The sequence below is a fragment of the Nelumbo nucifera genome, chromosome 1, assembly GCF_055504915.1.
Source record: "Nelumbo nucifera cultivar China Antique chromosome 1, China Antique-T2T, whole genome shotgun sequence".
Taxonomy (NCBI): domain Eukaryota; kingdom Viridiplantae; phylum Streptophyta; class Magnoliopsida; order Proteales; family Nelumbonaceae; genus Nelumbo; species Nelumbo nucifera.
The window spans coordinates 215,896,141-216,040,319 of NC_142649.1; the positions used below are offsets into that span (position 1 = coordinate 215,896,141).

At 40.7% G+C, this 144,179-nt stretch overlaps 6 protein-coding genes, 1 long non-coding RNA gene, 1 other non-coding gene and 1 pseudogene across 20 annotated transcripts; 3 read left to right on the forward strand and 6 right to left on the reverse strand.

Moving 5' to 3' along the window:
• Window positions 1–17,884: 17,884 nt before the first annotated feature.
• Window positions 17,885–17,991, reverse strand: LOC148804506 (small nucleolar RNA R71). The gene has a single exon (XR_016081723.1). It is a non-coding gene; the product is annotated as a small nucleolar RNA R71 (small nucleolar RNA).
• A 5,898-nt stretch (window positions 17,992–23,889) lies between these two features.
• LOC104604645 (uncharacterized) lies at window positions 23,890–27,781 on the reverse strand. The gene is made up of 6 exons (XM_010269080.3): window positions 26,695–27,781; window positions 26,356–26,518; window positions 26,017–26,193; window positions 25,845–25,928; window positions 24,838–24,919; window positions 23,890–24,563 (listed from the first exon to the last, which is right to left on the reverse strand). The coding sequence occupies exons 1-6, from the start codon at window positions 27,093–27,095 to the stop codon at window positions 24,121–24,123; spliced, it is 1,350 nt and encodes a 449-aa protein (XP_010267382.1). The 5' UTR covers window positions 27,096–27,781; the 3' UTR covers window positions 23,890–24,120.
• Window positions 27,782–30,227: 2,446 nt separating this feature from the next.
• LOC148804507 (uncharacterized) lies at window positions 30,228–50,186 on the reverse strand. 2 transcript variants are annotated; one of them, XR_016081094.1, is made up of 3 exons: window positions 38,927–50,186; window positions 32,945–33,044; window positions 30,228–30,755 (listed from the first exon to the last, which is right to left on the reverse strand). It is a non-coding gene; the product is annotated as an uncharacterized LOC148804507 (long non-coding RNA). The 2 variants fall into 2 exon arrangements; XR_016081095.1 differs by having other exon boundaries at window positions 38,901–50,186.
• On the forward strand, window positions 36,523–50,940 carry LOC104604644 (fantom protein). Of its 2 annotated transcripts, none has more exons than XM_010269077.2 (3): window positions 36,523–37,802; window positions 50,195–50,286; window positions 50,387–50,940. In XM_010269077.2, exons 1-3 carry the CDS (start codon window positions 36,924–36,926, stop codon window positions 50,508–50,510), a joined length of 1,095 nt encoding a protein of 364 aa, XP_010267379.1. In that variant the 5' UTR covers window positions 36,523–36,923; the 3' UTR covers window positions 50,511–50,940. The 2 variants fall into 2 exon arrangements, with proteins under 2 accessions (XP_010267379.1, XP_010267380.1); XM_010269078.2 differs by having other exon boundaries at window positions 36,542–37,802; window positions 50,213–50,286.
• A 129-nt stretch (window positions 50,941–51,069) lies between these two features.
• On the reverse strand, window positions 51,070–68,691 carry LOC104604809 (beta-1,6-galactosyltransferase GALT31A-like; annotated as a pseudogene).
• A 904-nt stretch (window positions 68,692–69,595) lies between these two features.
• Window positions 69,596–90,852, forward strand: PTAC15 (plastid transcriptionally active 15). Its single transcript, XM_088901650.1, has 6 exons — window positions 69,596–69,627; window positions 69,733–69,735; window positions 83,576–84,006; window positions 84,117–85,298; window positions 90,570–90,637; window positions 90,712–90,852. The coding sequence occupies exons 1-6, from the start codon at window positions 69,596–69,598 to the stop codon at window positions 90,721–90,723; spliced, it is 1,728 nt and encodes a 575-aa protein (XP_088757776.1). The 3' UTR covers window positions 90,724–90,852.
• Window positions 90,853–94,907: 4,055 nt separating this feature from the next.
• Window positions 94,908–106,241, forward strand: LOC148804508 (uncharacterized). Of its 11 annotated transcripts, none has more exons than XR_016081103.1 (7): window positions 94,911–95,491; window positions 95,586–95,716; window positions 95,813–95,955; window positions 96,259–99,991; window positions 100,677–100,779; window positions 101,000–101,154; window positions 101,273–106,241. XR_016081103.1 is itself a non-coding variant. In XM_088896184.1 (6 exons), the coding sequence occupies exons 4-6, from the start codon at window positions 99,356–99,358 to the stop codon at window positions 101,417–101,419; spliced, it is 426 nt and encodes a 141-aa protein (XP_088752310.1). In that variant the 5' UTR covers window positions 94,944–95,491; window positions 95,586–95,716; window positions 95,813–95,955; window positions 96,259–99,355; the 3' UTR covers window positions 101,420–106,241. The 11 variants fall into 11 exon arrangements, 2 of the variants coding, with proteins under 2 accessions (XP_088752309.1, XP_088752310.1); XR_016081104.1 differs by having other exon boundaries at window positions 94,914–95,491; window positions 96,259–99,479; XR_016081101.1 differs by having other exon boundaries at window positions 94,908–95,491; window positions 96,259–100,779.
• On the reverse strand, window positions 106,025–107,244 carry LOC104604643 (uncharacterized). Its single transcript, XM_010269076.2, has 4 exons — window positions 107,089–107,244; window positions 106,890–106,969; window positions 106,457–106,669; window positions 106,025–106,352 (listed from the first exon to the last, which is right to left on the reverse strand). Exons 2-4 carry the CDS (start codon window positions 106,956–106,958, stop codon window positions 106,299–106,301), a joined length of 336 nt encoding a protein of 111 aa, XP_010267378.1. The 5' UTR covers window positions 106,959–106,969; window positions 107,089–107,244; the 3' UTR covers window positions 106,025–106,298.
• A 15,765-nt stretch (window positions 107,245–123,009) lies between these two features.
• On the reverse strand, window positions 123,010–124,044 carry LOC104604641 (NDR1/HIN1-like protein 12). The gene has a single exon (XM_010269075.3). It carries the CDS (start codon window positions 123,690–123,692, stop codon window positions 123,102–123,104), a length of 591 nt encoding a protein of 196 aa, XP_010267377.1. The 5' UTR covers window positions 123,693–124,044; the 3' UTR covers window positions 123,010–123,101.
• Window positions 124,045–144,179: the final 20,135 nt, after the last annotated feature.

Consider the following 144,179-nt stretch of genomic DNA (forward strand, 5'->3'; position numbering starts at 1 on the left):
TTATTTTATTCACTAAAACTCTAAAAGCCATTAAGGCAAAGCAATAACTCATTCAATTCGGCCACTTCAGCTTCATAATCTGTTTAGTTTAATACATGATACTGGGAAATGGGGGTGGTGTTTGGATTGGTCAAAGCAAAAAGAAACTCCTCCGCTCTGTGAATGCAATCCTTAGATGGCAGTGGGAGGCAGAGTCGTTCTTTACACAATGGAGTTTGGGTCATTTAAAGTGATTTTTTTTTTCCCTTTTTATTTTCCCAAGGCTGAACATTCTCCTTCGTTGTATGAAAGAGAATACCAAAAACAAACCAACTCCAACAACGACAATGACTTTCAATCAGTAATTTTGTTTTTCATTAAGGCTGCGTTTTATTGCAATAATGCAAATAAATTTGCACTGATGCAAATCTATGGCAACACAAATGATTTGAGTGTAAATTCTGACTTATTTTTGTTTCAATTTTTAGTTTATTTTGTTTGATTGCAGTACAAATGAAGTAAATTAAAACATGAAAAACGAATAAAATAAAACACAAAACAAAATTAGACGAGAATTTTCTATTTTTCATTTGCATTTCTATGAATTTATACTAGTGAAAATAAAATGGCACTGCAACCAAATACAGCTTAAAGCTCAGTTTGAAAGGAGTGCAAATACAAATATATTGAGTGCAAATTTGTATATGTACTTATACTATACATATTTACGTTTGTACAAAACCTTTTCAAATTGAGCCTTTCTTAAAGGGTTAATTACCTGAATATATCTTATGGTTTCATTAAACCACTTAAATAAATCATATGATTTTAAAAGCTACTAAAGTATACCATATGGCCTATGGGGTGACCCCACTGAGATAGGATTAAGTGAATGCAATGGCTATTCAGTTGGATCTAGAACCAATCACAGCCATTCAACCTCTCACTACAGATCATGGGTCAGGCCTGGCCCAAACCTTGGTCCTAAAATATAAACACAGGCTTGGGTCTGTACAGGCCTAGGCCGGGGCATTCCTCATTCTGAACGTTTGGCATATAATTATAAAAGTTTTATCTAATTATTTAGAAAACTTTAACCAAAATAATGTATAATACATGAAAATAAATAGGGATTTTTATGATTCAGTCCACCGCTAGGTGGAGCTAGGATTTCCTAGGGGTGGACTGAATCCTGCATGTGGATTGATGCTAAATTCACGGGCAGGATATGGTTTATGGGGGGAGGGGGGCTACTAGTAGACTATGAAGGGGCTGCAAAAAAAATTCTGAGGGGGATTGCAGTCCAAAAATCCCAAATAAATAATACAGAAGGCCAAATTAGGTTAGTCTTTAGGCTCATGGCACCAAAATAAGGCATATGCCTCATTTAATTCCTATACTTTGCATGGGTTGACTTGCTTATCCTTTTATAGGCCCAATTGTTTTTGCCTAGAGGTCCAATCACTTTTGCCTCTGGGTTGTAGGTTATTGGCTTGATCATTCCAATCAAATGAGTCAGACCATGCCACATCAGCAATATATAAATTTATACATACATACATATCAACAAATAATGTATAATTATGGTATATATGTAATATTATACATTTATTTAATTTATGTTTTTTAATTTTTTTATATGTAAAAAATATTAAAAATTGTGATTTAAAGCCGAAAAAGGAGGTTTTGGTGAGAATAGCAGGGCAAGGTACCTATGGCCCCTTGGTACGCATAGATCTCAAAAAGTCACCCAAAACAAAACAAAACAAAAGGAAATAAGATCACCTCGATCGAACATCGAAGTGCAAAGTTATGGATTCCTGAAGTTTGCATACACATTTAGTGTGCAACCCGTGACCCAATCACCAGCCACCAATCCAACCATCTGAGTTAGAATATTTTTCACCAAATCAACGATTTTTTACTATTCATTGGGTTTTACTAAAATTAGACCCAGAATCTTGGCTAGGTGATGATTTGAATGGTTGAACCAGTTGGGTCAACGGTGGATCAAAAACATGTAGGTAAGACCTTCATTTGTGACATAAAAGCCAAGTCCCAATTCAAGAAATTTGTGCATCTAGAAAAGTATGGGCATATACCATGAAACATAAAAAAGAGGTCTTGGAGATATTTAAACATTTTCATGCTAGAGATGAAAGAGAAATAGGAAAGCTCATAAAATGCATCCATACAGACAATGGAGATGAATACATTGGTTCATTTGAGGAATATTGCAAAAACTATGGTATTTGGCATAAACAATCCATTTCCAAGACACCACAACACAATGGTGTGGTTGAACAAATGAACCGCACCATTGAGTAAAAGTTAGGTGTATGCTTTTACATACTAAAATCCTTTTGGGAAGAGGCAATGCATATTACTAGTTACTTGATTAGCTTATCTCCTACAATTGTTTTGGATGGAGATATGCCAGAAAAGGTGTGGACAGGGAGAGATGCCTCATATAACCACCTACGAGTGTTTGGTTGCAAGGTGATGAGGGCAAATTTGGCCCTCTACTAACATCATAACACGTGGCATCTCAGAATAGTTGGATGACACCATGGCACCATGTAGGTGATGTCTTGCCATAGCCAAAATGATGGAGTCCCAGCTGGCGACCTACCTCCGAAGACCTACTAGAGACCTATTGGAGACCTACCTTCGGAAATCTACTAGAGATTTGTCGACCTACCTCCGCCGACCTGGTGACCTACCTCTGGAGACCTGTTGGAGACCTGGTGACCTACCTCCGCTGACCTAATTGAAACCTAACTGGCAACCTCGTACACAACTCGAGCAACTCAGTAGAGCGGTTAGCAGCACCTCATCTAGGGCTGGCCTGTAGTACCTCATCGTTACCGGTCCGAGGAATCTCAATGTGAGAAACGACCTACTCGAGGACTTGTCGACCTGATTGAGGTCCAGGTGGCGACCTACGAGACGTGCTCGCCGACCTCTTCCTTAAGAAAGTTACTATTTTCGACTTCTCCAGGACCATACCGTTACACCTGTATCGTTCGCATCGGAGTTGATTGAACAAACTCTACCCCTCTCCTCTGAACATGGTGGATGGGGTTTCCCAGGAATCTTGGACACATTACAAGAAGCTCACGGTTCCTTACGCCTATATAAAGGTCTCATTTCCAACCTCAGAAAGTATCTGCAATTTAGCTCTCGTAGCTCTCTAGCTCTCTTAAAAATCTCCAATTTGTTGACTTAAGCATCGGAGTGTCCACACCGGGTAAAGCAACCTAGACACTCCAATACTGTTTCCCTACAAGTCTCTCTAGAGAACTACACAACTCACTGATCTACTTAGCTCGGCATTCGAGCCACCTCCTAGCTCGGCCTCCGAGACACCTTCCATCTTGCATTATTTAGCTAGGCATCCAAGTCACCTTGCATCTAGGAATTGTCCAACTCGGCATCCATGCAAGTCACCTACCAGCAAAGAGCTGCCAGATCGCGCATCATCACAAAGCATTTGTGCATATTCTCAAAGATGAAAGGTCCAAGCTCGATGGAAAATCCAAGCAATGTATTTTCTTGGATTATGCAAATGGAAAATTTGGGTACAGGTTCTAGGGTCCAGTTGACAAGAAACTAATAAGAATCAATGTGATCTTTTTTGAAGATCAAATAGTTGAGCTTGAGAACATTGCAAAGTCACAATCAAAGGCTGAAAGCTTTGCTGATTTGGATCTAATTCATTTATCTATTGTGCATAGTGAAAACAGAGAAGATTTACAAGATAATGTGGATGATGATGGTAATGCTTCAAGTGATAACTTAGGTGATGTTGATCATGAAAAAGAGAGAAAGCAACCTTTACAAGCTCCTCAAGTACCACAAGATCAACCTCAAGTTCAAGAAGAAGAACCATAACTAAGAATGTCTACTAGGGACTGTTTTCCATCAAAGAAATACTCTCCTCATGAGTATGTAATGCTCAGTGATGCAAGTAAACCACAATGTCATGAGGAAGCTGTAGAAAGTAAACAAAAAGAAAAATGATTGAAGGCTATGTAAGAAGAAATAAATTCATTGCATAAGAATTGTACTTATGACTTAGTGGATTTACTTAAAGGCAAAAAAGACACTCAAAAACAAATGGGTATTTAGGCTGAAAATAGAAGAAAAATGCTCACTGCCAAAGTACAAAGCAAGGTTGGTTGTGAAAGATTTTGGTTAGAAAAGAACATTGATTTTGATGAAATTTTCTCTCCAGTTGTGAATATGTCATCAATCAAAGTAGTGTTGGGCCTAGCAGCAAGTATGAATTTAGAGGTTGAGCAACTTGATGTTAAAACTACATTTCTTCATGGTGAATTGGAAGAAGACATCTACATGGAGCAACCAAAAATGATTTGAAGTCAAGGGAAAAGAACACATTGTTTGTAAGCTAAGAAAGAGCTTATACATGATAAAACAAGAACATAGCCAATGGTACAAGAAATTTGAGTCCTTCATGATAGACAATGGGTACAAGAAAATAGCTACAGATCATTGTGTATTCATTAAGTCAACTACTTATAAATGAATCCCAAAAGAAAGGATAAAAAATAAATGTATCCATAGGAATATCAATAACCCTAATAGGAAAAAAATGAGAAAAAGTAGATCAAATGTGCAAAAAATACCATTTATACCACTAATGAAAAGAAATGATTTGGTGAAAATTGAAGAGTTTAAAGGAAAGGACATAAGTTGAAGAATCCCGAAAAAAATGTATTAATAATTTTGAGAGAATTTAAGATGTTTATAAATAAGTTATAATACATAAAAAAAGACATACTTTTTGTAGCTACCCAACCTAGAGGGGGACGGTATAAATATGGATGAAGTATGGAGTTGGATGGAGTTGCCACCTAAATTTTTTAGAATTGAAAATTTAGGGAAATCTAGTATTTTTCAAGAAAAGCAATTTGTTTTCTTGGTGACTCATTGCCCAATAGGATGGAGATTCTTTGAGTTCGGAAACTAAGGTACGGTGTGGGAAGGTGTTAGACACTCCACACATGCTCGGCTAAACCGGCCTCTACTTCACCAATACATACTGAAACGAATTAATGAAGAGCAATTTAAATTAACACACATACAGTAAGCATAGCAATTTATTCAAGGGAAAGAGCAAAGAGTTGCAACTTTTCCATTCAATCTATGAAACGAATTAATGAAGAAATGACTAACACCAAAGAGAGAATGAGTAAGAGATTGAATAAAGTCAAAGATGTGTGAATTTCTAAATGAAAAGAAAATTAAATAAATGAACTAACACGTGTATCTAGTCATGTAACAAAAAAGAGGGAGAATGACGGTACAGCCCAGGGTTAGAATTTTTAAGCCCAATGTACAATTGGGGTGGGTGCAGAATGGATGTCAATTCACATGTGGGCATTGGTGTATAGAATGGGGGTTGATGTGGTGTAATCCGGCTACTCCCTACTGGATATGACCTGGCTACCAGCAACGATGAGAACTGGGTTCCTGAAAGAAATGAGTCAGAGATCCCGGGGTGGCTCACCCGGCGAGGATACTCCGATGGCTAAGTTAGAGCACAGTGATAGTAGAGAGCTTGAAGATGATAACAGTGAGAGAGCTAGAGAGCGAAGATTACACACACAACAATAATAATAGAACGTACCTTCGCTCCTAGGGGGGGACGGAATCTTTACATACTGTGGCCCAGGTGGGTTGGTGGAATGGTCACTGGATCCGTGCTGCGATGGGACCTGTTGCGTGTTAGGTCGATGAAACGGTGTCAAACGGTAATACTGTCACTTCCTGTCAGAACGGAGAGTTGGTGAACTAATGTTACCGTTATAAAGTACGGTCCTACGGGATACAAAGTATGGAGGTGTGTTCCTCGAGGTTGCCATGCGGAGGTCCGAAAGTTAGGCTATCTGCCTGTAGGATACCGGGCTGCTTGATAGTGAGCTTCTCAAGATCGTGCTCAGGTCCGCCCCTGACATGAATGCCGAAGTGCCCTTGGACCGGGGTGATTCATCTGTCCGGGCTAGATTTGTAACGAACTTGGTTTCGTTAGTCTGGTCGTGATCTGGTATCGGGACAATCTTAGCCCGAAGTCACTTTAGTTCAGGGTACTCGGCGTACCCCAGCTCGCTTTGTAGCGAGCTGATGATTTATGCTGAGCTGTCACCCGTGTTGAGTCATGTCCATGTGCCAATCTGATTACATCGAGTTGTCACTCACACTGCATCACGTCCACGTGTCTCCCTGTCATGAGATCGAGCCAAATTCTCCTTCATCAATTGCCCCCCACTCCTCGAGCTAGGGGCCTTAACCTGGTTCGAGGAGTTCAAGATACGCCAAGTGGATTTGGCTCGAAGTCTAGGTGCCTTTCAGATGTTTCGCGTGCAGTTATCGCGCGGACATCAAGCGATCTATAAACTCCACAGACGCCAAAAAACACGCTAAACCAATTTCGATCTCGAGGGTCGTGCTGCCGGTTTTCTTAGGAGCCATCGGATTGCTTTAATCTCGACCATTGCTTCTTCGATACAGTGGCTATAAATAAGGAGATCCGAGACACATTTCCTTCGCCACAAGCTTACTAGTCTTCGATCTGAGGTCGCGCTTAGCTTCTTTAGCTCGGGTTTTCTAGTTCGCCATTTCCTTCTAATCCGGTCGTCTCTCTTTGGTGAGTTTCCCTTCGCTTTTCTTTTCAGTTCTGTTCAGTTCCATGTCTTCTAGTTTTGATAGTCTTCTTGATGAGGCCGAGGAGGGTACCTCGGCCCAGGTCGGTAGCCAAGACGAGGCTACTCCGGGCTCAGAGGCAGTTCGTGGCCTTCCCGAGGTACAGGCACCACGGGAGGCACGAGAGGCCTCGGGTATTCTGGCATCCACTTTTCTTCAAGGTCGGGTGTCGGACAACTTTGGCCCTTCAACAATGACTTTGGACCGGTTTTAGGCCTTAGTTCGCCGGTACGACCTTCCGAGAGAGTTCTCCTACAATCTCTCCTTAGGTAATTTCCCTTGGGAACACGATCACAACGAGATTGTGATTTTCGAAGAGCAGCTCGTGTTGGTCTTCGTCTTCCACTGCACCCCCTAATTGTAGAGGTTCTGAGGTCTTTTGATATCACCATAGACCAGTTACACCCGAACTCCATTCGCAATGTAGTAGGGATCATTTCTCTTTTTTCATGAGTAATGTCTCCCCCTTAACCTCGAGATCTTTCTTCCCTTTTGTTAATAAAGAAAAATTATTCTTGTGCTCTTCCCAAGCATAGGAGAACCTATTACCTGTTTCCTCGCCCAGGCTATAAGCTTCTGCACGAACTCCCCAACAGGATCTTGGCCTGGAAACGGGATTACTTCATAGTTCGTAACCCTAAGGGGTGGCCCTTCCCAACCCACCGGAGGTCGGCGATTTAGGATTCTTGTGTTAGACTGGACCTGAAGACAAGGGAGATGCTCAAGTCTTGGGCGGAGGTCAGCTTCCTCTACGCGAAGTACCTTGCCGAAGACAAGCTCGCGCAGGCCAGTTTGAGTCCTAGTAGTTCGCCTTGGGTCTTTGCTTTCTTAAGATTCTGATTAGTTCGTGGCTAATCTTACTTTTCATTTTTGCAGCTGCCATGCCAGTCAACGCAAAAAGTCTTTTAAGGAGCTCCCAGAAGGGAAAGAAGAGGACTGCAAAGAGATCGCGCCAGAAGGCCGATCTCTCACCTGAAGTTGTAATCGTGGAGCCAGTCTCCACTGTGCCTCCCTAGGAAGAGGCTCGATCTGCTGCCCTCGAGGCGGTCATGGACGAGGTTCATCACGAGGGAGCTTGCCCCCAAGAACCGGAGAGTTCGTCCGCACCCATGGGGGCGGATACTGCAGAGGGTTATCTTCCGATCGTGAAAGAAAGTATCATGGACCATGTGCAGGCCATGCGTAAAAGTCAGGGTGCCATCTTTCCTGACGAGATCGCGAAGTGGGCAGAGATGTCTCCGGGCCGTCTTGTGGGACTAGTTGGCAGCCACTGTATGGTGGTAAGTACTTTGCCCTTTTTTTTTTACTGACCATAGTTTTCTTTTGGTAGGCTAATGTTGTTGGTCACGCGTTGGCTTGTCAAACGGCGATCCGCATGAGGGAAGCCCGTGAGGCTAAGGCGGAGGTGTAGAAGCTCCACCGCGAGCTGGACTTGACTCGGGGCGAGATACTTAGAGCCGAGAAGGGGGCTGAGGCCCAGAAGTAGCTGATCTTGTCCCAGGAAGGGCAAATCTCTGCACTAACAGAGGAGAAGGAGCGGCTTCAGCGGGAGGTCGCGAACCTAGAGGCTACGGCCAGGGAGCGCACCGAAGCCTTTGAGGCTGCCATCGCAGAGGAGAGAAAGAAGGTCATTGAGAGCTTTAAGGAGTCCCCGTATTTCGAGGCCCTGTAGGTTGAATACGGCTCGAGCTCCTATCGATCTGGGTTTAAACTGTGCCGGTACCTGGTTCGGCAGAAGTTCCCCGACCTCGACCTCGGCAGCATTACGATGACAGGCTTAGACTCTGAGGTGGCCAAGGCAACGGATGAGGAGCCCAACTCCTCAGGGGAGGAGAGTGACACCGAGGTCGAAGTGGTGGACCCCTCTGCATGATGGCTTCCTGTTCTTTCTCTTTCTTTTTTGAATTGTGGATGTACTCTCCCGGGCCGTTGATCTCGGGTTTTAGTAAAATTCTTGTACTTAAACTTTTTTGTTTAATGAAATATACAGTTTTCTGAGTAATCCTGAGTGCAAGATAATTCTAAGTGTGAGTGAGCTCCGAGCTGGGCAATTTAATGTATAGGTTACCTGAACTGTCGAGCTACTGAGCTGGCAACGAGTAAGGATAACCGAAAGTATAAATTGTGTTATTCTGGACTGCGCAGGTTACCCCGAACTATTGAGTTACCGAGCTTGGTAACGAGTAAGGGTAGCCGGGGTGGAGTAGACATCGTAGGGTCTATATCCGAGCTGTCAGAAGTAGCTTGCTTATGCCAGCGAGGTAACCGGGTCTTATGCAGTGCCTGGGTCCTTGTCAGTTCGGCATTTTTGGCCCTTAGGCTTTGGGAGGGACCTGTAGTCCGCTCCTAAACTTCGCCCACGCCGAAGTGGCAACTGGGTCTTCTTGTGACCCTTAGGCTTTGGGAGGGACCCGTAGTCCGCTCCTGAACTTTTCCCACGCCGAAGTGGCAACTGGGTCTTCTTGTGGCCCTTAGGCTTTGGGAGGGACCTGTAATCCGCTCCTGAACTTTGCCCACGCCGAAGTGGCAACTAGGTCTTCTTGTGGCACTTAGGCTTTCAAAGGGACCCGTAGTCCGCTCTTGAACTTTGCCCACGCCGAAGTGGAAACTGGGTCTTCTTGCGGCCCTTAGGCTTTGGGAGGGACCCGTAGTCCGCTCCTGAACTTTGTTGCTCGTTGGAGACCTGTAAGGAACTAAATGTCAGAGGACCCGGAGACCGTGAGCTAGAAATCACAATCTGAGAGTTAGAGTTTGCTTACTTGTTTCTGAGGTCGGTGCCTTTTTAGTTTGTAATCAGAGGTAGTATCGCCCTAGGTTGTTGATGTTCCATGCCCGAGGTACTCGCTTTTCTTCTAGAGTTTCGAGCTCATATGTACCTTCCCCGAGTATCCGCTTTACTCGGTAGGGACCTTCCCAGTTTGGTCCGAGCTTACCTACGTTGGGCTCAGGTACCATAGCTTTCTGGAGGACCAGGTCCCCTACACGGAAGTGTCACTTCCTTACTCGGGCATTATAATACCGGGCTACTCTTTGCTGGTAGCCTGCGGTCCGGATGTACGCGAGATCCCGTACTTCTTCTACTTGGTTGAGGTTGGTGCGGAGCTTGTCATCATTTCCTTCATCGTCGTAGGCTTCCAGGTGTAATGTAGGTACATCGATCTCAATTGTGATTACTGCTTCCGTGCCATAGGTGAGGTTGAAGGGGGTTTCTCCTGTGGAGGTCTTGACGGTAGTTCAGAAAGCCCATAATACACTGGGCAGCTCTTCTATCCATAGCCCCTTAGCTCGGGATAAACGAGATTTCGGTCCGCAGAGTATGGCTCTGTTCGTGACATTTGTCTGCCCATTCGCCTAGGGGTATGCTACCGAAGTGAAGTTCTGTTGTATCCCCATCTCAGCACACCAGTTCTGGAACTTGATATCTTCGAACTGCTTACCATTGTCAGAAATGAGCACTTGAGGCAGTCTGAAGCGGCATACTATATTCTTCCAAAAGAAGTTCTACATGGTTCGAGCTGTTATTATTGCTAGGGGTTCCGCTTCTACCCACTTTGTAAAGTAATCCAATGCTACTACTAAGAATTTCCTTTGTCTTGTCGCTGGCGGGAATGGTCCAAGGATGTCGATCCCCCACTGTGCAAAGGGCCATGGGCTGGTGAAGTACTTCAGATCGGCAGCAGGTTGGTGATGGATGTTGGCGTACCTCTGACATTTGTCGCATTTCTTAACGAGCTCGAGTGCGTCCACCTTCATCGTAGGCCAGTATTATCCTTGCCGTAGCGCTTTCTGGGTGAGAGCTCTACCCCCCAGGTGTCTGCTGCATAGGCCTTCATGGGTGTTGTGGAGGACGAGCTCAGCCTTTGAAGGTCGCAAACAGCGCAAGTAGGGGAGCGTGTAGGATCTTCGGTACAATCGTCTGTTTATCATGACGTACTTGGTTGCCTGTTGTTCTACCCTTCTGGCTGCGTTGCGATCTATAGGTCGAGTTCCGTGAAGTAGGTAGCTCGCGAGTGGGTCAATCCAGCTCGGCTCTGTTTGTGCAACAGGAGCGATCTCTTCTGCCCCCATGAGAATGTTGGGCCGAGGCAGGTTCTCTATGTGCACGGTCCTCATGTTGTTGCTGCTCGTGTTGGCTAACCGGGACAGGGCATCGGCCTCAGCGTTCTCAGACCTTGGTATCTGCCTGATGAAGTATGACTGGAAGCTTTGTAAAACTTCCTTGACCTTGGCTAAATAAGTAGCCATGGTGGGGTTGCGAGCTTCGTAATCGCCAGTGACCTAGTTGACCACGAGTTGGGAATCACTACAGATGATGATGTGCTTTGCTTGTACCTCTTTCGCCAATGTGAGCCCGGCTAGTAGTGCCTCATACTCTGCCTCGTTGTTGGATGTCACGAACTTGAACCGAAGTGTGTACTCCAGTTTCACCTTGCTTGGCCCATGTAGAACAGCGCCGGCTCCACTTCCTTGTTGATTGGACGAGCCGTCTACATGGAGGATCTAGGGCTCCTCGTCCCAAGTTGGCCTTGCTTTAACCGGGACCGGTGCCTGATAAGAATAAAAATTATCATATTTTTATCCCTAATTATTCGGTCTTTTATACTTAATTAGTACTTAATTGGACTCATTATGCTTGTATTTCGATTCAGGGCATGAAAGAAGGCGTCAGGAGAAAAATAAGGCTAATCGGGTAATTTTGCACAGTTTCTATTGGGAAGAAACTAAGTTTATCCACAAACTATTTCTCTCCCAAAATAAAAAAACTTGTAGATATTCAACTAGCACAATTCCAAGCAAGATATCAACAAAAACAATCACAAGCCAAACAAAGAGAGACACACGATATTTAACGTGGAAAACCCCTCCAATGTGAAGGGTAAAAACCACGGGGCCAAGGAGACCCAACAAAAAATCTCCACTAATAACTTGAGGTAACAATTACAACAACTCAAACACCACAAAATGCTCACAAACTTAGAGCAAATACAGATTCTCAAACATACAAACGAGAATACCAAAAGTTGTGAAAAAACAGTCAGAAAAACTCACAAACGCGGCTACTGTTCAGGCCACAACATGGAGACATCCACTGCTCCAAATCAGATCTCCACCGTTCAGATCGTAGGTCTGTGAGTTTTTAACAAACCCACCAGATTTCAATCAAATCGGACCAAAAATGACCCTTGATCAGAGTAATTGATGAAGACTGCCGCGAGATGTTTTCTTTTCCCGATCAACTACAAGTTGCTTCTGTTCGACCTCCAATAACCGGAGATTCAGAGGACCGATCAAAGATCCGACCGTTCAGAATGAAGGAAAATGAGTCATTCACTTACTATCCAAATTTCAGCTCGATCGGATGGTGGAGCGGAAAGTTCCGGCCGTTTGATGAACTCTGCACACTGAAAAATCTGCACAGTATTTCGATTTCTCTCTTTTTCTCTCTCTTCAACACGCCGCGCGCAAAAAGGTCTAACCCTAGTTTTTTGTTTTTCTTTTTGAAAAACAAAAAAATAGTTGGCTGAAGGAGAGTGGACTATAATATGGGTCAATATCCCATAATGTGCTAGGCCCAACAATTCTCCCCCTCCAGCCCATGAGAGAAGGGAGACACTGCAAAAAAGGCAACTATGCAAATTTAAGGTCGGCTGCTCCGGCACACAGTTCAAACTTCTCTCGAGGCACCACTTTTGTCATCATGTCAGCAGCATTTTTGTCAGTGTGAATCTTTTCAAGTTCAATCAACTTGGAGTTCAAAACATCTCGAATCCAATGATATCTAACATCAATATGCTTCGATCTATTATAAAATGTTGGATTCTTACCAAGATGAATAGCACTCTGACTATCACAATATAAGACATACCTCTGTTGAGTGAAACCAAGTTCATGCACAAACTTTTTCATCCACAGCAACTCCATACATGCTTCAGTAATAGCGATGAACTCAGCCTCAGTCGTAGACAATGCAACACACTTCTGCAACCTAGACTACCAGGCCATTGCTCCCCCTGCAAAGGTAATCAACTAGCCAGAAGTAGACTTTCTAGAATCAACATCCCCAGCCATGTCTGGATCTGTATAACTGCAAAGAATAGGTTTCCCAATTCCAAAACAAAGTTTTAAATTAGAAGTACCCCGGAGATATTTCAATATCCACTTCACAGCAGTCTAATGTTCTCTACCTGGATTGTATAGAAAACGACTAACAACACCAACTACATGAGCTATATCAGGCATTGTGCAAACTATTGCATACATTAAACTTCCTACTACAGATGCATAAGGAATACGTTGCATTTCTCCTTTTTCTTTATCACTAGAAGGAGCTTGTCTAGAACTAAGCTTAAAGTGTAAAGCAAGAGGTGTACTTACCACTTTAGCTTTATCCATATGAAACCGTTGAAGTATTTTCTGAATATAATTCTCTTGAGATAACCACAAATTCTTGGCCTCCCTGTCACGAGTAATCTGCATGCCAAGTATATGTCTTGCTGGTCCCAAGTCTTTCATTGCAAAAGACTTACTAAGTTCATTTTTCAACCTGTCAATTTTATAACAGTTATGACCAACAATCAACATGTCATCAACATAGAGCAATAAAATGATGAAGTCATTATCAGAAAACTTCTGCACAAAAACACAATGGTCTGAGGTTGTCTTCTTGAATCCCTACTGGATCATAATAGACTCAAACTTCTTGTACCATTGCCTCGGGGCTTGTTTCAACCCATATAAACTTTTCTTCAATCTACAGACATAGTCTTCTTTACCCTTCACCATGAAACCTTCTGGTTGCTCCATGTAAACTTCCTCCTTCAAATCACCGTGAAGGAAAGTAGTTTTTACATCCATCTGCTTAACCTCTAAATCAAGACTGGCTTCTAAACCAAGAACAACTCAGATAGAAGACATTTTGACATCAGGCGAGAAAATCTTATCAAAGTCAGTTCCCTTTTTCTGACGATAGCCTTTGACAACTAATCTAGCTTTGTATTGGATAGAAGACATTTATCAACCAAAGATTTCATCTCATCATTCATAGCGACAACCCATTCTTTCTTGTGCTCAGACTCCATAGCCTCTTTGTAGCAATCAGGTTCTCTCCCATCAGTGAGAAGCACATATTCATTAGACGAATAGCGAGTAGAGGAAATATACTGTCTAGAAGACCTTCTAAGTGGGGCAACGGGTTCACCAATAGCATCACTGGCAGAAACATCAATATCATCAGCAACATCATCATCATTATCTTCAACCAAATCATCATGAATATGATTCTAGCCATCATCTTGATTACCAAACTCAGCTACACTGGGCATATGTGTCTCAGGAACTGGATTAAGATCAACCAACTCATCAGTACTCGAAAACTCTGATTTCTCTGCCTTATCAATATCCTCAATGGTCTGATCCTCCATAAAAATAACATCACGACTTCTTACAAGCTTCTTTTCAACTGGATTGTATAATCTATAGCCAAATTCATCATGACCATAGCCAATGAAGATACATTGTCTTGTCTTGACATCTAACTTGGACCTTTCATCTTTTGGCACATGCACAAATGTTTTACAGCCAAAGACACGTAAGTGGTCATAGGATACATCTTTTCCATACCACACCCTGTCAGGAACATCACCTTGCAAAGCAACAACAGGAGATAAATTAATAACATGTGCAGCAATATATAAAACCTCACCCCAAAAAGATCTACGCAACTTTGCTTCTGAAAGCAAACATCTAACTCTCTCCATCAACGTCCTGTTCATCCTCTCTGCTAGGCCATTAAGCTGAGGAGTCTTAGGGGGCGTCTTCTGGTGTCTAATGCCCTGCTGCCTGCAGTACTCATCAAATGGTCCACAATATTCACCACCATTATCAGTGCGAATACATTTCAGTTTCTTCCTTGTTTCCCTCTCAACAGAAGCCTGAAACTACTTAAAGACACCAAGTACCTGGTCTTTACTCTTCAAGACATAAACCCAAAGTTTCCTTGAATGATCATCAATAAAAGTAACAAAATAAAATGCATCACCAAATGTTTTTGTCTTCATCGGACCACAGAGATCTGAATGCACCAACTCAAGCAACTCTGATTTCCTAGAGGGAGGATGGCTCTTGAAAGAGACTCTATTTTGTTTCCCAACCAAGCAATGAGCACATTTTTCTAACCTTGCACTTTTTAAACCTGAAAGTAGATTCTTCCTGGCCAAACAATCAAGTTCCTTCTCACTGATGTGGCTAAGTCTCTTGTGCCATAACACTAATGGGTTATCACACTCAACTGCATTCACACCATCAATGGAAATTGAAGTCTTGGTCCAATACAGACCAGAACACTTCTTTCCACATGCCACAATCAAAGAACCTTTAGAGAGTTTCCACTGTCAATTACCAAAGGTACTAATATAACCATCATCATCAAGAACACTGGTAGAAATCAGATGCAAACGAATGTCTGGTGCATGTCTGACATTTTTCAAAATCAATTCAGTCTCATTAGTTGTTTCTAGACAAATAGTGCCATAATCACCTGGAGTATAAGATGTGAAAAAATCTTTTCTCGATGTAACATGAAAACAGGCACCACTGTCAATAACCCAACTTGTCTCATCACAAGCAACATTAATCAAATTCTCATCACAGACAATCACAAGATCACCTGTAGTAGTGGTGGCAACACGATCATCATTGTCATTATCTTTATTTTGCTGCTTACCTTTGTTACCTTTATGGTCCTTCTTCAGCTGAAAACAAAATCTTTTGATATGTCCATTTTTACCACAATAGTTGCATTCAAGGTTTTTGTACTTAGACCTTGATTTGCTTCTAGCCTTACTTTTACCTCTGTTACCTTGTCATCGGTCTCTATCATTGCTTGTCCCCTTATTTTCAGTAATCAAAACCTCTGATTGAGAAGATGATGCTTGCTGAGTTCATTGTCTGACTTCTTCATTCAAAACAACAGTTTTTACATATTCCAATGTCACTACACCACCAGGAGCAGAGCTGGACAAAGTCACGCGCAAATTTTCCCAAGAGTCAGGTAGAGTATTAAGCAACCAAAGTCCCAAAATCTCACCTTCAAATTTAATACCCATGTCGGACAATTGATCAAAAAAATAGTTGGCTGAAGGAGAGTGGGCTATAATATGGGTCAATATCCCATAATGGGTTGGGCCCAACAGTTTCGGCACCGCGTAGTAATATGAGCATAACTCTCCCATCCGGATTTCGATTGAGATTATTCAAGATGCATTGGAAAGATAAAGAAAAACTCTAAAACTTTTATGTTTTGAGTTTTGATAGATTCAGACTGCATCAAAGTCAAAATCTGGCCCGAAGTCTGAGCAAATTCGTAGAGAAGCCCAGTTCGCAGCAAAAGCCTTGCAACAGCCCAATTCGTGAAGAAGCCTAATACGAATACAAGAATAAGCAAACTGAAAATAGTCCTATCAAATTTAATTTTCTGATGTAATTCTAGAAAGATAAAGGAGATTGAAATTACCAGATGAGAGATATGATAGGATTAGATCTAAAAGGAATTAGGACTTTTTATTTTTGAGAAAGAACTCCAAAAAGGAGTTGGAAACAACCCCTCCTCCTAAAGCTATATAAAGGGGGGGAGGGGCGGCAGACTAGCATCAAGGCATCAATCAATCTCTGGAGCAATCAAGGAGAAATCCTCCAAGAATGCAGTCAGCAACGTAAGAGGAGAAAAGGAGGAAAGCGGCGGCATGGAGAAGACAAGCTCATCGATCTCAACCTCAAGGGCGACATCATGAGTTCTTTCTTCTACCTTGTTTGTATAAATTCTTTTATCATGAATTACTTTATTTATAGTTGGGGCTATGGAAATCCTAACCACGACCATTGATTGATTTTTATTTAATTCAACCAAGTTGTTTTTATTTTCATATTGTCTGAGTTATTATGCATAATGCAATTAAGAGCCTGGCCAGCTCTTAGTTGATTTGGTTTATGTGAATGAACCAGAAAGGGAATTCATATAATAGACTAAATAACCCATAGTGTGAATTGAACGGTATATAGGAATATATATACATGATTCATCTGATGATACAGGTTTTTCATAGAACTTAACGCAATTTTCTATCTCGAGAACTCTAATCGAGGAATCGAAGGGTTACTTGATAGAAGTATGTTTGATATATCCTGGAAGGGAATATTAAATAAATTAGGAAAAACTTCAGCTTATGAAAATAACAAATTATCTTAGTTAACTTAATAAATTGATGTTCATTGGAATGGTTAAGTGGACCAATAGTCCTAGAGCTTTTAATTAGATCGTTGCAAGTTCAGTCACTGATTGCCCTTGTTTTTATTTCTTTTTTCTGTCTTTAATTTTCAATAGTTAAATTCGTTAGATCCAAAATTCGGTTGTCTAAATAATCAAAGGGAAACTATAGTTTTAGTACTTATTTTGTTAAATCCTCGTGGGAACGATATTTTTATACTACTTGATAATTAGTGCACTTGCTAGGGTTATATAATTATAGCTATCAAGTTTTTGGCGCCATTGTCAGGGATTTAATCCTAAAATAATATTAGAATTTGTTAACCTTGGTTAATTTGGATTTTACTCTGTATTTAATGTATTCAAATTCTTATTGTGTTCATATTAGTTAGTGTATGACACACACTAGAGGCGAAGAACTAGCAAAATTTGGCCCTGAAATAGAGAGAACCCTTTGCATACTGCAAATAGCCAACAAAAATAAAGAGAGAGAAGGTTGAAGGAGGCAAACCAATAGAAGAAGTTGAGGAAGAGACGGCAGACGAAGCAAATCGAACTCTTTTGGACTATGCTTGTCCAACAATTGATGGGGCTACTTCTAGCATTTGCAAGCCAACGATTCAAGCCAATAATTTCAAGATCAAACCTGCGATTATCCAAATGATCCAAACGAGTATTCAGTTTAGTGGGTTGCCGAGTGATGATCCTAATGCACATATCGTTAACTTCCTGGAAATATGCGACATATTCAAGCATAATGGAGTTAGCGATGATGCTATTAGGCTTAGACTTTTTCCATTCTCATTACGTGATAGAGCTAAGAATTGGCTTAACTCACTCCCTGCAGGAAGTATCACTATTTGGAACGACTTAACTCAAAAATTTTTGGCTAAGTATTTTCCTCCCTCTAAAACAACAAAATTGATCAATGATATCACTACTTTTGTTCAACTTGAGAGGGAATCTTTGTATGAGGCGTGGAAACAATTTAAAGAGATGCTTAGGAAGTGTCATCACCATGGAATACCAATTTGGCGTCAAATTCAAACTTTTTTATAATGGTATTACTTCATCTAATCACTCCCTTATTGATGCAGCTGTAGGAGGCACAATCATGAGAAAAACTCCAGAGGAAGCCTATGATCTAGTGGAAGAGATAGTATCAAATAGTTACTAATGAAATAATGACCGAGCTGATCGAAGGGGAGTGCATCATCTAGATTCTTTTTCAGCTTTATCTGCTCAGCTTGCTACTTTGAAAAAAAAATTAGACAATCTTAGTGTTGTAGCAATAAATATGTCATCTTGTAATCTATGTGATCTTTGTGGCCAATTGGGACATTTAAATTCTGATTGTCAGGTAGGTAATCATTTTGCTTCACATGAAAGTGCTAATTTTGTTTCTCATGGTGGCAGGCCAAATTTCAACCCTTATTCGAATACATACAATTTAAGGTGGAGGAGTCATCCGAATTTTTCATGGAATAACAACCAACAAAAAGCACCCATGGGATTTCAACAACAACCGCCCCTGCAAGAGAAGAAGGGAAATTTAAAGGACATGATTTCTAAGTTCATTAATACTGCGGAAGTAAAGTTCCAAGATCACGAAAAGAGATTCTTAAATCAAGAGGCATCTATTAAGAACTTAGAAGTTCAAGTGGGGCAGATTGTGAGCATTCTGTCAGAAAGAAGAGATGGACGATTGCCTAGCAATATAGAGAAGAACCCAAGGGAGCAAGTGAATGCCATTGCCTTAAGAAGTGGAAAAACTATTGGCGAGATCAATGATGATGATCAAAAAGTTGAAGTAGCCGATTCACAAATAGAAATCGAAGGGAGTACACCTAAACTAAATTTAGACGCCATTAAACTTCCTCTTCCCTACCCTAAAAGAGTTTTGAAAGCTAACTTGAATAAACAATTTGAAAAATTTTTAGAGGTATTTAGAAATATACATATTAACATTCCTCTTCTTGATGTATTGCCACAAATGCCAAAATATGCCAACTTCTTGAAAAAGGTGATGTCAAATAAAAGGAAATGGGAGGAATGCAAAATGGTGAAACTAAACAAAGAGTGCTCAACAATTCTTCAAAATAAATTGCCCCCAAAGCTCAAGGACCCAGGGAGTTTTTCTATTCCTTGCACCATATGAGATACTGAGTTTGAGAAAGCTTTATGCGATTTAGGTGTCAGTATAAATCTAATGCCATATCCTATCTTTGAAAAACTTGGATTCCATGAACTAGCACCTACTACTATTACCTTGCAATTAGCTTATAAAAGTATTAAATATCCTAGGGGAATAATAAAAGATGTTTTATGCAAAGTGGGCAATTTTATTATACCTGCTGACTTTATTGTGTTGGATATGGAGGAAGATAGGACAATGCCCTAGATTTTAGGGAGACATTTTCCTGCTACTGGTAATGCTTTAATTATCGTACAAAAATGTGTACTTACTCTTAGAATCAATGGTGAAGAAGTAGTATTTAATGTATTTAAAACCATGAAATATCCTTACACAATTGAGCATGAAATATATGCAATCGATTGCATTGATATTTAGGCAGTTGAAGTCGATACATCTAAATCAGATGATCCTTTAGAACGTTGCATTCTTAATTCTTGTAAAAATGTGCAGGTCTTGAATGAAGAAATTAAGAAGGTTTTGAACTATTTGGAAGCCGGTCAAGAAGAATTCAAGCCAAGACAAGGAAATTTTTTACCATTGGATGGACCGACCTCTACCAAGCAATTGCGACCTTCTATTGAAACACCTCCAGCTCACACAAAACTCCTCCCATCTGTTGTGCAGGCCCCTATTCCATATTTAAACCCACCCATGATGGATGAGAGGGGAAAACATCGGAAGTTGCAACTCTACAAGACCTGGAGGATCTGGTTTATGATTAAAAACAGGGAAGTTTGTTTTTCTTTTTTTTTTTTTCTCTTCTTGTTTTTATAGTTATGTTATTTTCACATTTTCTTTTTACCTTGCATTGAAGACAATACGTAGACTAAGTGTGGGGGGGGGGAGGGGAGAATAGGATTTTATTTTAGTTCAAAAAAAAAAAATCAAAACCTCAACTCTTTTGAAATCAATTGAAACAATGTTCTAAGAAAATTCTTGTGAACCTAGTAATGAGGTACGATCAAGGAGTACATGACTTATCTGAAACCATTTCCAGTTAAGCTAGTCCTAAATTCAGGTTTAAGTAAATGGGGTAGTTGCTTTACCATTACTACAATTGGTAGGATGGAGCATAAAATGCACCTATCAACCAAGTAATTCAATAGTAGGATGGAGCATAAAATGCACCTACTAGCCAGCAAATTCAACAGTAGGATGGAGCATAAAATGCACCTATTAGCCGAGTGATCCAAAAGTGAGACGGAGCATAAAATGCATTCACTCCCAATAAAAAGAAAAAAAAGAGAAAATAAAAAGAGAGGTTTTCCCTAAAAATTATGGGGGGATTTGATAAGAATAAAAATTATCATATTTTTATCCCTAAAAATTTAGTCTTTTATACTTAATTAGTACTTAATTGGACTCATTATGCTTGTATTTCGGTTTAGGGCATGAAAGAAGGCGTCAGGAGAAAAACAAGGCTAATTGGGTAATTTTGCACAGTTTTGGCACCGCGTAGTAATCTGGGCATAACTCTCCCATCCGAACTTCAATTGAGATGATTCAAGATGCATTGGAAAGATAAGGAAACACTTGAATTCTTAGTGAATTGATTGGCGAGCTTCAAGAATTCTGTGATGTCTTTGGGTTTGTTCGCCACCACATGCCATTTGAATTCTCAGTGAATGATCCCCTTTTTTGCTGTCGCGAGTCTCACGGTCGGGTCTAAATCCGGGATTAGTAGGCAAGTGTCGTTGAAACGTTTGATGTAGCTTCGGATCAACTCTCCTTCCCTCTGGACTATACTAAAAAGGCTTTCTTGTGACATTGGGCACTTTTTACTAGTGATGAAGTGCGAGCTGAACAACTGTACGAGCTGCGCCCAACTTTTAATTGTCCCGGGCGCAATGTTTCTATACCAAGTGCGGGCTACCCCTTTGAAGGTTGTGGAGAAGGCAACGCAGATGCAGGTTTCGTCAGCCCCAACGAGATGCATCTGGGACTAAAAAGAATCTATGTGGTCATTTGGGTCGAAAGACCCATTATACTTGTCCAGGGGGGGGGGACCCTGAAGTTCGCTAGCATCGGGGAGGCCAGGAGCACATGGGATAGTGGAGAGGGTACAGAGAGGAGGGGAGCGGTTTTTGTGACTCCCAAGCTTACCTCCATTTTACCTTTAGGCTGCTCAGGTCGGCTAGATCGCACGAACTGGCCGGGATTTACCGCCTGGGGTGCTCCAGCATGCCTCCTTTGCCGCTGCTCAACTAGTTCCGCAGCAGTGCTGCTGACCTCCACACTATCAAATGGTGCTTTGGTCGAGAGTGATTCGGACTACCGACTACTACGGACTGAGATGTCTTGCCTGGAGTCCTCAGCTAAGACCTCGAACCGGTTTCCTGCGAGAATGCCTTTAGGTCGTGAAGGTCGAGGTGGACTGATTCTGGTGGGCCGAGTATCTCTCGACCTGCTTAGTTGTTGAGAAATGGGAGGGACTTGTCTTTCTCTCCTGCCGCGAGACGAGACCTGGGAGGTCTCTCCCCGACCAAGGCGACTACTTTGGCGGCGAGGCTTGCTCGGGGTGATTGGACACTGAGGTGGGGTAGGTTGTTGGTTCAGCTACAGTAGTGGGAACTGCTACTGGTACATGTGGTGCAGAACTTGTTGTTTGTACCGTTGGAACTATTGGACCTGTTGCATTTGGGCTTGAATAGCCTGCACGCAATATACCAGGTCGCTTAGTTGGCTTTGTGTCCTACTCCAGGGGGAACTATGGACGGTTCAACAGAGGTTGCACCCACTACAAGGAGGAGTGGGGCGTTCACAGGCTCAATTGGTTGAGGTATAGCAGGTACTAGGATCCCACCCGCGGGGAGCAGTATGGTGAATTGGCCTATACAGACGGTTGGGAACTGAAGTTGCCCCCCGGAGATGTTTGCTTCTTTGTGCTGTCCGGCGTTGCTGGAAGAAGCCATGGGTTTGGTTTTGAGTTTTTTAGGTTTTTGGAATGGAGATAAGAAGGCTTTTAGTGACAAGTTTCCCACATACGGCACCAATTGATGTGGCGTAATCCGGCTACTCCCTGATGGATATGACCTGGCTACCAGCAACGATGAGAACTGGGTTCCTGAAAAAAAATGAGTCAGAGATCCCAGGGTGGCTCACCCGGTGAGGATACTTCGATGGCTAAGTTAGAGCACGGTGATAATAGAGAGCTTGAAGATGATAACAATGAGAGAGCTAGAGAGCGAAGATTACACACAACAATAATAATAGAACGTACCTTCGCCCCTAGGGGGGCAGAGTCTTTATATACTATGGCCTAGGTGTGTTGGTGGAACGGTCACTGGATACCTACTGCGATGGGACCTGTTGCGTGTTAGGTGGATGAAACGCCATCAAATGGTAATACTGTCACTTCCCGTCAGAACGGGGAGTTAGTGAACTAATGTTACCGTTATAAAGTACGATCCTGCGGGATACAGAGTACGGAGGTGTGTTCCTCGAGGTTGCCATGCGGAGGTCTAAAAGTTAGACGAGCTGCCTGTAGGATACCGGACTGCTTGATAGCGAGCTAATTGGTAGTGAGCTTCTCGAGCTCGTGCTCAGGTCCGCCCCTGACATGAATGCCGAAGTGCCCTTGGACCGGGGTGATTCATCTGTCCAGGCTAGATTTGTAACAAACTTGGTTCCATTAGTCTGGTTGTGATCTGGTATCGGGACAATCTTAGCCCAAAGTGACTTTAGTTCAGGGTATGCTGGTTCCATTAATCTGGTTGTGATCTGGTATCGGGACAATCTTAGCCCGAAGTGACTTTAGTTCAGGGTACTTGGCATACCCCAGCTCGCTTTATAGCGAACTGATTTATGCTGAGTTATCACCCGTGTTGAGTCATGTCCACATGCCGATCTGATTACATCAAGTTGTCGCTCACGCTGAGTCACGTCCACGTGTCTCCCTGTCATGAGGTCGGGCCAAATTCTCCTTCGTCAGGGGTTTTTTGACATTTTGAATGTTTATAGATCTGAAGTGGAATTCAGAAATCTGCATTGTGCCTGTCTGTACTTTTCCACAAAAACAAATGAAAATTGAGATTAACAAAATACTAAGTATCAAAACTATGTAATCAAAAGCTATTAAGTTTTAAAATATAAGTCTAAAAGAAATGATTTGATTTTTTTTGTTGAGAGAAAAAAAAAATGAAACAAGTTGATATGAACTGAAACTCCGGATACTATCTATGGAATTACAAATGCATGGATGCATAAGATTTTCCAATAGTGCAAATATCAGAAAGCCAATATAATTTGTCTTGATGTATATAAATTTATAAATTTCAATAATCAATTACATTTATTGATCCACTAAGAAGAGAAATTATCTACAAGTTAATATTAAAAATACTAGCATGTGCCACATGTATACTATTTATATGAATTGTTTTCCTATATCATTTTCAACGAAAACCATTTATTTTCCTTGATTTTAACAAGAACAAAAGAAAAGAAAAAAGAGAAATTATCTTACCACGAAGTCATGCCAAGTACAAGATGGCTGAACGGTTATCATCATAGTTTTTAAATTATTATTTTTTTTAAGGTATCGTAGTCTTTAAATTATGATTTTGTAGCATTTAGGATAACGATATTGACCAATCTACTCTTACCTTCCAAAAGTCGGTTTCCATAATCCTCTTTCTTTGTTTTTCCCCCCTTATTCTCTTGAGGGTGAGGTTGAACGGAGAGCTAAAACATACAGCAGAAGTGAAAAAACTGGATTTGTGTATGATTTCAATGGCAAAGGATCCTCAAATGAGATTTTCTATTCTGCTGGATACAAACGTACAACCAATTCCCTCCTCTCTTCCCATTTGTAAAATCACAGTTAAATTAAAACAGGAAACAAGGAGAAAAGAAAACAAACTCATCTTACGAAGCAAGTGAGCGTCCATCATATCAGTGTCAGCTCACTCAGCAAAATGAGTTGTAGCTTTTTTTTGTTTTTTTACATGGATTCGAGTCACAATCTCCTGCTGCCAATCTTTGCAAACCTTCTGGCTACTCCAAATATAACTGCTTTAGTCAATAGGCCCTGATCAAGAGTACATGCAAGTGCGACAGCTCCACCAATAAACAGGAGCTTAGGTATGCTCCTCCCTAATGGTTTATCAGATGAATTTATTATTTCAGCCTCAGGTGAGTCACTGGTGGTTTCTAAAGATCTCAGGTACTCTGGATTGATTTTGGTGTTCATCTGAGCCATGAAAGCACAATGGGAGAGTGGTGACCCTGATGCTCTATCTTTCTGATACGCTCGTAAGCCAGGCTCAATCTTCTTTACAGCTCCCCACATCCCCTGACGTACACCAAGTTTCGCAATTTCCCATGGAATACCCATATCTTCATGATGAAAGAGAAGCACCTCGCAAGCAGTCATCTGACCATCCCCTCTCTTTGATTCCACTGGTTTATGTACACCACAAGATATCTAATTATTGATTGGTTTTGAAATTTCAAATGGAAATCAAAGAATGGTATTCATATAATAAATTGTTTCCTAGGATCATCAGGAAAACAGAACCACTTCCCTAATTTGCATAGGAAACTACAAGGTTGAGGGAGGATAACTTGGACATTTACATAAGAAGAAAAGCAAGGAGAGCTGAAAGGATGCAGAAAACCAACTTGTCATGGACTATTTTGTTCACATAAAAGAAAATTGGAGGGCCCTATTTACCTGCACGAATAAACCAACTAGAATAGTACAGGTCAACACGTCTTGGCTTGTTGCGCCTTGGCACCGAGGAGCAGGGTACTCCCTGAAACATGAAAACGAAAATAATTCATTTTATTTAAGTTGGTTGAGAGTTCCTTGAAAAGAAATTAACACTACTGAGTGCTGATAAATTATGGCCGTCAGAACATGTGCTGGTGATATTCATGTTGGCTTCTCCACATGACCTACCTTATTTCCACCAATTGGAAAGATGATTAGGCTGGATTTCCCAATCTTTAGGATATCTGTCATATCTAATTCCCCATTCTTACATCAACTCTGTATCCTTTTTATTTGGTGTTCTCCCTGGGTGATATTAGCCATCGAAAAATCTTGTTTTAAACTAATGTTCCATAAATAAAAAAGGCTTTTATGGATGACTGGTAAGGATTTTTAACATGAAATTTGTTCCATGGGTAGATGAGTGAGAGGGGAATAAATGCGGCCCTTTTGGGCCCAAACTACATTGCCAGACAGAAGATTCCTCAATCATTTAGAGTTCTTCCTAAATGCCCTGGCTAAAAGATCAGTGCCCAATGCTGTACATTTCTCATCTCTTTTGATTCTTAGAAGATGCTTATGACTCATCTCTTTGAGAATCTTCATGAAACTGTCTGTTTCCTTGCCTCTGTTGCAAGCCACCAAGGTTCATAACTACATGTCTCTCCTATAGCAACAACTGGAGATATGGTTGTGAACCTAACAAAGGCTAATTACTACTCTGTGTGTATGTTTTGTCAGTGCGTGATGTTTGCATTATTATTGTTGTTGCAGGGTTGGTTTAGTCTCAGGGCCACCTTTTCCTTCCAATTAAGGCGAAATGTTAAGCAACAGAATGCCATTAATCTCAATGGACTAGATGGACAGCAAGAAAAGGGTGCTAAGACGAAATTCTCCAAGAATCCAATTTAAACAGAAATACAAAAAATAGATGGGAAGATTAAAAAAAAGGTTTTCCCTTTCCATACCTTTGTAACACAGTAGTATGATCTTCCAGATTGCCAAATTCGACGCCCAATTATGTATTCTCTGTCACTACAGAAGAAAGGAAACTGTGCCACAGATAATGTTGTAAACGTAAGTGGATGCAAACAAGGAAATTAAGCATATCCGTTAAAAGATTTTTTAAGATTCCCTCACCTTGCGAATCCAATGGACTATCATCGTTCCTGTGGTCGAGCATTCGTCCACTGTAGCAGAATATATCAACATGTCATCCCACTTGGATCGGAACTCATCGTCCCAGAAGAAGTCCCTCACCATCTCCGGTGTAGCATCCTCAAAGACTGTTCTGCTACGATATTCAGGAGGGCCAGTCTAACAAAACAAGATAATGTAAGAAGAAAATAAACAAGAAATTCATGGAAGTAGAACTTTTCTATACGTAGCATAAAAACTAAATCAAATTTGGCTTCACATGCCACCCGAATTTGTTCAATCAAATTATTTTTGGAGTTGGAGAGAAGAAACCCTACGTACCTCTGGATCTCTCCGCCAAGCTTGATAGCTCATAGTAGGAGTAGAACGGTCCATCATGTGTATCCACGCTGGACCTCCATCTTTAACCTCAACAAGCTGGGACAGATGCTCTAGATCCTCCCCAGTCACAACCACTGAAGTTTCCCTTTCAAGCTGCGATGAACTGCAGCAGCGATGAACAAACCGGGTGACGGAAAGAAGAGTTTCAGTGCCAAATTCATTTATATTTGGCAAACCAAGCTCATATCAATAAATTCAAACAGAAATTGCTATTGTGGAATGAAATAGTTGCAAGGATGACAACAAAAGGATTGAACCAAGTAGATAAATCAAACATACCCGCAGTCTGGATTTGTGGTCGATGGTAAGGAGAAGGTCTCCTTCTCCAGGGAGTCGTCGGAGATCCAAGAGATGCAACTGGGCAATTGTGACTTCAATGAACTCAAGCTAGACATGGAACCAAAACCTGACGATAGTGATAGTATCAAAGCAGGGAAAAAAGAGGAGGGGGAGGAAGAAGAAGAAGAAGAAGAAGAAGAAGAAGAAGAAGAAGTCGAAATTGAAGAAGCCAGTTTGTCTCTCCCCAAATTGGCCCATTTTGGCTTCCAAGACCATCCAACCACAAGCCCAACAAGAACAGCAATCCATAGAGGACCGAAAAACACCATCAGCTCCACGAAGACATCCCCAATTGTGGGTGACCTTTCTAGAATCTCCAACAAAGCCGAAACCACGGCCATAGAGGGCAGAGGAGAGGGGCGAAAAAACAAAAAGGAAATATTAAAAGAAAGGAAGAAAGGAGGGGAAACCCTCGATTCAATCGAAATTAAAAGGTAATAAGTATAGAGAAGAATCGATGGTTCACTGGAAAGATAAGAAGACCCTACGATCGAAACCCAGGGAAGAAATTGAGATGAAAAAAAAAAAGAAAAGAAAAGGGTAGGAGAAAGAGGAAGAAGGAGATTTGGATTTTAGATATGAGCAGCAGAGGAGCTGGAGAAGAAGACAAATGTATCAACGCAGCTGGGGATAAGGATTTAGAGATATGAGGTAACGAAGCGTGTTACAAGGATTACCGTAGGCCCCGTCTTAAATGAAATCATGAAAAACTTCACAAAAGAAGAGAGAGAGAGAGAGATGAAAACACGAATCCCTGAAAGGCTGAAATGCTTATGCCGCTGCTAAATTTAGAGGAACTGCCCTAACACAACTTATCTTAAGCCCTGACTACTGAGACAAAATAAGCGCATCAATGATCAACCTTTCCTTTCAAGGAAGCGATCTGCGATTTGCGATCAGCTGATTTCTTTTCTCTTCGTTCGTTCGTAAATCGTATCATCCTTGCACTTTGCACATATACATATATACATATGCTTGTCTCGGTCTCCATCATTTCATTTTATGTGGTTGCCGCGGTCTCATTTTTCACGTTGGCCGGACCACTGTCGACTTTCAACTTATGACAACTTACTCTTTTTTTATTTATTTTTTAATAAAGAGAATAAGGATCAAGGGCGTGTAACGCGGTTCAGCGGTGAAGTCTACCTACTTTTTCTATTATTTTATCACCGTTATAAAGAAGATTTCAGCCATATTTCCATGAAAAATACAGGACCTGTATCGTAAGCTGTACATAAATCTACAATTGGATATACTCTTCACACAGCGCTCCTAGTGCTCGCACTGCATTCAGCCACATCTCTGGGAACATTTTTCCCAATAATAAATATAAATATTGGGAATATTCGGGATGTGCAAACAGGATATGATGTGAGGAGGAGATCCGAATTCATAAATTAAGGGTTCTATGTTGGATTCTCCAACCTGTAGACGTCTAGGTGTAGTGGAGAGAGATTTTGACTCGGGACTAGGATGAATGGTACAGGCCTACAGGGTCTAAAAAGGATTCCAAATCCAAGGGATACTCTTTGCCTATCAAAAAACTTAAAAATTGTAATTAAATGCCCCTTCTAAAAGAAAAAATCGGTTGGTATTATGCGTATGGTATTAGACGTCGACAATGAAGAAGGAAATGCGTTGACATTGAAAGGTTACTTTTCCCAATAAAAATGAAACCGGTACAAAATAGAAATTAAAAAAAAAAAAAAGTTATTGAAATGTAAGTAAGAATAAAACACAAAAAAAAAAGTAGAACAAACAAGTAGTTACAGGTATTAGGAATGTATTTATTCATATACTTACAGGTTTGGAGGTAAAATGAAAGTGTTGAAGTGATTTTGATTTATTAGGCCAGATTGCCAGAAGACACTTTCTTTTCTTAATGTGCACGTATGGGTTCTGTCAATATATATTCTTCCTGAATACTTCTTCAGAATTGAGAATGACGCCTCAAGTTATATTATCATATATACAAACAAGGACAATGTATTAAAACTCAATGTTATATAATATAGTGTAAACATTAAGGCTTAGTTTGAAAGGAGTATAAATACAAATATATATAGTATAAATATATATACAAAATACAAGGTTTTATATTTTACATATTTGTATTGTATTTGTACTCCTTCCAACCAAATGGAGCCTAATATGCAAAGACGTTTGATTTTAGTGGTTCGGTTCAAAATAATATTACTCAACTGAAAGGTTCAAGTCTTCTCTTATGGCGGGGCAATTAAATAACAAAAGCATAATAAAAGATTCAGTCATTCAATGTGACTAGCTATAGTTGGATGTGAAAACACAAAAAAGGTATGATTGGAATAGTAGGTCATCAGTAATAGACAGTAGTGTTGACGAATTGAAGGAAGCAAGAAGCAGCAAGCCTTCCAGTTCCACATGGGATGCTTTCCGTCCAAAATCCAAATCCACTCCCGCCTTTCTTTCACCACTCTCGACTTCGAGTCTCTGTCTGTCTCGGCCAAACCCATAAACTCACAAGGCCATAAGTGGGAAGATGACTGAGACACGCACGCACAAGTAGTCAAGTACCATAGTCGGCGTCGATCGTCTGCGGTGCTTAAGGCCCCCTTTTGTTAATGGGAATTGGGGTCTAGAATCAGAATCAGAATGGGTTATTTGGATTCTAATTGTTTAGTTGGATGGAATTGAAATTCTATTCCTATTTCTGATGGAATGGTATCATTTTCTGCCCCTTTCTTGGAATAAAATTTCATTCCTAATGATTTTAATTTCCATTTCCATTTCTGTCTGAACCAAACAGGCATTGGAAATGTATATGATGCTTATGCATGGTATCCTCCTCCACATTGCTGCATTTGTATAAGTTTAAATTTAAAAAATAAATCAATTAGGCTATGTTTGTTTTAGGTGTAAATTCAGCTTTACATCGATGAAAAATGTAACCCTGGTTTAGTGATCGATGGAAAATAGAATCGGGGTATTTCGAAATTTTTCTCTCATATCATTTGGTTGTTACAGTGTAAAATTTCTGCTCATTCTGCTCTAAAACTTTCTCTTCGATGCTCATAATAAACGAAGCAAGCAATAATGGCAAAAAACGAAAAAAGAAGGCGTGTTTGTGAGTTTATACAAGGGCTTGAGAGGGTATTGGAAGAGAAGGAAGTACAAGCATTTGGACGGGGCTAGACAACGGCGAAAAACCCGAGTGGAGCTCACCAGGGCAGGTTCCAATAGAAGGAGGCGTTTTTGGCGCATCAGAATCACCCCCAAACTCCGCTTCTTCCACCACCTCTCCCCCAAGAAGCTTCTCATCCGACTTCGGGATGCATACTTTAAGATGATGCTTGGGTTCACCAATTCCAGGGTGTTCAATGCTGGGTTCAGTGGTGGTGGTGCATTTGGGGCAGGCTTTGGGTTCAGGAGGCGTCCCTTGAAGGAGTATGACGAGAAAGTGCTGATTGAAATTTATAAATCTCTAATGGCTTAGTGACAATTAGTGCCTCACGATGCAAGCTGACTAGCTGCCCAGATTTCATGTCGACGATGAAAACTGAAAAGGGGTTTTCCTTTTTCGACTTCCCTTTCTTTCTCCTTCTCACTTCTCTCTCTCTCTCTGCTTCTTCTTTTTCTGTGCTTCATTTTAGTTTTTGGGGATGGTGACTCTGGTCTTCGAACTATAAGCTAATAATGAGGCTACTTTTATTGAGCTCCTTGCTCCTCCAGCCATGTGCACAGGAACCAGAGCTTTGGTTCAGCATCGGCTACGACGTCCTCGGGGGTCAGTAATTGGATGCCTTTCCGTGAGATCCTGAAGAGCGCAAATAGAGTCCATCTCAGTAATGATTACACAGGCATCGGCTTGCTTAACAGTGGTAGCACAACCTTTGCCGACATCTCCATACCCGCAAATAACTGCTACTTGTAGGCATCTCCAACCGGCATGTCAGATCGGGTTGCAGTGAGCCTCTCTGTTCTCGTTCTAGTTCTCGTTCTCGTCTGGTGACTGGGTTGCAGTCCTTGCCAAGTGTTGCAACCGGCGTATCAGACCCAGAAACAGGTGATGGAGAAGCGGTCAGAGATCACCCCCTCTCTGTTCTCATCGGAGGAAGAGAGAAGGAGAAGAGAGAGAGCACACGAGCGATGTAATCGATACATCGAAAATTTTGATGTATTTATTACATTGATTATTGATGTAATTAAAACGGTAATTATATATTTACCAAATGCCTGCAAAATTGAACCGGGGTGCAAAGTTTACCTCGGTTCAATTTTACATCTCTACCAAACGCAGCCTTATAGAAAAGAAATGGGAAGAATTTGGAATAGGGATTGATATGAAATATTTTGGTAAAATTTTGAAAAATAAATATTTTGAATAATTTTGCTAAATCTTGTTAGAGAATTCTAATAAAAGGGGTTCAATTGCAACTGAATCAAAAAGTTCAAGAAAAGTAATTATAATTACCAAAATTTAGAAGATATTTTAGCAATTTCAGACGAGGTTTTAGCAATTTATCTAGAAATATTTTATATCCATAGAAAGATTAAAATTATAACCTAAAAGCAAAAGATTGTGGTCGATTGTTGTACATTTGTTAAATGAAATCTTTTTTTATATAACCTAAATATTTCCCTTTATGCTTTTAACCATTATTATTACAAATTTAATTAATTACAATGATGCCATTGAATAAAACGAAAAAAAAATGATGCCACTAAACTTCTACATTTTTCATATTTGTTAAAATTTGTCTTTATCTCTCATTTTATTTATAATCAGGTCATATTGGGCCGTGTTGTGCGGGTCGTGCTTCTATCCCCTATGATACTTTAGGGGGTCAGCTGAGCCCACGTAGGTCTCTGTCGTGCCGCGGGCTGGGCTGGTCCGTGGGCCAAGTCATAGGGCAGGCCAAAACACAAACCGAGTTAATCCTTGTTTTTTTTTATTTTGAAAAAAATAATGAAAAAGATAACATAAATTAAAAAAAAAAGATAACATAAATTAAAAAAAAAAGATAAAAATTTAAAAAGATCTTAAATTTTTATTTTATATGAATTTTGATGTACATAATTGTTTATATTTGCCATAATAAAATTGAAAATAAAATTATATATTATATAATTATTGTATATAATATACAACCCGAGCCCGTGTGGGCCCATACAATGCCATGGGCCAAGTCTTCAGCCAGGCTAGGCCACGTGCCTAGCTAAGCCATGTTTTTATAAATTAAAAAATAGATAAAAATTTTAAAAATATCTTAAAATTTTATTTTATATGAATTTTGATGTTTACAATTATTTATATATGCAATAATGAAATGAAATAATATAATAAAAATATATATATATATATATATATATTAATATAGTATATAATTATTGTATATAATGTATGGTCCAAGCCCGTAAGGGCCCATGTTGTGTCACGGGCCGGGCTGGTCCGTGGGCCAAGTCTTAGGCCAAGCCAGGCCACGAATCGGGCTAAGCCATGTTTTTTAAAAATTTTGAAAAAAAATAATGAAAACCTTAACATAAATTTAAAAAAAAAAAACAAAAAATTAAAGAAGATCTTAAAATCTTATTTTAGCTCGAGCACGCGCGGGCCTTGCCGTGCCATGGGTCAGGCTGGTCCATGGGCCAAGCCTTAGGCTAGGCCAAGCCACGAACCGGGCTAAGCCTATTCATGGGCTTGGTAGCCTAGTAGTTCAGCCCGACCCATTAACAATGCTAAATTAATTAATTAAATAATTTGAGATAGCCTTTACCAATCTTGAATTAATAATACATAAAGTTTTATTTATTTATTTTATTAAATTAGTTAATAATTTAATAATCTAACAAATTATTATTGCTAGCAAAGTACGACATAGAATCATGTGTGTGTGCATATATATACTCTCTCACTTGATTGTTTATTTATCTCATTTGTTTTATAAATTTATTTATTTATTAAATTAAATTAATTATTATTTAACTATTAACAATTATTCCACTATATTAAACAAAAATACAATGACAAAAGTCATCTCTCCCTCTTTCTCTCTATTGCCCGATGGCTGTGATTATTTATTTATTATTTTATTTTATTAAATTAATTATATTATTATCCATAAATTTTTATTTATTTTAAATAAATCCTTTTTCAATAAACTTTTAATTAAAAAATTACCTTTCACAATTTTTTTTCTATATAATAATTTACCTTTTACAAACCAGTTACCATCATGTTTTGCCCCTCCGCTAGTCTATCTTTGGTTTTGGAATGAAATTGACCCTCCTCTTGTATATTCGGAATTCAAAGTCTGCATGTGCAAGTACAGCTTAGAATAAGTTAAGTAAATCCACATGTATGGTCCATCCATCCTATCGTGGCCTAATTAATTGAAGCATACACCTGAAGCCACAAATTTTTGGGTCAAACAACAATGTGTTGGAACACCGGCCACACTATCTTACATCCATAACACGATGCTCATGCCTCACAGTGCTTGCTCTCGTATGTCAAACCCAACCATATTCACGTTGCAATATTGTCCATTCACGTTTTTTTAAGTTTTAACTAGGAGTGGTAATATTGACCTTAAGCCATTTCACCTATCCATTTAAGATAATGGTGATTATGGGTTGAGTCATTCATTTGGGTCAGGAGTAGAGATGTAAATTGAGCCTGTGGCCTAGAACGATTTTGAGCTGGCCCGGCATGATTGTATGGGCCAATTGGCGGTGTCAGGCGTAGGGTTTCAAGTCAACAGGTCAGGCCAGCATGGCTCGCATTGTTGTGTCATGCCACCCGTAGCCCACAGGCCCACAACGGGTCATGCTCAACCTGTACGAAGAACTAGCCATTGGAGACCCCCCCAACCAACTATATAGGGGGTATTTATGTATTCAAGCTTTGGAGGAGATAAAATAACAATAATGCCCTCCAACAACTATATAACAACTAGTTTAGAGGGTATTTAGGTAAAGTGATAAATGACTTTATAATGACCAGAATACCCCTCCCAACAACTAGAAACAACTAGTTTTTAGAGTATTTTGGGGAATTAAATTATTTTCAATTCCTATAAATAGTCTTATCCTTCACCATTCTCATAACACCAGCTGTCATACTCTCTTAGTTTCTTATACTCTCTCAAATATCAATCTCTTCTCATGCACCATACTCCTACATATACTCTCATACTCTTTCTACTCTCCTTCACCATTCTCATCACACCAACTCTCATACTCTCTTAGTCATACTCTCTCAATTCTCAAATTGATTCAAGTTTCAACAAGAAGGCTTGTTCGGGTATGTCAAGTTGGCAATTTGAGAGACTTGAAGGCTTAAACTGTTGAAATCAAGTTAAAATTCCAAATTGGCAATCCGAGTAAATGCAATTAAATTAATTTTTATTTTTTTATAATTAAAAAATGGTTGGCTCCACCTCTCGCTCTTGACACCAATTCCCCAACGTAGTCAATGTCAACGATGTCAATGTTCAGTCACAATATAATAGTGTTATCTTTAATATGGATGTTGTTGATACCACCCCTAGTATTGCTACTAGAGGTAGGGAAAGAAAAAAGGAGAACACTAAGACCATGTTTGGTTTAATTCCCATTCTTTTTCATTCTTACTCAAGATAAAATTCTAAGATGAAAAGGAATGAGCAAAAATGGGAAGAATGAGAAAATATTGCTATAAACCAAACTTTTTTTCTAAAAAATGATTTTTTTTTGCAGTAAGAATGAGAAAAAATTTTAACTTAAAATTTTCATTCTCATTCATTTTTTCATTAATCGAAATAATAACATATATAGGTATACATACAACACTAAATGGCAAATATATATCATAGAATCATGTGGGCCCCACGTCAAGAGAGGTAAAGGTAATACTTTTCCTAGTACCCTTTTTGCCCTGCGCTATGATTCAACAAATATCTTCTCCTCTTTTCTTGACCATTTGGCATTATCTTTTGTTTCGTTAGATGTACTATGTGACATATCTATAACAAAACAAATAAAAAAAAATTTGCATTTATATCTAAAACCATGTATTAGAAGGCAAGTTCATGAAGCAAAAATAATAATGAGCATAGCCTTATTGAATTAAGATCCATTTGATAACAATATATGCCATTTGTTGCAAAAAAAAGTTTTATGGACCCATATGCCCATGGCACATGGGGTCTTTGTATTTTACCCTTTATGCTTTTGTGATTTTACAAAGGGCAAGCCTCTTAAAGTGCCCCTAAGTTTAGGAAAAATTATATACTCTACCACTACTTTTTAAAAATTACCTTAAAATACCCAGGTTTTTTGACAATTGACGATCATTAATAGTTGACAATGGAAAGATGAAAAGATTATTTTATCCTTCATCCTTCTTTAAAATTTCAAAATAGAAATACTTATAACTCTGAAAAGAACTATGCTCCTTTGATGCTCTAATTGACATGGTATCAACCAGAATCCTCAATGTGCAGGCTAAAACCATAGGTCCATTCAGAACCACGAATTACTTGGTGGAGCCCCCAAATATTGACACCGTCAATAGGAATGTTGGGAGCCCATTAAGGAACAACCTCCAAAACATCAAGGACACTAGAAATTACAGTGCTTTGTTTTCCCATAGTTAATGAAAAAAAAGGTGTTTCATTTACTGACATATCAAATCAAATCTAGTTGGTCTCTGATTTATTTACTTGTGATGGCAATGAAATATATGCATTCAATCTCAGTTGATTTAAGTCCATAATTTTGTTGCTATTTGGGGAGATATGGGTTCATTCTAATACTGGATGATTAAAATGTAGTCAGCAAGATGATGTTGCAGCTCCTATACAGATGGACATGAGTTACACTGTTTGCACAACCTTTTGGGGAATATCTCTGTACTTATATATTTTCTTCATGGGAAGATATTCCTAGTGCAAGGCTGCAAGGATTGTGCAAACGGCGTGAGCACTGAAGCCAATTTCGTTGGAAACTAGAACCTTTTGTTCAACTTCTAACAAGAGTTGTAGCCTGTAGGAGTCATTCCTATGGATACTATTTGTGCAATTATTTGTGGAAATAGGGATATGGATTCAGAATTGAAGTGGGTTATTCCAATTCCAACTGTTTGCTTGGGCAGAACTAGAATTCCATTCCCATTCCTAGTAGAATGACATTCCCCCATTCCCCCTCCCTTGGGAATGAAATCCCATTCCTATTGATTCCAATTTTCATTTCCATTCTTATCTGAACCAAACAGACTATGGGAATAGACCATTTTGATTCCGAAAGATTTTGAATTTATAATTATTAATTATTATAATTCTTAATTTTTTAAATATCAAATAGAAAAAATATATATAATTTTTTATTTTTATAAAACATTTTTTTCTCAAAATCGAGCTTGAGCCGAATCAAGTTCGAGCTTATGAATTTTTGACTCAAGACGAGCTCGAGCTTAAAGTTTTGTTTCGATCCGAGCTTGAGCTCGAGCTCGAGCTCGAGCCTTGTAAAACAATCTCGAACTGAGCTCGAGCCTGTTAGTATTCGGCCCGGCTTGAGTTCACCCCTAGTGGTACTTCGAGAGATTTGCCTCTTTACAAAGAAGAAAGAATGAAGAGGAAAGTTAAGGCCTGTTTGATTCACAGGAATAGAAGTGTAAAATTGGAATCAAGATGGGCTTTATTCCCATTCCAACTATTTGGTTGGGTGAAATGGCATTCTCCCAATCTGAGGGCTCCTGGGGAATAAAATTCCATTGTAGATGATTTCACGTCCGATACTCCGATTCCGATTCCTATTGGCTATTTGAACTAAAGAGATAATGAGAATAGATCCTTCCGATTTCGATTCCAAATTTCCAACTGCAGACCAAACGGGTCCTTCAAAAAAACTTCGTCGGAAAATAGAGGAGAATCTCGTGCATTTCTCGAGAATCTCGTGAAACTGTTATCGAACGGACCCCTTTGTTTGAAACACCATGAAACTGAACCCCTCAAAACGATCTTGAATCCTCGAGAATCTCATGCATTTCTCAACGATGGTCATTCTCTCTTCTTTCTTCTCTCTCACTGCATTTAGAAATTAGTTTCCCTCCATTCCATCAGCCTATTTTCCAATTCACCATGGTAGCATTTCTATGACAGAAGAGATACCACGTTCCCTGAGGTTCTCAACGTTCAATCGTTCCTCTCAGGATGCTTTGTTCCATCTCTTCTGGTAAATCTGCTCCGAATTGGCTGGACCGCCTCCGGTCTTCTAAAGGTTTCCCGGTCGCCGATGGTCTCGATCTGGAGCACTTCCTAAACCCTAACCCTAATCAAACTACTCTTTCATCTGAAACTAATGCTTCCTATGCAACCCAGGAAATAGGTTATTCAAAACCCCACCCTGAGTCGACTTCATTGGACGAAAAACCAGTAGCGGATCGAAAGAAAAGCATGGCCGGTCCTGGCGATCGGAAGAATCAAGGAAAAGAAGACTGGTTTGGTATAATGGGCAATGTTCTTGCCGAGCTTTTCAACATGGGAGACTCCGGCGAATTTCAGAAGATCAGAGGTTTTGACGAAAAAAGGAGTTGTCGCAAACAGCCAAATCCTAAGATTTGTGTTTTCTCTGCATCTGCCAGCGTTAATGACAGCTTCTTGGCTGCCGCTCCGAGACTTGAATCGGTTCCATCTATGTCACCTCCGAGTGGTGATAACAGTGTAACAGAGATGAAGGAAACAGTTAATTCGCTGAAGCCCAAGAAGCAGGGAAAGGTCGTTTCTATAGCTCATGACGAGGACAAGCTACAGACGGATCTTTCGACCTACTCGCGTGTCGAAGTAACCATCATAGACACGAGCTGTCCAGTTTGGAAATCTGAGAAGTTGCTTTTCAGAAAGGGGAGTGTATGGAAAGTCCGTGACAAGAAATGGAAGTCGAGGAATGCTTCTTCATTTAGAAAGAAGAGGAAGGCCAACCATTCTGATAAGGAAGCTGGAGGAGGAAAGAAGAAGGGAAAATTTTTTCTGCCGCTTGTCAATATAACCAGGGAAGCAGGTCCGGAAGAAAACAAAGTTCCATTAGATGAAGTAAGAGTTCTTTTTAACATTTTTTCTGCTTGTGAGTTTTATTCGATTTTAAGCTCTCTAACACCCTTCATTTAGAAACTCATATCTGTTCCTCTTTAGAACATGAAAACTTTCGTATAGATATAATTCCTGTAATAAGTATTAATTTATTTTTCCAAATCTTTCAAGTGATTATTGTCGGACTTTCTCATTAATTTTTACTACTGAGTAGTGATATCTTTCGTTTTGTGAGTTACAATAAGCTTTATTTACATCATACAGCATGGGAAAACCAATATTAAAGGCTGCAATCTTATGGATTCTTGTCAAACAAGAGGTTGGATGTTATGTGAGCATAAGTAGGATATATCTCAGAGTTTGGTTGTCCGATGGTATTTGATGTGTCTTCTACTCCTCTTCAGTCTTAGGATCAAGGGCACATGATGAAGGCCAAGTTTTTGCATGCCATTATCTTCATTTTTATGACCGCATCAAATGAAGGTTGGCCTATTTGTTATGTTTGGCTATTTAGAGAATTGACTTTTTGACTATTGTCCTCAGTTTTAGGAAGACCTTTTGTTGGTTTTGCGTCACATTCTGAAGACTATTCCTAGAGGAAAGCCATATTTTGTACCTGGTCTCCTTTTCTCCTTTTCTCCTTCTGGAATATCTTGAAAATTTGATTTTAGGAGAGAGGCCTAAAACACTGTAGCTAGGTGATTTTTTTTTCTGTGTTTAAGGGAAGTTTTCATTAGGCCTATTGTGAGAGTCAGGTGATTTTTTTTTCCTTTTTCTTTCCTGGTAAGTCAGTCTCCTCTACTCAAACCAAAGGTTCAAAATAGCAGTATGGTGTATCATATTGGAAAGGTTGCATATGTATACGTATCACGATATGCTTTTGATACACATGGATATAGTAGGAAGATACAAGTATGTTTGGGCACATTAGAGAAACTTTTACAAATCCCTCAAATACATCAATAACAATAAATCTAAAGTTGAAACAACTAAGAATAAAGTATAAACACATAAGAAATGCACACTTTAATAGTTTATATCAAGAGATACTGTTGATGCCAAAATCTACAACAAGGATAAAATGGAAAGTTCAATGAAAACCTCAGCTAATAGGGTGTCAGTGTCACCTTGGCTGTTGGAGAGTCACCTCAGTTGAAGACCTTGGAAGTTGGAGTGTCAGTTGTGTCACAAAGTAATGCTAGAGGCCCTAGGATCTCATCTCGGGGCCATGATTTTGACGATCAAGCCAATAAAGTAGGAAGGAGAGAAATGAGCTGAAGAGCTCGATGAATGCTCTATGAGATGTAGTATAAGGTGAGGTGTTCCGAGGTGTTTGCAAGGGGTGTGTGGGATGTAGTTAGGAGGCTGGCTTCTTAAAATGAATGGGGACTCACTTGTTTATAGGAGGGGGAACTTTATTTTGTGAAGGGCACACCACTAACACATGGTTGGAGTCTTGGTCCACCTGTCATGGCTGTGGTTGACAAGTTATGTGCACGTGGTAGGTAGTGGGCCTATGTTGAATGCATTGGCACTAATGCTCTAATCAGCTCAGTCACATGTAGCATCCAACAGTCTTGATTTAGCACATGGGTCTAGTGTGCCTCCACATGGATGTCCATGTGTTGCTTCCTCAATTGGCAAGATGCACATGTTGTTTGTTTTGCCCCTATCTCATTGCCACGTGACAACGTTTGACTGCTGGTTGGTTTTGGCGCTATCGGATACATTACAATCAACAATACTAGGAGTTTGGAACATGTAGATATCATACAATAACTTTAGTAATAATCCATCAAACAACAATACAACATTTGAACTTTCCAATATACTAAAATTCACTACAAACACATTAAATTGTGTCTGGATCAATGGATTTGATATATCATTGGTAAATCCATCTTACAGTTCTTCCATACCATGAAATTCATTTAGAATATATAAGATAAAATATACATTTTTTAATTTTCATATTATTTCTATAGTATTAAGAACAAACTTCATTTTTGACATAAACTATTGTTAGATCAATGAGTTTACTAGATCCATCTTATAGTTGTTTCCTACAATAAAATGAAAAGCATTTAAAACATATTAGAATTACTTTTTATTTGAATTTTCCATTTTTTTGGGGAAAAGTCCATAGTTCTAACAAGTTTGGACCGCCAGTATAATTGGATATCTGTCGGCGGTTCTCATTTTCCATGTGTGTCATGTGCCCAACCCTTTGGATACCAATATGCTATGCCCTGTATTAGGTGTAGTGATTTAAAAGGCGCGCCAAAGGCACACCTAGGCGCACATGTGAGGCACATTTTGGGGTATGCGCCTTGCCTAGGTCCTAGGTGCACCCCTTTCAAACTTGCGCCTTAGCTCAGGCGTGCACCTTTTTAAAATTTTGCACTTTTTGCTTTTTTTTAGTGAGTCTAACAGTTGGGCCGGGGGCTCCGCCCTTGAACCCCCAACCACACCCCTCGAGGCAAGCCCGAACAAGTCTAAGTTAGGATCTGAAATTCTTATTTGGGCTTGCTTCGAGGGGCGTGGTACAAAGGCGACTCAGAGAATCAAGAATGCAATATGTTTTACATCGCATTAGCTACTTGAAGCAATGCAATTAAGGAGAAAGAGATTGTAGGTTTTACATTTTTGAAAATGCTTTATATATTTGCTTTTATTGTTAAATTTTCATTTGAATACGCTTTACATGTTATGTTTATGTATACTAATTTTAGATAATAGGTTTTTTTTAAAATTTAAGTTTATCTTTTTTATTGACATTATGTTTTATATTATTTGAATTTTTTTGGCATTTTTTTTGATTTTTTAGCTTTTCTTTTTGTAATTTTTAACCTTGCTTAAAAAGGCGCGCGTGCCTCGCCTTGCGCCTCAGCCCTTGCACTTTTTTTGCGCCTTGCACTTTTAAAACACTGGACAAAGCTATGCACTGTTAGGATGAGATGTTGGGTAATAACCAAAAAAGAAGTTCCATAATTAGAATGCTGTTAATATAGTGGCTGACTCCCTGTACAGAGGTCCACTGGGGCAGTTTTGCCTTATTGTACTTTGTAAGAGTTAAAACTTAGATTTTTATTTTTATGAGATGAATCTAGAGTCACAATAAATATAGAGCTAACTACCGTTAGGGTGGGAAATTAGATGCTTAACCTAAATTAGTGGCTGATTTCTCCCTCCATTAACCTGATGTAGGACAAGGTAAGGGTCCTACAAATTTCAGATCTAGTTGTGGGTTTTATGGGGTGAAGGAGTGGCATTGTGGTTATTGAGGATGAAAAATGGAGATGGAAAAGTAAATAGACACCTTTGTGTCCACCAAAAAAATGAGCAAGAAATTAGGAAGAGAAAGAAGAACCCTGCTATTAAGGTAAACAACAAAGAGATAGATCACTTAGAAGAAGAAGAAATAGAAATAGGTGATAGAGAAGAAAAAAAGAAAAAAAATCCTTCCAACAACCAGAATTTACTAAACCAAACTTTATTTCATCAAATTGATCATTTTTAGATGGCATTTATGATAACTCTAATAATTTGGACTATGAATTTGACCCAAATAAATTTCTAATTGCTTTGGAACTAAGACATATTCATGGCTAAGTAGCTAGCCATAGGGACGCTTAACTAAGGACTCGTAAGTCCTAAAAATTTCCCTTACTAATCCTAAAGAATTTCAATAAAACTTACCCGGGTTTTTTGATCATAAGTGTTTCCTAATCAAGTTAAAATTGACCATTTTATCCATAAAATTTCATTATTATAAGGGGCAATTTTGTCCCATTATGTTTTGGCAACTTTCCCTCTAGACGGGAAAGTTACTTACCCTCCTAGGGTATCGGTAGCACTTACCTGGGTAAGTGATACATATGGGAAAGCAATTTACCATGGGACCCACTGTTACCGATAAGTGAACATGGGATTATTGTCAATGGGAAGAACTTTCCTGTTGACCAACTCCCCCCTCCATTTACTGAAAAAACAAATGGGGCCTAAATAGTAAGTCCAAAAATTAGGGCCCATCTTGCAATGTAAACATCCTTTTCAGGTATTTGGGCCTTGTAGAAGGAGAATCACCTAAGGCAGAGGCTTTGTTCTATTTCATGGACTTATAGCTTGGATATGTATTGGTGACCATGGAAACACATGGATACACTGATGATGGAAGGTTTGGTTCTATAAGTTTGGGAACAATGCCTAGGCCACTCTCATGCATTTGAAATAAAAAATAAAAAAAAGAATTAAAAAAGAAGAGTATCAGCCATAATAATACGCACTGATACCCAATTCTGGGTATCAGGTGTATCGATATTTTAATCCTTCCACTACCAAATTATGTTTTACATTATTTAATGTAATTAATTGGCCAAGTCATAATCACTGTTTAAATTAAAACTAATTTAGTGTTTGTTTGGTACTTAATTTAGTGGGTTGAAAGGACCAAGTAGGTAATAAGCTAGTGTCAAGGAGGTAAAAATTGAAAAACCATATTGTAATTTAGGAAATTACTTTCTTATGAGAAATGTCTAATTCATAAATCTAAGCAGGCAAGGGAAGTTATCCTCCCGGTCCAAGTTTAAATTAGTTGATGTATTGTTGTTTTCTGGTATTGATTAATGAATGAAATAAAGGTAATTTTGCTCGACTTAAGTTTATTTTAGATACTTGCTAGTATGTTATCTTTCGTTTACTACTTCATCTTTCTTCTGATATTTAATTGTCTTGCTATTTCTCAACTTCTGTTCTTTTAATTTTGTTACTTTTCAAGATATTTTGTTCTATTAGCATCATAGGGGGCATTTAATATATAATTTTTGAGTCCCTGGAAGTGATTAGTTAGAGGGCTTCTTGGCAGTGGAAGAGTTTGACTGCCTTATTTCTTTCTAGAAATATTTTAAAAACTGACCCGGAGGCTGAACCGTTTTTGCCTCTGGATCGCAGGTCACTGGTTTGACCGGCCGGGTTGAACAGTTCAGTCCGTGCCATGTCAGCATGTATATATATATATTCATATATATGTGTGTGTGTATATATGTATATATGTGTATAAATATATATATTTTAGCAATAAATAATGTATAAATATGTCTTAGATATGTTATATGTATTGTTTTATATTTAATATATGTTTTTTAAATTTTTTTATTTATAAAAGTATTAAAAATTGCAATTTGAGGCCAAAAAAGGGTTTTTTTGGAAAAAATAATAGGGCAAGGCACATACAGCCCTTGGGACACATAGATCTCCAAAAGCTACCCAAAATAAAAAATCACCCCAATCGGACATTGGAGTGCAAAGTTGTGGCCTCTGAAAGTTAGCATGTATTCAGTATGCAACCCGTGACCTGGTCACCGGGTCAAATGGGTCAACGGTCGAACCGGCCGGGTCGAACGGTTCTTGACCAAGTCAACAGTTTTTTACCATCTGACGGGTCTTGACTGAACTGGACCCGGAATTCTGGCCGGGTGATGGTTCGACTGGCCGGGTCAACAGCAGGTTGAAAACATTGCTTTCTAGTATTTTCCTTCCATCCTTATCCTTTGAAATGTTTCTGTTGTGCCTAAACTGTTGGTTTATTTGATACATCTCTGGTTGAAAATGATATATGGTAGTCAATAACCTGATGTACCATCTTACCTAGTGATTTTTATTGGGTTTCAGCTCTTCATGTTCCTCGGTTCCTGATTAGATGGAATATTCAATTTCTATTAGGTGTATATTGAGGCTGTTTTGATAAATCCTGGGGGTTCTGTGATAGTTTTTCCCTCTTTCTTGCTTCGTTGCATGTTTTCTCACATTTCTTTTAAGTGATAAAATCTTTCTTGGTCTTGTTACCGATTAGAAAAAACCCTCTGAAGGGTTGGTCATTAACATTTCAGTTTTTGTATGTGAGATGACTAAATTTTCAATCTCTATTATGTATATACAAAGGCGGTTTTGGCAAAGCCTAGGGTTTTGTGATAGTTTTTATTTTTTATGTCATTGCACATTTTCTCATCTTTCAAGTAATAAATTCTTTCCTGGTCTTATTACTGATCAGAAAAAAACCTCTGATTAAGGGATATGCTCATGACCATTTCAGTGCTTTTTGTGCAAGATGACTGAAGATCATCAATTGGAGATTTTATGACATCATATGTTTGTTGGGATTCATTTAGTGATGATGTTGAATTTCTTTTTTTTTTTTTGTTTTTTAGTAAGTTACAAGAACTAAGAGTTTCAAAATGAAGTACCCAAAAAGAAATAAAAAAGAGAAAATGGAAAAATCTTCCAAGCTGGGACAGAAACAAACCTATATGAGCTCAGTGGAGTGGGTACTTTGTAAATAGCACATAAAAAAGGAAATAAAAGGAAAACATTTCTGAGTGCATTAATAGAAGTAAGCTGTAATCATGTGGGATAAGAATCATATTCAATTTGGTTGTGCATTAATTTGGGGGAAGATAGCTATTGGATATTAGCCCTTGCAAACATCATTTGTGTACTATATATATATATATATATATATATATATATATATATATTTCTATTCATTTGATTAACAAATGAAAACAAAGTTGCCTGATCATTTATTGATTAAAAAAATGGTACCACCTTGACTCCAAATATTACATATATTCTTCTAGAATATTATTTTTTTGTTGTTACTTTTAATGCTTAACAGTTTATGTATTTAAATTTCAATGATAAATACAAGCAGAACTCCATAATTGTTATGATCATTGAGTTTAAGGGTAATAAAAAGAAAATAAAACTGTGTAGGACATCATGTAATATCAACAATGCTGTATAGGGTATGGATTTGTATTAGTCCCTGCATTTTTTTTGCAAGAAAGTAGTATTGGTGTTGGTTTCCATATCTAGGTATATTAGTTGCTTGTGGATAAGTTGAATGAGATTCTTGGATTGAGTTCTGACTAGTTGTATGGGGCACAGGCTAGGGGTGTCGATGGCGGTTTTGGATTGGACCCTGTCCAAACCAAAATCAATTTGGATGGATTGAATGGACCAACAAAACATATTGAATTGGACCAGTCCAAACTTAATGGTCCAAAGTATTTATTGGATTGGATTGGACCTGGTCCATCTGTAATGAATTTATATTATTGGATTGGTTGGATTAAGCCAATATCTGGTCCATTGATAGAAGATAAGAATATAGGTGTCAATGGACCCGGGTTTTGGTTAGAATTAATCTAAATTAAAACAAATTTGAACATATTGGACGGTCCAAACATTGAATTGAACCGGTCCAAAATAGTCTAAAATATTCATTGGATTGGATTGGACCTCGTTCATTTGTAAAGGGCTCACCTTGGACTGGATCGGATTGGACCAAATCCAGTCCAATTGACACCCCTAGCACAGGCTACCTCTTGTGGTGTAGCCCCATGATCCCTCCCGCCCTCCCCCCCCCCCCCCCCTCCTAAAAAAATTCTCTAGATTAGTCTTCTTATTCTATTCTATAGTTGTCACAATGAACCTTCTCTAAACATACAGTTCAATATGAAAGAACTTTGTTTGAATTTTTGATAATTAAAGATTTGTTTTTATTGTTAACAATATTACTAATACCTTTCCTTACAAATTAAACCAAATATTTTTCTTCCCCCGTTATACATTGATATTACTACCAAATATCTGCCATGCACCACTCCTGTCATCAGGGGATCTGTTAGCAGCTCAGCTTTTGTTAAGTCCCTAAAACCTACGAGTCCCTTGCACCCCTCCTGGCCTAGAATGTGATCATTATTCCATCAGAAATCTCTTTGTGGAGTAGATTGATCAACTAGTTGACATGCAGTCATAAAGGGGATGGGCTACCCCCTGTTGTGTAGCCCCATGAAGCAAAAAAAAAAAAAAAAAAATCAGGCTAGGAAGGTGTACAAGAGATTGAAAGTGCTAGAAGCGAGTCTGGTTGGAAGGTTTGTTGGGGTCGAGTTGGAAGCTAAGAAGGTAGAAGATTGAATGATGTTTGAATGGGGAAGGAACATGGTTCTGGGGGTAAGGAAACTCAATGGGGTTTGTTTCTATCCATGTTTAACAGTAGAGCTGGATCTGATTGGGTCTTGGAGTCAGAAAACGAGAGGGTTTGGGAGTTCGACTTACGTTTGAGCAGATGGTACCCAGTGGCTAGGGCAATTTACACCAGCGGGAGGAGATCTTTGTGGATTGGGGTGATGAGAAGTCCTCTCCATGCTTGGTGTTTACTTACCTTCAGAGAAATTGGGGATCTTTGTGGCAAATTTCTCAAGCATAACAACAAGAACAGGACATGGGAGAAGCTGGATATTTCTAGAATCCTGGTGGAGGTAGAGGATGTCACCAGAATCCTGAATGTGGTGGAACTTCAATTTGCTGGGGAAAGTTATGAGCTAAGAGTGTTTTTAGAAGGGGAGGACTAGACTTTTTTCATTGTGGTGAGAGAAGAGGAAAGCAGAAAGATTGAGATGGAGGGGAGACGAAAGGGCTTTCGGAAGAGTAGGTGTGAAGGTGGAAGGAATACAAAGAGTCAGAGGAAGAAGGTAGAGTGCAGACAAAGATGGGGAGTGAAGTGGAACCATGGGTTTTGAGGAGGGAAGGCCAGTGGAGGGTACTGAAGGGTTGTGTAAGGTGTTTAGTGAAGTTGGTCTTGAGAGTGGGGTCCACCTATTAAAGTTGAAGGATTTGGTTAAATATAGAGATGCTTGATGGAACAAACTAAAGATAATTAAAGGGGTTTCAAGGTTTAGGAGGAGAAGACCCGATTCAAAGCTTGAAGAAGGAAGAACGAAGAGTGGTTTTGGAGGGTTGTTAGATATGACTGTACTGGAAAGAAAAAAGGTGTTTTTGGAACTGGAGATTGCTCAAGATGATGGTGAAGTGTGCCAAAGCTCTATTAATTGCAAGTTGCTGGCCGTGTCGAGTGCAGCAAGTGTGCAAAGTGAAAGGAGAGCTAGGGTGGCTAGGGAGGAGTGCAGTCAACAGGTAGGTACTGTTTTGAGGTAAAGTTTTGGTTCTTTCTGGGTCAAGCTTCACGATGGTGCGCTTCAGGAAGGGAGGAGGGATTTGGTTAATCAGGCCTGCATGGTTTAAAGAGTGGAAAGAGAAAGAGGAGGTGAATTTGGGAGGAGAAGTCGCAGAAGAAGCAAGGGGATGGGAGTGATAAAAAAGGAGAGGTAGGGAGGGAGTTGAGAGGATTGAAGGGGGCAGATTAGGAGTGATAAAAAGGATTGAAAAGAATGGTACAGTAGGAGGATGTGTGAGGAGTTTTCAAGAACTGAAGTAGTAATTGGGAGGTTGGGTGTCGATTTGGGTCGGAAAAGGAGAAACACAGACTCAGAAGGTTCTGTGGGTGGACCAAGGTGTTGAAGAAAGCTAGAGTTGTGAATAATTTCCGCTTGGTGCATGTTACTAAAATTTTTTCAAGACTGAAAGGGGGCCCGGTTGGGGCCGATCTAACAAATAAATTCAAGAGAGTATAAGAAAAGGGATCAAAATTCAAGGGATCTATTAAGGAGATGGTCCAGAGGAGAGATAGGCTTAAGTGCTAGAAGGGGTAGTGACTCATCCATTAGTTGTATCTGATAAAAAGTTAGAGCTAATAGATGGGTAGAGGTACTTTAAAAGGAGGAGGGAGGTGTGAAACAGAAGAAACTTGATGAGTTTAGTTCTGATAGCAAGGATGAAAAGGGAGGATTGGTGGAAATCGAGAATCTAGCCGGTAAAGAGTCAGTGTTGGCAAGAGTTTAGCTTTGTTTTATTGGGGTGGAGAAGAATTTGCTAGATGAGCGTTTGAAGTTTTTGAAAGAAGCAAGAGGGAGGAGAGACTAAAGAAGATCATAGTGGGGGATGGAGGAGAGGCATGGAATGAGGAAGGAGATGGGCAGGAAGAAGATGTGTCTGAAGATGTTTAAGGTGTTGGCAATTTAGCAAAGAACTTTAGGATCTGTCCACTAGTTTGTGGTTCTGGAGTTTTAGGAAGAAGATTAATTTTTCCAAGAAAAGCTTTGCTTTGTGTGTTTTCTTTTCCTTTTAGATCAATGTAATGTTGTTGTGTTTGGACTGTGTTGATCTGGCTGTTGCCTTAACACCTGTTGTTGATTGTATTCATCTTTTTATTTTAATGAATATTTTTCTTTAACCTTTCAAAAGAGTTAGAAAATCCCACCTACACCAGAATTTTTCTGGTTACCCAAATTGCATCCATCCAAATTTAACTTGATATTTGATAAGGTTTGAAGCTGCTGGATACCATCTGACTAAAATATGGTTCTACCTAATGATGAATGTGCCACCTAATAATGAAATCTGTTGAGAAAGGAGCAAAATCATCTAACGAGTTTACCCAATATGCCACTTCCGCAGAAGCATTATTAATGACAGCATCCTTTGGTTGTGCTTTGTCCTTGAAAATTTGCATATTTCTTTCTTTCCATGTTGTCTATAGGACTGCTATACTTGTATACCTCCTTTATCTTCTCTAAAGAAACCTTAAAAAGGCTTTCCACATCTCTTGGTGGAGTTCACCTTCAACTAGAGAGAGAGAGAGAGAGAGAGAGACTTTGATGAGACACACTAGTTTTCTCTTTTGAAGGATCAAAACTTATTGATTTGAAAATGTATCGTCTCCTAAATACAAGTACTTATTTTAGGTGGCACTGGCCCACTCCAAATAGCTTGATCGGAAAAGCTTGCTTGGTGTTGGAGGTAGAAGATAAGACCTTAAAAAGGAGTCATAAAGTGGTCCCCATGTACTTTGGTCTATTCCAATAAATTCAACTTAAATTTGTTTATTCTAAGCGGATCAGGTTGGCAAACTTGGTGAGAACACTTTGTAAACACTTATTTTTCTGACACCTGTCCCATAAATGCATAAATGCCCCAGTCTACATTGGAATGAATCAAAGCAAATTTCTAAGACAGCTATCAGAATATTTAGTGAGTGCTTACTCATTGTACTCACAAGGGTGTGACTGCCAATGTTGTCAAAATCTTATGATTTACGATACGACTCACAACTCAAATCATGAATCCCAAGGGTTTCGATTCGAATCTTATGTCCGAATCCTTTTCTGCAAAAATTTTACAATTTTGTTTGAATCCTACAATTTGATTCATAAATCTTACGATTTCTACGATACAAATAAACTCAATTAAGAAATAGTTCTCTACTTTGTTATCTTTTTATATATTTAGTTTTGCCAAGGGAGACTTTTTTTTAAAGCCCTTACTAGAAAACTATTTATTTACATTATTTAAGACAAGAGATTGAGTTTATTTTCCATCATATGTAGGTTAAAGAGGCATTGTAACTTGATTATATCATCTTAGGTTTCTATTGTTTTAAGTACATGTATGGTAGATATAGATTAAAAGTAAAGTCACTTTCCTATCTATATTTAGCCTTTTAATATATCTATATTTACTTTTTTGCAATGTTTTGTAAAAAATAGAAATAATCTTGTGATTTACGATACGATTACGATTTTCAAAACATTGGTGCCTACTAGATCCAGTCTTGTGAAGGATTTGATTCCATTTGAAGATTTGTTAAATGTTGGGAAGATATTCATGGTATGGATAAGTCTCTAAATGTTTTCTGTGTTAACAAATGTTTCCATATTTAGTTGCACTTTTTTGGAAAACAAGTATCCTGTAGATCTTAAAAGAGATATGGTTAGGGGTGGCAATTTCTGACCTGACCCATCCAACCCATCCACTTACAACTTACACCCACCCATTTAAGATGTGGGCAGAACATGGATTGAGCCACCTATTGAGTCAATTAACATTCCTCTTCTGGATATATGGTAGGATGGTCCAGCCATATTCATATTCATCTTTTATATGGTAACTACATGGTGCTCGGGATTTATTATTCTTTTGCTTGCTTTGCATCTGACATTAAATGAGATTATTTATGCTTATTTATGCCCTGTTGCATGTGAATGGTAATAACATCAAGCCTTATGTTTGGTTTGAAGGAAATGGTAGGGAAATCTATACAAAGTTTATATTAGGTTTTCCTGCCTTTCCCTTCTTTTCCCTACTTTTGCCTTCAAACCAAACACAGGGTTATTGGTTGGCTTTCTTTTATTATGCTGTGTTCTGTAGTGTCGATAAAATTTCTGCTTGCTATGTATCATGTAAATAGTAAAATAGTGTCAAGCGTATGCTTCCCCCATCTATTCAACTCGTTGTTTTCTTATCCCAACTATGGAGTTGGCTACACAAGTCCTGGTTCCCACTCCACTGTTATAAGGGTTTTATGGTCTGATGAATGATGAATCCTATCTTTGTGCCTTTTTTTTTTTTAAATTTCCATTATTGGTTGTTTATTATTATTATTATTTTGATGTGTTCTGTAACGTCGACAAAATTTCTGCCTGCTATGCATCATGTAGTTATCCTATCTTGAGCAGGGACCCCCTCAGGATGAAAAAAAGGCACCCTGTAAAGAGTCGGCGGATAATGCTATCGTAGTTGCTAAAAGAAGGCAAGTTGACCCACTATCTTTTTTTCTGATTTACCCTGTCATTCTGTTGCTAACTAGAGTGTAGTTGATTCCTGATGAATGGTATGGTATGGCATTACAGGTCCTTCTCCAGGTCACCCAGAAAACCAGCCCACAGAGACTCTCCTGTTTTCCATGTACAAGCTGTTCCCACAAGCAGGAAAAGTGGTGTTCACCTTCCGAGAAGCCGCCTCAAGGATACGTAACGAGGACGTGTGAGAGATTTTACGAGTTCTCTTAAAATGATCCAAGATCCATAACCATAAGGAATCTCCTTTTGATCATCATCCAAGTGGCAAGTGCAACTAGGCAAATGGGCTATTCCCCAGATCCGATGGTATAACCGACAAAGTCCCTAATGGTATCTGGCTATCACTGAAATCTCTAGGTGGTTAAGGAAAATGCGGAACAACAGGAGGCAGAAGCTAAAACTCGACTCGAGATCTTGTCATCTTGTGTCCCTTGATGGATGTAACTTGAACGAATGCATTATTTCAAGAAAAAAAAAAGCTGGCAGCTGGTGGCAGCTGAACCTCCTCCCAAAGGACTAACAAATACACATCCAGCAAGGTTTAAACTTTAAAGCATCAGTATTGTAAAGCCAATAAAAAAATCAGTATTGCAAGAAAAAAAAAAGCTAAGAGTGTATGACATGGATATACTAGGGAAACTCAAATAAATTCTACAAATAAATCAATAACGTCTAATTTTGGGCTAAATTAAGTAAATATACGCCAATATTACACACAGAGAGAGAGAGAGAGTCTAATTCCAGATGGCCTCATCACCTTCCTCACAACGTTCATGAACCTCCTCCATCCTCTCCATCGATTTGCAAATGCCACTGCAACTCCAATCGAATGATGCGCCAGAAGGGTTGCCTGCTTGGGCTTTCAATTCGCAATCTGTTAATAGTTACAGGAAAATGTAAGTGAAGTTCCAGTCGTTCATGTACACACTGGCCACACGCTTGATGTTGAAACAAAACGCCTTTTTAAGTTTATTCACCAGCTTTACTCCTGGGGTTTGAATTATTTCTTGAAAGGGAAAATCTATGATGTGTAAAAGACGAGTCCGGCTTCGGTCCAGGCAGCTTTAGTCTGGGCACCGTTTGCGCAGCATAATAACGCACCACGTGTTCTTAAAACGTGTGCGTGTTTGATATGTGTGAGGTGAATTTAACTCCTCATTCCTGGTTTCATTCCTGGTTTCTTTTGTTCAAGTGGATCCACCGACAAGTGTAGCAGCCTGAACACCCAGTCCACGGTAATCTTGATCGCCTAAGCCGGCCGACCGGTAAGACCCCTCACCGGCAGGCTCTAAATCACTAGAAATCGGGTAATGGTTTCTGATGTAGCGCAATTCGGTCACTTCTAATTGGTGGACGCTTGGCTCCTAGTTAGCGACGGACGGTACCTGAGAAGAGGAGGGTGAAGGATTCCTGGGGAGCTCGCCTGATAAGAATACTCCGATTCTTAAGTTAGAATACTCGAGAGGGCTGTAAAGGATGCAAAGAGAGCTAAGAGTGCAGATAGCGCTAGATCAGTAAAATTCAGGATTACCTTCGCCCCTTCGACCCTGGGGCCTTTAAATGCATATGTCCTTGTCAAATCGGGCGTAATTGCCACTGGCCCTCCATCGCAGCCGTTATCTGCCATGGTTGCGTAGGTAATTTTTGCAGAGTACTGTCCAATCGGATGGGAGACACGACCTGGAAAGGATAGATATGCCATCACATGTTGAGAGACGTGGGTGCAGTCTGTTGGGCTGGCAGGGACTGCATCGTCAGTCAGGAGACGTGATGCAGTCTGACGGGTACGGTCTCGCCAGATAAGAAGCTTCCTGAGAACGCCGTGTCATTTGACAGCGAGTTGCTTTGTAGCGAGCTGCCTTGCAGCGAGCTCCTGGATGTGTCCCGAGGTGATTTCTCCTGAGGTTGCCTTTGGGGCAGTCTTCTTGCCTAAGTATTGGAGCGAGCTGATTCTCTCAGCTTGCGAGCTGGGATGGACTTGACTTAGAGTATTCCCATTCCACATATCGGGGTCCTTGAGCTCGCGTTGTAGCGAGCTCATTCCTTGGCGAGCTATAATGTAGCGAGCTCATTCCGTGGCGAGCTATAATGTAGCGAGCTGTCCTGCGAGGACCTTAACGAGCTCGTTACTTAGTCGTATCCAGGCTGTCATGCTGAGCTGTTGCTTTCGTTGAGTCACGTCCACGTGTCGCCTTCCTAGGAGGTCGGGTCAAATCACCCTCCATCAATTGCTCCCCACTCCTTGGGCTAAAGGTTCTACCCTAGCGCGAGGAGTTCATGGAGTGTGACAGGTGGATTTGACCTGAAATTCAAACTTGATTGACCGATCGAATTAAATACACACGCGGATGTTAGGTGATTTATGGACTTTTCGAATGCCAAAAAACACGTCAAAATGGCTCTCAGTTCCAGAAGACGTGCAACCGGCATTACCTTAATCATGGAAGACGTGCAATCAGTCACATTTCGGTTTCAGAAGACGTGCGGTCAGCTTGACTGCGAACCGTTAGATTCTCCTCATTTCCTTTATGCCAATTTGCCTAGCTTTCAGATTTGTGGTCGCGCCTTCACCTAGCTGCTTGAGCTCTTCTCCTGTTCACACCGTCTTTTTGGTTCAACTTTTCCCTAGTGAGTCTTATCATTTTGTCAGCATGTCTGGGTGTCCGTACAACGTCTTTCCCCGAGGCGGTAACCAAGATGACGCCCCTTCGAGCTCAGGGGGAGCTTGGGGGCAGGCTCCGGAGGCTCGGAAAGCTATCTGGCTCCTTGTCCCGTGAGGTGGAAGCCGTCTCGTCAGAAATCTATTTGTCGATGGAGAGACTTAGGACCTTGGTCCTTCAATTCAACCTTCCCAGAAACATCATCTATAGTTTCCCATCCGGTGACTATCCTTGGGAACATGGTCACGATGAGATCGTGATCTTCCAGGAACAACTCATCGCTGGCCTTCGTCTTCCTCTACATCCTCTGATAGCGGAGGTTTTAAACCATTTTAACATTACCATAGACCAGCATCACTCCAACTCAATCCGAAATGTAGTTGGGACAATTTCTTTATTTTATGAATACTGTATTCCTCTTAACATCGGCATCTTCTCCACCATCCTTTCTATCAAGAATGCTTCCCCCGGAGCGCCTCCAGAAAGGCGTTCCTATTATTTTTGTCCCCGTCCCGGCTTCAAGCTCCTGCACGATTCAGGATTCAGGTGTTGACTTGGATCCCAAAGTTTGGGAAACGCTGCAATCCTGGGCAGAGGTTGGCTTCCATTGGTCGAACTACTTGACCGAGGACAAGCTCGCACAGGCCGGCCTAAGCCCCGGTAGGTTGCCTTTTAGGTCGCGCAATGCCTTGTAATTTTTTTTTGTTGGACTAATGCGTTGTGATTTTTGGCAGCCAACATGTTTGGTGTAGATGCGTGCCGTCATCAAGCAACCAAAAGCGCATGGCGAAGAGGTTGCGCCCTGACCGAGCTTCCACTTCCAGGAGTGCTGAGTTCGAGGCTACTGATCCAGCCTTCATTCCACCACCGCCCGAGGTCCCACCGGTCCCGTTCGATGGAGTAGCCACGGAAGGTGGCGCAAAAGAACACGAGGTCCCGATGCAAGGGCAGTTCCCTCCGTCTGAGCAGTTACCCCTTTGCCTTCCCGCGGTTCCCTACCGGAGAGTGGGAAAGCGTCACCGACGAGGAGGTCGCCAACTAGGGAGGGATGGACCCCAAGCAGCTCGCCAGGCTAGCCTCCGCTCACTACATGGTGGTAAGTGGCTGCTTTTTTCTTCTTTTCCTTTCCTCTCCTTCTTTTTTCTTTTTTTGACCTCGGCCTTTTGTTGGCAGGTGAACTCCGCCATCCACGCCATGGCCCTCCAGACCAACATTCACTCCGACGACGCTCTCACTCAGAGGTCAACCGTGCAGAAGCTCCTAGGCGAGCTCGACCGGGCCCGAGGTGAAGTCCTTCAGGCTCGAAAGGGGAGCGAGGCCTAGGAACTGCTCGTCCGAGACCAGGAGGCACAGATCGCTCGACTATTTGAGGAGAGCGCTCGCTATTAGGAGGAGTCATCGAGGGTGGTAGCGGAGAGGGAGCTTCTTCGCCAGTAGGTCCGGGACTTGGAGTCCACGCTTCAGGATCGGACTCGGAACTTCGACACCATGGTGGAGGCTGAGCGAGCTAAGGCAGTGTGGGACTTCAAGGACTCCCAGGAGTACCACGACGTCCAGGTGGAGTACGGTTCGAGCTCCTACCATTTTGGATTCAAGCTCTGCCGCTGGCTGGTTCGGAAGGAGTTCTCTGGGCTCAACCTTGAGGGAATAACGATGAAGGGTCTGGATCTAGAGACGGTGGACATGGCAGAGGAGGAGGAGCCTGACTCTCTGGAGGATGATGAGGACGTGGAGGCGGCGGATCCTTGAGGATGGTTGCTCTTGTTTTTCTTTCTTCTGGATGACTTTCTGAAGTGGCTGTTCTCGGGTGTTTGGACCTGGTTTCAAATATCTCTTTTTTTGATGAACTCTCTTGGGCGGTTGGGCCCGGTTTGTTTTCTTTTTAAGAGTTAGTAATGAAATGTTTTGTCTTTTTCTTCTAAGTATTGTGTGCTCTTTACTTTTTGCCGAAGCGATTTTATCACTCGAGCTGTTAGAGCTACATACACGAAGTAGGATCTTTCGATAATTGTTACCCCGAGCTGTTCCTCCATACTTGGGGTAGTCTTATGGTATACCCCGAGGTGGTTATCATAGTAAGCCCGAACTGTATGCACCTGGGTTAAGTTGACGTGGGTTGTCCCTTATCGGGTTCAACTAGTATACCGAGGCGGGCTACGCTCAATAGGGTTCCCGCTTGAGCTGCCTATGCCTTCGGTATTAATACTTAGCCTTTGCCGATGAAACGGTTAGGTCTTCACAGTGCCAAGGTCTTGGTTAGCTCGACGTTTTAGCCCTTAGGCCGAGGGAGTGACTTATAGTTTGCCCATGCCATAGAGGCGACTGGGTCTTATCGCACCAAGGTCTTCGTTAGCTCGACATTTTGGCCCTTAGGCTCTGGGAGTGACTCGTGGTCTACTCAGTAGTTCGCCCATGCCATAGAGGTGACTGGGTCTTATTGCGCCGAGGTTGTCGTTAGCTCGGCATTTTGACCCTTAGGCTCTGGGAGTGACTCGCGGTCTACTCAGTAGTTTATAGGTAATATTTCCTTAAGTTGACAATATTCCATGCCCGAGGTACTTGTTTCCCTTCTAGGGTTTCGAGCTCGTATGTTCCTTCCCTAAGCACCCGCTTTACTCGGTAGGGTCCTTCCCAATTTGGCCCGAGTTACCAACACCGGGCTTAAGCACCATAACTTTACGAAGGGCCAGGTTGCCGATGTGGAGGTTCCGCTTCTTGACCCTGGCGTTATAGTTCCGAGCTACTCTCTGCTGGTAGGCCACGGTCCTAATATATGCGAGGTCTCGTACTTTGTCAAGTAGGTTGAGGTTGGTGCGTATTTCATCTTCATTTACCTTGTCATCATACGCTTCTAGTCATAGCGAGGGAACCTCGATCTCGGCTGGGATGACTGTTTCAGTGCCATAGGTGAGGTTGAAGGGAGTTTCGCTTGTAGTGGTCTTCACTGTGGTCCGATAAGCCCATATAACACTGGGTAGCTCGTTTGCCCATAGTTATTTAGCTCGGTCCAGGCATGCCTTCAGTCCGTGGAGGATAGCTCTATTCATGACTTCTGCTTGGCCGTTTGCTTGAGGGTGTGCGACTGAGGTAAAGTTCTGTCGAATTTCCATGTCTTGGCACCAATTCTAAAATTTAATGTCCTCGAACTGCTTGCCATTGTCAGAGATCAGTACCCGAGGTAACCCGAAACGATACACTATACTTTTCCAAAAGAAGTTTTGTACGTTCCGAGCTGTAATTGTTACAAGAGGTTCAACTTCTGCCCACTTAGTGAAATAATCAACTGCTACCACTAAGAACCTCCTCTAGCTTGTTGCTGGTGGAGGCGGTCTGAGTATATCGATCCCCCACTGTGCAAAAGGCAACGGGTTTGTGAGATACTTCAGGTTAGCGACAGATTGATGGTGGATATTGGCATGCTTCTAGCACTTGTCACACTTTCTGACGAGCTCGATCTCATCTGCTTTCGTTGTTGCCAGTAGTACCCCTATTGTAGCGCTTTTTGGGTGAGGGCCCTGCCCCCCAAGTATCCGCCGCACAGGCCCTCACGAGTGTCGCAGAGCACGAGCTTGACTTTGGAAGGTCGCAAGCAGCGCATGTAGGGGAGCGTGTAGGATCTTCGGTACAGCCGTTCGTTTATCATGACGTATTTGACCGCCTGACACTCTACCCTTCTGGCGGCATTGCGGTCTACAGGGAGGGTCCTGTGTAGTAGGAAGCTCGCGAGCGGATCAATCAAGCTCGGCTCTGATTGAACGACAGGAGCGACTTCCTCTGCCCCTCAAGAATGCTAGGTCGAGGTAGGTTCTCTATGTACACGGTTCTCATGGTATCATCACTAGTGTTGGCTAACCGGGATAGAGCATTGATCTCAGCGTTCTCCGATCTCGGGATTTGCTTGATGAAGCGTGACTGGAAGTTGAGTAGGGCCTCTCTTACTTTGGCTAAGTAGGCGATCATGGTTGGTTCGCAAGCTTCATATTCACCTGTGACTTGATTGACCACGAGTTGGGAATCACTGTAGATGACGATATGCTTGGCTTTCACTTCCTTGGCTAGAGCCAGCCCGACTATCAATGCCTCGTACTCTGCTTCATTGTTGGATGTCGCAAACTCAAAGCGAAGTGCGTACTCCAGTTTTGTGCCGCTTGGGCCGTACAGAACGATTCTGGCTCCGCTGCCCTGCTGGTTTGAAGAGCCATCTATGTGAAGGATCCAGGGCTCCTCATCCCAGTTCACGCTAGGCCTAACTAGGAGAGATGCCGCACTGGTTGCTACTTCACGGTGCTCGAGCTCAACCGGCCTGAGAACTTCGGGCTCGCCCGAGCTGGGGGCCTCGTGCTCGACCGGCCTGGGGACTTCGGAGCTGAAAGTGCATTCCGCGACGAAGTCTAACAAGGCTTGGTGGGGACGATGACAGTGTGAGCTTCGAAGTACGGACGAAGCTTCCAGGCTGCAATAACTAGTTCATAGGCCAACTTTTCTATCCCTAGATATCTCGTCTCTGCTCCCTGCAACACTTCACTAACATAGTAGATAGGTCGTTGGACCCGATCTACCTCTTTTATCAGTATCGAGCTGACCACCTCGTCACTTGCCGAGAGGTACAACTCTCAGACATCACCCTCCTCGGGTCGGGTTAAGACTGATATACTAGCGAGGTACCTTTTGAACTCGTCGAACGCGAGCTGGCACTCTTTGGTCCATTCAAAACCTTTGCTCTTAATTGCCTTAAAGAAAGGCAGGCAGCGGTCTGCGGACTTGGACAAGAAGCGGCTCATAGCAGCTATTCGGCCATTCAGCCTCTGAACCTCCTTCAGTTTCTGGGGTGGTCTCATGTCTAGGATGGCCTTTAATTTATCCGGGTTGGCCTCAATGCTGCGCCGGTTAACGATGTACCCCAGGATATTACCCGAGGTGACACCGAAGACACACTCATTGGGGTTCAATTTCATGTTAAATTTACGCAAAATTTCAAAAAGTGAATGCAAGTCTTGTATTAAATCATGCGAAAATTGGTTTTTGCGACCATGTCGTCTACATAGAATTCTATTTTTTTGCCAATCAATGGCTCAAACAATTTATTTACAAGTCTCTGAAAGGTTGCCCCAACATTTTTTAACCCAAAGGGCATGACCTTGTAACAGTACAGGCTGAGCTCGGTTATGAAGGCAGTATTTTCTTCATTAGCTGGGTCCATCCTGATCTGGTTGTAGCCCCAATAGGCGTCTAGGAAGCTCAGCAATTCATGCCCTGAGGTCACGTCCACCAGACGGTCGATCCTGGGGAGTGGGAAGCAGCCCTTTGGGCAAGATCGGTTCAGGTCGGTGTAGTCGACACACATGCGCCATTTACCGTTAGCCTTTTTTACCAGAACGAGGTTGGCCACCCAGCTTGGGTAATGGACTTCCCTGATAAAGTTGGCTGCGAGGAGCTTCCCGACCTCCTCATTGACTACTCTCCATCGCTCTGGGGCTAAGTAGCGTTTCTTCTGTCTAACGAGCCTAACTACAGGATCGGTATTAAGCTTGTGAGTTATGATGTTAGGGTATATGTCGGGCATCTCTGTCGCGGACCATGCAAAAACATCTAAATTTTCAAGTAGGAAGCATACCAGTTGAGATTGCAGGGGTTCCTCAATAGAAGCGCCGATCTGAAGTGTTCTAGCTGGGTCCTCCGTCGATGCCGGGATGGAGACAGTCTCTTCCATGGGTGCAACTCGCTCCTTGCATTGCTCCATAGGTCGCTCTAGCTCGAGGTCGTCGGCCACTTTGGCTTTCCCTTTGAGGGCGGTGACATAGCACTTGCGAGACTTAAGCTGGTCACCTCGCGCTATCCCAATTCCGAAGTCCGTAGGGAACTTCATTGCCAAGTAGTAAGTGGAGGCCACTGCATGTAGGGCATGGGTGATCGGCCGACCTACTATGGCATTGTACGGGGAGGGGGTTGCGACCACTAAGAAGTCGTGGTTGAGCCTCACAATGCTAGGCCAGGTGCCGATTTCCACAGGTACTGTAATCCTTTCCAGGGGCCTAACTTCCTCTCCACTGAAGCCTACCAGGGGAGTATTCGTGGGCTTCAGGTTGCTTTCTTGGAGCTGGAGCTAGTTGAATGCTGTTTTGAAGAGGATATCTGCCGAGCTGCCAGAGTCGACGAGGACACGCCTGACTTCAAAGTCATTAATCTTTATCTTTATGACGAGCGCGTCATCATGGGGGTAGTGGACCTCGCACGCGTCATCCTCTGTGAAGAAGATCGGGTCTTCCGTCCTTGGCCACTTTAGGGGATTCTGCTCTTCCCTAGCGGCCTCGAGAGCTGATGCCCGAGCTGCAGCCGAAGTGCAACCCGCGACAATCGAACCTCCGACGATCACGTGGATAGTCCCCCGAACTGGTCTCTCTTCCGGGGGCTGCCTCTGCGGTTGTTCTACCTGCCTACTGGATTCAGGTGCATCTTTACTCTGCTCCCCCTATCGACCTGCTTTTTTATTATTATCATTTTGTACAAAATTTTTTAAGTATCCGCGACGGATGAGCTCCTCTATCTCGTCGCGGAGGTTTTTACAATTTTTGGTGCTATGACCGCGGTCTTTATGGAAACTACAATACAAATTTTTATTTCTTACACTAGGATCGACCTTCAGTCGAGGTGACCACTTCACATATGGGGCGTCCTTGATTGCCATAAGGATCTCGGCCCGCTTCGCGTTCAGGGGCGTGTAGTCCGTTCTTTCGGCTGCTGGAGCTCGGAAAGGCTGACTCGGCCTTGCCCCCCGAGCTGGGTCTTTTTTCTTCTTACCGTCCCCTTGAATCAAGGACTTGCCTTCCCTTTTTCTCTTCTCGGGCGCACTTGCGTTCTTCTGGTTGATTTCCTCCTCTGTCCCTATAAACTGATCTGCGAGCTTGAGGAACTCGGTTATAGTTTTGGGTTGATTAACAACAACATGCCACTTGAATTCCTTATGGGTAATGTCTCGCTTGGCCATGGTGAGACGAACTACGGGGTCCAGATCGGGTATTTGCAAACAAACATCATTGAACCGCTTGATATAGCTCCGAATGGACTCCCCTTTCTTCTGGACTATGCCAAGGAGGCTTTCTTGAGTTCTTGGGCACCTCTTACTAGTGACAAAATGGGAGGTGAAGACTTGCACAAACTGCATCCAACTTCTTATCGATCCGGGCGCAAGGTTTCGGTACCATTTGCGGGCCACCCCTTTGAAGGTGGTGGAGAACACCACACACATACAGGATTCACTGGCCCTTGCCAGGTGCATCTGGGACTGGAAGGCATCAACATGGTCGTTCGGATCGAAGGATCCATCATACTTGTCCAGGGGAGAAGCTTGAAGTCCTTTGGCATAGGGACTGCAAGAAGTTCTGACGACAGAGGGGAAGGAACTGAAAGGAGAGGAGTAGCTTTGATTTCATCTGAGCTTACCTCTTCCTTACCCTTGAGCTCGGGCAGGACGCGGGTAGCAGTTCGGCGAGCTCATTGGCGCCTCCGCTGTGGCTTCGTCAGCTCGGCATTGGTGCTGTTGGATTCAGTATTACCGAGCTCGAAGGGCTCGGACTGCTGATGATAGCTGTGAACCGAAGGGCCCTGCCTGCAATCTACGGCTAGGGCCTCAAACTAGTTTTCTTCGAGCGGGAGCTCGAACTGAGAGTGCTGAGGCGATGCGGGCCTAACCGGCTGTGAGGCCCCCGACCTGTCTACGGGCTGTGAGGCAGGGGTGATTGGTCTCTCCTTCCTGCCGTGGGACGAGGCTTGACTTTTTGGAAGGATTATGGGCTTGAGAGGCCTCTCCCCGGCGAGGACGTTCACTCCGACGGGAGGGCTTGGCTTGCTTCGTGGCCGGATGCCGAGGGGGAAGCGGCTGCTGGGCCTGAGGCAGTGAAGGGAAGTGTTGTTGGTACTGATACTGAGAAACTTGATGCAACACTTGCTGCTGGTAAAGTTGAAACTGCTGGAACTATTGCATTTGAGCTTGCATGGCTCGCATGCACTGCACCAGGTCTTCAAGCTGGTTTTGGTTGCTCACTGGGGGAACAACGGAAGGTTCGGTAAAGGTTGCTCCAACCATGGAAGGGAGTGGAGCGTTCACAGGTGCCACTGTGTGAGGCACGTTCAAGTTGGGAACTCCGTCCACAGAGAGGGGGACGGTAAAATGTCCAATGCAGGCAGTGGGGAGCTGGGGTTGCTCCCCTAAAGCATTCTGGTCGGCACCACGTCCGGCATTACTAGAGGAAGCCATGAATGCTGAGTTCTTAGAGAGAGTTGCAGAGATTAGAGGAAGGCTTTTTGAAGCTTTCTCACAGACGGCGCCAAATGATGCAGTGCAATCCGGTAACTCCTAACTGGCGGATGCTTGGCTCCTACCTGGCGACAGACGGTACCTGAGAAGAGGAGGGTGAAGGATTCTCGGGGAGCTCGCCCGGTGGGAATACTCCGATGCTTAAGTTAGAATACTCGAGAGGACTGTTAAGGATGGAAAGGGAGCTAAGAGTGTAGATAGCGCTAGATCAGTAAAATTCAGGATTACCTTCGCCCCTTCGACCCTGGGGCCTTTAAATGCAGATGTCCTTGTCAAATCGGGCGTAACCGCCACTGGCCCTCTGTCGTAGTCGTTATCTGCCAGGGCTGCGCAGGTAATTGTCGTAGAGTACTGCCCAATCGGATGAGAGACACGACCCGGAAATGATAGACACGCCACCACCTGTCGAGAGACGTGGGTGCAGTCTGCTGGGTTGGCAGGGACTGCGCCGTCAGTCAAGAGACGTGATGTAGTCTGACGGGTACGGTCTCGTTAGATAAGAAGCTTCCTCATAACGCCACGTCGCTTGACAGCGAGTTGCTTTGTAGCGAGCTATCCCATAGCAAGCTGCCCTGTAGCGAGCTGCCTTGCAGCGAGCTCCTGGATGTGTCCCGAGGTGATTCCACTTGAGGTTGCCTTTGGGGTAGTCTTCTTGCCTAAGTATTGGAGCGAGCTGATTTTCTCAGCTTGCGAGCTGGGATAGACTTGCCTTAGAGTATTCCCTTTCAACATACCGGGGTCCTTGAGCTCGCACTGTAGTGAGCTCATTCCATAGCGAGCTATAATGTAGCGAGCTGTCCTGCGAGAACCTTAACGAGCTCGTTACTTAGTCGTATCCAGGCTATCGCTGAGCTGTTGCTTTCGTTGAGTCACGTTCACGTGTCGCCTTCCTAGGAGGTCGGGTCAAATCACCCTCCATCAGTTTCCACCGGTTCCCGTTTCTTCTCCGACTCTTCAACGCATTTATCGCGAGTGCCACCCTTTGGATCCGTTGAATTGGATTCATTGAACGATTGGTTTTCATGGTGGGATTTTTCGCCGGTAACAGTTTCGCTGTCGACGTGTTCCGGCTCATCATCTCTCTCCTTTTGTCCCTCTTTAGCTCTGAATTTCTCCGAGTCCTTTTCTAGATTTGGTTTCTCTATACTATTCTTTCTCTCTCAAGCTCCGCTCGCGCTCTTCTTTCAATCTTTTCAGTTTCAATTGCAAAGACCAGTAAAATGAAACGGCAAAGAGAACTCTCAGATCATGATTAAAACCAAAGATCCCTTCCCTCGACGCCCAACCAAAATGAAATAAAGAAATAACCGATATTTTTAATTCAGATCTTTGAAAATCTAACGTATACAAAAATGGCACCAAAAGATGATGAGAGGAAATTTACACGGAATGACATCTTTCTTATCGTTCGTTTTCGGATTCGTCTTCTCTTTCGCTGGTTTTGTCGTCTTTCGACGTGAATCGACGTTTAAGGTCATGATATTTCTGTTTACAGTTTTGAGCGGTTAGTAGATGAAGGGTAGAGCTTCGGTTTTGCATTTCCATGGCGACGGAGTCCCATTTATTGGTCCCGTGCCGGTTAACGGCGCATGCTAGCAATAGCTCCTCCCAAGTACCCCATGTTTCCGTCTCTGTAACCCAGTTATTCGCCATGGTTTCTCATCGCTTCCTTGAACCACTCTGCAAATTTGTCATCTTTTTCTCCCTTTATTTTTCAAAACTAGGGTTTTCTTTTTTGTTTTCGTCTTCTTTCTTCCCTTTTATTTCTCTTGGATTTTCGTTGTGTTTCCTTTTCTTTTTTCAGACAGCAGAAGCGCATATAGACATACGCACTCTCTCCTCTCTCTCTCTCTGAGTTGGGCTTCAGGGTTGGATGGATCTCGACGGAAATATAATAAATAGCTATGGGCGAGAGAGTGGTGAGAGAGAAGTGCGTTTAATTCACCTAGCACATATCAAACGCGCGCACGTTTTAAGAACACGTGGTGCGTTATTATGCTGCGCAAACGGTGCCCCGGTGAAGCTGCCCGGACCGAAGCTGGACTCGGGAAAGACATGGTATTGTCGTATGGAAAGAGTTTTGTCCAATCAAAACTCATACATGGATTTTGATAAATAACACTCCATTATACTCGAGGAAACAATGGAAAATAAATCTTTTGCACATTTTTATTAGTCTGAAAACCGCATTCCTCCAAAAATACAAACCCTACTGTAACACGAGCAATTTGTACACACTAATTAGAACATCATGAATACAGTAGAGAACAGAGCCATGACTCTAGTAACAAGCTTAAAGGGAATTTAAAGTATCTGAATCCCATCGTTATTGTCTCAAATTTCCTAAATACATAGAATTAATTACGATCTACGTGATTAAAAAATAAAATGACGAGCTCGTATTTTTAACCATAATGGATTGGAAGTACCAGATTGGACTGCATGACTTGTTTTTGTATCTAAAACCTTGTGATGTGATTACAGAGAGTGGATATGCATATGCAGTTCAAATAGTAAGCAGGGGGAGTCCCACAGCCACAGCAGAGGCTCCGATTATCAATATGCTCAACATTTAGAGTTTTAGACCAATGAACCACAAGAACCAGGTGATGCATCTTCATTTGCATATATGTGAAGGATATGCCTACAAAAGGAAAAAAGAATGCACTTAGAACAATATCAGAACCATGTAAAATGAATAAATGAAGTACAGACTATGGGCTGACCGATTAACTGTGAAATATATGTAGCCAAATGTTTGGAAATTGCATAGAATTGCCCCTGTTGCATCTAAGATATTTATTTCCCTCCTCACCAAATTTCCAGTACCTGACCCCTCTGCATAGCTTAAACATAATCACATCATACATGTAAAATGAAGCATATCTAAATTGGAATGACTTGGTCAGGATGTCAATGTTACTTCTGTGCCAGGACAGGACCAGACTTCATACAACCAATGTAAACACGGGATTATGACCTATGATGTGCCAAAGTGGAACCAATCATACCTGTTGTGTATGAAGGGTAAATTCAAATCATCCATAATTGTACCAATTAATTCAAGCAATCCTGCTTTTGTTAGAAGTGCAGATTAATCAAGCAAGGAAGCACTTCCACAAAAACCAGGATTAACGTGCGCATCATCAATAGCTTTGATATAAAAGTCAGCATCCCACTTAGTAACAGCTGTGGAAAAGCATGACTGAGTTTTTGAAGACAATTCATGGTACCACTTAATGGTTCTGCAAGGAAAATGATTTGAATTGATGCAAAGATAGATGGGAGTAAATTTGCCAACTTAATGGTCCTTGTTAGGAGTACATCCAAATGACGTACCACTTTGAAATTCTCTACGTGAGAAGGATGAGGATTACTCAAATGCAGGACTCCTATCTTGTTGTAACTATTATTTAAGTTTTAAATTCTGTAACAATCTTATCCTGTAATTTGTCTATTTATACTAATTCAATCTAGCCTAATCGAATAAGGCTTTCCTTTTTCTCTTTCCCTTTCATGGTATCAGAGCTATCCATCTGACCAGCGTCAGTACCTCTCCTTTCTCTTCTCATTCTTTTTTTTTTTTTTTTTTTTTCAGTTCTCTCTCCATGGCGTCTAATCTCAACAGATCTACTCAAACATAGGGAGAGTCCTCATCTCTCTCCTCTCAAATCTCTGTTATCTTGATTCCAAACTTCACCAATATTATATCTGTTCGTCTTGACTGCAACAACCATCTTTTATGGTCAGTCCATGTTCTCCCTTGGATACGTTGACGGATCTTTTCCGTGTCCACCAGAGACCTTTGATGATGGCACCATTAATCTAGATTATTCCGCATGGCAGGAATAAGACCAACTCATCCTTAGTTGGTTGTTATCTACCTTGACCGAGCCAGTTTTGGCACAGGTGGTAGGATGCACGGCGTCTCATGACACTTGGACTCCTTTGAAGCGCTTATTCTCCACTGTAAGTAAGTTTAGAATACATGATTTAAAGTTGGAACTTGCATATCTTAAGAAAGGTGAGCTTTCCATTGCTGATTACATCAAAAAGTGAAGAGCTTAGCAGATGCCCTTGCTGCATCGAATTACCATATTCTAGACTCTGACATTATTCACTACTTACTTGGTGGGCTGCCTTCTGAGTATGATACTGTTGTGATATTTGTAACAACTCGTTTGGACGAATTGTCTTTGCCAGATGTGCAAAGTCTTCTTCTCACCTATGAGAAGAGGTTGACTTGATGCCATACATCTCTTGATGGTGCTTCGGCTAGCAAGCCAATAATGGTCCAAATAATCACTTTCATAACAATAAGCGTGAAGCGCCTCAATACAACAACAACAAACGACCCAATGGTGATGATATTGCTGTTGTTTGTCAACTTTGTGGCTACCGTGGACATTCCGCAGCCACCTGCCGGCGATACTTGGAACTTATGGGTGTCAAAGGCAAGGCTTTTACTGCATGCTCTTCTCACTCTCAATCGGACAGCAGCTGGTACCCGGATTCAGGGGCTACCAACCATCTCATTTTTGATTTAAATAATCTCACTATACACAGTGACTATCATGGTGCGGATCAAATTACTGTGGGTAATGGTGCAGGTCTGAATATATCTCATGTTGGTTCTTCATTATTACGTTCCTTTATTTTGAAGAATATCTTACATGTACCACATATCACAAAGAATCTTCTTTCAGTTAGCCAATTTTGCAGAGATAACAATGCCATTTATTTTCACTGCCTCTGGTTTCTCTGTGAAGGACAATGTGACGGGGAGAACACTATTTCAGGGACCGATTAAAGATGGGCTTTATCAATTGCAACGTGTCTCGACTTCAAATAACGTAGGTAGAATAGCTCTCCTTGGTGAGCATACCTCAAAGTTCATTTGGCATCAGCGGCTTGGCCACCCGAGTCATAAGATCACCTCTTACATTCTTTCACATTTCCAGCTTCCTGTCTCCGGCACTGTTTCTCGCTTTTGTAGCTCCTGCCCATGGGAAAGAGCCATAGCTTACCCTTTTTACCCAGTTCTACTACTGTTCATGGACTTTTAGAACTTGTTTATTTTGATATTTGGGGACCTGCTTCGTGTCCGTCTAGTAATGGCTACCGTTATTATTTACTTTTTGTTGATGCTTACAGCAAGTTTATTTGAACTACATCGCACTACAGCAGAAATGCACCTTACTCAGCACAAGTATGTCCAAGATCTATTGGTGCGGTCCCAGATGCATGAAGCAAAGCCAATTACTTCTCTGATGGTAGCCTCTACCCGATTAAATGCTTCCTCAGGGGATCCTCTCCCTGATCCGACCTTTTATTGTAGCATCGTAGAGGCATTACAATATGTCACCCTTACACACCCAGAGATTTCCTTTGTAGTTCACAGAGTATGTCAATTCATGAAGGCACCCACAGTTGGAAGCCTTCATTACCCAGTAGGGGCATTACAATGTGAAACGTATTCTTTGTTACCTTAAAGGTACGATAGATCATGCCATCCTCTTCATCCCTTCTAAATCACTACAGTTGGAAGCCTTCTCCGATGTATATTGGGCCAGCTGCCCAGTAGATCGCTGCTCACAAGACGACTTCTGCATATTTCTTGGTCTCAACCTCATATAATGGAGTTCCCTAAAGCAATCCACAGTGTCTCGCTCCAGTACAGAATCTGAATACCATAGCTTGGCATCTGTGGCCTCTGATTTAGCTTGGATACAGATGTTACTTCAGGAACTTGGTTTCTCTTCTCCCCTCCCTCCTTCTTTGTGGTGTGACAACCTTAGCGCCACATACTTATCACTCAACCCAGTGCTGCACTCCAAGGCCAAGCATATTGAACTCGATGTACATTTCCTTCGCGAATGTGTGGCCAACAACTCCCTTGTGGTTCGTTTCATCCCGAGTTCCAAGCAGGTAGCAGATATACTCACTAAGCCCTTGCCTACCACTCGCTTTTGTGAACTACTGCCAAGCTCACAGTCTGCAGACGACCATTTCGCTTGAGGGGGGATGTTAGGAGTACATCCAAATGACGTACCACCTTGAAATTCTCTACGTGAGAAGGATGAGGATTACTCAATGGAGGACTCCTATCTTGTTGTAACTATTATTTAAATTTTAAATTCTGTAACAATCTTATCCTGTAATTTGTCTATTTATACTAATTCAATCCAGCCTAATCGAATAAGGCTTTCCTTTATCTCTTTCCCTTTCAGTCCTCAGTAGTTGACAGTTAACAAACTAGTCTCAGAAAATCCTTATGTTGCTCATCTTCAGCATCAATAGCACGATCAAGAACACCACCTGGGGTTTGCACTAGAATTCCAAAAAGTACAGCCAACATATCCTGTAAAAGGAATGCCAAAACATGTAATTAGAAATCACAGAATCACAATACCCTTTTCTTTCTCCAGTTTCTTTAACTCCTCTCCTGGCAAGAAACAGAAAAGAAAAATCAGAGAATAGATAATATATCTCCACATTAAGTTTCAGTGTAACAGATGCTTGATTGAAGAGATGATTATAGGACTGAACCTTGAGGCAATCAAGTTTCTCTGATTGAATCCCGGCGCTTTCTGTTGCTGAATGCAGTAAAGATTCCCATAATAGAACAACATCCGTTGCTTTGCTTGCTCATTTCCAAGTTTTGCATCCATTTAAGATCCTTGCTGGTTACCTGCTTTAATTTGGCAGCTCTAGCTGCAGCCAGTTGCATTTCTAGGGAAGAGATTGTTTTGTCTAATGGTCTGAAATTAAAGTAGCATTTGACATGGAAATCAAGAGCTCAAAGAATGAATTTTCCAGTTAATTGAACATGAACATTGATGGACAAATTTAACAAGACAACACATTCCTAGTTCTTGGAAGGATTCAGAGATGTACATGATTACATCATGTGTTTGAGAAACTTGAGTATGTCTCCATTCTGAACAATAGCCTCCTGAAGTAGTAGTGACACGAAAGATAATTTCTACATGTTTAATGCATGCAATTTAACATGCGTCATCACTACTTTTTGCAACTTTCCTTCTTCCCACAATTAACACACTTAGTTCAATAGGTTTTTCTCCCGATGTTTCTCCACCAATGATACCTTATTGTCTAGCTTAACTGGATCAGGAATACCCCATAACCTGTAGTTGTACATGTCCAGTCATCTAACTGAAATTATTAGTGTTTTAACCAAATATTTGGGCATCTTTATGTAGGATTTACCAGGATCTATCATCAAACATCAACTTTGAGATGGAGAAAATTGGAGGTGAAGTCCGTGCATGAATAAGGTCCAACAGGATATATCTGTCTAAGCCAAGAAGTGACATGACAAGCCCAACGCTATCAATGTCTACAGCTAACTTGATGGACATGGTAGGAACAACCAAAAGAAGCTGAAGCAATCCCAGATTATTGCACTCAACATTTTCTACATTTCCAAAAATAATAAAACAATCTCAAAAGCTGAACCATCTTTTGGATACGACATAACATCTCTTAACTGTCACGTTGAATGCTTAACATTGTGTAACAAATTCCATGTACCACAACATACACTACGCAGAGATGTAAAGGACACTACAGAAGTAAGACATATCGTCAATTAATGACCATTAGAAGAGCTTTGAGCTGAAATATTGCATTATTTGTGATTTTTTTTATTTGTCAGTTTATTTAATATTTAACTCAAGGCTAGTGAGAACGTGTTCAGAATGTGCAAAGAAGCATCTCCCCAATGTCGCTGCAGTAAACTGTTTCTAGGGATGTAAACCATGACAGGTATTAGAGATAGGACCTAGTTCCATAACTTCTGTGTATTTTGATATTTCTTTGTTTTTCTTATAATTTTCACTTTTGTGTCAGAAAAACCTTTCTATTTTGAGTTCATTCTGAATTTCTGATAATATTGGCTCCAACCTGCACCAAGCACAACCTGATGTCATTTGCAATCTTATGATTTGATATTAATTCATTTGAAGAGGAAAGATCTTAACAAAAATAACAACTAAACAAAATAAAGTAAAGGGGTGAAGCAATATTGAAGAGGAAAGTTCTTGGAATTTCATCAAAAACTTCCTCAAAGGGGTGAAGTAACCATGGATATTTGTCAGTACTGTTATGTTATATTTAGACTCAAGTATATCTCTGAATAAAACACCATGTATATATATGTATTCGTAACATCCATCAATACCATGCCCAAGTAAATTACTATGGTCAACCTAAAAGGAGGTTTTCTTTCCATCTGCTTGCAATAAGCAATTTTCTTCTTAAATCATGAAGAATTCAAAATATGAAATACCGAAAAGGTGAGAATGTGTTCTCATAATCCAAAAGCCTCGATTCCCTCATATGTCTACAATTTCTCCTGCTTCTTGCTTCATTCTATAATTTCACTTTCAATAACATTGCAGGAGGTAATAACCTCCTCAGCTCTGTTAAGTCAAAGCAACAGCTTCCCTCAGTGCAGTAAACCACCTATTTTAAGGAGTCCCAAGGCTCCTAGTAGGAACTAGGAACCAAGTTTATAAGGTACAGGAGCCAGGAGTACTTAATTCGGTAAAGTGGCTGTCGTTTAACAAAATCCCTTCTCAAGAAAGAAATGGGGAGTAGACCAGCTACTGATAATTGTGTCAGAAGATTATTTGTGGCCATAAGGTTAGAAACATAAGCTATCATATTGTTAGAATCCAAACATTAAGGGGGCATTGAGGAAAAAAAACAAGAGAAATTGAAAGAAGAGTATCCTGAGTTAAATCTTCTAAGTTTTATCTAGCTAACTAGGCTTGTGTTAGGTATCATTGCTGTTTCTACAAGAAACGATTGCGGTTGTCTTGTTACATCACATTAGATAACCAATTCCACTAAAAACATGTATGCATTTGATTGGTCTTGGAATTTATAATAAAAACGTTAAACTTGGCGTTTCATGAAGAAATGGCAATGGTACTTGCATTTTAATACTAACAATGGAATTTTTTATGCAAACAGTGGCCTATTTTATAAAAAAATTGTATTGATAAACCCCAAACATTTCTACTAGAAACTGGAAACGCATCACTTTGAATCTTTTCTTTAAATTTGGTATGCTGGAAATATTACTAGGGGTGTCATTACTAGGGGTGTCAGTGGACCGGGTTAAATGGTAAACCCGACCCTAATGGATTGGGTTTGGGACAACTGAATAGGGTTGGTCAGGTTAGGGTTCTGGAACTCTAACCCGAGTCAGGTTCGGGTCGGTGTCAGGTTTATAACAATCTGACCCGTCGGGTCATAATGCTTCTCTTATAATATGTAAGGGACCACCGCACCATTAAGGGTATGGTTGTAATTATCTAAAACTCTAAGTGACTAAGACCAACCTAATAAGGCAAAAACCCTAAAGCATTTTTCCCCTTTAACCTTTTTGAAATCGAAAGGAACTCTTCGAAAAGAGTCGTATAGATCAAACTTGCATTGCAGTCTGCAGATATAGTCGCACATACCATTGTTTCAAGGCAAGCTCAAGGTATTTACATAATGTCTCTCAAAATATAGTTCTTTTAGCCAATTTTCTTTTCTCTCTATTCTTAAATTGTTGGAATGTTAACTTTATTTATTATGTTTGTATTCCGCTGAGTTAGGGTCCGTTTGGACAAATTAAAGCAGTTTTTTCTTTTGTTTTTTATGTTGTAACTTAAGTAGGGGCATAAAGGTTCTTTTCCTTCTAATTATGGTCACCCTATATATATTAATATAAGCTGGCGCCGCTAGCACTGTAGCAGACTCCAAATCTCTCTCTTCTCTTCTCTCCTCTCTTCTCTCTTCTCTCCTCTCTTCCTCTTCTCTTCTCCTACATCTCTTCTCCTTTGTTCGACTGTTAATATGGTATCGGAGCGGTTCTGTTAGGCCTGTGAGCAGATCGAACAAGCTCCAACCTACTATCTTCTTCAATTGAGATAAAAAAGTGCAGACCTATGACTGGTACAAATTTTTTTAGTGTTTTTTTCCTTTCCCTTGGTCGTGTACCAAGAAGAAACTATATGACTCCAGACTGCTGAATGTTTTCTAAGAAGTTGTGAGGTTCGAACCGCTTTTTTTTATGGATCGTGTGATCTCATGTCTGAGAATTCAGATCTGTAGGTCATGGATGACCTGATCTTTTAACCCTTGTGGTGTAACCATACTGGTTTATGACCCCTCCTAGCAGTCAATGTGTTTGGGGTGTCTGGAAGTTGGTGGAGTGTGACTGCTAGGTCAGATCAGCTCTGAGATCACCCTAAAATCTTGCCTTTTTTGGACAATCTAGGCTGATTTGTGGTCAGATTGTGTCTAGATTGCAGTGTGTGCATGTGGGCTTCATCCTTGGTGTTTCTAGGACTGTTTGTTTGGTGATAAGAAGGATTGTAAGGTGTGTGTAAGGTCTAAAAGGTGTTTCAATCATGTCCTCTGAGAATTCTACAATTTCAGGAATTTCAGGAGGTCAAAATGGAATGAGTGGGGGGATGGATATGAGTTTCTCCATGGCTGTAATCCCCTTTGATGGACTGGACTATCTTGAATGGTCTAGGAGAATTAAACTTTATATAACTACTAGAGGAAAATTGGGTATATTAATGGTAAAATCAAGGAACCAAAGATTGGTAGTGCTGAACATGACAGATGGAACCAAGAAAATAGTAAGGTGATGTCATGGCTCTTGGTTTCTATGATGCCATAAGTAAGGAAGACCTTTATGTGGGCTAAAACAGCTTGTGAAATATGGGAACAAGCAAAATCTACCTATTCAAAATAGAGACACTATGCAAATATATATCAATTACAAGTAGAACCCTCCACTTGCAAGCAAGGGGAGAGGAGTCTCTCGGTGTACTATTCAGACTTGACATCAATTTGGAAGGAATTGGATCATTATCAAAATGTGAATTGGAAGTGCGATGAGGATGCAAAGGCCTACAAATCACTTGTTTCCCAGCAACGGGTATTTGCCTTTCTTTTAGGGCTGAATCCTACATATGAATCCATGAGGGTACAAATCTTAGGAAGTAAGAACCTACCTTCAGTCCAAGAAGTTTATGCCCTATTTCAGTCTGAAGAGAGCAAAAAGAAATGTGATGAATTGTACAGAAGGGAAACATATTGCACTAGTTGTCTGAGAGGGTACAAGTTCAAATGTTGGAGGTTCTTTTAAAAAAGGAGATTCATAGAAGAGAGTGGATGACAAAGACAAACTTTGGTGCACTCAGTATCAAAAGTCCAGGAACACTAGAGACACATGTTGGGATCTTCATGGCAAGCCAAAATGGGCTCAGGAATTGAGTAAGAAGTCTGATCCGAGTAAGAAGCCAACCCAGCAAAGTCATAAGAAATATAACTCAGCAAATGTGGCACCTCAAGATACTAGTCCCATGGTACCCCAAGAGTGACACTCTGGTTTTGACCCCAAGGAAGAGATCATCAACTCCTTTCGTGACCACTTGGAATTATATGGTAGGACACTTCGCTAGATGGATTCTGGCCCTACTCCTACCTCATTTGCATCTACATCAAGTAACATTGTCGTTGCCTTCCATGTGTCATTTCCTAAATTACCTATCAATTTACTTTCCATTAGCAGTATTACTCATTCTTTGAATTGTTCGGTGACCTTCTTTCCTTCTTCGTATGTATTTCAGGATTTGACATCGGGGAAGACGATTGGTAGAGGAAGCATGGTGGATGGCCTCTACGTGTTGGAGAATAAAGATGGTCTTGTGGCTACAGAGTCTTTAAGTTCTTCTAGTGAGAGTCATGCCTACTTGTGGCATAATCATCTTGGTCATCTTTCATTTGAGTCTTTAAAAACTTATGTTTCTTGATTTGTTTAAATCTTTGTTAGTTAGTAAATTGCAGTGTCATACATGCCAATTGAACAAACACTGTAGAAATTCCTTTCCTTTAAGAAATAAAATATTTGAATTTCCTTTTCATATTGTTTATTCTGATGTTTGGGACCCTATTGTTAGACAGTGTATGCCCTTAGCTCTAATCAGAATGATGTACATTATGACATTTATTGTAAATGAATAAAGTACATATTTGATTCATGTTATTGTGGTGTGTTTCTCTGTAATACCCTTAAACTGGAAACATATGAGACTCGTGTTAGTTTAGAATCTTCACAGCCGTTGGATAGGTCTGGGGAGATTTATCCTGCCAAGGCTGACACTGATGTGTCGCCAAGTTGGTTGGGGTAGCTTGTCTCAGCTGCTAGGGTGAGACCTGAGGTACATGCAGTGTGGGTTTTCTTGAAACCCTGAACCGGACCAGAATTCCAGTATTGCCCTGGACCTTGGAGATTGATGGGCAAAACTGGAATGTTACACTTGACCCCTAGACTCGATTATGATACTGCACTAGGTGTCAGATTGGGCTGTCTTTGATATGCCAATCAGTGAGATCCTTAGAGGGGGTCAAAACCTGGGTATGTTGGGACAGTCCGAGAATTCATCTAAGTGGGTGATCATAGTGACAGGATCAACCCCTTTGTTGGACAAAGTGAATGATCGGGGATGCACTCTCTCTGATGGAAACCAAAGCTGCCGGTAGTCGATTTCAATAGTTGAAATTTGTTTTTCAAAATATATTTATATAGATATATATTATATATTACGGTTTCAAAATGTTTGCAAAAGGTTTTAATTCCCGAGATCCATGTGAGTAGAGAGTGTAGCACTGTTCCTTGCAGCCGAGGGAGAGGTCCTCTCTTGTCGGGCAATGTTTGATCATTACGGGCTGAGAAGTTAAGTGTAAGACCATTAAGGGTAATACCTAATGGGCTAATCTTGCATATGCCCACAGTCCTTGGGTTTTTATAAGGTGGCTTGACCTAGGGACCACTTAGTGTAAGTGTTGGGCCCATTAAGAGCCCATGGTGATGGGCTCAGGGATTCACTGTTTCCTACAGTGATTTCGGCCAGACCTTGTAACAGGGGCTGGGCTGAACCCATGTGTCTGATGTGTAGATCAATGTTTGGGTCCCACGCCATACATAGATACCCAACTGGGCAGTAGTTTGGAGGATTTGTGAGCACATGGACTTAATGGACCTAAAGCTCAATTCGAACTGGTATAATATGATTATTTAAAGAGGGGCGGTTCTGGGATTTAGATCAGCATATAGGATAAGGAGTTATCCTTATCCACTCAGAGAGTCCAGATTCAAATAAAGATTTGGATTAGGAAACTCCTAATAAGATTAGGAGGGCTGATCTTTATTTGTAGATAAGATAAGGGTTTATCCTTATCTCTTAAAGAGAGTCCAGATCTAAATAAGATTTGGATTAGGAAACTCCTAATGGGATTAGGAGAAGCTCTCTTTAAGGCTATAAATAGAGGAGGAGGGCGAACCCCAGTTCATCCTACAAGATTACAGATACGAGAGAGAAGACAGCTCTAGTGAGACTGACGCCATCTTCTGCTCTTGCCTCCTTCTGTTGTTTCCGCCATAGCCAGTTCGATCTTCACCTGTAGGAGTGATCAAGAAGCGTTCTTGATATCAGTTTTTGGTGAAAAACTGATATGAAATCGTGCTCACTCACCCTCCATCGAATTCTTGCTGAAGAGTTCGGTTCTTGCTAAAGAACCACCTGCTGATTCTGCTCCACCCTACGTTGTGTCATCTTCAGTGGGAGCAGTCTTTGGCGTTTTCCTTGGGCGTGAACACTTTCGTTGGGAGTTATTATTACTCCGTATCAGGTACATCCATTTCCTACATTTTGGTTTCAGATCTGGTCCGGTTTAGGTTCAAGATTGATCATTGAAAATACAGTTTTCTAAAACAGGGAATGTGATTCCCATATGGGAGAGAGAATTTTTTTTTTGAAATTTCGCCCTACCTACCTGCAGGGTTCGACTATCCATATGATGGATCTCTCATCCCTTCACCTATTTCTCTACCTACTGAGACTGGACATAAATATTTTATTACTTTGATTGATGACTACTCTAAATATACTTGGGTGTATCCTATGCGATCTAGAGATGAAGTGCCAATGATTGTGAAAAACTTTCAACGAATGGTTTTCACTCAATTTCAAACTGAAATTCACATTTTCCATTCGGAGAATGCAAAAGAGTACTTCTATAGTGATCTCACGGAGTTCTTTGTTTTGTGTGGATCTCTTCATCAAAGCTATTGTGCCAGGACACCTCAACAAAACGGTGTTGCTGAAAGGAAAAATTGTCATCTACTTGAGGTAGCTCGTGGTTTATTACTTCATATGAATGTTTCGAAACATTTTTGGATGGATGTTGTTATGCGTGCTGCATATATCATCAACCATATGCCATCTCGATTGCTAGAGTATAAGTGCCCACATCAACTCTTGTTTCCTATAGCTCCGTTGCCCCCCATTCCAATGCGTGTCTTTGGGTGTCGCTGCTTCATTCCTGGAGGGAAGGAACCAGTGAGTATTCACTGTAAAGAATAGAGATGATGGTTTAGTAGAAAGATACAAAGCTAGATTGGTGGCCAAAGGGTTTAAACAAGTGTATAGAGTAGAGTATGCAGAGACCTTTGCTCCAGTAGCCAAGATAAATTCAATCAGAATTCTCCTCTCACTGGCAGCTAACCTTGATTGGGAACTTCATCAGTTGGATATCAAGAATGCATTCTTGAATGGTGACCTAGAAGAAGAGGTTTACATGACTCAACCTCCAGGTTTTTGTGCCAAAGGTAGTGAATAGAAGGTGTGCAAGTTAAAAAAATCTTTATATGGGTTGAAGCAATCACCTCGGGCCTGGTTTAGTAGGTTTCATTTAGTAGTGCAACATATGAGATTCAGATAATGCCAATCAGATCATACTTTGTTTGTGAAAAAAGGTGAAGGGAAAATTGCAGTTTTAATTGTCTATGTTGATGAAACAGTAATCACAAAAGACTGGAAGACTGAAATACAAAAGCTGAAGAAATTCCTAACCACTCAATTTAAGGTGAAAGATCTAGGCCCCTTACATTATTTTCTTGGAATTGAAGTTGCTCGCTCAAAAAGGGGCATCTTTATTTCCCAAAGAAAATATGTACTAGATCTATTAGAGGATACAAAAAAGTTGGGAGTGAAACCAAATCAGCTAGGAGACAGTCAAGGGGAGTGTTTGAAAGATGTAAAGAAATTCCAGAGACTTGTAGGGAGACTCTTATATTTGTCTATGACCAGACCTGATATTGTCTATGTAGTAAGTGTTCTTAGTCAGTTCATGCATAATCCTAAGACAACTCACTTTGAAGCTGCAAAAAGAATCCTTAGATACCTCAAGAAGTTCCTAGGAGTTGGTTTGCTTTTCCATAAATATAGGCATTTGAAAGTAGAGGTGTATACAGATGCTGATTGGGCAGGGGCAATCGATGACAGAAAATCTACCAGTGGGTATTGTACCTTTGTGGGAGGAAACCTAGTCACCTAGAGAAGTAAGAAGCAAAGTGTGGTGGCTAGATCCAGTGTTGAGGCAGAATACAGAGCCATGTCTCATGGAGTTACTGAAATTATGTGGATAAAAAATTTTTTAGGAGAGTTGGGTTTTGTAGTTAACAAACCTATGTCACTCTAATGTGACAACAAGATTGCTATCAACATTGCTACTAACCCAGTCCTCCATGATAGAACAAAACATATTGAAGTGGACAAGCATTTTATTAGAGAAAAACTTGTGAGCGGAGAAGTGTGCACACCTTATGTTAGTTCAGAGGAACAACTTGCAAACATCTTCACCAAGGGCATTCAACACATGCGGCATAATAATTTGTGTAGCAAGTTGGGCATGATTGACATCCATGTCCCAACTTGAGGGGGAGTGTTGGAATGTTAATTTTATTTATTATGTTTGTATTGTACCTTTGTGGGAGGAAACCTAGTCACCTAGAGAAGTAAGAAGCAAAGTGTGGTGGCTAGATCCAGTGTTGAAGCAGAATACAGAGCCATGTCTCATGGAGTTACTGAAATTATGTGGATAAAAAATTTGTTAGGAGAGTTGGGTTTTGTAGTTAACAAACCTATGCCACTCTAATGTGACAACAAGATTGCTATCAACATTGTTGCTAACCCAGTCCTCCATGATAGAACAAAACATATTGAAGTGGATAAGCATTTTATTAGAGAAAAACTTGTGAGCGGAGAAGTGTGCACACCTTATGTTAGTTCAGAGGAACAACTTGCAGACATCTTCACCAAGGGCATTCAACACATGCGGCATAATAATTTGTGTAGCAAGTTGGGCATGATTGACATCCATGTCCCAACTTGAGGGGGAGTGTTGGAATGTGAATTTTATTTATTATGTTTGTATTTTGCTGAGTTAGGGTTCGTTTGGACAAATTAAAGCAGTCTTTTCTTTTGTTTTTTATGTTGTAACTTAAGTAGGGGCATAAAGGTCCTATATATATTAATATAAGCTGGCGCCGCCAGCACTGTAGCAGACTCCAAATCTCTCTCTTCTCTTCTCTCCTATCTTCCTCTTCTCTTCTCCTACCTTTCTTTTCCTTTGTTCAGCTGTTAATATAAATTATTAAATAGGTTGAAGTTTGATCACATAATGTCACAATAATTTAAGTTGGTGTTGTCCGGGATGGTATCATTTTCAACACGAGAATGCCATCCTCCACCTCAAGTCATTGGTCGGGTCAAGTCGGGTTGGTATCGGGTTCAACCCCATAGGGTCAGGGCAGGCTCAGAAAATTGGTATTGCCCACTCGGGCTCAGGTGGAAGTAGTGGAGGGCTAGGTTAGGGTTGAGGCAAACCTGTTTCGTGGTTTGACTTATTTAAGCAGATAGATTTAAAATAGAGCACATGCGTGGTTTGACTTATAGCCTACCAGGGGTGTAACTTAGGTAGGTCCAACCCGAGGCTAAACGATTCAGCCTGAAATTTTACATGGGCAGGGCTTGGGTATTTGGTCCTTAGGCTAGGCTTGGGCTTTTTTATTAATCTTTTTTGGGCTGGGCTTGGGCCTAGCCTTTAGGTAACTCGAGCCCGACTTAACTATACATATTCATCTATATATATATATGTATGTATTTATACATACATACTTATTTGCATACATATTTGCATAAATGCATATATACATGTGTAATTTAGAGTGGGTTTATTGACCAACTCGAGCCTGCATGGGCCTAAGACCAACTTGAGTGCACAAAATTATAGTTTGGGCTGGGCTCAAGTTAAGAAGATCGAGGTTAACCTAGGACTTGGTTTGGGCTTGAGCCTTAGGCCCAAATCTTAGGGTTGTACCTGGGTTGACCAAAAACCTTGCTCAACCCTCTCGACTTGCACCCCTATAGCCTATGTAGAGCTGTAAATCAGGTTGTGTCGCCCACGACCCGGCATGACATGGCATGATGGCATGCGGGTCGTGCCAGGCCCTACATGATGGTAGAAGCCGTGTTGGGCCTGGGGTTCCAGGCCCACAGGCCGACATGACACTATGTGTGCCGTGCCGCTTGTGGCCCACGTGCCGGCATGGGCCAGCACTACATGACCCACCTGATGAACTAGCTAGTTTCAACTTTTTGGGGTTTTTTTTTTATACAAATACCCCCCAACAACTATAAACAACTATATAGGGGGTATTTATGTATTTTGGTTTTGGGGGTAGAAAGAATGACACAAATGCCCCCAACAACTATATAACAACTAGTTTGGGGGGCATTTTGGGTAAAGTGATAAATAACTTTACAATGACCATAATACCCCTCCCAATAGCTACACCTGATGTTTCACCTGAAATAGATGATCAAAGTCAAGAACAATAGGAGAAAATGATGAAGCCAATATATTTTGTATACTCTATAGTTGTATAGAATTTTTTCAAATTATTGTAAAATTTGTTTTAAATTTATTTAATTTATTTGATATTTTTAATAACATAATTTTTTATTTTCAATTTGTAACTATATTGTATTTTTTATATTTGATTAATTTATTCCATTTTCCAACTTTCATATTTCATTCATCCAACCATTGTATGCTTTGTATCATTCAAATTTAAATGAAATAAAATTCCTATTTTTCTTCCAATTTGTTATTCACTTTGAGTCTTTGTCTCATTGACTTCTTATTTGGTTAAGTTTTTTCTTTTTTCATTTCTTTGTTAGATTTTTTATTTTTTAAATATTTCCCAAAGGAAACTTAAATATTTAACTTTTACTTAGCAAAGAAATAAAAAAATAGAAAATGTAAAAAAAAATCCAGTCTGGCCCGGTTCAGCCCACGCCCAAGGCCCGACCTGTGGTCTAGCCTAGCATGGCCCAAGCCCATGACATGGCTTGTAGCTCGCCCGACCTAGGCTCGTGGCACGGCATGGGCCCACACGGGCTTGGGCCGTGGGCCGTGTTGGGCCGACCCCCCAAATTATCCCTGTGCCGTTCTAGCCCGACATAGCCTATTTTACACCTCTACCTACGTCCATGACTCCACGGGCAAAGGAGGAGTAGAAATCCATTATAAAATCAATAATAGAGATTAAAGAATTGTGCACAACCTCTCTCACAGAAACCCTAAGCCCCAAAATACTCCAAACCTCTCGACTCGTCTTTCAAACAAAGAAAAAATGTAAACAATGAAAAACCACCATACTACATAACTCTTCGTATTTAGGTTGGATCCATAAGTTCCATATGGATCAGATGCTTGATCAGATGCTTCCACCATAAACCACTATTGAATATTTGTTTTCGGTTTTTTTTTTAAATATAATTTGGAGTGGATCATAAAGTGGATAACAATAAAAAATTCAAGGCACAAACATAACATATTCTCGTTTGGAAAATGAATGAAGCATTCTTGTATAATTGTATTAGTAAAAAGGCATGATAAATGTTCTCGTTACAGGAGTTCAGTTTTTCATAATCTCTAGAAACAATCTGAATTCCGGTAAGTTCCATCAAAATAAATTTGATTAAGAAAGAATCAAAACTGAAAAATAGAAATCCTACTCTAACTTGAGAAGATACATTGACCTTTGCTAGGGGTGCTCACGGTTTGGTTAACTGAACCATGGGGTGATTTTCTAGACCGAACTGACTTGTTCAGTTTTTAAATCTAACCAAACCGATGCAACTGGTTAATCGTGGCTCGGTTTTTTTGGTTTTTTTATGCACTGAAAATTAAAAAAAAAGGGAAAAACCTTCCTTCTTGCAGAAGAGACTGAGTGAGAGCTGATGGATGATGGTCTGAGATAGAGTGAATAGAATTGAAACTGAGAGAGATAAGAGATTGAGAGAGATGAGTGACTGAGACTGAGAGAGAAGAGACTAAGTGAGTGTCGAGTGAGAGAGAGATTGAGAGATGAGAGATTGAGAGGAGACACCAAATGGTCTAAGAGAGGGTGAAAGCTTTGAGTTTAAGAGTGAGAGAGTCAAAGAGATGACTGATGAGAGAATGAGAGCCGATGAACAGAACTGACTATTGAGAGAGATTAGAGTGAGAGACGCTCACTAAGAGTAAGAGACACTCACAGAGAGTGAGAGACACCATCGGTAGGTCTGGCCTGTTGGGGAAGAAGAAGAAGAGTCTGAGAGAGAGGATAGAGAGTGAGATAGTTGGTTGCCTGGTCACGTTGGTGACTCGATCGTTGGAGGCCGTCGGTGATTCGGTCAGAGGGCGGAGCGCTGGAGGCCGTCGGTCTATTGGGGAAGAAGAGAACTGAGACTGAGAGTCTGAGAGAGTGACAGAGAAAGCTCAAAGAGGGAAAGAAAGGGGAAATTGGAAAGGCGTGGCGGAGGTAGGAGGCCGATTATTACTTATTAGGGATTCAATTTTCGAAGAGACTGTCAGACAGTCAGACTAAGAGACTAGCAGTGATGCAGTGTTTGGTTTTCAAAGTCTCAGACTAGCAGTGACGCAGTGTTTAATTTTCAATTAAAAGGTTCGATTTTCGAAGAGAAAGGCTGAAAGTCTCAGACTGCCAAACTTTTTTATTCAATTTTTAGAAAAAAATAAAAAATATATAAATACTATATAAATATACATCGGTTGGTTCAGTTAACCGCCGGTTTTTTTAAATGGTTAACCAAAACCGAACCGAAACTGTCAATTTTTTGAAAACATCGAACTGAAACCAAGCCATCTGGTTTGGTTAACCAATTTTTTTAGTTCGGTTTCGGTCGGTTGTTTTGGTCAGTTTGGTTTTTTGGTTTTTTTTGCTCACCCCTAACCTTTGGTTGTCTTCATTATACCTCCAATGCTCCACCATAAAGGACATTGCTTGTGCTTCAACCAACAAATAAAGTAGAGCACCAAGTAGAACCTCTCAATTGAAAGCTCTAATTTTTTAAGGTACAGGGCTATACCACCCTCCTTTATTGGAAAGTTCCCTGCAAGGTTAGATGAATGAAGGACATTAAAGAGGATGAACAAGTAAAAGTTCAAAAGGGAAAGGTTTCTAAATTTTGCTATCCAACAAGTTCATTAGTCATCCCCGTTTTCCTTTATTTTTTGAGATAGAGTAAGTGGAAGGGAACAAATTCTGTGGTGAAATTAGAAATGTTTTACATTTTACATGGTGTTTGGTGTGTTGTGGTGTTGTATTTCAGCATAACAACTGTTAAATCTCTTAAATGCAATTGCATTTAAAATAAAGGGGCACATTTTAACTGGAGGATACATGTAAAAGGTGGAGTGAAGGGTTCATTCAATGCGACTTCTTATAAATGGAGGATATAGCACTCATTAGTCAATACTTTCCTAAACCTCAGTAACTATTTATCAAAAAATAACTATGGGCCTAGTGCCACTTTGGCCCTCAACTTTAAAATGTGACAATTCAGTATTCAAACTTTCAAAATGTGCCAATTTAGTAATTATCATCATCAATCGTTAATCAGCCATTAAGTTGTATATGAAAAGACACAAGTATCCTTCAAGTGTCATCTAATTTTCTTTATTAACCATCCAAACATTGACAAAAAATGAACAGTCCCAAATTCTTCTTTTCTATTCAAGAAAGTTGGGATCACCTCTCAATGGGCATTTTTGTGACTCCAACTTTCTTGAATAGAAGAGGCAAGGATTTGGGACTATTCATTTTTTTTTGTCAATGTTTAGATGGTTGATAAAGAAAAATTAAATGACACTTGAAGGGCATTTATATCTTTTCAATACCACTTAACGACAAGTACTAAATTGACACATTTTGAAAATTTGGATACTGAGGCGGTGTTCGGTTTGGTGTTCATTTTGTGGACGGGACCGTTTCGGTCTGGTCCATGGGATGAACACCTGTTCAACTAGTTGTGGATGGGTAGCGTCGACCGGTCCATGGTTAGGTTCCATCCACAGGTAATTCTTTGATCCCTTACTTCACACTCTCCCTGAAACCCTATATTGCTTCACATTTTACCGTTGGAGGTCTCCACCACCCGCTGAAGCTCTCCACCGCTGCAACTCTCCTCCACCGGTCCACTTGCCAAGGCTCCATCTTGAAGAAACGCACAATGTAACTTTCTCTCTTTCTCTCTCTCTCTGTTTAGTTCTATTTCAAGTGTTGTTCTTGACAAATGCTAGTTCTGCATCCGAAAGTCCTCTGTATTGTGTTTTCCTCTTGATGCAATCCTTCTTTATTGTGCGAATAGTACTGTGTTTCCCTCTTAGCTGTTGAATGATGCTAAATCCTGAATAGTCGATTGTTTGCTTTTGTGTTCTTAATGCATCCATCCGGTTTGTAATTATTTTACTTATTTTTTTAATAAAATATTAGTTTTAAATATTATTTTTGTCAATAAAATATTAATTATTTTACTTATTTTTTTAAATTTTAATGTTTTTACTAGTAAAATAATATTTTTAAATATTTAAAATATATTTATTAATTTTTTACTATTTTTTTATAAAAATTATTATTTATTGGTTAATATTAATTCATTGATGCCTTTTTCAATATTTTTATCATATATAATGCAAAAATTAGATATTTATGATTAATTGTGTAAGTCATTCATAAAATGTATATGAGATACGTGGAATAAAAAAGTGTGGTATTGATTGGTCTAATCCACACAATTTGTCCCTAGTTTAAAACAACTTAGAACTATGGTGTAGTGTGGATTGATCCCTATCATGCCAGGGTGTGGTGCGGACCAATTCACACCCACTCATCCACGCTACAAATACCCCCTGAATTGTCGTGTTTTAAAGTTGGGGACGAAAGTGGTATTAGCCACAATTACAGGCTGCTAATGGGGAATTTATCCAAAAATAAATATATAGATAAATTATTACTTAATTACCCTTTGAAAATGCTAGAGCAAGAACACGTGCACGTGTGCAAGCAAGTCCCGTGCGTGTGCTCCAAAATCCAAATCCTGATACTTGGTCTCGGTCCAAGGATGTCTGCAGAAGTAGAAGCAGCGAGGAGAAGCATTTGTTAGCGAAGAAGAAAAGAAAGCCAGCCATGCTTACTTCACAGATGACCTTGGTTGGGGATCTTTCTTCTTATGCTTCTTCTTCTCCTTTCCGGGCGTCAACCCTAGTCTCTGCACCAAAATCTCCTTCGCCCTTTATGTCAACCTTCCCTCTCAATTTCTTCGATGAATATTGTGGCCGCAGGTTCAGTAGAAGAAGAACTAAAGAACAAAAGCCCTTATTAGCTTCAATGGAGTTTCGATCTTCTCAACCGATGGTTATCCTATGCAGCGGTAGCAACGCCTTTTCCTCCAATTACTTGACAGAAATGGGTTAGTAACATTATACAGTTTCTGTATGCTATGAATCCAACAATATCTCTCCAATAAAAACCAGAAAAATACCCAAACTCGTATTTATTTGTTTCGGCCTTCCTGTTTAGGGTTATATTTCCCCTTCTTTCAAGAAATTGGACTTGAAGAGAGAGAAGCCGAAGTTCTCTTCCACAAAAATCCACTTCTGAGGTCTGCATCTTTGGAATTCCTTCGCACCCGACTTCTTTCCCTGCGTTCCGTTGGCATTGATGGCTTTTCTCTCTGTCGCTTGATTACCAAACGTCCTGATGTACTAACGGCGGAAGAAATTGGTCCGCTGCTCTGCTTTGTTCGTGATGAGTTGGAAGGTCAGATAGAACCCTTAAAGCTCGAACGCCTTTTAACTGTTACAGATCCCCAATTCTTCGTAGGTTTTTCCGGGAAGGTTACTTTATTGCTTGATCATGGAATTCCCCGCCAAGAGCTAGCTAATGTTCTCAACAATGTCAATCTCACCAAGGTGTTCTGCTATAAACCAGCCAAAGAGCTCGAAAGAACTCTCCTTTTCCTGGACCGGTTCGGTGGTGTCGATTTGATCATTCGACGGCCTGGGCTTCTTAATTTGGACTTGCAAAGCCAGCTTGTTCCACGAATCAGGTTTCTTACAGAGCTCAGTGGGGAAGATGAAAATGCCACAGCAACCGTGTTGCGTAAGCTACCTGCAATTTTAACCTACAGTGTAGAGCATCTACAAGGCCATGCCGAGTTCTTGAGATCCTTCGTTGGTTTAACCGACCACGAAATCTTCAGAATCGTTCTTGTCTATCCAAATATCTTCAGTGTCAGCAAGGAGAGGAAATTGCGTCCGAGAATCGAGTTCCTTAAACAATGCGGGTTGAGTTCTAACGATATCTTCAAGTTCCTGATCAAGGCGCCACTGTTTCTGAGTCTATCGTTTGAAGAAAATCTCTCTAAGAAATTGGGGTTTCTGGTGAAGATTGGATACGAGAATGGAACCAAGGAGTTGGCACTGGCGATGGGGGCGGTAACCAGAACCAGTTCTGAGAACATGCAGAAGGTGATCGGTGTCCTCCTGAGCTATGGCCTCACTTGTGATGACATACTTGCCATGAGCAAGAAGCATCCCCAGATACTGCAATACAACCACGACTCTCTGGAGAAGAAATTGGATTACTTGATCGAGGAGATGGGTCGAGAAATTGGAGAGCTGTTGGCTTTTCCTGCCTTTCTCGGTTACAAGCTCGAAGACAGAATCAAGCATAGATATGAAGTAAAGAAGAAGACAATAGGTGAGGGAATGTCGCTTAACAAGCTCTTGAGTGTTTCAACTGTGAGATTCTTCAAGAAGAAGACGACTTCAATGCCCATGAAAAATACTGTTGATGGAGATGATTAGGAAGATTCCCTATGCTTTCGTTTTTTGATGACTATTGCTTCCGTCTTACAGAAGAAATAGTTGATATTTCAGGATTTTCATTTAGAGGTCTGGATCCAATTTGTCTATTTATTTCTTATATCGCAAGTCCATATTTTGATTAATAGAAAAGGAAAATAACTAAAGTAAGGCAACTATGATCTGGCCTACCATTAACCTCGAGGTATACATCCACTACAAGCTGCTTACAGGGTTCCACCTATTAGTTATAATTTTAAGATTGACATCTGAAGTGACATAAGGAAATCTAAAATGGCTAACTAAACCGCATTATCAAATATGTTTGTTTCATGTTGGTATTTAATCATCGGATAGTAAAGCTTGTGGTAGATGCAGCATGCAGGGTAAGTTGATCTAACCTTCCATTTAAAGTTCCATATATTTAATTTAGACCAACTCTATTTATACCATATTTACTGTGTTTCCAACAGCTCGTGGTAAGCAAAGTGATTGTGATTGGAAAATTCCTAGGTGCTCATTGCATGGATAATAGACTTAACCTCTTAAGTTGCTCTTGAATTTTAAAATCATCCAATTACCCACACTTGGGTTCAGATTAATGGGTTCAAGAGGTTCTCATTGACATCTTGAATAAGAAGTCCTGTACTCCTTAAGTGTTTCTGTTATCTTTTTCAAGAGCTCAAGGGCCATACTACCCAAACTCATATTCAGGTTGTCTGTAAGTAGCAAAAAAAGTAGTCTTTTGCTTTGTGTAGGAAATAAATTACTGGTACTAAGGAGTTGATGGGACAACCTCCTCTGAAAGGGTAGGGGGTTCTTTGAAGCTCTGGAGTAAAAAGTTATTTTAATCAATAAAAGGAGCTCCCAGGTTTATATTTTTCTGATTCAAGTCTGAATTAAATTATGTTGGGTTTGAATTGGGAATCCAACCCAACCTAGTTTTCTTCATTGCCTTATCCCCCTCCCCCTTTCTGCTCCCTGCAAGTGGTTTGAATTGGCAATTCTCACATTGTTAAGTTTAGTCTTTGAACAATAATCTTTATAATTATTTAAAGATTACTTAGAGAAGGAAGCTGCTAATTATAATTATTTAAAGATTACTTGGTTGGCTACATGAATCCTGTTTCACCATTCTGTTCTATTCAGTGCCATAACCATCATTAAACTATGGGCACTTATATCATTTTTTAGTACTTCCACCCAAGTTCTTTTTAGTCTGCCCCTAGCTCTGAAGGGATGAGAGATCTATCGTATGGATGTCCAAATCTTGCGGAATAAATGGGCGAATTTCAAAAATTTTTCTCTCCCTTTCAACTGGGAATCGCATTCCCTATTTAGAAAATCATATTTTCAAGGATCAATCTTGAACTGAACCAGATCTGAACCAAAAGTAGTAGGAGAAGATCATACCTGATACGGAGAAGTAATATCTCCCAATGAAGGTGTTCACGCCCAAGGAAGGATCCAAAGATTGCTCCTACTGAATATAGCGCAGTGCAGGATGGAGCAGAATCAGCAGCATTCTTCTCTAAGAATTCTGTCATTCGCAAGAAACAACAGGATGGCACGTGAGCATAGCTTCCTATCTATTCTTTCTCAAAGAATTGATGTCAAGATCGAATCTTGACTTCTCCCACAACTGGAGATCGAACTGGCAAACTGGGCGGCAAGAACAAGGAGGCGGCAAGAAAGAATTCTGCAGGGTTGCTTAATTCTTTCTTCTGTGTTTTTCAGCACTCAAGAGAATGTGAGTATGTATTCTAAAAGCTGCCGCCCCTTCCTTATTTGTTTTAACCCCAAAGGATCAGCTCCTAATCCAATTAGGAGTTGCTGATCCAAATCTTATTTGGATCAAAACATCTCTTTAGGTGATAAGGATTAACCCTTATCTTATCTGCAGATTAGATTAGCTTTCTCCTAATCTCATTAGGAGGTTTCTAGATCTGCAGATTAGATTAGCAACTCCTAATCCAATTAGGAGTTGCTAATCCATCTCAGAATTCGCCCCATATTTAACTAATTAAATAGCCCAGTTCGAAATGGCCTTTAGGCCCATTAAGCTTATGTGCTCACTTAACCTTCCTAACTGTTGCCCAGTTGGGCTTCCTTGTATGGCGTGGGACCCAAGCATTGATCTACACATCAGCCACATGGGTTCGGCCCAGCCTTTGTTATAAGGCCTGGCCAAATACACTGTTATGGACAGTGCACCCCTCGAAACCCATCAAATGGGCTCTATGGGCCCAACACTTACCCTAAATTGTCATTGGGCTAAGCCACCTTGTAACACCCAGGGACTGTGGGCAGATGCAAGATTAGCCCATCAGGCATTATCCTCAATGGTCTTACACTTAACCTCTCAGCCCATAATGATCATACACTGCCCGACAAGAGAGGACCTCTCCCTCGGCTACAAGGAACAGTGTTGCACTCTCTACTTATATGGATCCCGGGAATTAAAACCTTTTGCAAACCTTTTAGAAACCATAATATATATACTTTTATATCTCATATGAAATATACTTTGCAAAACAAATCTCAACGATTGAAATCGGCCGCCGGCAGTCTTGGTTTCCATCAGTGAGAGTGCATCCCCGATCATTACCTTTGTCCGACAAAGGGGCTGATCCTATCACTATGATCACCCACTCAGATGAATTCTCAGACTGTCCCAACATACCCAGGTTTGGACCCCCGCTAAGGATCTCACTGATTGGTACATCAAACACAGCCCAATCCGATACCTAGTGCAGTATCATAATCGAGTCTAGGGGTCGGGTGTAACTTTCCAGTTTTGCCCATCAATCTCCAAGGTCCAGGGCAATACTGGAAATCTGGTCTAGTTCAAAGATTCAATTAATCCTACACTGTATGCGCCTAGGGTCTCACCCTGGCAGCTGAGACAGGCCACCCCAACTGACTTGGTGGCACAACAGTGTCAGCCTTATCAGGATAGGTCTCCCCAGACTGACTCACTGGCTGTGAACATTCTAAACTAACACGAGTCTCATTAAGTGTCTAGTTTAAGGGTATTACACAGAAACATACCAAGGGCACATGAATCAAATATCTACTTTTGTTCATTTATAATAAACTCATAATGTACATCATTCTGATTGAAGCTAAGGGCATACAAAACTGTCTAACAAGCTCTTCTAGACCCTTCGGCTTGTAACAGCTCACTTTTTCTAGCAGGTGCTGTAAATGGTCTTCTATGCATGTGACCAAATCATCTCAATATACTTTCTCTCATTTTATCACCTATAGGAGCTACTCCTAGGTCCCTTTGTATGACTTCATTTCTAACCCTGTTCTTTCTAGTTTTACCATCCATCCATCTAAGCATTTGCATTTCTGCCACACTCATTTTTTGATATAGCAGTTAGATCATAATACATGAAGGCTAACTAAAGGAAATATTATTGTATGATAATTTACATCACCATGACATAGGAAGATTGATGACATTTAAATATTTAACAAAGTTGTTGATGATTCAAACATATATTTTTATTCTTTTTGTCTCTATTGGGTTGTCATAGGAAAAATTTGAATGCTTTCAAGTTGAGAAAAAAACTTTGCTTTGTAAATCTAGTGAAATGGTTAAGACTAAGGTTTGTTTTTGGGTTGCTTCAACTTGCTTAAGGGGGAAAACAATTTTATTTGGCTTGTTGATGATAAGAGACTGTTATAAATCCCCTTCTTCAATCTCATAGACACTGATTTTTTCTTACAAGCATTTTTTGCAAATATTTAAGTATTATTTGGAGTTGTTATGTTTTTCTGTTAAGCTTTGTGAGTTTCTAACCATTTGTTTTTCCATTAAGCTTTCTGTTAAGCTCTCTATATATCTGTGCATGCACGTGTGTGCATGAATATATACTCAATATACTCATACATATTGAAAACATTTTCTGCTTTCATCTTTTACTTCAGGTGAGTTCAATTTCTATATTTCTACTGTAAAATCTTTATTTTTTTTTTATCCTAATCTGTTTGACCATTTCAACATACTTATGCCCAATTTTCTGATGTTCAACCATGTTCTAGAGCCAAAATGCTAATTATGCCATTCTACAACAGCTCAGAGTCCAGATCAGCCAGCCTAAGTCTCTTGTGAACAGTGAGACTAACATGAGTACTGGATTAATATCTGAGCTGACTGAAACCCATTTACAAATTTGACTTAGTTAATACCCATGTGAATTGGCTGAGACCTTTTCATATATGTTATTTGCCAGGAACCAGTGCTTTATTTACTAAACGGATTCTAGTCAGGATGCACTTTTGGCTTTATTGATTTCATTGGGAATGTACAAGGCTATATTCTTCTTACTCCACTTCCTTGTGAGCTGGTATTTTGCCTGAAAATGAGAGGAAGCAGGCAGTCATTCCAATAGATAGCAATGGGGCGGGTTCGGGGAGGGTTTTGTAGATTCTAGACCCTACCTGCCTCTCTAAACTTCCCAACCTGTACCCGCCCCAAAACCCATAGCGGGTTGGATTTTAAAAATCCAAACCCTCCCTGCACATGAAAATGCAAAACCCTTCCCACATTCAAGGGTAGGAGTGGGTTGGGTTTAGAATCTGCATCTAATTTCCTATTATTTCTTGTTATATCTAAGCAATAAATAAGTAAAATAACACAAGCAAACAACAAAATTTTCAATTACTTGATTGAGACATTTAAAAAACATGTAAACTATCAATTGTCTTCACATAAAAAATTCAAAATATTATTAAATTCAACACCTAATACATAAAGTTTCTATGCTTTCCAACAATATACTAGTCAGGGAGGGTCGGTTTAGTACCCTACCTGTACCTGTATGGGTTATAGAATCCCAAAACCTGTCCTTCAAGAAAAAAAAAACCCGCCCCGACAGGGCGAGTACCCACTGGGTGGGGTACAAATTGCCATCCCTAGAAGCAGACAATCATTGCAATATAGCTGTAACAGTTCTCAAATTTTAGAGGACTTGGATCAACAAACAAGGATTCCCATATATAGTTGCAATTATACAGGAATACAACTTCTGTCTAATGCAGTACTTGGTATGTATCTGATGTGGTCATGTAGTTATTTCAAATTAGTTTTCAAACTTGGGTTGAAGATGTTCTTACATGTTGATCACGGATCTGATGTTTTATGATTCTTGTTCAGCTTTTATTGTCCTACACTGTCTGACTGGCAAATTTAGTCTGTGGATAGAGAGCGGGCATGTGATTTTGGTTAGTTTGATTGTGTAGAATTGGGATTAGATTGCTTTTGATGGATGAATAATCTAATACCATTTGTTTTAAAGGAACCCCTATAGCCACTTTTTGGCACCTTTATAGTTGGTGGAACCCCATCATCCCAGTAAAGCAGGCAGAGATATGGGTGTGATTCCCATACATAGTAGAAGAAACCAGAACCAAAGAATGCTCTGCTTGACATAGCTACAGGTATGTATCTACCAATTATATTTTATTTAAACCCGCCGTGTTCAAATTTTGCCTTTATTGATTCTGCTATCTGACCATGACTATGTTCTTATATATACAGGTGCCTTGCACTTACTAGCGCAATAACTGATTTCTGTCCACACCCTGCACTTACTAGTGCATCAGCCACACCGTTGGATGGCGATAATCCTAAAACATTACTTCGGAATAATGAATGGCTGCACATGGAAATTATTAGTACTTTGATACTTTCTAGGACATTATTTGGGTCATCATCATTCAAAACTTGCGGTTGCAGTCCACTTTCCAGCTATCATATACTTTCAACTCTGACTCCTCTTGCTCTTTTAGCTATTGTTGGAAGTTTACACTTATTTATGGGTAAAGATGCCTTTCCATAATATTCTTCTTGTAATGTGGCTTGAAGACAGGGAAGCCAAAGATTTTTGAGGTAGGTTCACTAGAGAAGTGGGTTATTGGCTTTCATATGCGGTCCCTAGGCTCTGTTGATGAATCTGAGTTCTAAGGAGCATTCAATACAACAAGCAATTCAAGTTTCCAAAAAAGAAAGCGCATGGAAAAGGCTAGTTAGTCTAAAATTATAGTTTTGAGGAGATTTTTTCAAAACTAGGGTTCAAGAACTTTTCTTGTTCCCATGTGTTAGCAGGGGAGGATCTCAGGAGGCACACTTGTGAGGATAGAGATTCGCCCCATGTAAAGATTGTTCAGATGCTCAAGTCCGATTTATTGACATGGGGAAAGCCAAGGCGGAGGAATGTGGTATGTGAAACCGGCAATTGCAGAAGTCAGCCCGCTGTACATGATTTTATCTTCAGCCCATCCGGCCCATTTCTAAAGAATGAGAAAAAGGACCGTGAGGGAAAGGTAATTCTCAAGGTGGGTGACTGAATTGAAACAGGAGGGAAGTGCACTTTTTTTAGTCTGGGAGTATGGCTGGATTAGAACTCTGGGTACGTGGAATCAACATTGTTGCAAAGGAAGCTCCGTTTGATGTTTGATTACTAACTTTGTTACAATTTTAATCGTCTAATTGAATGTGTATGGATCGCTGGGAACCGGGAAAGTGGGAAGTACTTTCTGAAATTTCTCCTTGGATTCAATTCTCCTCGGCCCATAGTGAAAGGTTTTATCATTTTTTTTTTGGTTAAATACAACACTTCTAATGATGGACAAAATCCTCCCCAAACGTTACAATCCGTTCGTATGTGATGTCATCTGAGTGATGTATTTTTTAATTCTAAAATCGACTTTGCCGTTCATTATTCTTCAAATTTTAAAAATAAAACCAAACACGGATTCTCTCACAGATCAAAACCCATATGCCGGAGAATGTGAGAAACACTTTCAAAACAATAATACGTTGGGTTTTTCAGAGGAATATCTGGCCGTAGGTGATTGCTCTGTTTTACCGCCATATTTCTCTTACCAAGATCGGAATAATCGAGTGTAAAGAAACTTGTGTGATGCTTGCCTTCCACCAGTTGGGTTGTGTGATACTTGAGAGAAGAGTACAAAGATGTTTAGAATTGGTGAGGCAGCAGCCATGGTAGGACATGTATATTCGCTCACTGGCCTTGCAAGGACCAAGTATACATGTGGACACAAGTACTCAACGTACAAGTAGATGAACTCCTAACATCTATTCCTCTCTCTCTCTCTCTCTCTCTCTCTCTCCAAAGGCTCTCTGAAAAGCTTTACATGTAAACTTGGTGTTATCATCGGAAGTTTTGAACCAAACAGTGAAAACAAAAGAGGCCCACGAACCAGTCTTAAAAGCCAGTTAACTTGGGAAGGAGTTTTTGGGATTCGAGTGTATCAATCAGCCAGCAATCAGTCTTAAACACCTTGCTGTATTTTTGCAATTTTAGCCTGTGCCCTCTCTAGGATCTGCCTCTTCTACAATTCTAAATCTTCTCATAAATCTCCCCAAATTTCTGAACGGATTCAGCAAGCAATCTAAAGGAAGAACCTCCTCCAGCATAATCTCCAAATCTTGGTCTATTAGGTGGAACTGTGGAAGGCCAACTGAATCATCCTCATCACCCTCTAATGATTCTGAATTCCCAGGGTTGTCCCTCATCTCATCCAACCCATTGGCACAATTCAGATAAACTCTGGTTCATAAAGACATGCTCACCTGAATCTAGTCGACATGACAATCCAGGTTGACGTGCTGACGATGTTATGGGCTATCCATTTTCTAAAAATAAACCCATTTACTGGTTGTATTGACGGTCTTAGCTAACTTTATCTTCTCCTTTTTGCATTTCTTCTTCAAAGAAGAGAAAATATGGGAATAGTGAAAGGGGGACTACGATGGTCTGAAACTCAGATTATGAGAAAGAAAACAGGGGAATCTGGGTGGAGATCTGGTTAGATTGCCCAGTTTCTTTTTTATGATATGTTACATTTGAAAATTGAAAGTTGTCCATTGTCAGAAATTTCCCGGGTACTTTAAGTAATTTCTTAAACAGGAGGGTAAATTTGTGCCCATTTGCTAAATCATAAAGGTAGTTTAAGTATTTAACAATTTTTTTTTCTCAAATTCCACTTTGTGACTATAACATTGAAGCCCCTAGATGAATTTGGATTATCTCCATGCTCCTCACATCTATCTAGCTCACACATGAATTGTGAACATCTCCCCATACCTTGTAGGGGAGGAGCCGGGATCTGCTCCTCACAAATGGGCGGCTCACAGGCACATCCATATTGTACTCCAACTTATGTGATTGACATCATCCAGGTCGTTGAAGCAATTAATTACTCAACCTACATTTGGTACAACCCCTATGCTGAAACTAGTAAATCAAAGCCTTTGATTTGTTGTCATGGCCTCACCTTGAATTAGACGAAGTGACTTATTGGTGGGGTTACAAATGGGCGGCTCACAGGCACATCCATATTGTACTCCAACTTATGTGATTGACATCATCCAGGTCGTTGAAGCAATTAATTACTCAACCTACATTTGATACAACCCCTATGCTGAAACTAGTAAATCAAAGCCTTTGATTTGTTGTCATGGCCTCACCTTGAATTAGACGAAGTGACTTATTGGTGGGGTTACATCCATATTGTACTCCAACTTATGTGATTGACATCATCCAGGTCGTTGAAGCAATTAATTACTCAACCTACATTTGATACAACCCCTATGCTGAAACTAGTAAATCAAAGCCTTTGATTTGTTGTCATGGCCTCACCTTGAATTAGACGAAGTGACTTATTGGTGGGGTTACAAATGGGCGGCTCACAGGCACATCCATATTGTACTCCAACTTATGTGATTGACATCATCCAGGTCGTTGAAGCAATTAATTACTCAACCTACATTTGGTACAACCCCTATGCTGAAACTAGTAAATCAAAGCCTTTGATTTGTTGTCATGGCCTCACCTTGAATTAGACGAAGTGACTTATTGGTGGGGTTACAAATGGGCGGCTCACAGGCACATCCATATTGTACTCCAACTTATGTGATTGACATCATCCAGGTCGTTGAAGCAATTAATTACTCAACCTACATTTGATACAACCCCTATGCTGAAACTAGTAAATCAAAGCCTTTGATTTGTTGTCATGGCCTCACCTTGAATTAGACGAAGTGACTTATTGGTGGGGTTACATCCATATTGTACTCCAACTTATGTGATTGACATCATCCAGGTCGTTGAAGCAATTAATTACTCAACCTACATTTGATACAACCCCTATGCTGAAACTAGTAAATCAAAGCCTTTGATTTGTTGTCATGGCCTCACCTTGAATTAGACGAAGTGACTTATTGGTGGGGTTACAAATGGGCGGCTCACAGGCACATCCATATTGTACTCCAACTTATGTGATTGACATCATCCAGGTCGTTGAAGCAATTAATTACTCAACCTACATTTGGTACAACCCCTATGCTGAAACTAGTAAATCAAAGCCTTTGATTTGTTGTCATGGCCTCACCTTGAATTAGACGAAGTGACTTATTGGTGGGGTTACAAATGGGCGGCTCACAGGCACATCCATATTGTACTCCAACTTATGTGATTGACATCATCCAGGTCGTTGAAGCAATTAATTACTCAACCTACATTTGATACAACCCCTATGCTGAAACTAGTAAATCAAAGCCTTTGATTTGTTGTCATGGCCTCACCTTGAATTAGAGGAAGTGACTTATTGGTGGGGTTATTGTAGTAGATCTAAGGCCATAATTTTTTGTTTTAGGCTTGCATTATGAAAGCAAAGTTTCAAATTTTGATACGATACCATATCAGACCTATATTGGGCCGTATTAGATGTGTATCAGGTGTATCGGTTGATACGCTATAAAAAATACAGGAAAAATTTAAAATAAGCATTCTTCATCCCTAAATGCTTCTAAAACTCCAAACCTCACTCATAAGAGTGTTAGATATGCAAAAAAAATTCAAGAAACATGTGTGAATCATCAATTTTTTTGAAATTTTTAAGAGGTAGATTTTTTTTCAATTTTTTATAATATCTTAGGACCCCATAATGTTGATCTCATCTTGACAGAAGTGGAGCTGCCGTTAATATCTGGATTTGCTCTTCTAACCTTGATAACGGAGCATGAGATCTGCAAAAAAATTCCTGTTATAAGTACGATAAGAAATCATTTATGTAATCTTCTTATTCTGTTTCACTTGGAATCATTCTCAGCCTCTTGTGTGGCATTTCTTTGTTGATCTTGCAGTGATGTCCTCACATGATTCAATTAGCATGGTTTTTAAATGCATGTTGAGAGGTGCTGCTGATTTTCTCATGAAGCCAATCAGGAAGAATGAGCTCAGAAACTTGTGGCAACATGTCTGGAGAAGACAATCTGTATGCTATCTTTGCCATTTTTGTTCTTGTTGTCTTTTTCTGTGTTCCTTCTTACCTAAAGCATCAACCTGACTCTTAGTTTGTTCACACTGTCAGTCAACTGCTGGACATGATAGCCAAGAAGGGACCCCATACAACGGAAAGTTGAAGCTATAACTGAAAACAGCTCTGCAAATAATCAATCAAGTGATTGCATGCAGAAAATTAAGCAGTGTACCGAGAAAGGGAGTGATGGTCAAGTAAGTGACTCCGATCTTCTAGTCATCATCTAAGTGCTTCAAGCAGTTTCATATCCTTGTGACAATTCGTATATTTTTGGACATAGTTTTGATTCATACGTAAATCCATGTCAAGAAGCAGTTTTAGAATGCCAACTTCCTTTTATAAATACTATGAACTAGTATCAACTGGTTTAATTATTCTCATAAGTTTCTGGACTGATACCTAAAGGTTTAAGTGTTAGGGAATACTGGTTTTGAAGGATAATATGATATTGTATTTCATATAAGGCCACTTACATCTAAAGGACTTCTCTTTTCCAGTTTAGGTCGGTTACATGAGGTTTTACATAGAGACTGCAATTGATGAAGGAAGATCTGGCCCGACCTCACGATCACGCCACGTGGCAAAAAACAAATAGCTCGATACTTAAAGCAGCGTACCCAGGGCGCAAACACCAAAGGGAAGAAACCCGCAGTCCGAACTCCCCTCGAGGAGACCGAACTCCCTTCGAGGAGCCCGAACTCCCTACGTGGAGCCCGACCTCCCTACTAAGAGCCCGAACTCTCCCTTAGGCCCTGAGCCACACAAAGCAGTGACCCGAACTGGCCCGCCTCATGGCAGTTCGGGATACTCCCCTATCCGAACTCCCTATGAGGAGCCCGGACTCTCCCTTAGGCCCCGAGCCACACAAAGCAGTGACCCGAACTGACGCACCTCAAGGCAGTTCGGGACACCCCCCCTATCCGAACTCAAGACTTCGCCTCGCACACCGCTCCAGCACTTCGCCTCCAGAACGCCGAACAAGACAAACCACACCGTACCTGACACCGAAGGAGTCTGTATCTAGGGGCGGCGCACCTGACTGACTTGGGATCTGACGCTTGACAGCTGCACTTCAACGGCCACCTGCCACCGTCACCTGCCACCGCCATCTCCAGTTACAGAGACGGCTCCGACAAAAGGAGCAGTGGCGGTTCTGCCCCAGCAGAGGTGATGACACCTGAACTGGCAGAAGCACGGAAGTAATCATACCCGACCTGACAGAAGTCTAGGAGTGAGTGCGCGAGGTGGTTATAAAAGGCTCTCTACCCGCCAAGAACATGGTATGCAAACTTTGCGCTATCTGGTTTTATCTTGCCTTTGAAGGATTCTAATTTGAGCTTCGGAGCCTTTACACTGGGTTCCCCTTGGAACTTCCTCATCTTCTCCGTTTCAGGTTCCCTACGATCCAGTTTAGAGGCAAGGTCGTTGACAGCCAAGACCGGCTGGATTGCGCATCATCAATTGGCGCCGTCTGTGGGAAATGCTTCAAAAAGCCTCCCTCCAAACTCTCATAACCTCTTTTCTTCAAAAAACCCAACACTCATGGCTTCTTCTAGCAACGCCGGATGTGGCACGGAGACAAACACCACCGGGGAACAACTTCAAGTCCCCGTGGTGTGCGTTGGACAGTTCACCATCCCCCTTTCGGTGGATGGGATCCCCAGTTTGAATGCGCCACAAGCAGTGGCGCCCGTAAACCTTCCTGCCATGAGCATTCCCTTTCCTCCCCCTATTGAGACAACCTTTACTGAACCAACTGCTGTCCCCCTAGCAGCCAGCCAAAACCGGTTGGACGACCTGATGCAGTGCATGCGGGCAATGCAAGCCCAAATGCAACAGTTCCAGCAACACCAGCTTCATCAGCACCAAGTACTGCACAACATCTCCCAGTATCACTATCAATAGCAGTTCCCCCAACTGTTGTTGAACCAACCACTACTTCCACCTCGGCACCCTGCTCCGAGGCCGGTTAAGGCCTCCCCACAGGATGGACGCCCCCACTAGGGAAAGGCCTAACAGCCAGGCCTCGTCCCCAGGCCGAAGAGAGAGAAAAATCATCCCTGCCTCGCAGCTTGTAGATGGGTCAGGAACCTCGCCCGCAAGATCGGCACCTCGGCGCTCCAAGCCCGAGTTCCCACTCATGGAAAACCGATTCGGCGCTCTGGCAACAAACTACTAGCATTCCGGGCCCATCGAGCTCGGCAACACGAAAGCCAGCAGCGCCAGTACCATGCCCACTCAACAACGAAGGCGTCGACGAAGTCGCCGAACTGCCACCCGTGTCTTGTTAGAGCTCAGAGACAAGGAAGAGACGAGCTCGGACGAGGTAGGAGCTGCCCCGATTCTCTCAGTTCCTTCCCCCCCTCGCATCAGAACTCCTAGCGGTCCCCTTGCCTAGAGATTTCAAGCTCCCACCTTTGGATAAGTATGATGGGTCCTTCGACTCCAACGACTACGTTGACGCTTTCCAGTCCCAAATGCACCTCGCCAAGGCCAGTGAATCGTGCATGTGTGTGGCCTTCACCACCACCTTCAGGGGGGTAGCCCGCACTTGGTATAGGAACCTGGCCCTCGGGTCGATAAAGTGTTGGGCCTAGTTCGTGCAGGTCTTCACGGCACACTTTGTCACCAGCAAATGGTGCCCCAGAACAGAGGAAAGCATCTTTGGAGTAGTCTAGAGGGAAGGAGAATCCATCCGGGGCTACATCAAGCGATTCAATGAAGCATGCTTACAGATACCGCGGTTAGACCCCGCGGTGCAGCTCGCGGCGGTCAAGAGAGGAGTAACGCACAAAGAGTTCAAATGGCACATGGTAGCTAACCAGCCCGCAATCGTGGCCGAATTCCTCAAGCTCGCGGACAAGTTCATGAGGACAGAGGAAGAAATCAACCAACGAACCGAAAGCGGGAACGAGAAAAGAAAGAGGGAAGACGAGCCCTCCAGCCCAGTCGACAGAAAAAACCCGGCCCGAGAGCCGAAGCCGAACCAGTCGTTTCGATCTCCCCTAGCAGTTCGGACAGATTACACGCCGTTAAACACGAGGCGGACCGAGATCTTAATGATGATCAAGGACGCCCCATACGTAAAGTGGCCACCTCGCCTAAAGGGAAATCCGAACGAGAGAAATAAGAATTTGTATTGTAGTTTCCATAGAGACCACGGTCATAGTATCGAATAGTGTAATAATCTCCGGGACGAGATAGAGGGACTCATCCGTCGCGGATACTTAAGAAATTTTGTACAGCATAACAATAATAACAATAAGGCAGGTCGGCAAGGGGAGCACGAAAAGGATGCCCCCGAATCTAGCAGCAGACCAGCCGAACCGTTGCAGCAACAGCCTCCGGAAGAAAGGCCAGTTCGGGGAACCATCCATATAATTGTGGGAGGTTCAGTGGTAGCAGGGTGTACCTCGGCAGCAGTCCGGACTTCAGTTCGCGAAGCAACCCTCGAGGAACGGAACCCCTCAAAAAGACCGACTGAATTGCGCATCATCAATTGGCACCGGCATCATCAGCAATGTTTTTCCAACTCTTGTGCAGAGCTCTTGTACAAAATCAAACACAGAAGCTGAGAGTCCCTTCATACCAAATATGCAGGATCCTTCGAAACGAAATTGCAGGAGTGCATCTCCTGTCAATAACATTGAAATACAGAAGCATGAAGAGTGCCATAAGTTGGATCAGAATTTGCTTATGCATGATGGTGAAGCAAAAGGTATGACACATTTTGCCACATCTTTTTCTCAATTTACTCGGTTCTGTATGATAAATTGGATCAGGGGTGGCACCTCTAATCATTATTATCATCGTTATCATCATCTAAGGGTGGCACCTTGAATGAAGCTAAATTAAATGCCTTAATTCCAGGAGAACACCAAGGTTATGCAAAAGGGATTGTCATTATGAGTATGTGACACCAGAAAATCACAAAAATGATGTTAATATCACTAGGGAGATTCAGAGTGACTTCTATGAACATGCACCTCCAAGAGAAACACTGACTTGATTGGAGTATTTGATAATTGCCAAAATTACACTTAAAAGACTGGTTAAGAAGTTTTATCCAACAATGCGAAAATTCACTTTGGTTCAAATGATCAGTTTGGTCCTTCACCACTTTTGGAGATTTCCTTGAGAAGGTCCCACCCATCCTATTAGCCTTGAGAAACATGGATTTGTTGACTCAAGGCACACATTGAACCATTCGAAAGCCTCAGCCTTTTCATGGTGAGTTTATATTTCATGTGCTCCATTTATTTTGTTGCAGAACACTACTTTTTGAGCTTAGTGATGAAAACTGGTTTTGTGTGTTGCGACTTTCTAGCATCTCTTCCGTAGCCCTTTAGCAACAACAAATTCTAATGCATTAATCTGACAAACTTATTTCCCCAGGAATCCAGATGGGCAAGTTTATTCTTTCTAGTTTCTACTAGCTCCATTATCTGCAATTTTGCATAGACTTGTTGAATTTAGTTTCCCTGAATTTCTTCTTTAACTTTTTTTAAAGGAGTACGTATATAACAATGGGGAAATGCAAATGAGTTACAATCATGAAGTTTGTCTTACATTTCTAAGTACTTACACTCTGATTTAGTGATTTATATATTTATGTTGTTAATCTAATCATGGACATGATCTGTGGACTGTGCTCCCCTTTTTAGGCTAAATTTAATCATGTTAACTGGTAATGTTGGAAATGCTTGAGACATTAAAAAAAGATAGACCAAAAAGTATGGGCAAGCCTGACATCTATAGAAGGTGCATAGACGGCTTCTAATATAAACCTTTTTGAGGTGACTTAACCTTTTTTGAGGAAAATCTAATTATTCCTTTCTAAGGCTATTTACTTTTTTATTTAAAGTTACCTTTCCACAAAAAAAAAAAATTATCGGTTTAGCATTCCTGCTTGCAGGTATAATAGCAGGCCAATGCAGCTCTGTCTCCCTGAGTTGGCCAGTTTTGACACCAAAGAAAGAGAACATTCAATCAAACCCCTCAAATATCTGACAAGTCAAGTTAAGGCAAATGCTTCTGATGCTCCTCAAAGAAATAGTGCCACTTTAAATAATAATCAGGAATGTGTGACCTTGGTTGAAGTCCAGTCTGGTCAATTTGAAGTAGTATTTCCATACCAACAATTTAGGATTGTTCCTGTTCCTCCTTCAGTGAGGGGCATAAGGTTTGATGGTGATTATTCTAACTATTGTGCTGATTTTCCACCCATGTTTTATACAGAACTAAGTCAGGTACCAATATGTGTTCCAAATTCAATCAGCCATCAAGATGTCACCTTGCCCATGGACTCATCTCAGCATTCAGATCCTGAAATTCACAATTCTGAACAAGTTTACCACACACAAGATCAAAATGACAATTGTGCCATGAAGGAAGTACTAACCAAACCATTATAATTGATTAGACGGTAGATTTTTTTTTTTTTTGGTACCTCTTCTTGTACAGTTGTGTGAGTTGTGTATTCTGTCTCTTACGATGGGCTTAACTACACAGGTTCGGTATCAGAGCAGGAAGAAACTTGCAGAGCAGCGCCCCCGAGTAAAAGGACAATTTGTTCGTCAAGTCAGTCTGAAGAGTCTTTTCACCCGTCAGTCATGGGTTTTCGCCCAACTCAAAGATGAGATGGACCAACTGCAATGACAGCCTCGAATATTGTAGTTCAGATTACATGCACTTCTTATTTTGTTAAAGCCTGCAGTTGCACTAGCAGGGAGACAACTGATAAGCCGGGGGGGAACCCAACGATTCTTGTGGACATAATAGTGTGTGGTAAACTTCTGCATCATTAGGTATTTGCAATGCCAAACTGAATCAATCAGCCTTTTAAGCTGAGTACGTGCACTTAATTTCAATGACAGACTCCGGTGATATCTTTTAGTGTTGAAAAATTAGGAGGTTATGGGCCTAACAATAATTTGCCATAAAGATGACCACTTCCTGAACAAATACAGTACTCAGCATTCATGCAATCTGAATTCTGAACCATTCCATCCCATTTGTTTGTTAGGATAGATAGGATGGTAGCATGTGCGTTAGTGCGTAGACTAGGCTCGACCCAAACCAAACGGCTTTTGCACCGCGCCGTGGCACATGAAAAGAACAAATGCTCTCTTAGCTTGTCTCAGTGGGCAGACTCGCAATAATCCGGTCAATTTCCTGGACATGCATGCTGTGTCCAGCATCTCACTTATAAGTTATAATTACACTACAAATCAGAGAACAGCAGGCATCTCCAAATGGATTGTAACAATCTGGTCGGATAGTTAATAATAATACTTTGGGCCTAGTGCCACTTTGGTCCCAGGACTTTAAAATGCAAAAATTCAGTACTCAAACTTTTAAAATGTGTCAACCCATTACCTGTTATTAACCAACCGTTAAGTGGCATTTGAAAAGGCACAAATGTGTTTCGAATGCCATCTAATTTTCTTTATCAATCATCCAAACATTGGTAAGAAATGAACAGTCCAAAATCCTTGACAACTGGTTAACGGACTAGTTAATGGTAGGTACTGGGTTGGTATGTTTTGAAAGTTCGGATACTGAATTATCGCATTTTAAAGTTTGGGACCAAAGTGTCACTAGGCTCAAAAGCACAGGGTGCTAATTGAGAATTTTCCCTAATTTCAAACCGACTTGTTTTTTTTAGCAACTGCTGTATCAACAGCCACTTGACTAAATAAACAAACTACCACTTAGAAAACAAAAACCAACTTGGTGGGATGCCTCTTAAGCCTTGACTACAAGATGCATCTATTACCAGAAAAACCATTTTAACCAAGGTCCAAAATATCAATATGTATCAGCCCCTGTATTGGCTGATACGTATTGTATCGGGAGATTCCTGATACATCCCTACAGAGAATGTATCGAGGTTTTGACCGGTTCAGGGGGTGGATAGACCTTAAACTGATACCTCTGAATCAAATTTGAAAAAATAAAAAACTAAAACTACCGAAACGCTACTTTAAACCTTAATTTTAACATGTCAGTCTAACTGGACATCAGAAACATCAGAAAGTTGTCATTCACAGAGATGTTTCAAATGTGCATTGTTGTAGTGGCATTGGGCAAATCTCGACTCTTTTTTTCAGCGACCTCCAAAATAGTTCTTTTTCTAAAGAACCCAACCATACCCGAGATGCACCTCGAATGCCCGTTTGGGAATTGGGATGGCTTTAAGACAGCGGCTTCTGATGGCCCTACACAGAAAAACACGTGTATTTCTTGAACGGTCATCGCCAACACAGAACATTTTAGAGCTGATGATATACAATATCTAAACATTCCTTAAACGGTCAAATCAAGAATTGTATTTCATCCGGGCCTGCCCATGCCCACATCTACCCACATATCATCCAACCACACATAAACATCTCATCGTCCTACAGTTTTATGCATGAAAAATGTTCCCAGTGCATAAGATATATATATTACAATCAGTTCAGGAGAATCAGTTTAAGTACCAGTCAAACCCCGATATACCCACTGTAGGGACATATCAGAAGAGTCCTCGATACAGGTCACTACGTATCAATATTTGCACCTTATGTATTGTGGGTAGACGTGGACAGGAGATGCAGTCTATTTTCACATTCCACTTGATTGGTCATATCTCTTTTCCACAGTATAGATTTTCCCATATAGGATTCATAAAACAGCAGCTATTAAATTAGTCATGTAACCACTAAAGTGCTCTTCTACAACTTCGTTATTGGATGCTACAAAGTTATAAACTTTGTATCGGGTTCTCTGTTCTTTCAGTTGTCTTACAACTGGATGTTCACGTTCTATAAACCATAATTAGAGAAAAAAAGGGCGGGATACAGCTTAAGTTCATAACTATTGGAATGTATACGACTTGTAAAGTGTTTTTGGAGGCATTATTTTTTCACCTTTTTCTTTCATTTTTCTGGCAAGTTATTTTCCCTTTTTTAAAAGGCAATACGGTTATTCTATGTTACCCCTAAAATGATATCCCATTCCAAACAACAAAGATATATGAGCTGAACCCACCGAGTTCATTTAAGATGTTTTTACGAGAAAACATTCCTTATACATTTATAATTCTCCTTTAGTACCAAATAAAAAACCCTGACAAAAAACCCAACAAGTATGAGCTGCATTAGAAGGGTTGGATTCAACCCAACTCCTCAACCCCACCCATTAAAGTCTGGAAAGCCGACTTTGACGCCTAAAAAAAGCAACCACCTTCATAAACACAAGTATTTTCCAGAAATGGTTTGATACATCTTGCCTGATTCCAAGGACATTGAAGTTGAGCCAAAAAGTGACTGAAATTTCAACTTCAAGGAAATAAATGGGGTTAGATCAAAAACCTATTCTCATGAGAATGTTGCTTCAAATATAGGACACTCCACCAAACACTAAATATAGGCAACATCAAAGTAAGAGGGTTCAAGTGAGGGAAAGCAGAATTAATACAACCATAAACAACAATGCCTATAGCATCAAGAATGCTGGAAGGGAGAACTCAATTGAATTTGCATTTTTTTGGGTGCAAATTGAATCTGCATATTCTATAAGAACTGAGGCTTGAATACTACTAAAACACCCACCCAACACCATAGACACCCTGCAACAGACTCATTAACAAAAAAGCAAAACAAAAATAATTCCATTCAACTTGTACAATCAAATCCTCCAACTCCACTCTCTTCCCAACTAGAATATTTTACCATACCCCTGCCTATTTTTGCCACTATCCACCTAGAGTATGGCTCCCTCCCTTCCTCGGTCTCTAAACCAAATCATGTGTGAAAAAGAAACAGATAAAGAGTGAAGGATTACTTCTAGGAATCCATAAAACAGAAACAAGTACAATCAGTGATGGAAAGGATACAGGTAGGAAGACTTTATTTATTTTCTTGCATCTTATCAACATTATCTAGAATCTACCCCCTCACCCAAACGTGTGCGGAACCAAATGCCTGACATAAATAGAAAAAAACAAAGATAGACCAAACCTGGGACTCCCATCCTGAGCAACAATGATGAAAGTAAACTTACCACCGTTAAACTCAATACTAGAAACCCAGATTACCCAAAAAGAAATGAACAAATCAACACAGCATTTTATCAGCCCACATTACCCATGTAGAATGACATGGATTTTTTTTTTTTACAATACAGCACCAAAAGACATCTTGTCAATTATTCTTTATGATCTTTCTTTTACTCAGAAATGGAAAAAGAGAGTAAGCGATCTAATCTCGGTGAGTGGTATGAACTTACACAGCAGAAGAGAATCTAAACTAAGCAACCATGAGCTCCCTTCTCTTATTGCACCAAAAGAAAATAGTGTGATACCGTTCAGTAGAGGATATGTTTCAAACTTTCAGTCAGTTCTTTTATGAACAAGGAAGCTTAAAAACATTTTTTTAATGTAAATAAAAGTATAATTTTTTAACAGAACTCTGTTCATGGGTGGTGGTGAAGCACGACGGGGAGCCAAGGGATTATCGCTGGGAGCATTTGGGTCAATACAATAGAAACACCTATTTTTTGGTAGAAATACAAGCACCTAATATCGAAGCCTCCACAAACATGATAATACAAGAACTCTTAACAAAATTAAAAACACGACCAGCCATCTTCTAAATTCAAAATACAATATTTTTGCAATAATTATTCTCATTTCTTTGCCAGCAATAGCATACAAATTGTCTTAGAAAATGGTACCATATTATCCCTATAAAACATCATAATCCAAGCCAAACCCCAACCATATGAGGTCTGCTACATGAATCCAGGTTGGCCACTCCATACTGTTTAATAATGTCATTTCCATTGTTAGATTATGATATAAACTTTTATAAATAAGATTACAAATGGTTGCAACTTTATCAAACCCCATATCCCGAATTTTCATAAATGCATGAGAAAGCAATTGATGGATAGAAAAACTCTATCCGTGCTTCCGTTAAAGAATATTAGGTTATTAGATATGCAGAGTCCACAAGCTTTTCAGGCTACAAGCTATTAGGCCTTTCCATCTGGGGGTGTGAGAGAGAGATCAATTAAAATCATACTACCACAATGCAAACATATGCACTAGTTTCAATTTTCGGAAGAGCAACCCTAGGTGTTACGTTTAGGTGACAACTGAGATTACTCACTAAAGCATACAGGACAGACGTTGGGAGGGCAATGTGAATGAGAATACACATGGACAGGGCCAAAAAAGCCATGTGTCATCCAAGGCAAGGCATACAGGGAACACAATAAAAACAAAGCCCTTATACAAGGACTTCCCAACAACTTAATCAATTTCAATAATTTTCTTAGATACCAAATCCGAATTTTGAGTTTATAAACCACTTATAATCAGAACAATCCCAACACAAAATTTAGCAAATCTGATTGGGGAGTTTTGGTCTTGTTAACATACACTAAGAGCAACCAAAATTCCTATAAAAGAACCAACAAGTTTACCAAAATATCTACCCTGAGAGAGATACTAATTTTGCAAAAGACTATATCATACTGAAAGGAGCTTCTAATCGAACAAGCTGAATCCCATGTCGTCATCACTCTCTTCCTTGGGTTCTTCCTGAAATATCAAGAAAACAAGAACAAAATGAGAATGTAATGACTAAAGAACTACAATTCAAAGTTCAAACAGCCCAAGAAATACTTAAAACAAGTGAGTTTTACCTTCTTTTCCTCGGCAGCAGGAGCAGCATCAGCTGCTGCACCACCACCTCCGGCCGGGGCAGAAACAGCAACCGGGGCACCACCTCCACCAGAGCCAGCGTTCATGATGAGATCTTCAATATTTCTCTTCTCCGCAAGCTTAGAAAATAAACTTGGCCAGTAAGATTCGACCGACACATTCGCGGATTTCACTAAGGTAGCAATCTTCTCGGGCTGTTTAGAACTAGTTAAGGAGAGAAGCCTAATTCTTATCAAGAATCAAAAGATTATCTCCCAAGTGAACCAAAACCAATGAACCCCTATATATACCACAAGCTCCATCAACAAATAATTCAAGAAAATAGATCAATACTAGAACAAGCGGGTAAATATGTATACGAAACATAGGAAGATCCGGGCAAAAAACTAAAACGACGGGATCAGAAAAGGATACAGTGACGGGAATCCCCTCGTCGTGGAGGACCAATAAAGCAAGACTGCAAGCTTGCTCTCCCACAGACATTGTAGCAAAATCTGTAAATCGAGAAAGTAAAGAAAGGAAGAAAAATCACGACTTCAAACAACGATAATAACAGAAATGCGTAGCCGTAGCATACTACAGGAGGATCGAAAACAGAAGCAAGAAAGCATACCACTAACAGCTGCAGATGAAACAACAAGGTTGTGCGTTTATCCGCGGCAGCCAATCTAGGATTTTTGGGGTTGAAGGAAATATGTTGCAGGGGTGTGAAAATGCTTATAAACCTATTGAGCTCTAGGGTTTTGATCTACGGCTCAAAATGTGGATGGCAATGCGAGTAGGTAATCTAATTTTGGGCCTGGGCCAGCGGTACAAGCCTTACGAATAAAGCCTCTGAATTAACCCTTAGGCCTTAGCCCACACATCCTCACGATTATAGTATCGGTGTTAACCAATAATTTTGATATAGATACGTTTTGTAAATTGACACAAATTTGGAAATGATTGAATGTATATTAAAAAAATATATAAAATTTTATAAATATATAAATAATATTAAATTTAAGATTAAATTGTCACAAATAATGTATAAATGTATATGAAGTGTATATTTTAATGGTGTATATAAAAAAATATATTACAATTAATATAGTGAAATGTATAAATATCATACAATTTTATTAATAACACATCAATCAAAAGTCAAAGACACAAAACATATGTACCTATTATATTTTAACCATATATCAATTATTTTCTATTTACTATTTTTTTTTATTTTTTATATTAACAAAAAGTCAACCAAATATTAAATTCTCAAATGTAAATTAAAATATCAATTAATGACTTATAAAAATATATAATTTCAACTACAAAATATATCAAAATCTATTAAAATTCTAAGATACATATTATATGCAAATTCATGCTTTTTTATTATTAAAATAATTATTTTATTATTAATATTTTTGTTTTTTATAATTTTTCTGAAATTAAAATCGTTTTTTGATATAAATGTAGATTAGTATATTTGATATATTCAACTTAATATTATATTCTCAAATATTTTGTTAATAATAAATATATTTTTATTTAGTGTAAATTAAAATATTAATTAATAATTTAATATATATATATATATATATATATATATTTGAAGATACATATTGTGTGCAAATTTATAAATTTTAAGTACTAAAATAATTATTCTATTATTAATATTTTATTTGTATAAATTTCTTGAGATTAAAACCATCTTTTTTTATTTTAACGTGAATTTGATAGATTATTTATTACATTAGTTTATAAAATACTAATTTTGAATATTATTTTTTGTAATTTTTTTAGCTGGAATTATTAAACATTAATTATTTGGATTGCATGTAAATGCTAAAGTTAATAAAAAGTATTTTATTTCACTTATTATCATAAGAAGCAAGATAATTTGGTGGTTTAAGGGTGTATTCAGGATTTAGGTGCATTGGGCACTAGACAACTTAGATTAATCACTCTATCCTCAGCTTTATGGTAGAAGGGCACGACATACCATTGTGTATTGGTCTATATCGATGATTATCGGTACATATAATATGATACAAACTAATACACACTCGTATTGGCTTGACACAAACAGCTGGCAAGATACGCCTCCAATAGTAACATATCTCCTGATGGTTATGGTCCATATTGATACAATACAAGCAATATCAATTGTGTCCTATTGATATTTTCAAACCTTGGTCATCATAATTTGGTCTTAAACACACTTAAATAGGGCAAGAAATGGACAAGATTTGGACCAGGTCCAATCAAAGAAATCCACATCCAAACGACTCAGATGTAGGGGTGTTCACAGGTTGGTTTGGTGCCATTTGTATAAGATCGCAGACCAAATCAATAAATTACGGTTTGAGATATTTCCAAACTGAATCAAACCGTTTTATTATGGTTTGTGTGGTTTCTAATACGGTTTGGGGACTTTGGACCATTCTATGATTTTATTGGGCTTAACCCAATTAGAAAGCCCAAATAGCTCCATAAAAATTAAAACTTAAAACTTTTATTTTATTATAAAATAAAGAATTTATTATATATTTATAATTTTATGCATTCAATTTAGATATATTACATTATATTATATATAATACTTATACATCATATATATTCATATTATATTTATACATTTACGTTATATATATGTATGTATTTATGTAGTATAAAATTTTGGTTTACGATTTGGTTTGGCTTATAAAATCCAATGTACCAAACTAAAATCGTAAACTGCAATTTACAAAATTATTAAACCAAACCAAACTGCAAATTTAGTTTGGTCTGGTTCGATTTTACAGTTTTGACCATATAATGAACACCCCTACTCGGATGTGGTACTATGATTTATACCTATCCAATTCATATGCGGTTCAAATTCCAATTATATATGGTAGGATCCATACCTTGTAAAAAATTTCAATTGATTCCTAATGTTATATTTGGGTCAAAATTAATTTTTGAATGTGGGTATTTGTGAGTATCCAAAACAGATGTGTTTGTCTCTAGTCAATGATTATTAATTTTTAAGATGTTTCTGATATGTTAGTGTCATGTAGGTATTTTTCTCTCTCCCTTACTTTTTTTTTTGTTGAGTGTAGGAATCACAATTTTCCTCGTAAAACTAGGACTTTGCCCTACTCCACCCCGAATGAAGTAAGTTTTCCCCGATTTTATACAAGGATAATGAAAATATTCCCATAATTTCATTTCTAAAGTATCCCCAAATTGTCATAATCCAATTCTTAAAGTACCCCTAAATTTGCATAATCCTATTTCTAAAATAACCATAGATTATATTATTTTTAGGTACTTGTCTTAGGTGGGAAAAATTCGGGGATGGGTGCCCTACCCCAAACCCGCCTCGCCACAATGGATGGGATAGAGAGCATCTTGACTATGTGGCGGGGATGGGGGAGGAGGTGCCTTGCCCTAAACCCGCCCCATTGCCATTCCTAGTTGAGTGTTTTCAAACCATTTTCAAGCAATATTGAATGTGTCAAATTCTGTGAGAACCACTTTTAGGAAAAATGTCATTTTGCACATGTTTTCTACTTTCTACCTATATAGTGCCTAATGGTGCTTAGTCGGCACCAAATAACAATTTAAAATATGCATAGAACTTGGAGTCACTTTTACTAAATGTCAAGACATGGCTGTTTAGGAAAAAATGAAAATAATACCAAATAACACCTAAGAAGCAATAAACCAACAAAAACCCAATTTTGAACACTAACAAAAACCAAATCAAACACATAGAAGAACTTACAACAGCTCTCACATATATAACATTCATTAAACTTTTATTAATAAAAGCATGAAAATAATTAAAAATTATAATGAACTAGTGTGAGGGAACAAACTATGTACGTGTGTAAGTAAAAAGCAAATATATAAGTTAACATTATATATTCAAACTAGCGGGGACCCGTGCAATGCATGGGATTTATTAAGTGAAAGCTAAATAATATAAATGGTCATTTACTAAAATGTCCCTTATAGTTTCATGGATTTATTAAAATATACCCTATAGTTAGCATTTTAATAAAACACCACTTGTAATTTGCAATGAATTTAATCAATATTCCATTAGATGACAATGGAAAATGATAGTGTTGACCATAATGTTCATTTAAATAAATTTAATCAAAGGAAAATAAAAATAAAAATAACATTTTTGCACTTAATAAGACACGGGCAACCACTCTATTGGTTATATTTGGTCAATTTTGTTTTCTGTAAAAAAAATATGTTAAGGGTATTTTTGGAATAAAAAAATCATGGGCCTAATGGCAAAACAAACACTCCTTAATGAAAGGTTGATTAAGTAAATAAGCTGTAAAATATATGGGATGTTTTAGTAAAATGAAAACTATTAAGTAGGTTTAAGTAAATATGTAAAACTATAAGATGTGTTCTAGTAAATGACCATAATAGAAACACATAAGATTATACAATTGTTTTATATTTTCAACTTTAAAAAAAAATAATAATTATTCATATTTTCTATACTACTTTTAATAAATTTTTTATAATACAAAAATAACAAAAATTAATTTCAGTTAGGTTTATTCATCAAAGTAATGAAATTGACCAACTCGATCAACTTGACCCGAGTTGGTCAGTTTTTTGGTATTTTACGTTGGCTTTGGTTCAAAATTTTCCCAATTGAACTACCTAACCATGGATATATATATTAATATTTTATATTTTAAATATAATTCTTAATATGGAAAAGTGGAAAATTTCCCATATTTCCTAGTCTCAGATATTTTATATTATAAATTTAATTTTTTAATAATTGTACTGCAATTTTTAAAATTAAATTTAATTTTTAAGTTTAAATCTTTTGAATGACTAATCAAACCAAAAAATTAACCAAAAAATTTGCAAAAGGTTAGTCGGTTTCAGCTGACCAACTCGCCAACCTGACCAGGTCATTGGGTTGGCTAAATAGCCTACGACCGAACCGAACCGAACCAACTCATTGGGTTGGCTAAATTAATAATTTCATCTCTAATAAATAACAATAGTTTAATCTCTAATAATTATTGAAAATTTATAGCCAAAATACACAATTATTAGAAATACATTGATAATGAAAACTACAAAATTACAAAAATACAAAAAGTACTAAAAATATATTAACTTAGTCCACTATTGGAAAATTCATCTATAGAGGCGGTCATAACCGCCTCTAAAAGAATAAAAAAATGCCTCTAGGAGGCGGCCAGGTAAGTGCCTCTAAAAGCCCTGTCGTTAAATGTTTCAGAGGCGCTTGGTTGAGCATTAGAGGCGGGTTTAAATTAGACTTTTAGAGGCACATATGATTGCCTCTATTGCATTGACACTAAAAGTCCTGTATAGAGGCAATTTAGAGGCACATTTGAATGCCTCTAAAGGATTTTGTGGCAATTTTATGTGCCTCTAAAAGAAATCTAAGAAAAGAAAATTCTGTATTTAAAGACACTTTTGGCCGCCTCTAAAAAGGATCCAATTTTTTTAAAAAAAATGTGCAATATATTGTGAATGTTGTTACATATAAATTCCAATTGATACATATGTATAAAAATATATTCAATAAAAACATAAAACCTGTATGAAAATATATATAAAATGCAAAAAGATAAACCTTATCCATAAAATTCCAATCAACTTCCATCATCATTTTAAGAACAAAAAAAAAAAGACAATATTCAGCCCTCATTATATTCATTATTCCTTTTGAGTACATGTCTTCATTTTTTACAACCTACAAATCATATATAGAGTAGTCCAAAAGAAAATCCTTTTAACATCTCAAAAAGAAAAAATCTCTTTGTAGTCTTCATCCAATCCTTTCTTCCTCTACAACCTGCAAAGAAAAGCAACAAAAAGAAAAAAAAAAACAAAGTAAATAGGTGTAACCTTTGTAAATTAATAGCCATTGACTACCTAATCACATATAGCAATAAAAATGAAATAAAAATAATTATACGTAAATTTGTAATATTTACCGAAAACAAAGGCCAAGCAATAGTAGCTCCAATAGATGTTCCAATTGACTTATGATGTCCATGGGGTCTTAGTAAAGGCTCCTTACGAATTATCGGTACCTCAACATATACCTCCCAAAAATTTTGACCCAATTCAGTATCTCCTACTTTTTTACATGGGTCTTTGCTTATAACAACTGCTTTGGCCACAATTTCTTACTTCCTTAAACTCTTCAAAAAACCCTTAATCATATCCTACAATCAATATTTTTTTTATCAAATCCAAGCCATCAAAATAACATAGGCAAATAAATATATTTCTCTTCAACTTAATTATTAGATAAGAAAGCATACTTAATTGTAGGTTCTTGGACATTTTAGATTTGTTATGCAATAGAGGCTTTACTTGCTGAACATGGAAAGTCCATTTCAGATTTGGCATTTTCCATCCAAGTCTTTGGCAATGTGGGTTTTTGGACATTTGCCAACAGAGGCTTTACTTGTTGAACTGTAAATCTTTTTTAGGGCTTTGGCAATGTGGGTTCTCATTGGCCATTTCAGATTTGACATTTGCCATCCAAGTCTTTGGCAACAAAGCTCATTCAAGAGAGGTTTTTCTGAAATGAGTGGTTGCTGCAAAGCTGCTCCAGAAGGAGCGGCTGGCTGGGTCCAACTATCAATATTACATGAGTTTCTTTGGTTTTCTAGCTGGTGGAGACTACAAGCTAGCTGATTCCAACTATGAGTATTACATGAGTTTCTTTATGACCTAGCATCCGCATTATGTGGGCTTGTATTTAAATTAAATTAAATAAACCAACTATATATTTGAGAGTATTGATAACATTGTTAGTTATCACATTTTAGAAATATTTCTTTTAACTTAAAATTATTGACACACATATATACACAAATGTATTTGTACATTAATATATTGATTCATACTTGTATATTTAAATACATGTGTATTTAAGATTATGCATACAAATATAAAGTTAAATCTGATTCAGGTTGGATTGGATTGGACAAGGCCTCAAACCCAACCAATATTATACTTTTCAATAATCTGACTTTTTTCGGGTTCAGTTCGGGAAAAACCTGCCCAAATTGCATCCCTGGGTCAAGAGAAAACATGACTATTAACATGGTTCTGGACTTTGGGGGACCCATAGCCTACCACCTATCCCATGTTTATCAGAAATATGACCCTGAGCAAAATGATAAATGCGCCAAAAAATACTATAATTAGATGACAAAAGTCTGCACGCTTTGGCCTCTCACTTAGACCAAAGTCTTGGCCATTTGTGCCTGATTTCTTATCTTCTACTAAATTTTAGCCTTGTTGTTAGTTTAATGAATGGCTGTTCTACGTGAGGAAAAGCAAATTGGTGTATGCAGTAATAGGGGTGGGATTAAAACCGAAAAGTCAAACTGAAAATTTTTGTTTCAGTTTCAATTTTCAGATTTGGAAGTTCAGTTTCAAACTGAATATCAAATCAAACTTATTGTTTCTGCTTGAATAAAAATGGTTCAGAACTTGGCATATTGGCATTTCAAAACTTTCTATCATCATCTCAATTCCCATCCACAATACTTTACTATATGCTTACCCTTTCTTCCTGTTAGTAATATCCACTTGAAATTCTATTGGATAGGAAATACAAATTTTAATACAATTTATTAATGACTACCCAAACCTTGGCATAGGAGTATTCTCCAAATACTTTTTTTGCTGAAGGAAAAAAAGAAGCCACTCATTTTGTTTCTAATTATTATGGAACTGAAACTTTTTTATTCCTTCTATTCTTTTTTCACTATAGTGCTTATATATTTATATCTTATAACTATTAACACAAGGGTAGGGGCAAGTTGGGTGGGCTGAGCCGGGTTTTAGCTCAACCTACAACCAACCCTAAGAGTTGGACTTAAAGCCCAAGCCCAAGGTCAAGGCCGAAACCCTGTACTGTCTTCATGCCATTTCCATACTTGTATAAGATAGCACACAATGAATATTATCTAGGGTTAAGGACTTGGAAAGAACTCAATTAATGAAACCTGAAACCCTATACTGTCTTCATGCAACAGGTCAAAATTAGCATCACCAAGCAGGTAAAATTAAGTCCCTTGGCATTCAAAGCTCTTGTTTCTAACTTTTGTAACTCTTATAAAATAAGTTCATTATCAATCATCAGTCATTTTACCAAAAAAAAATGTTTGACATGAAAAATCTCATGAAGTTTACAACATAGAGAGGACTGCATGGATAACTATAATTAAGTACACTTAAAGGATACGGTCTGATATGAAGTGTCATCAAATAGTCATATCTAATATCATGTGTTGTTCAGCCCTCCCACACTTTCTGTTAAATAATTTGCTTTCTATCTGACAATTTATTCAATACAAGCAAAGACAAAACATAAGTGAAAAGACAGAGATTATGAAATTTTCTAACTAGCAGGAGGCTTCCACTCAACAAACTGTCATATACCATTCCTCCTACAGATTTTTTTTTTTTTTTTTGATAATCAACTGGAATGTTTTATTAAGGTCCAACTAGACAGCAGGCCAATAGTTACATAGTATAGCTCCCTGTCATAGGGAGCCCAGCACAAACATGAAAAAATAAAGAGAAGCTATTACAAGCTGCAGCCCAGTCCTAGACAACCCCATTCTATCTGTTCCTTGTCTACCCTAGCTCTTTCTAGGGCATCTGTCAACATGTTAGCACTTGTGGGCACTCAATTGAACGACACATTCAAGGTCAGTGGTTCAGTATAAGTAACTTATTGCATAATTATAGTCCTGCATTACAGCTCTTGTATATGTAGAATGATCTAGTTACAGCCCTAGGCAACCCCATGCTCTAGCTCTGCATAATTTTAGTCCTGCATTACAGCCCTAGACAACCCCATGCTCTAGCAGCTAGAGCATCTGTTCCTTGTCCAAGACCAAAACCAAAACTCCACAAAAGGGCCTAAACCCACTCCAACATAGAATCAGGACTAGGCCCTAAAACAACCACCCAGACTAAGAGAATGAATGGCCAAAACCAGAACTAGAGTACACACAACCCCTCAAGGTAAATGTTTCCCCCAAGATGAAGATGCCATACCTTTTGTAGATTGCTAATCTGATATGGAATTGGACCTGTGAATGAATTGTCCTGAATTGGCAAGATTTATCTAAACCGACTGTGAGGGACCATGAAGTGAGAGAGTGAGAGCTTAAACTGTCCTTCCATTTCACCAAAGCTTCTGCTTCATCCTGAGCATGAGCTTCCAGGAAAACACAAGACGGAATGAGAAAGTAGAGAGTGATATGTAATGTTTCTCTCATGGCTGCAGCTCTACTGGTTTGCAATGTTTAGCCTTGCCCTGGTTCTATGTGAATGATAAATTGCTATGTAATCAGAATTAATTATCGAGTCAACGAAGGAATTGTTATATATCTTGACCCGAATTGTTGAATTGCTCCACCAAAAAAAAACTATAATATTTAAACAACTCCTCAAATCAATTCCATGATTATTCAACAACACACCGCCTCTTAATTACAAAGCCAAGTCAATAGCAGCTACAGTTGACTTTTAGGCTCAGTTTGTAGTGCGAATTTCATTTGCACTGGTATATATATATTTGCAAATGGGTTGATTTATAAGTTCTGGTATTATTGTATGGGTATGCAAATTTCATTTGTGTTATTTGTTTGTGAGAAGTAAAATGTAGTAGTTTCCACTTTATATGAAAAAGAATAGTTGGAGGAGGGTTATTTGTTTTGTTTTTTGGTAAAAAAAATGAACAGCAGAAAGCAGAAGGGAAAAGCACAACCAGCCAGCCAAACAGGGCTGGACCTAACCAGGAAGTGGGGGGGGGGGGGGGGGGGGGGGGAACAGTCCTGTGATAATGCAGAATGCAGCCAGGAAGGAAAGCTGGTCAAGCAACCGAAAAGCCCTGATGGGTAAGATGAGCAAGAACATTAAGCTGTCTGTGCACAAAAACGTACTTGGTAGAACTAAAAGACAACAATATTGCAATTAATTGGCTCTATTGACTGTTTCCTTTTCCTCAATTAGCAGAAATGGTAATGGGATGGCTCATACCTTAGCTTAGAGAGATGTGGAGGATCGAGGTTTATTTTTGTTTGGTTGCCCGGAGTGTTTCTTAATTTTAGCTAGGTCTAATTCTGCATAGTCTTACCTGTTTTCTCTTCTCAGTTGTTTGTTTTTTCTGATGTATGTTTGCTATAGACTCTGTTACTATTTGTGTATAATGAAGTAAAGCTTTTCCCTACCCCCCCCAAAAAAAAGATAAAATAGGCTAAATCTGAGGACTGAAGAGGACAGTCAAAAGATCTGCTTGAAATAGCTTTAACTTGAGATAGACAGTCACTCCCAACAATTAAATTAACCACACCAAGCTCTCTAGCAGTAAAACAACACTCCTTGATTGCCACAGCTTCATCATAGATAGCAGACACAACATTACAAGGCCTACATTTACCAAAAAAGAAAGCTCCAGAATCAATTCTAAACAAAAAACCAAAACCACTTGCAGGATCAAACCAGCCAAAAATTTTTTTCCATCAGTGTTTGCCTTGAAAAAACTCAAAGGCTTCCACATAGAAACAGTTGGACTTGAGGAAATGTTAGGTAGGAGAATAGACGGTTGATTCTTGTTGAGAAGCTTTCATCACTTCCTTCATAGGAGGACGGTTATTTGTTTGAGAATAATGTGGTTCTAATTTTATATGAGATCCCTCATGATGGGATGGACTCGAAAGCATTCATTAATAGTAAGTGATAAGAGAGTGCATTTGTAATCTATACCATTTCCCTTTGTCTCAAGTACACAATGCAAGTTCAATCAGAAATTTTGAACTATTGCCTTCCAAATGACAACATAAATTAAAAAGATATATGGATGAGCAGATGAGAATGATCTTCACTCATTAGCTCAAAAAATAGAAGAAATTCATAATAATTGTTTCATTTAGTGTTTTTCTGAAACAAGTAGAAATGCTGAACTACCCTCTCAAATGTGGTTTAATTTACCAAGAAAATAAAAATGGAAATAATAAATTGACCTACCTTCAGGGTGTCCTAAATGTCTACCCTGAAGTTGGGCTTGGAGTACTAGGTCTTGGATTCAGCGAGTCTGAAAAATAGGATTTGGCTATTTGGATACCATGCTTTAATTTTAAGTTACATTGTTTAATGATATATCTTTTAAGTTGTATAAATAATGGGATAATTGTTGAAATAGAAAAAAAAATATTATATGCAGATGCAGAAATCAGTACAAATAACACAAAGCAAATAAAAATTGATTATCAAGTATTAGATATTTACAGTTAATGTCCAAATTTTATCCTAAGAATATGAGGTCTTTTAGTCACATAGTACAGATATGGCAAAGAGAAAAGCCCCCACAAGTATTGTGCTGGTGTCAGTGTCCAAAATGTATGTGTATAACGCCCATTTAGAAATTTGATGTTCACTGGAAATTATAACGTGTCATCCTTGTTAATAAATTCAGTAAAGTTATAAAGAAGAAAACTTCACCACTGAGTAGTGAGCCCAAAAGCATGACACTAAGGATGCACCCACAAGATCCCAAAAGAAATGAAGCTATCCTCAGGTCCACCATACATGGGCTTCATTGTTGGTAAGGCAACAATCCATCTTGTAAGACCATTAAGTAAGAGAAACCAAATTTGCATTAGGGGACCCAAAATTGCATTAACCCCATCACCCTACATAGAAACACTACCATTTTTTTTTATGAATACATAGAAACACTACCATGAAGGATGGAATAAATGGTGGAAAATGGTTTAGAATCTACAAAATAGATGAGTTAGAAAAAACACTAAAATTATGGCATCAAAACTTGCAAAGATGGCCCTGGTATTCTTGCAATAGTTCCCTAGTACTCCTATCATAATCAACATCCATTTAAATGGACAAATGGAATATAAATTACATCTATTTTACGTAAAATAACCACAAGACATTACCTGTCCAAAAGATGCAGAGTCGGTCTAAGCAACTATCCAATATGCAGTTACCATCATTTGGCATTGAAATGCAATTCACAGGTTGCCTCAAGTCATTAGATATGTCTCTAATAGATAAAAAGTAAATATTAGAAGTGTTAGAACAAATAAAAGGGCTACCAGGGTTCTTCATGGACGCACACATGCTCATGGGGACAGTGCATGGACCGGCATTGCGCTACCGACACTCAAGGGAGGCTTGATATGCGGGCCTGGCTCAAGTATGACCCTTCACCATGCCATCCCCTTGCCCAAGCTGAATGAGTTATCCCATTGCCCATAGCGCACGGGTGTGTTCCGGCCCAACGGTTGCCTATCATCATCGGCCCACAGGTGCCTACATCATCAGCATACAGGAGACCCTTCACATCGGCGCCAAGTCGCCTCTCATCATGGTCATCCTCCTTTATCATGTAAGTGGCACCTCCCATGGACCGGCAAGAGCCAGCCGAGTGTCCCGGTCATGAGCCTTGAGGTCATGATCCAATGCTACTGACCTTGGTGGAGCCATCTCATCGGGCAACTCCTAGCCCTAAGCATACAATAGGTTTGTAATGGCCTACCTTGGCCTAGACGCCGCACGGGTTTCTTCCACTACAGAACTACCCCCGTGACAGTAGGGCACAAAATCTTAACCCTACTTCCAAGCATAGAAATTCTCATTCTCACCAACCAACCTCTCAAACAGGTTTTGTAACTTGTAGGAGCCTAGGACCACTTAATCCAGGACAGTAGTAACTAAGTACTCCCTCAACTAAGTCAAGGAAGTACTCCCTCAACTACGCTTCGTCCTCAGGAGTAAGGGCAAGTGATGTGGTCACATTTTATGTTTGGGTTGGACCACAACTTGAACTAGTGGGAAGACTAATAGTATAGATTAACTCAAAAACTCACACATGTCCCATAAGTAAGGTGTAAAGTAGGTCATGTCGAGCCAGCACGACACGACCCATGGATGGCCCATGCAAAGTGTGAGTTGCTGGCCCGCGGGTTGTCACGGGTCGTGCCACCCTCCCTGGTGAAAAATTTGGGGGTTGGCCCGGCATAGCCCATGGCTCAGGCCCGAGCCGTGTTGGGCCAGTCCATGTTCATGCTAGGTTATGCTGGGCCGTGGGCGAAATGGCCCAATTTACACCTCTACCTGTAAGCAATGAGGTCAACGACTCTCCCTGATGTCTATATAAGGGTGTGAACGTCAGGAAAATTCCCCTTGGCTATTCACTTCCATGGCCAGATGAATGGAGTCACCACCCATCAGAGTAAGATAACTGGGAGTGATGGGTCTCTCGAAATTGCATTTGGTAAAATATTTTGGGATTAATAGTGACTCCATACCATCCAACCAAGATAAGACTATTCTGGGTGAGTTGAGAGAGAGAGAGAGAGGGAAGGGGTTAGGCACCCCTCTCTCTTGTTAGTGTGAATACCAGATTCCCTTCTTCACTTGAGATGGCTTCAAGAATCGGGTTCTCTAGCAACTCGACGGAAAATAGTGTTTCTTTCTTTTCTTCCAGACCAGTTCCCTTTTCGTTGCAGGGGCCTGAGCAAAAGGATGAGGAATCCCTCACCCCTTTTCTATCAGAATCCCCACCTTTGGACTTAGTAAACTAGTCTGAAGAGTGAAGAGATGCGCTAGCCTCTCGGTCACCGGAGAATACTCTGATTGCAAAACTAGACCAATGAGAAATGACCACCAAAAGCAAGCAAGTTGACAAAAAAGAATAAAAACAGATAAATAGATAAGCAAATGGAAGACTAAACTACACTAGTGAACTACTAAATCCACATCAAGCAAGGGAAGAAGAAGATGAGGTAATGGATTTTACCTCCTATGACCTTAAGAATGAAGGTGTTGCAGAGTTTGCGTGCAAAGATTCAATGTATTGCTGGATTTTTTATGATGTTGAAACCCTAACTCGAAATGGTAGAAGAGTGTGTAAGAAGTGAGCGACACTAGGGGCTGAGGAAGATGCACTCGGCAATTTCTGAACAAAAAGCCTACAGTTCTAAGCTCACATGGGTTCAGCCCAGCCTTTACAAAATGTCTTGGCTGAATTCACTGCTAAACGTAGTGAACCCCTAAGCTCATCACTATGGGCTCAAAATGGGACCAACATTTATAGTTAAATGATCATTGAATTCAGCCATCCTAGGAAAACCCAAGCATAATGAACTTAAGTAAAATAAAGCCCATCAGGGTTTCAACCCTTAATGGTCTCTTACACTTAACCTCTCAGCCCATAATTATCAAACACTACTCGATAGAGAAGGACCTCTCCCCTGGTTGGAAGGTGCAGTGTCACACTTTCTGCTCGGATGGATCTAGAGAATTAAAACTTTTTGCAAACATTTTTCATAAAACATAATATATATATATATATATATATATATATATGTATATATGTATCATATAAATATATTTTGCAAAACCAAATCTCAAACATAATTAAAATCCACTGCCAGCAGTTTAAGTTTCCATCTGAGAGAGTGCAAACCCGATCACTCACTTTGTCCGACAAAGGGGCCAATCCTATCACTATGATCACCCACTTAAGTGAATTCACAAACTGCCCCTACATACACAGGTTTTGACTTATAAAGGATCTCACTGATTGACATATCAAAGATGGCCTAATCCGATACCTAGTGCAGTACCATAATCAAGTCTAGGGGTTAGGTGTAACTTTCTAGTTTTTTCCATCAATCTCCAAGGTCCTGGGCATAACTGGAAAATGGTCATGGTTCAATATTTCAACCAAATACACACTACATGTGCTTCGGGTCTTACCCTAGCAACTGAGACAAGCTGCTCCAAATTCTTTGGCAACACATTAGTGTCAGTCTTGGCAGGATAAACCCCCCAAGTCTATCAAGGCTAAGAACATTCTAAACTAACACGAGTCTCATAAGTGTCTAGTTTAAATGGTAATTTCATAGAAACATACCAATATCAACATGAAACAATAATGTACTTTTATTCATTTGCAATAAATGTATCTGTACATCAATCTAATTGGAGCTAAGAGCATACACTATCTAACACATTAACCATTGCTTATAAATTACTAGTATAAAAGAAAGAAAAAAAGAAGTAAGCATTTCCATTACAAAGCAATACTTTCCTTCCGATTTGTTATCCTCTATGAGATCAATAGCTGAAGAAATTGCCTCACAACAGAATTGCAAATGGTTGGATGATCTTTTAACTATAATATAGTTTTGAGTTGAAAAAAGAAAAAATCATTGGCCATCCAAGAAAGCAAAGAATACAAATAAAAAAAAGAAACTCATCATATAGTTAGCATAATTTAATTGGATTGATCATAACTCATTAGAGAAGGAATTTATCCATTTAATGATCATGATATGGTCTAGGAGGAATAGTGTTTTAGGGAATTTATGCTTACTGCTAAACATATGTATGGCTACTGGCCTCTAGTCCCTACCACTTACCAGTACCTGGATTCCTCTCTATCCAAAATTATGCCATTTGATTATTTGACCATATTTCAGAAAGACCATAATTCCTGGATGATTCCACCCTTCTCATATGTCCAGTTTTCTGGTGTTACTGAAAGTGCTGAAGCAAGTTCAAAAGGTGGGAAAATGTCAAACTGAAAGAGCACATCCATTTTACCATACAAAAGAAGAAAAAACAAGGATAATTAACCCCTGAACAAAACAGGGATTTATGAATATAAGAATGTAATGGAAGAAAAATGGACCTAGACTTCTGCACAGTGGAGTTGTATGTGTTTGTTTGATTGGAGTAGTCATGATGTCCCACGATTCTACCATCTACCATGGCAAAGCAAAGGCACGGAGAAGGTTGAGCCATCCGAGCATATATGCCCAATTAATGTTTAATAAGTGAAGGAATCAGATTCAGAACAACCCAAATATATATGATATGGTTGGGGATGCGACGTTGGTTTGGAATCAACGCATCAACTAAAAAGATGAATCGGATACCTTGTCCAGTCAGTGTCCACCACTTTAATCATTAGTCTGGTGTGCGATGCGATGACAATCCCAGCATCTTCCCCTCCTCTGTCCAGTTACGTTTTTCATTCATTAATTAAGCTAATTCAGTTCAAAACTTCAAATTTCACCGATGTTCATATCGTTCCTCTCCAACTTCAAACAACAATTCCTAAGAAACTACTAATACCCTCAAGTCTGAAGATAGCAAATTTAGGACACCCCGGCCGTCACGAATCCCTTATTAATTCACAAAACAAAAGGAATTTTGATTGTGAAGGTCATGCATGCCTCTTCAGTTTGCTTGTATTGCTCTACAACTAAAGAAAGCATATCTGTTGGTGATGCTGATAGCTAGGTGATAACTGATCGATAACCATCTATTAACAAGATCACGAAGCATGCAAAAGTAGAATTTCAATAATTCTATTTGTATTTCATCGATCGACCACATAACTTATCTCTCTGAGATTGAGAGTGAGATCGAAGAGATACCCATTTTAAGCAGCAGTGTGGCAGAGAGACGAGAGACAGGGGGAACCATTTTACCTTCATATATACTACTACATAATACCAATTGCATGCAGAAAGAAAAGTAACGAAGAAGAGAAAGATCATTAAAAACTTAAATATCGACGCTACAATCCGGAGACCCAAGCAGAGGCACCTGACCCACAAAACCCTTCTTCAAACCCACAAACATATCACATTTGATGTATACCCCATAATGCACACTTGTAAACACTCCAGCTTTCCATTTCAACCTTCCCAACAATACCAACCTCAAGGGTACTACCCCACACGCCTCATCCATCACCAATCCATTAACCACATCCATCGATACTGGCACCATCGCCCCTCCCAGCATCGGCGACAACGTCACCGTGCTATGTCTCTCGTGGAACAGCGGTGGCAGAATTGTCGGGGGCGTGATTGCCTGATTCCTGTATGAAATATAAGCCGATAGCCGGTCATAATATATGGAAGTTCGCTTGTTGGGGTTCCGAGTCACGACTGTGAACTGCATGGTGGTCGACATCAACATCGGGGATGCTGTCGTGTTAAGATCGTAGATAGCAGCGCCCAGGACCGTGAATTGAGGCTTATGGGAACGATATACAAGCCATACTATAAGAGCTGTAACACCGGCTAGGAGGAGAAAGACGAAAATACAAGTGCAGACGGTTGCGCCGCGTTTAAACTTTCTATCTGTCATCTTGGTCTGCACCTCCCTCCTAATCTCCTGCTTGCGTCCTACCAGCAGCCTACCAGGACCAGAGTATGCTATTCAGCCCATGTGATCGAGGAGATCTAGACCTCAAGGTTTATATTTATCTCCCTCTCTCTCTCTCAAAGGATATGACTTCAACAATTTTGAAGAAGAATGTTTCCACAATTTCTGAACCCTGCTAATCCGTTCTAAGTTTACATGGATTCAGCCCAGTCTTTACAAAAAGGCCTGGCTGAATTCACTGGGATGTGGCTGTAAGATTAGTATGAAAAGCCCTTTATAAGGAATAGATTCCAATTCCCAACGATTCTGGATTTATTTCTCATAGAATGCTTCTCACACGAACCTTCAAAGGAAAATGTTCTTAATATACAGTGGGGGATTGGATGTGAGATGCTCTTTGTGAAGAGCGGATCTCAATTCTGCAGATGTTCCCATTATATGGTGGGAAGTGATTGTGAGGACAGTGTAAGGAGCAGGTCCCAATTCTCAAAAATGTTGTTTGGTTGGGTTATTTTGTGCAAAAATGAATAATAAACGACCATGCTTTGAAAAACGAAAATGCTACTATAACTGTTGTTGTGCAAACATGAATTTGACGTTTCCCACAATGCACTTATGTATACAAAGAGTTGTATACAACAGCTGGGATGGAGAAAAAGGTCCTAGAAAGCACTCGGGCCTGACTATGCTGGGAAACATAGAGGGACTTCACTAATACAATGAGAGGACAGCACCAATGAGAGGACCTCATCCAAATCCTCAATTCCCATGTCAGCTTCGACAGCACCAATCTTACCCTTTCTCAACACCTCACTTCCCATGTTGGCAAGACATCAATCTCTTGTTCACTCCATGCCCTTTTTGAAAAGGAGTTGATGCTGTCCGATCCGAGGTGTTCCAAACTAAGGATACAATCAAAGTCCTATCAACTGAACGAAGTTGAGGTGGAAGGATGAAGTCGTACATCGAGATCTGCAACTAGGAGAAAGGTCAGAGGACTGAGGAGTTGTTCCACAAGTAGGTACTCCGACGCTCAAGTCAGTAGGATCGAGAAGGATGTACCTGAGCCCAACAAGTTGAAATAGTGCTGGTTCAGGCCAAAGAGATAGTGCAAAGAGGTATTCAAAGAGTGTCGTTCCAAAAAAGGTCCCTTACCTTGAGTAGAGAATATCTATTTATAATTGGGTGTCCGTTTCCAAGATGGATAGGACTCCCTGGGTTATCGAGATGAGGGCTGAGGAGTTGTTCCACAAGTAGGTACTCCGACGCTCAAGTCAATAGGATCGAGAAGGATGTAGCTGAGCCTAGCAAGTTGAAATAGTGCTGGTTCGGGCCAAAGAGAGAGTGCAAAGAGGTATTCAAAGAGTGTCATTCCAAAAAAGGTCCCTTACCTCGAGTGGAGAATATCTATTTATAATTGGGTGTCCGTTTTCAAGATGGATAGGGCTCCCTGGGTTATCGAGATGAGGGCATCCACCGAGGTCTTCGAGAGGTTTGCTCTTCCTCGGTGGAGTTCTTTTACTTGCCTGTGCAGGATACTCCTTATTAGTCGTGTGCGTCGCCGATAGACATGTTCATGGGCCGGGCGGCCCGACGGGCCGGCCCGGCCCCCGAACGGGCTTGAACAAGCATATGGGCCCGCGGGCTTAACCTCGGGCCAAAAAGCCCGGCCCGCAATAAATTCGAGCCGAGCTCGGGATTTGCCAAAATAGCCTGGCCCGAGCTCGGCCCGGCCCGACCTATACTTAAACCTAAATAAAACCCCTGGTCGAGACATCTATGTCTCTTCCCATTCTTTTTTTTTCAGCCGACCCTTCATCTCCAATCTCTAGTTCTCCACATCCTCCACAGTGCACTGTTCTCATTCTCACACTCTCAGGCAGCCACAACCGGCGAGGCGGCGAACGTTCACCGACGCAACAACTCCGGCGGCGGTGGTGAGCTCTCTCTCTCTCTCTCTCTCTCTCTCTCTTTCTCAGACGTGAACTGATCAAGTGATTCAAAATCGCAGGTCAAGCTCGCAGCTCACAGACCATAGTCACCTATTCACCGCGAACTCTCCGGCGAATACAATCACCGGCGGCGGCGGTGAGTCCTCTTTACCATTTTATTCTATAACAATCTTTAGTGTTTACTGTTTTTATAACTGTTGGTTCTACTGTTTCTGAACAAGGTAGAACCGCAGAAGTGGCTTGTTTCTTCTCTCTATCTAGAAACAATTAATATACAGAAATAATCAAATAATATTAAACAACAAAATAAGAGAAATGTTGTAACTTGTAAGCCATAAAAGAGGGATGGGGTGAGAACTGAGAAGTGAGAACTGAGAACTTGTTAGTGCTTGAAGCAGAAACGTCAGGAGACTCAGGACACGATGGAGATGATGTCATGATAAACCCCACTCGGTCCGAGTGGCAGCACTTGGGAGAGTTGGTGGCTTGTATTGGGTTCACGTCCGATACATGGAGATTTCGACCTGTTTACCCCACTCCAAACCGATCATTTTTGTAAGCATCAATAAATTGAATTGTTCCTTCCTTTTTATCTATTTTTCTTCTCGAGAAGGCAAGACCTTCATAGTCTTCCCATGTTTGATGTAGATCATCCCTCTGTTTTCTTTCTTGATGGTGCTTACTCATATTGCTTTTACAGATTTCAGCAGTAATACCCATTGAATGAATGCGACTTGTGTTGATATTTTTACTTTTACAACAAAACACCTTTCGAAATTCTGCAGCTTTGCTTCCTCTTGTCAATTTTCCCTCTTTGAGAGGGCTAAGCTAAGTTAGCTAACTAGGGATCTCATAATTAGTCCCCTCTCCCGAAAAAAAAAACCCAGAAATACATGGCTTTCTGCTGTAACCAACTGACAAATGATACTTAGTCATGTCTCAGGCAGAAGAAGCTTTAGGACCCAGTTCAGTCTTTGGAACACAGGAAGGAGAGAAAAACATTAACTACACTGACCCAATAAGGTAAAAGGGAGTCCGTACTAAGGAAAGAAGAAGAAGAAGGGCTGAACAGAAGCGAAGACAATAGAACTGTCGTGTGCACTGATTAGCTTTATTCATGTTTTCTATTTAAATAAAAAAAAATATGGGCTTGTGGGTGTGTGGTAGGTAGCCAATTGGTCACTTGTAAAAGTTTGTGTGCTTTGATCCACAAATTATGGGCCCAAAACTGTTCTTCACCCCCATTAACCTAATGGGGCATGGACATGATTGGTTTTTTTCACAGAAGGGCATATATCTATATTGTTGTCCTTAAGAGCTGAATTGTTTGGATTAATCAGACTGAGACTATGAACCACGTTAGAGTTCACAGTTAGAAGCAGGACAGCATATAGATTATCTTCGAAACCCGTTTAATTTGACCTATCCCATTCCCATGCCTGTCCCGATCCTCTATAGGGCACGATCCAAATAGGGAGACTAGACCAGCCCAAAAGAAAAATAGCATTTGTGTTATGGGTACGGATGAATTTTGACATTTTTTTCCTGCATTTCATAGTTTGGAAAGATCAGCATAGAAGGCATATGCGAGAAAGAGGACTGTGACACAAAGATTGAAAAGATTTTGACAATGTAAATAAATTCAGAATTTATATTATTTTTTAATGTAAATAAATTTTGATTTATATTGATTATTGAATTCAGAATTTATATTGAATTTATATTCTTTTTTAATGTAAATAAATTCTGATTTATATTGATTATTGAATTCAGAATTTATATTGAATTTATATTCTTTTTAATGTAAATAAATTCTGATTTATATTGATTATTGAATTCAGAATTTATATTGAATTTATATTCTTTTTAATGTAAATAAATTCTGATTTATATTGATTATTGAATTCAGAATTTATATTGAATTTATATTCTTTTTTAATGTAAATAAATTCTAATTTATATTGATTATTGAATTCAGAATTTATATTGGATAATCTGCAATTGGTTTTTTTTTGCAGATTCAAAAATTATATTCTTTTTTAATGTAAACAAATTGTAGAAATTTCTTTTAGTTTTTTATTTAATATATGCTTGTCTTATTGATAAAATTAGAATTCATTATGCAGGTTATTTCATATTTAATAATTACTGTCATGTCAATGGCAAGTGAAAATGCAACTACTGGAGTAGATATAGTTGATGATGACTATCAAGAGTTTGACCAGACTTCCACTAAGAAAAGATTGACATCTAAGGTGTGGGAAGAAATGGAAAAGATTAATTCGGAGAAGGCACGATGTAAGCACTGCATGAAAATATTACAAGGTAAGTCAAGTAAGGGAACTACTCACTTGAAGCGTCATTTAGAGCGCTGCCCTAGACGTAGAATTCATGATATTAGACAGTACAAAGTAACTACTCAATCAAACACTGATGGGAGTACTTCTTTGAAAAACTACAAGTTTGATCAACAAGAGTCTCGTAGGTCATTATCAATTTTTCTTGTATGTGGAAAACACCCTTTTACTACTGTTGAAGAACCTGGTTTTAGATTCTTTGTTCAATCTATAAATCCTGAATTTAAAAATGTGAGTAGGCATACTGCTAAAAGAGATATCATGTCTAGTTATGTGAAAATGAGAGAAGGTGTGAAAAGTGATTTGTTTAATACACTTGGTCGGATTTGTTTAACTTCCGATAATTGGAGATCTGAGCATACTGATGATAAATTCATGTGTATAACTGCTCATTGGATTGACAACAATTGGAAGTTACAGAAAAGAATTATTCGCTTTAAAGCTTTGACACCTCCTTTTGATAGACTGTCTTTAGCAGATGAGGTGGTCATGTGCTTAAGCGAATGGAATATTGATCAAAAAATTTTTAGCATCACATTAGATAATGCTAGTTACAATGATGTGATGGCTAACTCTTTGAAATTGAGATCTTCAATACATAAATCTTTGGTGTGTGGTGGTGATTTTTTCAAAGTTCCTTGTTGTAGCCATATTTTGAATCTTATTGTGCAAGTTGGTTTGAATATTGTTGATGATGTTGTTTGTAAGATTCGGGATGGTGTGAAAAATATAAAGAAATCAGCTGCCCAGAAGTATAGATTTTATGAACTTGTTGAAAAAAGTTTTCACTTAAACACAACTAGAAGATTGATGTTAGATATGTGTGTGAGATGGAATTCAACTTATTTGATGCTTGAACATGCCATTTATTATAAGCAAGTCTTACAACATTGGGGGCAAAGGGATAATATTTTTAAAATGTTTATGCTTTCGGAAGAAGAATGGGGAAAAGTGGATAAACTTCACAAGTTCTTAAAGGTTTTTTATGATGTTACTTGCATGTTTTCTACCACTAAGTACCCTACTTCAAACATTTACTTCAAGGGAGTATGGATGATTCATAGACATTTGATGTTAGTGAGTAAGGAACCTCAGAATTTATGACTGACATGGTTAGAAAAATGAAGGAGAAATTTGATAAATATTGGGCTGAATATAGTATGATTTTGTCTTGTGCTGCTGTGTTGGATCCTCGTTGCAAGATTAGGTTAGTGGAGTATTGTTTTGATAAACTTTATGGGGATGAAACTGAGGAGCATGTTAATGCTATAACTAAAACTCTCCATGATTTGTTTAATGAATACAAAGAAAATTTTTCCTCCATCTCCTTTGTTGGATCTTCTAGTCAATTTGACATGAGTGAGAGAAATGATGATGGTGATGGGTTTGAGGATTATGAACAATTTTTGAATTCAAAAAGAAAGATTCAAAGTGATAAAACTCAATTAGACCTTTACTTGGAGGAACAAAACCTTGATATCAAAGCAGATGTTGATGTTTCGGAGTATTGGAATAAGAGTTCACTTAGGTATCCTGAATTGTCATCAATGGCTCGAGATATTTTGGCTATTCCTATTTCCACAGTTTAATCCGAATCTGTATTTAGCATTGGAAAGAAGGTGATCAATCCTTGGAGAAGTTCACTTAAGTCCAAGACAATTCAAGCTTTGGTTTGTCTTGAAGATTGGCTTCGTGCACAAGGCCATGTATTAGGTAATTTTTTTATTTATTGTTTATTAAAATATATGATTCATTGAATTTTTTCTAATAGATTTTCCAATTGTATGCAGGGGGATCAAGCTTGTTAGGAGCTTCTTCAGGATCAAGCTTGTTAGAAGAGGATGGAGAATCAAATAGTAGTGATGATGATGATGAAAATGTTGAACTTGATGATATATTTTAGGTATTATAATAACATATATTTCCATTATTTATTTGTCATTTGACATGATAACAAATTACATATGTGACATGGGTACTGAATTTATCTCTTATTTTCTTTTGTAGGATGGCTTGAAACTTGGAAGTTGGAATGTTCAATCATGTTGGTGAATTCAAGAATGAATGGAGATGGCTAGAAGCCTAGAACCTGTTTTATTTGATATGGTCATATGGGCAATGAAGTCTTTTATTTTATTTTTTAGAATGGCTTGGAACTTGAGAGTTGGAATATTCCATCTTGTTGGTGAATTCAAGAATGGATGGAGAATATGTTTTATGGATTTTGTTTGTTTTATTCATATTATTTTTATATGACTTTGGAGGAACATGAACTTGAAATTATATGAATTTAGTTTTAGTGTGTGATGCTATTTGTAGGAATATGAACCTATATGATTTGCTCTTATGTGTTTTATTTCAGGTTTTCCTTGGTTGTATAGAAACAACCAAACAACAGGGAATATATTAAACAACCTTAAAGAAGGTTGTTGATTGAATTGATTCACTTGATTGTAAGAAAAAAAGAATGAAATTAAAATGGGTTATGTGATGCCCATTTGAATAAATTTTTTGATTTAAGAATGTAAAACTGTGTTTATTTAAATAGCGGAAAAAATATTTGAATTAAAATAGATAATGTAGGGAAAAATTTTAATTTCTTTTATTAGGTCGGGCTTCGGGCTCGGGCTCAGGCTTTGGGCTTTTTGTCAGGGCCGGGCTCAAGCCCAAGTTCTAGGCCCGTTGGTCGGGCTGGGCTTGGGCTCGAGCCTATCATTTTTCCGTTAATGAAGACTAAAAGCCCGGCCTGAGCCCGGCCCGGCCCGGCCCATGAACAGGTCTAGTCGCCGACATGGCCTGAGAGCAGGGCGACCATGGAGATAGCCACAGGGCATCCTTGGTCAACACAACCATCACCCAAACACCACTCCCCCAGTTCCGAAGTCAAGGAATATAGTGCTCCACAGCTGGACGTGGAAGATCTATGATCATCGGCTAAGGAACTTTAGTTTTTTTGAGTTGGTTGGCCCGAGGCAAACTAACTGGTTCAATGCTCCTTCCGTTTTCATTATAGATTGGTAGGTGCGTCGTTTCATCTTTCCGAGGTCATGCGCATGCGAAGTGTGGCATCGAATCAGCATTATTGATCTAATTTGATCTGAACCGTTGGCTGCCTTAATAAAAAGGGGGTAGACCAGCTATAGGTAAGGTGGTGGCTAGGCTATAGAGGTGGTCTCTTTGAAGGATAGAGGAAGACCGAGAGCCAGAAATCAATCAGGAGGCTAGGGTAAAGGAGGAATGATGAGACGGTTGAGCGGGTAGATCAACGATAAGGGTAATAAGTGATTGAATGAATTTTGTTATGAGAATGATCTCTATTTATGGGGGAGATCCCGAGATCCTGAAAGGAAGGAGCTAAAGGTGTCTGTTTTCTACAAGGAAAGGGAATATTGGATTCGTTGTCAGTTGTTAAGGAGCATGACTAGGGTTTCTCCACGTGTTCCTATAGGGATTACTTCGAGGATTGACTTTTCTTTCACTCGAAGATCCTCATAACCCACGTGTGTCATTACCTTTTGCGCCTCACTTAACCGACGTGGGGCTAGTGACGTCACCGCTTGGCGGACAATGTCTTATTAGACCTATGTGATGCTTTGTCACATTTGTCATTTCGAAATTACGCGTACACCAGAAACCCATAGCTATCTGGGGGTTGATCACGGAGCCAAATGCATGTAAAACCTCATTGCAGGTTGAACTCGAGTCTGTTTTGGGCTTGCGCTAAACGTAGGCTCATCGCAAGCATGTGGTGAACCGTGGGTTCATTGCAGATCTATGATGTACTATAAGTTCATCACAGAGGAAAGATGAGCTGCAGGCTAATCACAAGCGTCCACGTGGCATCAATCTAGTGTTTTCTGTTTTCTGAGGGACTAAGCAAGCACTATGTACTTACACCAACCATTTCACTTTGTTATTTGGGAAGTGATATTGCACGGTCTGACTACTCCCTGCTTGAGGATGATCTAGCTTCCAATCGGACGACGAGCTAAATGAATCTACAAGACAGGATCAGAGAACTTGGGGTGGCTAACCCGACGAGGTCGCTCCGATGCTTAAGTTAGTAATCTGATGCGAGCTGAATTGAGAGCTTAGAGAGCTAGTGAGTGGAAAAATCACGCGTACCTTGAGCCATTGGGGTTGGTGCCTTTATATACTAAAGTAGTCGTGGAGCTCACGAAAGAGCTCTAGGATATCCGGGGTGTAGAGATAGAGTTTATTCCGCTTCCGAATGAGCAGTAGATCATTCCACTTTCGACTCTGGTGGAATCGGGATGAGCCCTCATCGTAATCTCGGAAAAGTCGGGATCTGTTAGCTCATCGTGATCTCGAGGGATTCGGGTTCCGTTGGAGAGACCTCTGGAGTTGGTTACGCGGGAATCAATTATGTGGCAATTCAAGTTGTTGGTCCGGAGCTGGTACTTCAGTCTTTTAGTTCCGAACTGGATTGAATACCGAGGTGCCTCGATATCAAGGTGAACCTTATACCAAGGTGAGCCTTGTGCTGAGGTGGCCTTGCACCGAGGTGAGCCTTATGCCGAGGTGATTGCATACCCAAGCTCAATTGTTGCAAACTAAACTTGCCAGGCTGAGTTGTCCCCTCTTGGTCAGGTCGTGTCCACGTGTCCCCTCTTTGCCAGGTCGGGGCCAAATCACCCTTCATCAATTGCCCCCACTCCCCGAGCCAGGGGTCTTAACCTGGTGCGAGGAGTTCATGACGAGTACAGGTGGATTTGGCACGAGGTCTAGGGGTCTGACGGGCGAAACATTGGTCGGACCAGCTCGGCCGCTTGGCTCAACCAAGAATAACCCAGGCCGCATCAGGTGTACGCATGGACGTCAAGCGTTTTATAAACTCCGCGGACGTCAAAACACGCGCTAAACCGATTTCTACCTCAGGGATCGCACAGTTGGTTTTCTTAGGAGCCATTGGATCGTGACGATCTCGATCGTTGATTCCCGGATACAGTGGCTATAAATAGGGGGCAAGGGACTCATTTTCTTTGCCACAAGTCTGATAATTCGCATTCTGAGGTCGCGCTCGAGCCCTTTAGTTCGGTGTCTTCCCGAGGTCATCTTCCTTTCTTCAGTTTGGTTTCTCTTTGGTGAGTCTTACCTAGCCTCCTTTTCGATTCTATGTCTTTCCATGTCTAGCTTTAGTTTCGATAGCCTTTTAGATGGGAGCCGAGCACCTCGGCTCAGGCCGGTCTTCATCCTGCTGAGGAGGTTACTTTGGGTCAGGATGCGATCCGCAGTCCTCCCAAGGTGGACTCACCCCGGGGGAAACGAGAGGCCTCTGGTGACCTGGCTTCCACCTCGCATCGAGGTCGGGTGCTAGATAACTTTGGTCCGTCAACGATGACGGCGGACAGGCTCCTGTCCCTAGTAGTCCGGTATAAGCTTCCAAACGACTTAGTCTATAGTATCCCCCTAGGTAACTTCCCTTGGGAGCATGGTCACGACGAGATCATGATCTTCGAGGAACAGATTGTAGCTGGTCTTCGTCTTCCACTTCATCCCTTGATAGTCGAAGTCATAAAGCTTTTAAACATTACCATAGACTAGTTGCACCCGAACTCCATCCGTAATGTAGTAGGAATCATCTCCCTTTTCCACGACTACAACCTTCCTCTCGACCTCGATATCTTCTCTTCTATCCCCTCCATAAAAAAGAACTCGTCCTGTGTTCTGCCCGAACACAGGTGAACTTACTACTTGTCACCACGTCCGAGCTACAAACTCTTGCACGAGCTCCTGAACAAGGTCCCAGCCTGGAAAAGGCGTTACTTTGTGGTCCGTAACACTGAGGGGTGGCCTTTTCCGACCCATTGGAGGGCTTCCATCCAAGACCCCGATGTCAGGTTGGACCTGAAGACAAGGGAGGCACTCCGATCTTGGGCGGAGCTCGGCTTGAAGTTTGTGGACTATGTGACCGAGGAGAAGCTCGTGCAGGCCGGGCTGAGTCCTGGTAGGTTGCTGTTTGTAGTGTTTCCTTTGTTTTATTTCGGTATTGTTTTTGACAGTTCGTTTTTATTGCAGCTATCATGGACATCCCTACGATTGAACTCTTCGGGAGTATGAAGAAGGGAAAGAAGAAGCGAGCTTCGAAAAGAGCTCACGTTGAGTCTTTGCTGGCTGCCGTTCCAGAGCCCGAGCAGCCATTGTCCATCGAGCAACCTCCCGTGATTGACTTGGTCGAGGAGGAATCTGGGAAACTCTCCCCACCCCGCGCGCCCGAGGAGGCGATGTCTTTGGAGCTTGCCCCTGCTGCTGCCGCTTCTTCAGGCAGCGATGACGCAACTTGGAGCATTCTGACTCTGAAATATGGCCTCCTCGAGCAAAAGTGCAGTGTATGCCGAGGAGGTTGCTAGCTGGGTCGAACTGCCGGTTGCTTAGCTCGGAGCCCGAGCAGCTACCCACTGCATGGTGGTAAGTTTTCTGACTTATCTTCTTTGATCTTGTACTTAGCTTCTCATGTATTGACGCTTGTTCTCTTCTCTTGGCAGGTGAACTCCGCTATCCATGCCTTGACTTATCAGTCCGAGGTGAATTTGAAGCGGGCCCTCGCAGTCGAGGAGTCTTCTCGCGAGGCTCACACCGAGCTTAACTTAGCCCGTTGCGAAAACAACCAACTGAAGAAGGATGTGCGGGATAAGAAAGAGTTGATCACGTTGCTGATGTTCGAGAAGAAGGAGCTCGCGGAGCGGGAGGTAGCGCTGAAGAGGGAGGTGGAGAACCTCGAGGCTCATGTAAAGGAGTAGATTGAGATACTCCTTCAAGCAGTGGAGGAGGCCAAGGTTAAGGCCATTGAGGAATACAAGACTTCGGCGGAGTACTGGTGGGAGATGGTGGAGGTGGGGACGGCGAGCTACCGCAAAGGCTTCAAGCTTAGTAGGTGGCTGACTCGCCGTAAGTTCCCTCAGCTCGATCTTAGTGCCATTACTACTTCGAAGATCACGAAGGAAATGGCCGCCAAAGCTGCTGAAGATCCGGACTCCGAAGCAGAAAGCAACAATGACCTGCTCGATGATGTTGAGGAGACCGGTGCTGGTGAGAGCTGCATGAAGACGGACCTTCCTACCAAAGCTTCAGACAAGGGTGAGGAGCCCCGAGATGTCTAGAAGCCTCCTGATCCTTTATACTGTATACCCTGAGCCTCCAAGCTCGGTTCATAATAGAAGTTTCTCCCTTTTTTTTGTACTCAAACTTTACATCAATGAAATATAAGAATTTTGACTATCTCTGTGCAAAACTTTCTAAGTGTAAACAACTCCCGAATTGGCGGACTAAACCAAATAGGAGTAAAAATGTATAGGTTACCTCGAGCTGTCAAGCTAATGAGCTGGACTACGAGTAGGGATAACCGAAGTAAAATTTTTCCAAGTGTAGGTTACCCCGAATTGTCAAGCTAACGAGCTAGACTACGAGTAGGGGTAACTTCGCATATTGTACACCAAGGTGGGTGGACATTGTAGGGTATATACCCGACCTGTTTGCGCACGGGCTACTCGCTTAGGTGTCGATTATCCCTTAGTGTCGAGTCGTCAGGCCTGACCTCAAATGGGATCAACCTGTATTTATGTGCCGATGTAGGCTAGACGTCACAGGGTTTGTACCCGAATTGCCTATGCCGAAGAGGCGACTAGGACTTGTCTGCCTATGTCGAAGAGGCGACTAGGACTTGCCTACCTATGCTGAAGAGGCGACAAGGACTTGTTCGCCCATGCCAAAGAGGCGACCGAGACTTCTTTTCCCATGCCGAAGAGGTGACTGAGACTTATCGTTGTGTCGAGGTCTTATATCAGCTCAACATCACGTCCCTTAGGCTTTTGGGAGTGACTCACAGTCCTCTCTCCAGTTTGGTGATCACAAGTAGTATCTTCTTAGATTGCCGATATTCCATGCCCGAGGTACTTGCTTCCCTTCCAGGGTCTCGAGCTCATACGTACCATCCCCATATACCTGTCTTACACGGTATGGACCCTCCCAATTCGGTCCGAGCTTACCGACACCAGGCTTAGGTACCATAGCCTTCCGAAGAACCAGGTCGCCGATGCGGAAGTGTTGCTTCTTGACCCGGGCGTTATAGTACCGAGCTACTCTTTGTTGGTAAGTTGCAGTCCGGATGTATGCTAGGTCTCGTACTTCTTCCACCAGGTCTAGGTTAGTACAGAGCTCGTCATCATTCGTCTCTTCATTGTAGGCCTCCAAGTGTAGTGTAGGCACCTCGATCCCTGTCTGGATCATCGCTTCGTGCCGTAAGTGAGGTTAAAAGGAGTCTCACCTGTGGCAGTCTTGATGGTGGTCCGGTAGGCCCAGAGTACACTGGGCAGTTCGTCTACCCACAATCCTTTGGCTCAAGCTAAGCGAGCCTTTAGTCCACGGAGTATGGCACTGTTGGTGACTTCCGCTTGCCCATTCGCCTGGGGGTGTGCCACCAAGGTGAAATTTTGCGGAATTCCCATTTCAGCACACAAATTCTGAAATTTTATATCCTCGAACTGCTTTCCATTGTTGGAGATGAGTACCCAAGGTAGCCCGAAGCGACACGCTATGTTCTTCCAAAAGAAGTTTTGTACGTTGCAGGCTGTGATTGTTGTTAAAGGTTCAGCTTCAACCCACTTCATGGAATAGTCTACTACCACAACCAGAAAATTCCTCTGTCTTGTCGCCAACGGGAATGGACCAAGTATGTCGATTCCCCACTGTGCGAAGGGCCACGGGCTGGTGAGTTATTTCAGATCGGCAGCAGGTCGATGGTGGATGTTAACATGCCTCTGATATTTATCGCACTTCTTGACGAGCTCGAGTGTGTCTGCCGTCATCGTGGGCCAGTACTAGCCCTACCGTAATGCCTTTTGTGTGAGAGCCCTACCCCCTAAGTGTCCGCCGCACAAGCCTTCATGGGTGTCGCGGAGTACGTACTCGGACTCTAAGGGTCGCAAGCAGTGCAAGTAGAGGAGCGTGAAGGACCTTCTGTACAATTGTCCATCTATAATGATGTACTTAGCCGACTGACGCTCTACCCATCGGGCTGCGTTGCATTCTGCAGGGAGGGTCCCGTTAAGCAGGTAACTCACGAGTGGGTTGATCCAGCTCGGTTCTGCTTGTTCTACAGGAGCGACCTCTCCTGCCCCCCCGAGAATGCTAGGCCGAGGTAGTCCTCTATATACATGGTCCACATGGTGTTAGAGCTTGTGCTGGCTAGTCGGGACAAGGCATCGGCCTCAGCGTTCTCAGACCTCGGAATCTGCCTGATGAAGTAAGAAATGAAGCCACGCAGGATCTCTCTAACTTTGGCCAAGTAGGCAGCCATGGTGGGGTCGTGGGCTTCGTACTCACCACTGAGTTGGTTGACTACGAGCTGAGAATCGCTGCATATGACGAGGTGCTTTGCCTTCATCTCTCTGGCTAGGGTGAGCCCGGTGACTAATGCTTTGTACTCTACTTCATTGTTCGATGCTGTGAACCCAAACCAGAGTGCGTATTCCAGCTTCACCTCGCTTGGGTCGTACAGAATTATTCCTGCACCGCTTCCTTGTTGGTTGGACGAGCCGTCGACGTGAAGAATCCAGGGCTCCTTGTCCCAGGTTGGACCTACTCTGTTTGGGACCGGCGCCGCACTAGTTGATGCTTCCATCGTCTGTTTGAGCTCGGTCAGCTTGGCAATTGCGATACTGAATGTACATTCTGCCACGAAGTTGGCCAAGGCTTGGGCTTTGATAGTCGTCCGAGGTTCATACCAGATGTCATACTCACTTAGTTTGATAGCCCACTTCGTTAGTCTGCCAGACACCTTGGGCTTGAGCAAGATCTGTCTCAAAGGCTTGTTGGTGAGGATGACGATGGTGTGGACTTGGAAGTACGAACGAAGCTTGAGAGCTGCTATAAGTAGTGTGTACGCCAGTTTCTCGATCTCCAAGTACCTTGTTTCAGCATCCTACAAAACTTTGCTAACATAGTAGATGGGTTGTTGGACCCGATCTACTTCTTTGATCAGTACTGAGCTAACTACCTCATCACTTGTAGAGAGGTACAACTTTAAAATATCCTCTTCTTCAGGTTGGGTCAGAACCAGGGTACTAGCTAAGTATCTTTTTAGCTCGTCGAAGGTGTCGTCGAGCTGACACTCTACAGTCCACTCGAAGTCTTTACTCTTTTTTATAGCTTTAAAGAAAGGTAGGCAGCGATCTACCAATTTGGACATAAAACGGCTCAGAGCGGTTATCTGGCCATTCAGCCTCTAAACCTCTTTTACTTTGCGGGGTGGTCTCATATCTAAGATGGCCTTTATTTTTTCTGGGTTGGCTTCGATGCCACGTCGGATGACTATGTAGCCCAAAAGGTGACCCCGAAGACACACTTGTTGGGATTCAATTTCATATTATACTTTCGTAAAATTTCGAAAACACTTTGCGAATTGTCTAACAAAAATTTTGAAAATTGGGTCTTCACGACCATGTCATCAACATAACACTCAACTTTATTGCCGATTAACGGCTCAAAAATTTTGTTTACAAGTCTTTGAAAGATTTCCCCAGCATTTTTTAATCCGAAGGGCATGACCTTGTAGCAATACATCCCAAGCTCAGTTATAAAGGCCGTCTTTTCTTCACCAGCGAGGTCCATCCTAATCTGGTTGTAACCAGAGTAGGCATCCAAGAAGCTCAACAACTCATGCCCTGAGGTCGCGTCCACTAGGCGGTTGATATTGGGCAGCGGGAAACAGTCTTTTGGACAGGCTCTATACAGGTCGGTATAATCGACGCATATGTGCCATTTACCATTGGTCTTTTTTACCAGAACTGGGTTAGCTACCCAGCTCGGGCAATGGACTTCCCTGATGAAGTCTGCCGCTAAGAGCTTCCCGACCTCTTCATCAACTATCCTCTAGCATTCTAGGGCGAGGTTGTGCTTTTTCTGTCTAACTGGCCTGACTAAGGGATCGGTATTTAGCTTGTGAGTTAAAATCTTAGAGTCTATTCCAAGCATTTCTGTCGTGGACCAAGCAAATATACCTAAATTTTGAAGTACAAAGCTTACCAGTTTAGAGCAAACTGGCTCCTCGATCGAAGTGCCAATTTGGAGAGTCTTAGCTGGGTCACCGGTTGAGACTGGGATGTGGACTGTCTCCTCTATTGGTGTAGCTTGCTCGTCGGCATACTCCGTTGATCGCTCGAGCTCGATGTCAGCCGCTAGCTTGGCTTTCCCCTTGAGGGTGACTACGTAGCATTTGCGAGATTTGAGCTAGTCACATCGCACAACCCCTACTCCATAATCCGTTGGGAACTTCATTGCCAGATAGTAGGTGGATACTACCGCATGTAGGGCATGCGTAATGAGACGACCTACTATGGCATTGTAAGGAGAGGGAGTTGTGACCACTAGAAACGTGTGCTTGAACCTCACGATATTCGGCCACGTTCCGACCTCTACGGGTACTAAAACTCACCCTAGAGGTCTGACCTCCTCGCCACTGAAGCCTACCACTTGACAAAGGAGGTGTCCTTGATGGCCATCTCAAGATTTCTCCTCGCTTTGTATTGAGAGGTGTGTAGCTCGTTCTTTTAACAGGTGGGGTCCTGGAGCGCCGACCTGACTTGCGAGATCACGAAGGAGATCGGCTTCCAGACTTGTTTCCTCCCTTGTTCGGGGACTTACTCTTTCTTCTTTTATGCCCGTCATTACCTATGTTGTCATTGTCACTCTTTCTTTTCTCTGTCGGGTTGTTAGTTTTCTGGTTCATCTCTTCTTCAGTTCCGATGAACTGGTCAACTAGCTTGAGGAAATCTGTGATGTCTTTATGTTTATTGGCCACCACATGCCATTTGAACTCTCTATGAGTTATGCCCTTTTTGGCTGCCATGAGTCTCACTGCTGGGTCTAGGTCGGGGATCTGCAGGCAGGTGTCATTGAAGCGCTTGATGTAGCTTCTGATGGACTCCCCTTCTCTTTGAACTACATTAAGCAGACTCTCTTACAACCTCAGACACTTCTTGCTGGTGATGAAGTGTGAAGTAAACAATTCCACTAACTGCGCCCAGCTCTTGATTGATCCTGGTGCGAGGTTCCGGTACGAAGTCCGAGCTACTCCTTTGAAGGTGGTGGAGAAAGCTACACACATGCAGGACTCGTCAGTGCCAGTTAGGTGCATCTGGGACTGGAAGGAATCCACGTGATCGTTAGGATCAAAAGATCTGTCATACTTATCTAGGGGAGACATCTTGAAGTGCTTGGGCATCAGGGTCGCCAAGAGCTCAGAAGACAGAGGGGACGACCCAGAGAGTAGAGGAGCGGTCTTTGTAGCGGTTGAGCTCGCCTCCTCTTTACCTTTCAGCTGTTCTTGTTGGTTTGGTCTCGCGAACTGGCTATTCTGTATTGAAGTTCGGTGTGGCTTGCGACGCCTCCGTTGCTGCTTCTTTAACGGCTTTGCATTGGTGTTGTTAACCTTGGTATGCTCTAATACTATTCTGCCGTAAGGTAGCTCCTTGTTCCTTGTGGGATTCTAGGGCTAACTGTCGTGGACGGAGGGGCCTCGCCTTGAGTTCACACCCAGAATCCCGAACTGGTTTCCAGCGAGCGATCCACCTTCTTGACGTGAACATCGAGGAAGAATGGCCCTGTTGGGCTGAGTGTCATTGGACATGTTTCCGAGGTTGCCTTGTGAAGCGGGTGGAGTGATTTGACTGTCTTTCCTCCCGCGAGGTGAGACTTGACTCCTGAGAGGAACTGGGACCTAGGAAGTCTCCTCGCCTCGATGGAGAGATCGAGTGATGCCCTAGTTCATGCGAGGTCGGTTTTGGTTCTGCTGGGTCCCTGGGTGCCTGGGTGGAACCGGCTGTTGGCTTTGTGGTAGTGGAGGGAACTGCTGCTGATAGTGCTAGTAGAACATGTACTACTGGTACTGATGGAACTGTTGGACCTGCTGCATTTGGACCTGGATGGCCCGCACGCAGTGCACCAGGTCGTCAAACTGAGATTGTCCATCTCCGGGGGGAACCACAGATGGCTCAACGAAGGTTGCGCCTACCACTGGAGGGAGTGGGGCGTTCACCTGTGTGGTGTTTTGTTGCATTACCAGTGTTGGGACCCCAACCACAGTAAGCGGTATGGTGAACTGGCCAGTGCACACTGAAGGAAGTTGAGGTTTCCCCCGAGAGACATTCATCTCACTGCTCTGCCCGATGTGACTGGAAGATGCCATTGATCTCAGTGGAAAGTTGTTGATTGTGAAGAAGGATTTTTTATCGTCATCCCACCGGCGGCGCCAATTGATATTGCGCGATCTGACTACTCCTTGCTGGAGGATGATCTAGCTTCCATTCAGACGGCGAGCTAAATGAATCTGCAAGACAGGATCAGAGAACTTGGGGTGGCTAACCTGGCAATGTTGCTCTGATACTTACGTCAGTAATCTGATGTGAGCTGAATTGAGAGCTTAGAGAGCTAGAGTGTAGAAAAATCACGTGTACCTTGAGCCATTGGGGTTGGTGCCTTTATATACTGAAGTAGTCGTGGAGCTCACGAAAGAGCTCTGGGATATCCGGGGTGTGGAGATAGAGTTCGTTCTGCTTCCGAAGGAGCAGTAGATAATGTTAGACAGTTTTGTATGCCCTTAGCTTCAATCATTTTGATGTACTTTTGTTATTTAGTGGAAATAAATAAAGTGCATGTTTGATTCATGTTGTTTGGTTTAATTCTGTGTAAAACCCTAAAACTGGACATTTGTAGAGACTCATGTTAGTTTTAAATGTTCACAGCCGTTGGATAAGTCTGGGGAGATTTATCCTGCCAAGGCTGATACTGGTGTGCCACCAAGTGTTGGGATGGCCTGTCTCAGCCATCAGGGTAAGACCCGAGGCACATACAGCATGGGATTACTTGAATCCTTGAACCGGACCAGATTTCCAGTCTTGCCCTGGACCTTGGAGATAGATGGGCAAAACTGGAAAGTTACACCTGACCCCTAGACTCGATTATGACACTTCACTAGGTGCTGGATCAGCCTGCCTTTGATATGCCAATCAGTGAGATCCTTAGTGGGGATCAAAACCTGGGTATGTTGGGGCAGTTTGAGAATTCATCTGAGTGGGTGGTCATAGTGACAGAATCAGCCACTTTGTCGGACAAAGGGTAATGATCGGGAATGCACTCTCTCTGATGGAAACCAAACTGCCGGCAGTTGATTTCAATCGTTGGAATTTTGTTTTTGCAAAATTAATATATTTACATATATATGTACGGTTTCAAAATGTTTGCAAATGGTTTTAATTCCCGGGATCCATGTGAGAGGAGAGTGCGGCACTGTTCCTTGCAGCCGAGGGAGAGGTCCTCTCTTGTCGGGCAATGCTTGATCATTAAGGGCTGAGAGGTTAAGTGTAAGACCATTTAGGATAATACCTGATGGGCTAATCTTGCACCTGCCCACAGTCCCTGGGTTTTTATAAGATGGCTTGGCCCAGGGACCACTTAATGTAAGTGTTGGGCCCATAGGGTTCATACGATGGACTCAAGGGGTTCATTGAGATTTTCAGTGAATTCGGCTGGGCCTTGTATTAAAGGCTGGGCCGAACCCATGTGGCTGGTGTGTAGATCAATGCTTGGGTCCCACGCCATACAAAGAAGCCCAACTTGGCAGCAGATTGGAAACTAATTAAACACTGAATACTTAATGGGCCAAAAGCCCATTTCGAAGTGGGCTGATATGATCACCCATCAATGGGGCGAATTTGAGATTGAAGTTAGCAAAAAGGATTGGGCTCTTAGCCTTATCCACTCTTAGAGACCAAATTCAAATCAGATTTGAATCTGGTAACCTCCTGATAAGATCAGGAGTAAGCTAACTCTATCTGGGAAAGGGATTAAGATTATCCCCTATCCAAATACTGATTTGGATTGGGATAACTCCTAATTAGGAGATTTCTTAGTCAAGAAGAAAAGAGAGGAGATTTTCGAATGAACCAAGAGAGAGAAATAAGATTTCGATCCAAGAGGCTCTGGTAAGCAAGAAAGGTTCCTGCGAATTGAGATTAGATCTCATTCTCTCCAGAAAAGAAAACAGTTCAGCCTTTTCGTTTCTGGAAATCTCCTCCTGCCGCCGCCATCTGCATTGTTGCAAGATTTGATCTTTGCAGAAAAGAAAGTCATGAAACCAGTTCTTGACATCAGTCTTGCAAGAAAGACTGAAAGAATTCAGTGTTTAGTACATCCAGGGGATTCTTGTGAAGGATCCAGTGTGTAGGATGCACCCTGCTGGTTCTGTTCCATCCACAGCTGTGTCATCTTCAGCAGGGACAGATCTTGGAGCATTCTTTGGGCGTGAACACCAACTTTGGGAGATACTGCTTCTCCGGATCAGGTATAATCCTCCCATTTATCTTTTGGTACAGATCTGGTTTGATTAGGGTTCAAGTAGATCCTTGAATATTGTATTCTAAATTCAGGGAATATGATTCCCAGTTGGGAGAAGGTAGGAAATTTTTGAAATTCGCCCCACCCATTCCGCAACCTTTATGGCGTCCATTATATGGATCCTACCATTCTTTCAGTGGTATCAGAGCCAGATTCGAATCTTGAACCAAAAGAAAATCAGATCTGACCCTGCGCAGATGGATAGAAGGTGTTCTTTCAAGATTTGCGCAGATTGTTTTCTTTTTTTTCAAGAAACTGTTTCTTGTTAAGGGCGATTGATCTGAAATTAATTTCTATTAAATCCAAAATTTATTTGGAATTGTTCTTTATTTATTTTGATTTAATGGACTGTTCAAACCTGGAGATCGCAGTGCAGTTTTAGCGCAGATGGTCTGCGCACCCTTTTTCTTTTCTATTTATTTATTTCATTCAATTCGGTCTGTAAATAATTTTTTTTTTATTTTTAGACTGAATGTATAGGATTTGATCAAGAATGTAATTAATAGAAATAGGATTTCTGTTATTTTTCTTGATTAAAGAAGATGGAAGAAGATGGCGGCGCTGGAGATTTGCAGATGGAGAAATCGTTTTCTGCGATTTGCAGTTTATGAAACTGCAACCCTTGTGATTAACCTCTGTTTTGCAGGTGGTGCGAACAGTCCATAATTGTTTTGTGTTTGCTAGAAATCAAAACTATTAATTTCAGATCATTCAATAATTAATTCTTGAATTGAAAATCAGTTTTGGAC

What these genes read in the sequence shown, in the direction of transcription:
- PTAC15 (XM_088901650.1), top strand. Translation starts at nt 69,596, where the DNA reads ATGAAGAATTCAAAATATGAAATACCGAAAAG. An exon ending in CAATTACTTGACAGAAATGG is followed by an intron (nt 84,007 to 84,116) that starts GTTAGTAACATT and finishes CTTCCTGTTTAG; the next exon opens with GGTTATATTTCCCCTTCTTT. An exon ending in AGTAAAGAAGAAGACAATAG is followed by an intron (nt 85,299 to 90,569) that starts GTGAGGGAATGT and finishes ATTCTTGTTCAG; the next exon opens with CTTTTATTGTCCTACACTGT.
- LOC104604645 (XM_010269080.3), bottom strand. Translation starts at nt 27,095, where the DNA reads ATGGCCGTGGTTTCGGCTTTGTTGGAGATTCTAGAAAGGTCACCCACA. An exon ending in ACCACAAATCCAGACTGCGG is followed by an intron (nt 26,519 to 26,694) that starts GTATGTTTGATT and finishes TCGCTGCTGCAG; the next exon opens with TTCATCGCAGCTTGAAAGGG. An exon ending in CTTGGCGGAGAGATCCAGAG is followed by an intron (nt 26,194 to 26,355) that starts GTACGTAGGGTT and finishes TTGTTTTGTTAG; the next exon opens with ACTGGCCCTCCTGAATATCG.
- LOC104604641 (XM_010269075.3), bottom strand. Translation starts at nt 123,692, where the DNA reads ATGACAGATAGAAAGTTTAAACGCGGCGCAACCGTCTGCACTTGTATT.
- LOC148804508 (XM_088896183.1), top strand. An exon ending in ACAATTGTGCCATGAAGGAA is followed by an intron (nt 101,155 to 101,272) that starts GTACTAACCAAA and finishes TTAACTACACAG; the next exon opens with GTTCGGTATCAGAGCAGGAA.
- LOC104604643 (XM_010269076.2), bottom strand. Translation starts at nt 106,958, where the DNA reads ATGTCTGTGGGAGAGCAAGCTTGCAGTCTTGCTTTATTGGTCCTCCAC. An exon ending in ACGAGGGGATTCCCGTCACT is followed by an intron (nt 106,670 to 106,889) that starts GTATCCTTTTCT and finishes AGTTCTAAACAG; the next exon opens with CCCGAGAAGATTGCTACCTT. An exon ending in CTGCTGCCGAGGAAAAGAAG is followed by an intron (nt 106,353 to 106,456) that starts GTAAAACTCACT and finishes TTGATATTTCAG; the next exon opens with GAAGAACCCAAGGAAGAGAG.
- LOC104604644 (XM_010269077.2), top strand. Translation starts at nt 36,924, where the DNA reads ATGCTTTGTTCCATCTCTTCTGGTAAATCTGCTCCGAATTGGCTGGAC. An exon ending in ACAAAGTTCCATTAGATGAA is followed by an intron (nt 37,803 to 50,194) that starts GTAAGAGTTCTT and finishes TGCATCATGTAG; the next exon opens with TTATCCTATCTTGAGCAGGG. An exon ending in ATCGTAGTTGCTAAAAGAAG is followed by an intron (nt 50,287 to 50,386) that starts GCAAGTTGACCC and finishes ATGGCATTACAG; the next exon opens with GTCCTTCTCCAGGTCACCCA.